Source organism: Chenopodium album, chromosome 24 (genome assembly GCF_948465745.1).
Source record: "Chenopodium album chromosome 24, dcCheAlbu1.1, whole genome shotgun sequence".
Classification (NCBI taxonomy): domain Eukaryota; kingdom Viridiplantae; phylum Streptophyta; class Magnoliopsida; order Caryophyllales; family Amaranthaceae; genus Chenopodium; species Chenopodium album.
In genome coordinates, this window is record NC_137857.1 from 22,608,781 (window position 1) to 22,733,227 (window position 124,447).

Sequence of the window (124,447 nt, forward strand, 5' to 3'; positions counted from 1 at the left end):
TCAAATAACACTACGTACAAACAAAACCATGCTTCAACAATCAACAACATGAATTAATAGAAATATTAATTTCGATCCTTCAACAACCAACACATTTGGAATTTTTATAGAATTATAGCAATGTGGAAACCAAAACAACAAAATTCACACTTACACTAAACAAACTGAATAAAAAGTGAGAGGAAAAAATATCAAAAAATGGTGAAAGACATACTACATTTTAATGCAGAGAGAACTTTAACCCGTCAATTATGTTTGCGTATAATTGGTAAAAGTATTGTATTTTATAAAATTAAAGTTACCTTTTCTGGAACTACTTGTTGTCTCCTTGTTATTATCTCTTGCATGTAGCGGCACACATAATATCCACAATCTTTGGTGTCTTGATATTGATGTGGACACTGTTTCATCATTCAATATAGATCATTTGTTCAAATATGTAAATCATAATGAATCAAAAAAATTAGAGAACTGTATCACATACTTGTGGTTTAAGCCACAAAACTTCTGGGTTTTTTTTTCATTTTCTTGATATCCTTTCGATGAATAACACTAAAGCTCACCATTCCGCTACAAAATTCACAAAAAATTAAATGGAAATTGATTATAATTATAAAATGTATTTTAATCAAATAATGACATGCACATACGCATTAATGGTCTGTCGAGCAAATTCAGGAATTTTATTTTCGGCTCCGGCTGGATCAAGCCAGAATACAGCTCCACGCCACGGACTTATGACAGCTAACCTCCAATGCCGACTACATAAAATATACATTAGCATATCCAATGATGTAAATATAACATAACTTACTGATCATGGAATGGAGCAAAGAATATTTGATTAATGTTTTTGCCACCATTGCACCCAAGAACATTACATAAATAGTCAGTTCGATCTCCTTCTTTTGTCGGGGTCAGCGGAGAAACAAAATTGACATCGCAAAAACCATACAGCCCTGATATACTCTCCTTCTGACACTCTTTGCTCAAGTACCTTGCATATCAAATGTCGAAATATAAATTATCCAAGTATGTACCACATGAAGATCAACATGTGAGAAAAACTAACAAGGTCAATCATCTTACAACGTACCTCATGAAAATCGACATGTGAGATGCCCCTACCTCTCTTTAAAAACACCAATCAAATATATCTTCATAATCAAGCCGAATTACCATCTCGTTGCAGAAAACATTGAACGGGATGTTCAAAATTATGGCCCCATTCCTCTGTCTCAATCCTATAGCTTCTTTCTTAAAAGCTTCCAATAAACCAGAGGTTACCATGGCACGATCTTTGTTAGTGATGTTATATGGCTTTTTAGATGAAGCTTGTTTGGATGGCAATCTCGATATAGGGGTATTCTCCTTGTCTTTATGTTGATTATTAACCTTAGAGAATTTTGTACACCACAGTTAATAAATAAATTAGATGTAAACTATAAATAAAATTAAAGTTTAAACAAATTAGATAAGAACTGAAAAAAAAAAAATTCAGTGGCATTTTGGCACCTGTGGAAACCCTGAATTTGCACGATAATGTATTAATTCTGCTTAGTATGTTGTATGCTTTTGTGAAGGGTTGTAAAGAGTGGGGCTAATAAACTATTATACGTATCAGATTTAGGAAGAAGATTTAATTCTTAATGCAAAAAGGAATATACATATATACAAAAAAGTGTACCTTTTTCTTTGAGAAAATTAAATGAGTCGGCCAGGGAACAAAACTATCCTTTGCTTGACAGACAAAGGTGAAAAGCTCAGTAGGACATGGAAGTAATGCTGTTGGCACCAGGTCATCAATTACAGAGACTCGATGAGTACCAGGGGCCAAATCAAAAAAGTGATTCTTTACCACTAATGTCGACCCTGATATGTAAACTTGCCCAATTACAACAATCTGGATTTCTTTGTTATCTTCAATTTCTAAGCAACAGTCATGCATACCCTAAGTCATTTACATAATAATTAATCAATTAGTATGTATATTAATTAACTACCTCTAAAAAATGGCCTAATAATTGGTAACTTATTTCAAGGAAATACAAGTATGCATCACAACACAGGTTAGATCAATATATCTTACTAGTTTGAATAAAATAAAATGTTTAAAGAAGCTACTATTTTTCATACCTCAGGAAGATTGCTAATAGGTTGAGTGTCATATGTATCGGGCCAAGGAACACTACAATTTCCATGTTGTGGTGAGTTAGCATTAGTATCGGGCCAAGAAACTTGGTAAGGCTCAAGCTCATGTTCTTGTTCTTCATTATGATGAGGCCGAGTGTATTCCGTTTCTTGAAACTCTTGAGGCCGAGTGTATAGATTTCCTTGAGAAAATATAGCAGTTTGGCCACCTTGATTAACACCTTCATGTAGAAGCTTGGTAAAAGATCCTGTATCTGGTCCAAATTCGGATGAACTAGTAACTTGGGTAGCATTTTCTTGCTGAGCACAAGTACTATTAGGTTGGCCAGAGCCATTGCCTTGCCCAGTGGGAACACTAGACTGGCTACTAACACCGCTGGCCATCAATTGCTTAAACTCCTCTATGTTTTGGCCCGACAACAAATAAGACATTATGACATTATTTTGGTTTTTCAGCATTGCCACCTCTGACCTGACACAATTAAGTTCATTGTGCAATTGGCTACGTGGTGTTGGTTTTGCAAAACCAAAGTACTGCTTCTTTGTTATACCTGATCCAACGCCCCTTACATGACCTCCACGCTCCGCCTTTTTCAGTGCTCGGGCCAAAATATCATCACGTCGGTTCTCGAAAACAATTTCTCCTCTCTCTGCTTGACCTTTTAATGCATTCTGTTAGCAATGATAAGAAATCATATCATGTTGGAAGTATAATAACTTCACAGATTAATATGAATATAATACTTACGAAAATACTTACAATTGCATCAGCTGTCTCTTGATCGATTGGATTCTTAAAAGTATACTTTCCATCTTTGAAATGTGAATGAGCTCGCAACCAAGTCTCGTGTCGAGGCACATGGTCAATATGGATCCCTTTTTTCAAGAATTCTTTTGCCTAGAATTACATGAAATAAAAGAAATTATATACAAGTATTAGTTAACATGAATATACATTATTGGAAAAAGTATGCATCAGTTTAACTTATACATGGAGAATTATAACGAAACTTACTATCTCATCTCGATAGTATTGGTAACCAAGTGGGCCTCCACGATAGCTTGAATTTTTAAGCTTTGACCTTGCTCGACTACATTCGCTCACCACCTTTGAATAACATTATTCAAAAATTAGAAGTATTTATTAAAATAATGTACTTTGACATATTCCACTTTCACATCTTCACACTTTTAATCCAAACCAAGCTTCTACTTTAATAATAATAACATTTCAATAATCATGAACTATAAATCTTATATATTGTTAATTTTTGCTAAACGAGTAGACTTCTGGCCTCTTAGCCAATGTAGTAGCAAACAAAGAAGCCAAGGCAACAAATCCAGTATAAAGTAAAGTTCAGCTAGAATTTCTGGATGACAACAAAGTTGGCAAGAACAGCCTGCTCTATAGTCTGCTCAAATCAGTTAGTTGCCTGGGGGAAATCCCATCATATGCAGCGTATAAACTCCTGCTCTAGCTGGCCTTAATGCATCAATGAAGGCATGGATATCTTTTAAAATGTGATGATAATTGAAATGTGAGACCATAAGAGTCTCATCAGCTAACCTAAGTTGGATAGAGGTTAATGGTAGTTTATCATCCACGACTAGGCCCATCACAGGGGGTGGAGCAGAGCTGTGAGCGTTACAGTAGCAGAAGAGTCAGAAGAGGTCGGGCAGAATGGAAGTTTTTGTTTTTGTGGTTTAGGGCAGTTCTCATACCTCCTCAAGTATCAAAACCCCTATAAAGTACAGTAGACAACCCTTATCAAGTATAGTAGACTAGCATAATACAAAAAATGTTTATACTTCCCAAAAAATTTCACCACTATATCTTAATAACAAAACACTAGTTGCTAACCAGAATTTTCTTAGATAATCTCCATCTAAAATATAAGCTAAACTCAAACTAAGTAGTATAAACATCATAATAAATTCATACTTTGAACTTATCATCAATACTCATTGTAACAAATTTGTCCCAAATATCTTTAGTGATCCAAGGATATTTCCAATCTGGTGGCTTTTCTCTTAACCTTCCAGTTTTTTATGGTATAGCCAATCTCTTCTCAACCGGGTTTTAAAAGCTCTCCACCTGTCATCTGCTTGCTGTAAAATATACTCCTTACGCTCTTCTAAGACTACAAAACCTTTCTGCACAATTAATTTTGAATACTCTTAGTAACACATTAAAAAAACCATAGTACGTATATAGTTGTTACTAAGTACTAAGTGGATCTTACCTTTATTATGTCATACAAATCATCTAAGAGAGCTCTTGGAACTTTTTTCCACGTTTCATAAGTGATGCATACTCGTTCCCGAACAATTACACCAATATAGCCAGAAAAGGTTAGTCTATGTTCCCCGCATGGCAACTTAGTTATAGGATCCCACTCTAAAGGGATCTTGGTCCCGTTTTGAATTGCCTTTCCAACAGCAGCAAGTACTGTACGACCCCTTTCATCTTCACGACTAAGTCGTTCAACATCAGAATTATCTTCATCCTCATTACCTTCAGGTTGGTGTACCTGCTTTTTCTTTCTTGCCATTAGCCTAGAAGAAGCAAAGAGTTGATAAGTTACAAGATTAAAACTAATAAAGATAAATATTACATACATGTCACAACTTAAATGAGATTTCACTAAAATTCATTAAACATAACACTATAAGGGAGCATAGAAACATATATTATTTTAAGGGTGTAGTTTTGTAAAATCATGCACTTCACCTTATTTCTTTTTCCGACGACGCTTTCGAGATACACCCTCATCATCACTATCAACCCACATGCCTTCACTATGGTCATCACACACATATGTTAATGAATCCTCCCCATGATCATCAATGAAATCATCAACTTGAATCACATTTGTGGAAAAATCTTCCTCCAACTCAATGTCATCATCATCATAAGCGTCATTAATTTCATGCCGGGATCTTGGTTTTATAACAGCAGATCTTTTCTTATTAGCCGGATCAGTAATGTAAAAAACTTGTTTTGCTTGGCTAACTAAGATATAAGGATCTTCCTCAAAACCAAGCTTATCAAAATTAACCAAAGTAAACCCTATATCTTCATATTCAACTCCACTGTTGTTATTAACCCATTTGCATCTAAATATTGGTATTGTAAAGCCATTGTAGTGCATCTCAATGATTTGTTCAATGATACCATAATACCACATTTTACCATAGGTAGGACTATTGTCTTTAGCACTCGCAAAGTGCATAGCTTCCGCTTCAACAACTACCCCGCTATTCTGCATAGTACTGATTTTATCTTGCTCCTCAGTGTAGAACGTACAACCATTATGCACATATGCAGAATAAAAGGATGCCCTGAAATTGGGTCCTCTAGCTAAACTCTTAATTCCCTCAGAAATGGAATTTGATGGATCTAGAAGCTCACTAATTACTTGATCTTTTAGCCAGGTGCTAAATGATCTATGATGTTCACTTAATAGTGATTTGTGATTCATCTTACGGTTTTTCTGTTTCAAGAAGGCAATATGATTCTTCGCATAAGGTGCAACTTCGTCCTCATTGAAAAGAATATATGTGTGAGCCCGGTGCCACTCTTGATAAGACAAATCACGCTGTTTATGGCCTATGATCCCTTTACCTTCCATTCTTCCAGTGTGTCGAGATATAGGAATCCCAATAACCTTTGCATTTTCTACATATTCACTACCTAGTCCAGCAGCATCTTCATAAAATAGTCGTTCAGCAATACAACCTTCAGGGTGAAAGGCATTCTTAACATATCCCTTATAAGTTTTCATTTGCCTTTCAAAAGGCCATTGACTCCTCGAATAAACCGGCCCACAATATCTAATCTCTGTGACCAAGTGAATGGGTAAATGGATCATAATGTCAAAAAAAGATGGAGGGAAGAACATCTCTTATTGACAAATAATGACAACAAGTTCAGTTTCCCAATGATCCAAGTCTTTTGGGTCAATGACTTTATCATACATCGCATTAAAGAAAGAACACAACCTAATAATCGCATATCGAACATTTTTAGGTAAAATTGAGCGAATAGCTACTGGTAGCGAATGTTGCATCAAAATATGACAATCATGAGACTTTAGCCCCACAAGTTTTAAATTTTCCAGTGAAACAAGGTTGCTAATATTTGAGGAAAACCCCTCTGGAACTTTAACTCCAGCTAAACTTTCACAGAAGACTTTTTTCTCTGTTCGTGACAATGTAAAAGCTGCAGGAGGCAAATATCTTTTACTTCCATCAACAGCGTGCAATTCACTTCTAATTCCCATTTCCTTCAAGTCATCACGAGCATTGGCACCATCTTTTGTCTTACCTTTGACATTCAACAATGTATTAATTAAGCTATCACACACATTTTTTTCAATATGCATCACATCCAAACAGTGTCTAACAAAAAGAAATTTCCAATAAGGTAAACGCCAAAACACAGAACATTTCTTGTACCCTTGTTTAGGAAGCTTTGATCTATTTTTCTTCCCAAAGGTTACCTGAATGTCTTTAACCTTTTCAAACACCTCTTCACCACTCAAGACTTTAGGACGTCTTCTAAATTCTTGTTTTCCATTAAAAGCTTTTTTTCGCTTGCGGTATTCATGATTAATAGGTAAAAAAGGACGATAATCAAAGTAAACAGTTTTATTTGAAGCTGATAACCATTGCCCTTTCATACCATCCTCACATACTGGACAAGATGTTTCTCCTTTAACTGTGTATCCTGAAAGATTACCATAAGCTGGATAATCTTGAATGGTGCAAAACAACATAGCTCTCAAATTAAAAACTTCATTTCGATGTGCATCAAATGCATCTACACCTTTCTCCCATAACATCTTTAAATCATCAATAAGGGGTGCTAAATAGACGTCAATGTCATTTCCGGGCTGTTTTGGGCCAGAAATTAACAGCGAGAGCATCATGTACTTTCTTTTCATGCACAAAGAAGGAGGCAGGTTATAAGTAACCAAAACTATCGGCCATGTACTATAACTGCTACTTAGATTACCAAATGGATTCATACCATCAGTAGACAATGCAAGGCGAAGGTTTCGCTTCTCTTTAGCAAACTCAGGAAATTTTGCATCAATAAACCTCCATTGAGGGGAGTCAGCTGGGTGTCTAAGCTTCCCATCTTTTTTTCGCCCTTCATAATGCCATGTCAATTTTGCTGCATCGCTCGCATTAGAAAAAACACGTTTAAATCTAGGAATTATTGGAAAATACCACAAAACCTTAGCAGGCACCCCTTCTTTCTCCTTGTATCGTGAAACATTGCACACTAGACAATTTTTTAAAGAATCAAGCTCATTTCGATATAAAACGCAATCATTAGGGCAAGCATGAATTTTCTCATAGGGTAACCCCATTGAACACAACATCTTTTTTGCCTCATATGTGCGTCTTGGAAGAACATTATCATCCGGAAGCATGTCTTTTATTAAATCAAGTATTTCTGTGAAACTATTATCAGTCAAACCATGACCTGCCTTTAGGTTATATAACCTCAATACTGCTGATAATCTTGTGTACTTCTTACAACCTGGGTACAAAGGTTTTTCAGAATCACTTAACATCCTCTCAAATGTTGCTGGGTTTTCATCAAATTGATCTTGAGCTAATCGCATCATGTCCACTAACCTATCACCCTCATTATAATTAAGACCATTATGACCATTATTTTCGTTATCACTTGTAGAGGTTCCTTCTTTACTTTCCCCATGCCAAGTCCAAATGGTATATGTTCTATCGAAGGCCGTCTTGCTCAAGTGATTAAGAATTTCATCAGCCGGTCTATACAAAAAATTATGACATTTGAAACAAGGACATGGTAACCTAGATCGATCCCCAGCATTTTTAATAGCAAAATTAATAAATTCCCTTATTCCAGCTTCATATTGCGGGTCACCCGGCTTGGAGGTAGAAATCCAACTTCGATCCATTTCTAAGTTAAAATTTTAAAAGTTAATGGAAGCAGCACATCACGGATTTTATACATCAAGAAAAGATCGGGCACACACACATTACTCTGATGCTTCTCAAATCAATTACACAGGTGAGACAAAACAAGAATGAAAAGAAAATAGATAATTGTCTGATAATAATGTCTTAAAATTTACTCTTATGTTGACAAGAATGCAATAAAACAAGAGCACATAGTCAACCAATTGACGAGGAAACGAATGCATTACACGCATAGAGAAAACCCAAATAGAGCTTTCAGAAACTAGTAGATAAAATAGAAAACCCAAATTCATTTGATAACCAATCTAATAAAATAACAATTAAAACCAACAAATATCATAATAAGACAACAATTTTTTTTTTTCAATCTTTTCCAAATGGAAGAAAAAGTCCATTTTATTTACAAAGAATAGGCTAACTAATTATTGTTGGCATAAAACAGTAGTAATATCATTTACAAAGAAGAGGCTAACTAATTATTGGGGGGGGAGGGAGCGGGGATGCTCCTTTAACTGAGAGTCAATCTACATACATTATCCTAGGAGTTCTTGTCTCATCATAGATATTTCTAATGGAGTGCGCACCTGTACAAGTGTTGCTACACAATCACTATTTAAGGAAAGATGAAGGCATGATAAGAGAAAATAATGAAGAAACAAAGATACTTCTGATTTTTTCTAACATTTTTTCTGCTGTGTTTATGTAATTATCTCTTGTTTGGTTGCACGCATAGTAGTACTCTTACAACGTTACAAGTCTAGAGCTAATACTGTGCTTCTTTATATGCCCTTCAGCACGATCGTCTCAACTATTTTGGAGGCCCCTAAACTAATTTTAAAAATGAGGCCTACATATTTGTATTTTTTTTTCATAATGCACCAAACAAAGTTCCATTTAAATTATCATAAACTATATTATAACTATACTCTTATATTTCTTATAAAATGAAGCACCAAATAAAAACTCAAATACTTCATACATCATCAAATAATTCTTGTGCCAAAACTCAATACTAGAGTATCATAAACTATATTATAAATTAGAGCTTATAATCATATAGAACCAATGTATAACATGAGTAACAGATTATCAAGAAGTATGACAGAAGTTGATACTTCATACTTCATGGAGTGATATGAATATGGAGAGTGCTAAGTGGGCCATGCCTGTTCAATTTCCTTAATGGAAGAGAACTTGAATCAACAAACATCTCCTTGACATTCCTCTTCAAAACAATTTATTCAGTCACAATTCAAATATTGATACTTTCCATCTCAAGATCAATTGGACCAAATTACTCCTAATACCACTAGATACATACCAATTTTCAAAAGAAAATTAATCATACCAATCTGTTGTCATCTATAAAGGCTACTTTTTTCCAATAATCATAAAAACAAAGTCCTATATATCGACGGCAATCAACGCTTCAACATCACATATTATTTCTAATCACTAGGCGAAAAAACCACTTAGCCACCGGTTTAAAACCCCCCTAAGCCACCGATTTTGAACCGGTGGTCATTTGGGGGGTGGCAATAACCCCAAGAAAGGCCTCCGGTTCAAAACCGGTGGCAAAAATGATTATTGCCACCGGTTAACCGGTGGTAATATTTATTATGGCCACCGGTTAACCGGTGGCAAAAACCCATTCCCGCTTTTTTTAAAGGGGTTTTTGGCACCGGTTCTGTTCAAAACCGGTGGCAAAAATGGCACAAAAAAATAATTTTTTTTTTTTTTTTTTTTTTTTGCATTTTTTCCACATAAATTGATATATAAACACTAACATGTATATATACTTACATACTTTCATTTAAAAAGGCTGTAATATTACAATTTTGGTCCAAAAAATAGTTAACCAACTCTCAATCAAGCGGAAGGGACTAAACCCGAAGAATAGCAATTACCACGGCAATCTTATACTTGGTGTGGCAGAACAATATTCACTTATCTGTACCAAAACAAATTACTCAAACTTACATAATGACCAACGTAGCACGTTATATATTAAGCAAAAAACATTAAACCAAGAGTAGCAGGACAAAAGTTATAATAAGAACCATAAGAATTTCTCAATATATAACTCAAGGTACCAACACCCTAATGTCAACCATCTCTCTTAACAACAAATTCGCCATTTCACCATATCACATTACCAAATATATAAGCAAAAAATAAGAAATGGTGATGTCAGAAGAAAAAAAAAATCAACATCAACCAATAAATTCAAAAATAACAGCCACAAATTGTTAAACCCAAAGTTTAGTTTATCAAAGAAACAGCAGAAATTAAGAACAATGTTTTATGAAGAGCATTAATTAAGCTTATAAAAGCAGAAATTAAGCTTATAGAAGCAGAATTCACAGAAATAATACCAAGAAAATCAAGTTTAATAATATTAACCAAATTCAACTTTGATTATACACACGACCCCCCTACCACCACCAACCGTCACCCAACACCACCCCAACACCACCAGCTCCAACCACAGACCCACCCAAACTGCATCCAAGCCACCAAGACCCATCACCGAAACCCACCACGACCCATCACCCAAACCCACCACAACCCGTAACCGAACCCACAACCAAACCAAAACCCTACCCAACGCCACACCCACCACGACAGCAACCACAACAGCCGCATTTAAAACCCTACCCACCGCCAGAACCACCACGACAGTAACCAAAAAACAAGCAAAAATTTAAAAAAAAAACCAAAAAACATACCTTTATAACCGAAATTGGTTTGAATTTGGTTTAATAAGGTCAAATTCGACCATGAAAAGTCTAGATCTAGAAATTTCATGGTCGAATTTAACCTTAAAAACCATTAATTTTTTAACACCACCAACCACAAAAGTTTTTAACACCACCGCCGGCGACGAGAGAGCTTTGAGATGAGTAAGGAGGAAAGAGAAGTGAGACGAGAGGGGGGTGAGACGAGAGAGAAAGCAGGAGAGAGTGAGACGAGAGAGAGAGAGCAGGAGAGAGACAGAGCAGGAGAGAGTGAGACAAGAGAGAGAGAGCAGGAGGAGAGGGGAGGGAAGAGAGAGGCTGAGAGGGGATTTAGTTAGGGTTAGGGGTTTATAAAGGGGAGGGGGCGGTTTTTTTTTTAAAACAAAGCCACCAGTTTTGAACCGGTGGAATTAATATTTTGACCACCGGTTCGGTTCAAACCGGTGGCAATACCCTTCCCACAAAATCCCGCCCATTTTCCCTTATTTTTTTGCCACCGGTTTTTAAAAACCGGTGGCCATTTGGCGGTGCCAAATTCAATTTTTCTACTAGTGAATGAATTAATCTAACATGCATAAAAAATGTAGATTATGATGAGTTAATTGAGATAATACCTGTTGCAAAATTGGGATTCGTGGCTGGATTAGGCAATTCGACGAGTACTGGTGGTAGTGGTAGATGAGGCGATTACGAATGCGGTGGAAAGCAATAAACCCTAACTTTTGAAATATTGAATTGAATTATGAAAGAATAAAAATTTCATTTAATGGAGTACTAGGATCACCAGCAATAGAGCAGTGGTCGAAAAAGTAGCAAGAAGTAGCAGAGTTGGTTTGGGCTATGGCGGAAAAGCAGCATGGAGTAGCAGAGTCGGTTTGGTCAATTGGAAGTGAAGATTTTTTTTTTCCTAAATTAATCTACTTAGTAATTTTCTAGAGGGTAGGGAATTTTTAGTAGGAGGGAAATTTTAGGGTGAATTGGCGCTCTATTTTTTTCCCAAAAAAAAAATAAAGAAACCAATGTTATTAAATTAACGGTCTCTTTGACCCTCAGCATTATCAACTTGATATAAGGCACCGGATTTTATAAGTTTGTGGTTTCTTTTATTCAAGTCTAAGAGACCGGATGTTTATGATATATGGTTTCATTATCTAAGACACCGGTGTTCTAAATTTTCTGGTGCTAAAGAAGTGGTTCCTTAGGCCATTTTTGTAGTAGTATGGTACCCATAAATCGATTTAAATCGGTTAATAAACCCAGTAAAAACACACAAAAATATAGACAAAACCCAAAAATCAAACAAAAACTCAGAAAATAACCCAGAAAAAAAAAAAGAAAAAACAAACCCAGAAAAAAAAATTTCCCAGAAATTAGTAAAAGTCCAAGCATTAAATCGAACTCAAAAAAAAATCGAATTGATTTTCAAAACGAGAATTAAAAACACAATGAAAATTAAATCGTACTCAAAAAAACAAATTGATTTTCACGGACTCAAAAAAAAAAAAAAAAAAAAAATAGAATAAAATCGAATAGAACCTAGAAGGACATCGACTTAGAATCGATTAAAATCAATTAAAATCGATGAAAACACTCAAAAAATCCAAAATCAACTAATTATCAATTAATTAAACCCAACAAAATCCAAAAATCGATTAAAATCGATTAATTAAACACAAAATTAAACCTTACCTCGTGCATGTCTTCGTTGTTGTTGTTGCGGTGGTTGTTGAAATGACCGAGAAGGAGACGAGAAGGAGACGAGAAGGAGATCGAAGATAAGGAAAAAAAGACGAACAGATCGAAGGAGATCGAAGGAGATCGAAGATCTAAATGAAAGAAAGAGAAGGAGATCGAATGAGGGAGAGAGCAGGAAAGAGAAAAAGAGGGACGACGGCGGTGGTGGTTGAGACGAGAGAGCAGGAAAGAGAAGAAGAGGAGATGAGATAAGATCTGGAGAGAGAAGAGAGGAGAGGAGAGGAGAGAGAGAATGAGGGAGGCTGATGAGTGATTTGGGAGTAGGGTTTGGGTTTTTATATGGGCCTTATAATTATTGCCACGGGTTCGGTTTGAACCGGTGGCAATACCGGTTTGGCTCATCCCGCCCATTAATTAAGCCACCGGTTTTCAAAAACCGGTGGCCAATTAGCGGTGCATTTTTCAATTTTTCTACTAGTGTTAGCAATATTGATTGGAGATTCGAGAGATGAGAATTAATGTTTAGGCTTAGTTTCAATAGGCAGATTAATTTATAAATGGTTAGGTCGAGATTCGAGAGATGAGATTTAATACCGGTAAATTAACTCTGTGATTGTAATACGTAGCGAAAGCCCTTTATGATCTGATTAATTAGTGCATTGATGATTGATTACTATGTTTACCCTGGAATATTGTTTATTAGTGAACCTATGCCCTAGGCTTTTATTATTATTGATTTCTTCCTGATTTATTTCTCTTACTCATAATTCTTCGTAGTATAGATCTTAATCATAAAAATATTGGTTACTATTGATAATTTAGATTATAATAATTAATTAGGAGTAGAAAGACTTGTTTCCCTGTGGATTCGACCCTACTTCCCTATCTGCATACGCTAGAGGAGTTAGGTAAGTTTTTTTATTAGGTGATACGACTTTAGCCTATCATATATACAATGACCTAGACTCAAGCAATAAAAAACAATCAAGCATTAACACCGCTCCCTGGCAACGGCACCATTTTGAGGGCGGGGAAATTAGGTCGTTGACTAACCTCCTTACGGCCAAACAAAATTTATCATAATCCTAAACTAACCCCTAAACTGTAATCCCCCATGATTTTGTAATTATAATAATTATATTTTATTATTAATTATATGATTATTTTACGATAATTGTATAATTTTATAAATATTTCGAAAATAATAAATTAGTTTTAAGCTATTTAGCCACTACTAACTATTGACAATAATCCTTTTACCCATACAAACTAAGAGCCTAGTCCAAGTTACCTCAAAGCCCAACCTTACACCACATGTTTTTTTTTAAGCTTTGGTATATATTTGGGCCTAAACAAGTTATCCTAATTATATTTGGATTAGGATACCCTCAAACCCAATTCTTATTAATCATACCCACCTTATTTTCCCCACACTTCTCCTCCTTCTCACATAAGAAAAGAAAAAAAAAAAAAGAAAACTCACTCCTTGCTTCCTCCCTCTTCACGACATTCAGCAAGAAACACAAAAAAAAAGAAAAAAAAAAAACTTCGAACTGCATCGCTGCCAGCCACCAGCACCACTGCGCCACCGCCTAACCGCCGCGCCGCCCAGCAGCCGACCACCTCCCTGCAGTTCGCCTTCCTCCCTTCTCCTTCCCCCTATTTTTCTTCCTCTTTTTTCTTGTTATTTTGATTAAAGATTCAATTTTTATTTGTTTTCAATTATAAAATTATTGTTATTAGGCCTTAATAGTATGTATAATTTACAAAAGTTTATAAATTTATGGATTTTGTATGTCTAAATTATTAAGTTAAATTTCAGATTATGTATTTTGTATATTTTAGGGCTTAAAGCATTGATTTTTCATGTTTTAGGGCTTGATAACATGTTAATCAAACTACCTAATCATTCTATGTTTAAATTACATTAAAGTATAACTATTTTAATCATATATAAATTTTCAGATTTATTAAAGTTTCAATTTTTATGAACAAGTAGTGTTAATTTCATGTTTTTATGCTTCTAACCTATAAAATAATTATTGTAAGTATTTTGTGATTGAAAAAGCTTTGAACTTTATATTCTAACTTCAAAAATAATTTTCAGATTTCACACCTTTTATTTTGAAGCCTCTAATTGCATTGAATTGATATATTCTTGGGTTTTTAACACACTAACTTGCTATATAATGACTATTTCAAGTAATTATGCTTATGGGGTTATTTTATATACTTAAAACAAATTTCCAAATTTATTTACCCACTTTAAAGTTGCTGTAATTTGATATAAAACACTATATTTTCATAATTCTAACACATAAACTTGTAGTTGGGATGTTGTACTACTAATTTTGACTAATGGGAGCAATTTAAAGGCTTTATTTTGATGATTTAAGAGGTTTTAAAGTAGTTTGGTATTGCTGTAAATTTATTTGCTTGGGTGTTGAGTTAGTTCTTGTTATTTGGTTTAGGAGAGGAGTTCGTAGAAGCTGGTGACTTCTAGTTGCTAAAGTGGCCAACTAATTCGTTTATTCAAGGTACGTACGAATTACGAAACCTTGCCTTTAGAAGCATGTTTAGGAACGAAACGAGAACTTAGTATCATGTATAGAGAAGACTGGGAATAATTGTTTGGTTATACATTGTGATATCCGTGTGATGTGCACTATATTACTTTGCAAATATTATTTATGCATTAACTTTGCAAGATGTGCTTAGAGGCAAAGGTATGTAAATATGTGGAATGATTTATTTATTACTCATTCATGATTATTGAAATAGAATGAGTAAAAGAAGAATTCAAGTCTTATAAGGCGAGGTTAAGGTTTTGGGGTGCCTTATGCACTCAAGGTGTTTACACACCGAGGTAGTAAAGGAATAAATGATAAATGTTGTTTTGTCACTAATAAATCAAGAATTGAAACCAGAAACTTGCCTTGATTGATTTAATTGTGTTTGGAATGTTTGTATTGTTATGCATATGAGTCATCACCAAATCTAAACCTGTAAATCACGTAAAGTGCAAGATGGATGAGCAATAAAACTCTGGATTGGTGCACTTCTGGAGTAATGACACTCAGGGGTTGGGGTACATGGGGTATTAGCCGTGTACTTTTCTCGAGGCCGTCTGATCTACGAGTCTCTTATTTCAAATATTTTTTTTAAAAAACTAGGAGTTAGGTGAGATCTCATACTAACTACGGTCACGGAGTCGCGCCCGTGGTCGTTGGATGTTTATTGATGTTTCCGAAAGGAGGCATGGGGTTTTCTTTATTGATGTTCCAAATGGAGCATGGGTTGGACAACCTTGTCTATTGCTTAATCCAATGAATGATATAAAACGAGTTATTAACTACTATTAATTAGTGAAGTCCTAGTAAATTGATAGTCGAGTCGTGTGTTGAGTCTATAATTTAATGATGCATGATGATTGATTATTAGTAGCATGTTAGGTATTTCTTAATTTGTTTTGCAGCTTGTATGTACTCAGCTTTGCTGATTGCGTGCTTTTGTGTGCGTCTTTCCTTGGTCATGGCCTTCGCCTTTCTATGACCCTGTGACGATCCAATTTTTACACTTGTAATATTGGGGAGCAGATTAACCACAGGTTCTTACACATGCAGCATCCGCATCAGGGTTGTGGGATTTTTGAGTGGAGAGTTGTTTGTTGTTCGCAGTTTATTTCTTTTTATAGGTTTGAATTTATTTTAAACTCGGTTTTATTTTAAACTCGGTTTTATTTTGTTCTACTTCTACTAGTTTGGATTTTGAATAAGGGCCTTAATGGTTCCAACTTGTAGCACTTAATTTGGTTTTATTCATTGGTTTTGAAATTTATTTATAACTGATTTAGTATTTCTGCTGCTAATTTCTGATATAGCCTTAACGTTTGAACATGTGGCGGTAGCACGTCAGTAATTCTCATGAATTTTGTTCAGGGTATTCACAGGTTTAAGGAGAGAATTATTGGGGTGTTACATAAACAAGTCTAGTGGTAAGTTCGAGGTCGAAACACAAGGAACGGTAATGTTAGATTGTTCTCGATCTAATGATTAAGCTACGTCGAAGTCGGTTTATGGATAGTGGACACTACAACTACACTAACACACATATAAAGAACAAGATATTATAAAGTCTACTAGGGGCAAAGTTCCACTTTGAACAAATAACAAGTTAATGAGAATCCATTTGATAATCAATCATGCAAAGAAAGAATTAAAATGGGAATTAATTCCACTCAAGAGCAATCTCTCAAATTCCTAGCCTAGATCCCTCATTAACTAGGTGCATAGAAGAAATTTACCCAAAATGCAATCAAATATATCAATTCTAATTCACAATCCCTTGTCAAACTACAACTAATATGCAATTAAGTTTGCTATCATGGGAGATCAATCCAATCTAAAACAAACAACATGCCATCATCAATTCAATCAATCTAGTCACACAATTATCATCAAATTTATCTCAAATAACTCAATTAACTATTACAAAGCTTCACTCAACACCTAGTAGAAGGAAATCAACTCAAACATGATTAACAAAGCAATTAAAGAAAGTATAAAGAGAAAAGAGAGTAAAAATGCTCATTGATATAAGATGAAGATCTTCAAATAATCAAATTCCTCCTTTGATTATCCAAAATCCATGAAGACCATTGTGTTTCTCACTTTCTCTCTCCAAAATTTGAGATTTTCTCTCTCTAAAAACCTAAAACTAATCTAAAAACTACTGAAAAAAATGAATTCCTCCTAAAATGAACAAAAAAATCTATTTATACTATTTACTAAATTGCCTAGGAAGCTCTGCAAAAAGTCGAGCAGCATGTGTAGGACCGGGCGCTCCAAATGTCATGCACGGGCGCTCGTTGCTGCAGCAAAATGAGGTAGAATCGTTCCAGAAAGTTCGGAGCGGGCGCTCCTCGTAAGGTGCACTCCCGTTCTTATCGGACTGGGCAAACCGCTCAGCTTCAAATGAGCATATCTCCCACGTTTTACATATCGAAATTGGGCATATGACCTGTCTTTGGAAAGCTATTGAGATAAGCTTTCATCTCCAATTAAAATCACCCCAAAATGTTTTTTAGATCAAAAGATATAGGCGTTTGAAGTTTGATCTTTGCAAATCAGGTGTACATTTCTTCATTACTTGTTCTTTCATGTTTTATATTTCTTCAATCTTGAGCAATGAACTTATCCAAGTGTTCCTAAATATAAGAATAAACCAATAAAGTTTAATCTAATGCCTTAAGCTACCAAAAATATGCAAGAAAAGCCAAAATTGAGCAATAACGGCATTTCACACACAAACATGACAAATGTAGTAAAACGTTATTAAAATCAAGTAAAAAGACATCAAAACTATGAAAAATTAACTAGAAAATCCTAAAAAATAGTGACATATTTGACACTTATCAGTGGTCATTGTTTTAATGGTAAAAAAAAATATAGTCGTAATCTTGCCAAAAAGACAAGGAGTTTGTTTTATGTTTGAATGAAATAAAATATGTCCATTTATAGGCGTCGTTCAAAGTGCGCCTACATTAAGCATGTGGTGAGTATGCTTGACACTCATAGTAAGTGGGAATTGACATAATACGATTAGGGACACGATTAGGGATAAAGCAAAGTTGGGAGCCACCAATAAGTTTTTAAGGAACTTGTAAACCATTCACGGATCATTAAAGGCAACCACGATTAAGGGACAACGATAGGCAACAACAATTGACTCATAAAGGTTACACCCCATTCATAATCCGTGAGATTATTAACTTCATATGGTTCAAATCCACGAAAGGAGGATCGAATATGATGGTACAAAGGAGTCATGGAGTCACATTCGCCCGTATTGGCTCTACTCAATTCTTATAGCAAAAAGTATTTCCTGCGATCTCAAAGGCATGCAAACAAAGATTCAATTTGCTCCAAACTATTATTAAGCTAAATTGGTTGAATTTTAATGCAACATACATATAATTCTATAATATTTGTGATCACTTCATTAAACAACAAGATTAAAAGAAACCTAAACCGATCGTCCAAATTATTTTAGAATTATTTCCCTAAGAGTTGAGATGTTTAGGGATTGAATTATTATGTATTTGGGAACCATGTACCATTGTTGAGATATCATTTATTAATCAGTGAATGGTTACTTGATCGATGTATGAGATCAAAAGGTTCAGCATTATTATTTTGTTATTGGTTTGAGGTTCGGCGTTATATACCTTAGTCCTTGACATGTTGGTATGAGGATGATAATCATAAGTTAAGAATGAGGTACAATCTTTATTATTTATTTTTCTATGGTCCCCTACAGTGGAAATTGATCCGTATGTGGTCTGCTTCAAGGTGTTTTCTGGTCATTGAGAGTATTCAAGTTTTATACTTGTTGGTTTATTTATTCGAATTACTCATGTCCAAGGCTAGGTATAGAACAAAGAACAGAAATTTGAGTAAAGAACTGTATTTTATTCGAGGTTTGGTTTGACAAAGGTTACTTCTAGAGTACAATGTGTAATGTAGTTTTAAACTACATTGTTCAATTAAGCTAGTAATGTTGCTTATCCTATTATTCTCTGTACTCTGACATGTGACGATTACTCAACTTTTTGCTGACGTATGTGTTGTTTTGTTGTGCTACTTGTGTTTGCGACCATGTCTTTTTTCTTATGGTGGCCTTGTGAAGATCTATTTTGAAATTTGTCTTTAATAGTGAGCAATCAAGATTGTGATAGGTTAATCAAGTGATGATCGTAGCTAAAGGAGCCTGTGATTCGATTAGTGTTTTTATAACGATTTGTAAAGCTGTATAAATAGCTCACCTAGATTTATTAGGTTGTAACTATTGGGATTTTTGTAATAAGCCTTAGCACTTGATAGTTTGTTGAGTGTGGCAGTAATACCTCTGATTTAGGTGTATGCTTCCGCAATTTTATTTAAATGTTTTTAATTTGACCTTTATTTCTTATTTATTATTAGCTAGTAAATTTGGGCTGTTACATAGTATCACTAAATAACTAATGGTATTATATAAACTTTCAGTGGTACAATTAGATTTGGTCCTACACATCTTTCTCTTTCTTCCTTTCTCTCTTTTCCATGTGACTTTTAATATTTTAGTATTTGTTATTGTAGACACCAAGTTGTGTCTCCCCAAAAACCAAACCCATTGATGAATACTTTTCACGTCATTGATTATCGAACGAAGTGAAAGTGTGAAAAGTCTAGTGATGCGGTTGTTTTAATAAAATATCTTTCTTTCTATTTTAAAAAAAAGTACTCTATTTAAGAAAATATCCAGTCCAATTTAGTTTCGTCCATGATAAAGGTCCAATAATTATGTAGTTGGATGGGGCTTGAAAAGACCTTTCCAACGATATATTATAAGCCCAATTCCGATGAATAATGAGGAAGTTATGGCTAAAATACTAAGTTGGGCCCGAAATGAGTTTTACCTACGACCCAATGAGGCAATGATCATGTGGAGGGTCCAAAGGTTTAATCTCATTCCTAAACTAATTAGGAGAAATTAGAAGCTTCTATGAGTTTCTAAAAGATCTTAATTATCCTTTTTGAAAAGATAAGATCAAAGAATTCGAAATTGAATAAAACTTCTCTTTTTGAAAGTCCTTGTTCTGTACGAAATGGAATATGTTCAGATATTATCTTATATAATTGGATATATCTTGAAATTATCTTTCCAATGATTTATTATAATATTAGTTCCCAGTTATAACGAAAAAGATATCAAAGAAATACAAAACTCTATCCAAAACTGACACTGTCCCACTATTTCGACCATATATTTCTATCTATATAAGATTTTAATCGGATTCTAATTGGTTGGAAATTAGACTTCAAGAGCTTTCCAACGATATATTATATGCCTTATTTGGACTTCTGGATCAAAAGATATGATAAAAACAAAATCCGCAAAAATTGTTGTTCATCAAGTTTTATTTCGATTTGAATTCGGATTCTTTTCTTAATTCTTCGACCCTTTTTTTTCCTATAAATAGAGGTCATATCTCCCCATTTTCAATCATCAACAAGTTTGATCACCAACAATCATCTCTCTTATCTCTCTAAGCTAAAGCTTATTCTCTTTCTATTCTTTTTCTAAGCCTAACCCTTTTCAAAACACAATTCCTCATTCACAAGACTTAGACATACCTAGCCAAGTTCGAAGTTGCCTTCGTCCTCGACGTGAAAGGTTGATAATTTATGAGGGTTTGGTCACAAATCTTATTTCAATTCTTTGATTAGATTTATTGTTTAATATTTTCCTTGAAGTTTACTAACATGTGTATTGTTTTGATCGAAAGAGATACGAGACATCAAAGTAAGTAATTCGATTATTTACTATTCCTTTGATATATAAATCATGTTTATAATTTTATATTAATTCCTAGAATCTTGTTTAGGGTATTAAGTAATATTTCTAATATCATCTATGTTCCTAGTATCATGTTTAGGGTGCTTCCTATTCTTTCTAATTTCATGTTAGTATCATGTTAAGGTTAAAGCTTTGATCTTTAATATTTAGTGACATGATAGGATTTGTTATTAATCTTGTTAATATCATGCCTAGGATCTTGCTATTATTATTAAGCTTTATTGTTATGATGATTGTTGGATTTGTCAATATATCATGTTGTTTGATATATATTATTGTTATTGCTTAATCACGCATTTTCTGCAGGTTTAAAGGGAATTTGTACTTGAAATCATGCCTAATAATTAATAATTTTGTTTAGGCTAATATAATTTTTAAGTGATCTCCAATAATAGTTTTATTTGTGCATTAATATTCAACCAACATAGATTAAACAAGTTTTGGGTTAACTTAATGATTGCATGTTAGTCAGAAAGCATAATATTATATTAGCCTTGGTTTATATATATATATATATATATAAACCAAGGCTAATATAAGAACAAGGAACTAATCTAGACCCTTAGGTCATGTTAATCGGACAGCTCACATGCTTCCCGTGTCATTAATGACATTTTCGTAATATTTCAACTTTACAAAGTAATTGCCAGTTTCATTTCTAAAAAGTAAATGAAAAGTTAGTAAAAGTAAATGCAATCAGTCATAAAGTAAGTGAAACTGCCTTAAAAGTTAAAAAAAAAACTGGAAAAAAGTATGAAAATTCGCGAAATTACAAAAATGCCACTAATGAAAGCGGGTGAGATGTGAGCTATCAGATGGAGCGCGATTAAAGGCTGAGATTGGTTGATCCATTAGAAGTTATGGTTAATTATAAAACCCCATAACTCCCCCCATTGTTCATACTCAAGGTATATACGTTCCAAGAGTTTTGGTGCGTAATCTCTTTCACTTTACGTTATTTACATGTCATTGGACCTGGTGATGACTCTCAAAGCATATTAAATCAATCAACAATAATTATTCAATCAACCAAACATACCAATTTAATTCTTGAATAATTAGTGACCACATATTATTTAGGAAAATTTGAATTTTGGTACCTCGAATATAGGGGTAATTGAATTTTAGTACCCATCTAAAATTTTATTTTAAATTAATACCTCCAAAAGTGTAACTTTATAGATTTTGGTACCTCCGTCCATGTTCCGTTAAGTTTTCCGTTAGTGGGGTCCATTATATAATAATTTAATAATTTAAATTATCAAAAAAAAAAGAAAAACATTTTTAAAATAAAAAAACAAAAAAAAACTAATAAAATAAAAAAAACCCATGAACCCACCACCAAGTCACGGCAGCTGCCGCCGCGGACAGGCACGAAGCCCAGCCACGGCAGCTGCGGCCGCGGCCAGGCACGAAGCCCAGCCGCAGCTGCTGCCGCCGCGGCCAGGCATGAACCCCGAACCCAGAAACCCAAGAACCCCAAGAACCCACCACCCACGAACCCTGAAACCCACCACACCCCACCACCCACCACCCGCGAACCCCCAAAACCCACAACCCGACCACCCACGAACCCCTAAACCCACCACCTACAACCCACGAACCCATAAACCCACCACCCACAAACCGAAAATCCCGTAACCTACCACCCACAAACCGAAAATTTAACCCTAAAACCCTAAAAATTGATTTGGGGGAAAAGAGGAAGGGGTGATGTGGTGGTTTTCGGGAACCTCGAGGCAGCCAAGAGTGAGAAAGAGGAGGGAAATCGGCGACGGGAAAGGGAGGGGGTTTTCGATGTGGTGGTATTGTAATCCCCGTATTTTTAAATATTTTATAAATGAAAATTTATTTTATTTATAATATTTATTTGTTATTTTTATAACTTAATTTCAAAAGTTTCAAATTATTAATTTGGGTCGAAAATTATTTGAACAAATTATTTTATGCACCTTTATCCTAACCCATTTGTTTACTTAATCGACCCATTATTTTTATGAGGCCCAATCTTTCTTTTTACCCTACAATAATTCTCTCCTATAAATACCCCATGAATCTCCAAAAATTTCCCACACAAAAAGGTTAGTCTTATTTTCATTCTCCTTTGTTTCATTATTTTGCTTAATGTTAATTTAATTGTTTTGGGTTTTGATTTTAGTATAAAGATTATATTTTTAGTTTCAAATTATATTTTAATGGTATAAAGATTATAAATTTCAGATTATATTTATGTTATAAATTTCATATTTTATGAATTATAAACCTAGGGTTTCAATTTATTGAAAATCATGATTTTAGGGTTTTTATGAACAATTGATTTAGGGCTTTTATAGTAATGATGTTTTGAAATTTTGGTGATTATAACTACTGATTAGTTTAACTTAATTTCAGATTATTTTGAACACATGGATTCGTGTTTTAATTTTTAGATTTCCGTTCGTTAATATTAATCCCGTTTTAATCCCTATCAGGTTCTAAATTCATCTATCCGATTTTGACAAAAAAAGTAGTGTTTTCCATGTGGAAACAATGTTTTAAGAAAGACTCACTACCGTTGGTAGTGAGGACCACCCTCTCATGGCCAAATTCAGCCTCTAAATATGATTTTCGGGCAGTTTTTGGTTTTTAACGAAGTTTTTTTAAATTTTATCTTTGAGTTTAAAGGGTAAGAGATAATTTAATTTTTCTATGGATAACTTAAGTATAAAGATGTATTTTGATGAAGTTTTGAAGTGGTTTTCGATTAGTTTAAAATGCTGGAATTTTATTTAAAGTAGTATAATTGTGATTTTAATAAAAGGGTGTGATTACCTATTAAAAGGGAGATTTTTAGGGGTTTTTATATAATTTTTAGATTTTTATTAGACTTTGAACTTGCTGTAATTTCATGTATAAGAGTGTATTTTAAAGTTTTTATGAAGAAAAATTTAAAGAACTATATATAAGCCTTTAATTTTAACAAAAGGGAAGGTTTTAAAGTGTTGTTTGATTTGGATTTTGAAGGTTTTAAAGTAAGTTAGTATTGCTGTAAATTTGATTGATTGGGTATTGATTGAGATGTTATTATTTGGCTTAGGAGAGGAGTTTATTGAAGGTGATTTCTAGTTAGTAAAGTGGCATACCAATTCGTTTGCTCAAGGTACGTACAAGTTACGAAACCTTTCTTTTAGGTGCATGTTTAAGGACGACGGATCGAGAACTTAGTATCATGTATAGGGATGATTGAGTTAAATTGTTTGGTTATACATTGTGAATTTCGTATGACGTGCACTATTTTATATTGCAAGTATTATTTGTGCTCTAATTATGCAAGGTGCGCTTAGAGGCAAAGGTATATGATTGGTGTAATGATTAATTTATTACTCATTCATGATTATGCAAGCAGGATGAGTAAAGGAAGAATTTAAGTCTTCTAAGACGAGGTTGAGGTTTTGGGGTGCCTTATGCACTCAAGGTGTTTATACACCGAGGTAGTAAAGGAATAAATAATAAATGTTGCTTGCTGCTAATAAATCAAGAATTGAAATTGAAAAGTTGTTTTGCTTGATTGAATTGATATTGGATTGATTGTATTGTTATGCATATGAGTCATCACCAAGTCTAAACCTGTAAATCACGTAAAGTGCAAGATGGATGAGCAATAAAACTCTGGATTGGTGCACTTCTGGAGTAATGACAATCAGGGGTTGGGGTACATGGGGTATTAGCCGTGTACTTTTCTCGAGGCCGTCTGATCTACGAGTCTCTTATTTCAAATATTTTTCAAAACTAGGAGTTAGGTGAGATCTCATACTAACTACGGTCACGGAGTCGCGCCCGTGGTCGTTGGATGTTTATTGATGTTTCCGAAAGGAGGCATGGGTTTTTCTTTTATTGATGTTCCAAATGGAACATGGGTTGGACAGCCTTGTCTATTGCTAAATCCAATGAAATAAATAAATGAATTAGTTAATATCAACTAGTGAAGTCTTAATAAATTTGATAGTTCAATCATGTGTTGAGTCTATAATTTAATGATGCTTAAGTTTGATTATTAGTAGCATGTTAGGGATTTCTTATTTTATTTCGCAGCTTGTATGTACTCAGCTTTGCTGATTGCGTGCTTTTGTGTGTGTCTTTCTTTGGTCATGGCCTTCGCCTTTCAATGACCCTGTGACGATCCAATTTTTACACTTGTAATATTGGGGAGCAGATTAACTACAGGTTTTTACACATTCAGCATTCGCATCAAGGTTGTGGGATTTTGAGTGGAGTGTTGATTACTTTTCACTACTTATCTTGCTACTTACTTTTGAATTCATTAAACTCAATTTCATTTTATACTATTTTAACTAATTTGGGTTTTGAATAAGAGCCTTAAAGCTTCCAAGTTGTAAGAATTAATTTGGTTTTGGTTATTGGTTTTGAAACTTTTTTTTAAATGAGTTGGTTTTTTTTTCCGCTGCTAATTTTTGATATAGCCTTAACGTTTGAACACGTGGCGGTAGCACGTCAGTAATTCTCTTGGATTTTGTTCAGGGTACTCACAAGTTTAAAGAGAGAATTATTGGGGTGTTACATTTTCATTCAGGTGGGTGGGGGGTGGCGTCGTCGCGGGGAGGCAAGGTTGGTGGGGGGGGGGGTGGCGTCATCGCGGGGAGGCAGGCAGGGTGGGGGGTGGCGTCGGAGCAGGGAGGTAGGGCTGGGTGGGGGGGTGGTGTCGGCGCGTGGAGGCAGGGTGGGTGGCGAGGAGGCAGGGGTGGGATGTGGGGAGGCAGGGCCGGGTTTTTTTTTTTATTTTTAAGTTTTTTTTTATTTTTTAAGTTTTTTTTTAATTAAATGTTTTTTCTTTTTTTTTAATAAATTAAATTATTAAAGAATTAGATAATGGGACCCACTAACGGCAAAGTTGACAGAATGCTAACGGGGGTACTGATATCTATAGTTTAGTCATTTTTGAGGTACTAATTTAACATATGATTTTAGATGGGTACTAAAATTCAATTACCCCCATTTTCGAGGTACCAAAATCCAAATTTTCCTATTATTTTATGTTAAACCCTTTTTGTTTGGGGTATTTTTACCCTTGACAAGCGGACCAATGAGGAGGTGCCATGTGTTAGAGGCTGGCAGGTCATCCTTGACCAATCTCCAGCTGACACGTGGCCTCTCCAGATACTCTCTTAGAATTGCGGCCTTCAAGGGCCCAATTCCCCAAAAATCCGCTATTTGGCGGCGCAGCTTATCAGTCCTAGGTTTGAATGACCTAGGGAGGGGCACCTTCCCCAATGACCCTATAAATAGGAAGATATTCCCCCAAAATGGGGGACATTCAGAAATTTACTATCATTGATTACATCTTACTTTCTCTCTCATCAGAGAACACCTGAGCTTGGAATCCAAGCAGATCCCCACCTAAATTTTCGCACTTTTTACTCTCCTTCAAGTTACTAACTTGAGCGTTGGAGGCGGAGCACCACCCAACCGGTGTCTCCGTTGTTTTTGCAGGTACAGAGTCAGCAGGACCAGTCTTCGAGTTATAACTCTCCCAAGGGACAAAAACACCCAAAACATTTGGCGGCGTCTGTGGGGAGAGTACCTTATGATGGTTCAAAATTCTGTACCAATTCTCAATTCTACCTCTCTACGTCTGGGTACTCAGACTGGTAACCTAGAGGACTTGCAACCGGTTATTCAGCCGGAAGGGTTTGAAATCCCTCGGCCTCCACCTCAGCCTCAGCCAGAGGTATTCACTGAGGAGGAGGAAGAAGAAGAAGACAATGATGTGGAGACCTACATAACCAAAGATGGCTCCCTCATCTCTAAATCCATTCGTTCTAGAGATCAACTGGTGCGAAATCTAGACCAGGCGGGTCCAAGCAGCCGGCCCACTGGGAGGTCAGACGGGGAAACCCGGAAGACCAGAGGAGAAGCTCCAGTCACCCAAAACGAGCTCATGAAATTCATGAACTCCTTCAAGGGTGAAATCAAGGAGATGATAAAAAACAAGGCAGGCTCTACCAAGAGTCCGCCGGCTAAAAAGACTCCCAATGATGGGAAGAAGAAGATAGAAGCCGGTCAAGGACAGGCAGCCAACTCCTCATCCAAAGGAGAAGGCAGCCGCAAAACTTGACTGGTCTAAAATTCTGATGCCCCGGCGACCCCAGCCGGAGGCCAAAAAGACGTCTACCTTCGATGCTAGAGAAGTCATCAATCGAAGGAGGCAGCTACAGTCTGAGTCAACTTCTACCTCCAACTTTCCAGACAGCTTCAAGGAAGCTTCTGCAAGGAATTTTATGTCCTTCCATGAGAGTCGGACAGGCGGTAAATCCGTCAACACCGAACCTCAGCTGATGATAGGGTCTATGCCATACGCACCCCAGGCGCAGTATGGGCAATATGGCCTCCAGTTCATGCAGCCACCTCCATTCGGAGGTCAGGCGGCATATCCCAATGTCCAGCCATTGGATTGGCAGCTCCGGCTGATGAGGCTAGGCGAACAGTCGTTTGCCTTTACAGCCAATATAACCGAGGCGGCTCAGCCGGCCAAGGTTAAGAACATTTTGGTTGGTGCTTATGATGGCACCACCAACCCAGAAGACCACCTGATGGCGTATACCAACCTAATGTGTTTACAAGGTTGGGACGATGCCACCTGGTGCCGCTGCTTTCCGGCTACATTGAAGGGCATTGCCCAGCAATGGTTTGGCAACTTGCCAGCCGGATCTATTGACTGCTTCAAGAAGTTAGCCTTCTTGTTTGCCACCAACTTCTCAATGAACATCCTTGCTAAGAAAACAAGTTTAGACTTAAGCACCATTAAGCAGGGAGAGAGGGAAGGGCTACGCTCATATGTCAGACGGTTCAACCTGGTCAGAATTCAGATTCAGGGGCTGTCTGACGAGGTAGCATTTACAGACTTCTTCAAGGGTCTGAGAGACGGGTCGACTTTTAAGTTCGACCTTGTCAAAAAGGGGCATTTACGCTACAGGCGGCCCTGAGGGAGGCGGAAAGCTATATACAAGCAACCGACCTCTGTACGCCTGGTAGCCAGTCGGACTCCAAGAAGTCTGACAAACAAAAAAAGAGCCGGTCTGCTCAGCCGGCAAAGAAAAAAGAAGAGAGCAAGAAAAGAAAAGAAGTATGGGCGGTCAGTGATTCTAAGCAGCCGTCCTAGAAGAAGAAAAAAGAGTTTAAACCGTACGTTCCCCGGTACGAGTTTAACAAAGACTGTAACTCCATCCTCATGGAGGTGAAGGACCGGCTGTCTATTGAGAAGCCAAATCCAATGAAGAGTTCCGTCTAGTCTCGGAACAAAAATAAATATTGCCAGTTCCATGAGGAGGTTGGTCATGACACCAACGACTGCTTCAGTTTACAGCGTACGTTGGACCGTCTGGCTGACAAAGGGCTTCTGAAGTCCTATATCTCTAAGTCCCCAGTCGGGGCAAAGAAGAAGAACAAGGGTCAGTCCTCTAAGGCTACCCCCCAGCCTACTAGTAGTTCGGAAACCGACAGGGATCCGGTCTACACCATAGCAGGCGGATTCTCTTGTGGTGGCCCTACCATCCATCTGCCAGCTCCACTTTTCCGAATGTCCTCATTACTGAGAAGGACAGGGGCAGCGTCCGCTGCCCGCATGACGACCCGGTTGTTATTGAATGCAAGGTTGCCAACCAGTTAGTTGGGCGCATCCTTATTGACACCGGCAGCTCGTCAGACATCATCAGCCTCCGGTGCTTGCAGAAGCTGAAATACAACTCCAGCAGCATGCATCCGGTCACCCACCCCTTCGTTGGTTTTGGGGGTGGGATGGTCTATCCAGCCGGAAGAATTGATTTACCCATCCGGCTGGGTGAAAAGGGCAAGGGACGACATATTGTCGTCAGATTCTTGGTCGTTGAGGAGTTGACCGCCTACAACATCATTCTTGGGAGGCCAACCCTCAACGAAGCCAAGGCGGTAATCATCCCGTCTCTCATGCTCATCAAGTATGAGAGGGATGATGGTTCTGTTGGTTCCCTGAACGGGGATCAGAAGACGGCCCGGGAGTGCTACCTCTCAGCCGTCAAGGATACTATGGCCTCAGACGGCGAAGGGAAGGAACCAATAGACCTTGACAATGTCAAGGATGCTCCTTCACCCCCACCAGCAGCCGGAAAAAAGAGAAAAGCTGCAAAGCTGGTGGTGGTGAAGAAAGAAAAGAAATAGCAATCACTGACCGGTGAACGGTCAGAGGAGCTCCGTCCCCAACCGGCTGGTGAAATTATTGATCTTGTTCTGGACGACAGCCGTCCAGAGCGAACTGTTAAGGTTGGGACGGTTGCTAATGCTGTTCTAGGTGCAGACTTGCACCTTCTGCTGAAAGAATTCAAAGATGTGTTTGCCTTTGAAGTGGAAGAGATGCTAGGTATCAGCCCGGATCTCGCTGTCCACAAACTCGCCGTGGATCCAAAAATGAAGCCCATCCGGCAAAAGAAGAGGAACCACGGTGAGGAAAGAAGTCAGGCGGCAGCTGCCGAAGTAAAAAAGCTGTTGGATGCCAGGTTCATTCGGCCTTGTAATTTCCCCGACTGGGTGGCAAACGTTGTGCTTGTAAAGAAGCCGAATGGTACCTGGCGTATGTGTGTAGACTACACAGATCTCAACAAGGCATGCCCAAAGGATATTTATCCACTTCCAAAAATTGACAGCTTGGTCGATTCAACAGCCAGTCATGCCTTGATGAGTTTTATGGATGCCTATTTCGGCTTCCATCAGATACCTCTGTGGAAAAAAGATCAAGAAAAGACGGCCTTCGTCACTGATCAGGGGTTATTCTGTTATACTGTGATGTCGTTTGGCTTGAAGAATTCGCCGGCTACGTTCCAGCGGATGATTAATACAGTCTTCATTAATCAAATTGGGAGGAACGTAGAAGCGTACATTGATGACATGATAGTCAAATCCAAGCAGCAGGCGGATCACCTTGCTGATCTCCGAGAAACCTTCACCACACTCAGGCGGCATAAGGTTATGTTAAATCCTAAGAAGTGTGTCTTTGGTGTTGAGTCTGGGAAGTTTCTCGGATTCCTGATTGATCAAAGGGGGATAGAGGCTAACCCTGAGAAGATACAGGCGGTAATTGACATGAAGTCACCCCGCACTGTCAAGGAAGTTTAGAGGCTCACCGGTTTCCTGGCCGCCTTGGGGAGATTCCTCAGCCGGTCAGGTGACAAATGCCTTTACTTCTCAAGCAATCAGGAAGAACACTAGATTTGAATGGGGGGATGATGCTGAGGCGGCATTCCAAAAATTGAAAGAACACTTGCACTCTTTGCCAAGGCTTGTTAGTCCGTTGCCTAGAGAGAAGTTGTACATGTACCTAGCCGTCTCAGACCATGCTCTTAGTGCCGTTCTCCTTGCTTAACGAGACGGTACTCAGCTCCCGGTATACTTCATTAGCCATGTGCTAAAAAATGCTGAACTTCGGTACCCCATGGTGGAAAAAAAATTTGGTCTTGCTCTATATATGGCCTTCAAAAAGTTGAAGCCATACTTTCTGGCACGTCCGGTGGCAATCTAAACTGATCAGCCCCTCAAGCGGCCAATGTCCACTCTGGAGTCATCCGGCAGAATGTTGAAATGGGCTATTGAAATGGAAAGTCTTGAAATCTCCTACGAACCAAGGAAAGCAGTGAAAGGTCAGGCGTTTGCCGACTTCATTGTTGAAATGACTCGTCCGGTTCTTCCGGATAATGTTGATCAGGTTTAAAAGGTGTATGTAGATGGGAGCTCTACAAAAAACGGCTGTGGTGCAGGCATTGTTTGTGAATCTCTAGAAGGAGATAGATATGAGTATGCACTACGGTTCAAGTTTCAGGCCTCAAATAACGAGGCGGAGTATGAAGCCCTGCTAGCCGGAATTCGCATGTGTAAGGCAGCAGGGGCAACAAAGATTGACGCCCATTCTTATTCTCAGTTGGTTGTTAGCCAGTATGAGGGCACTTATGAAGCGACCCATCCGGCTATGATCAAATATCTTCAGGCTGTCAAAGATGAGGCTGGGACACTTGAGGAATTCAGATTGAATCAAGTGCCTCGGTCAGATAACCACCCGGCGGATGCACTATTCTTGAAAAAAGAAGTATTTATGAAGAGCCCATTGGAATTCTGGATCGAAGTTCTACTTGGATGGATGGCATCCGGGCGTATCTTGCAGACGGCACGCTCCCTGATACACCTCAGGAGGCAGCCGTCATGAAAAAGAGAGTAGCAAACTTCGAGTTGAGAAACGGAGAACTCTTCAAGGATGGATTTCTCAAGCCCTTGTTGAAATGTGTTACCCCAGAAAAGGGGAAAGAGGTACTCGAAGAGCTGCATGCGGGATTTTGCGCCTCCCACATAGGCGGCAAGTCCCTAGCCGTCAGAGCCAGGCGGCATTATTTTTGGCCTACCCTTGAGGCAGACGCCAAATAATTTGTGAAGAAATGTGATAAATGCCAGAGGTTTGGCAAGCTAATACATCGCCCGGCTACTGATCTGACGGCAATTCACAACCCAATCCCGTTTGCTAAGTGGGGCATGGACATATTGGGTCCTTATACGCCTGCTCCAAGTGGAAAGCGCTATATCTTGGTGGCTGTGGATTACTTCACCAAGTGGGTGGAGGCGGAGGCAGTTAGGAATATCAAGACAAAGGATGTCATCTCTTTCATCTGGAAGAACATTATCACCCGGTTTGGGGTACCTATGTCTATGGTATTTGACAACGGCCCTCAGTTTGAGACGCCTCAGCTCAAGACTTGGTTAGGAGATCAGGGTATCTCAAGTTACTTTGCCTCAGTCGGTCGTCCTCAAGCAAATGGTCAGGTTGAGGCATTCAACAAACTCATCTCAGACGGCATTAAAAAGAAAATTGAAAGAGCCGGTGGTCTATGGGCTGAAGAGTTAATTCATGTCCTTTGGGCCATCCGGACAACTGCCAAGGAGTCAACCGGAGAAACCCCATTTCTCATGGTATACGGGGCTGAAGCCGTTTTACCCATTGAACACTATGAGCTTACGCTCAGAGTGATGCTCTATGATGAAGAGGCAAATTGGGAGGCCATGCGGCTGGCATTGGACTCCCTCTCGGAACGCAGGGCCAATGCTGCCCTGCGACATGAGATATACCGTCTGAGAATGACGAGAGCCTACAACAAAAGAGTGCACAAACGTCCTCTAAAAGTGGACGATTTTGTGTTACGGAAAATGGAGGCAACCGGTAAGGCCAATGAGCTTGGAAAGCTAACTCTTAATTGGGAAGGCCCCTACCGGATCTATGAAGAAGTTAGGGATGGCACATACCGCCTGGAAACCCCAGACGGTAGACGCCTGCCTAGAACATGGAATGTAGATAACTTAAAAAAGTACTACTTCTGAGTATTATAAAGTTTTTTGTAACAAGAAGTATTAATGAGAAATGCTTTTGTTTCATTTATTGTCTTTTTTTATTTCCGTCTAGGTTTACCCATACAGATGTGGAAAAGTTTAGTAGCAAATTTAATATGTGAATAACTTGAGGCCAATGGCCAGATAAAAAACTAAGTTTGACACTTAGTATGTAAAATCAAAAGTCCATAGTGACAAGAGGCCAATGGCCGGATCCTTAAGCTAAGCACAAAACCGTTTAGTGGCTATGCAACCGGTCTCTAACCAGACCAGAAGCCAAAGGCTAGATGGTTGTCTTTTTTACTAATTCGTCTATCCTGTTATGGATATAAGCGTCCGGCGACACCCCTCCGGGTGCAATCGTCGCAGAGAACAGCCACCTTGCTCGTTCTATATACCCATGCAGGCGGCAAAGATTGAGTGGCTAGACCAGCCAACTCATAGCTGTCTGACCATGTTATTTCTCCCAAGTAATTCTTGGTTGTGAAAACTCCGGTTGCCTGCAAGTATCAGCCGGGGTACCATCATAAGTTTTTTACTTAGTAAAATTTTCTTCAAGTTGCGCACTTTTTAGGGCAAACCCTTTTGTGCATAATGGCTATAAAGAATACCCAGGCGGTTTGATACCGACTGGGGCAGAGGTTGTATGTCTATCATTTGGCCGGCTGTGTACTTGGTTTGGGGCAATCACTATTGTGATTGATTGTCTTACAAACATCCCATACTCTTTAAAGTATGAGAAGTTTCCAAGACAATCATTCCTTTTTCAGATTAAACCAACCACACAGCCATCCAGGGGCAAGGACAGCCGGATTTGTACCTGCCGCATGCTTTTCATAAGATAGGCAAATTCACAAGTATATATTGAGTATATATGCAAAATTAAAAAAACTGAAAAAATTGAAAAATTGTGCAAGTATAAGAAAACCGACTAAGTCAGCATACTTAAATAAATAAAATGGCTCAAGGCCAGGAAAGATTGTTAGCCGGATCCACATTCGGTATACAGAGATAAAAAAAAAGAGAAATCACACAAATACTCGGCACGCAGGCCGGAAAAGTAAAAGTTGGCACACAGCCGCTGAAAAATAAAAAAAGTGGTTGGCATACTGCCGCAGAGAAGGAGGGGAGCTACGCTTGGGGCTGTTCCGGTTGGGCTGGAGTTGTTGAAGGAACATCATCCGGAACCACATCCTCTTTAGGCTGGCTGTCCTTGTTGTCCAGTTCCTTTATTATCTCATTTAGGTCCGGCTCCTCAGTGTCCGAGACCTCAGCACCATTCTCAGCTGCCCAGGGCTTGAATCGAGGCGGAGCAGGCTCCCCAAGAACCTTGGTATCATACGCCACAGTGGCGTAGTCATACCTCAGTTTGTAGACATCAAAGTCTACCTCTGGGTAGAGAAGCCCCCAGGCCATCCGGAGGCGGATCTCATCATCCCGCTCATTCTCCTTGATGAGCCGTTCCTGCTCAGCCTTGCTCCTCAGCATGCTGACCTTTCAGAGTGGCAAGCTCAGCAGTCAGCCGGGACTTGTCCTTCCTTAGATCAGCATTCTCTTTGTCATCCCCCTCCAAAGCTTTGAGGTTTGAGCCGGCATTTTTCAGTTGAAGCTCTAGGTCGCTGATCCGGCTGTTAGCCTCATCGTTAGCAGCCGTCAAGGTCTTGACCAGCTCCTCCTGTTTCAACTCGAGGGCTTTAATCTCAACATCAAAGTTAATATAGGCATATTCAGCAGAGTTGAGATTGGCTTGAGCCCTTCTCTTGGCATCAGTTACCTCTTCCTGTTTCTTCCGAAATGGCACCCGGAGCCCATCCACCCGGACCATAACCTGGGCAAGGTCATCCGGGAAACTAACACTTAGCAAAATTGAAAGATGAAATGAAATGAAATGAAATGAAAAAAGATAAGGGGCAAGTTTCACTTACCTCCGCCAGCTGCCCCAGAATCTGGTCGAAGTCGACCTCATGGCGGTTGGGTATGGAGTTCTTCTCCGTTTGGGTGAGAGTCCTCACCATCCATTTGCTAAACCCCGCCAGGTCCGGGGCAGAAGTAGCATCTATCTGCAGCATAAGAAGGACTTGGTGAGAGACTAGCAGCATATTTGGCATTCATTCTTTGCCGGCTACTCATGGAACCCCCGGAAGGGTCATCATAGTCTTGACGCGCATAAAATCAAGCGGCCAAGGAATCTCAATCTTACCTCTGGAGTCGACCTTCGTCGGCTCCTCCCCTGCGGCTGCAGCACCACCTGCAGCCCTGGATGGCTCGCCATCCTTCGATGCTTCAGTAGCATTCGACTTTCTCTTTAACTTCTCTGAGTTTTCACTCAGAGTTGCCATGGCTTCGGGGCCCTTTCCCCCGGTTGTTGGGTGGCCTTTGGCATTAGTGCTAGAGACCGTTGAGGTTGCCTTCCTCCCGGTTTTAGCAGCCGGTTTCTGAAGGTTCTCATCCCCAGGTCTTTTTAAGACCTTTGTTACGGAGCGGGGGAGGATACCAGTTGAGGCCTGCAAAGGTTCTTCGTTTGGCCCACCAAAGCCGGCTCCTTGTTGTAGCGCCGGAGGATCTTGTTTATTCTTATTTGAGGAGAGGAGACCAAGTACCACTTGTCTTTCCAGCCTCCCCACTTGGACACCTTGTCCAAGGTCATTAGGTATTCCGGGAGCGTGAAAATAGTGTACCACGCTCCATATCCGCCTGGGGCACTCTTGAGGTAGTGCATGTGGGCGAATGCAGTGAAACTGGGCTCAATGTCCTGGAGCTCACAGGCGGCAATGTAGCTCAGGATATTGACCCAGGAGTTGGGTGTCAATTGCCACACCCCCAAGTCGTACCCCTTCAGAATTTTCCAGATGCCGCGGTGAAGGGGGAAGCGGAGGCCGGCTTCTATCACCGCCTCATAGCAGACAAAGTAGTTGTCTGCATTCTCAATGTCATCCCCCCAGGCTAGAACAGCATCAGCCGGAGGGACGATAATGTCCCAGTCATCCCCAAAGGGATGTTGTTGTTTGAAAGCCTCAAAGCCGCTTTGAAGAAGGGCCCTGTCTCCAGGCTTCATCCGGGTCTTGGTAGGATCCGGGTTTATTTCTTTCTTTGCTGTTTGGCGATAAGCCTCAGCAAGGTCTTCTCCCTCAGAGCCGGATCCTTCTTGTTCTTCAGCAGCCTCTTCGGCTGAGTCCTTTGGTTGGTCTGGGGAGGAGGCGGTCTCCTCACCGTCTCCTCTTAAGTCACTATTACTGGAGGTAGACGGGGTGTCCTCAGCTGAATTACTTTGCTCAGCCGCCTCATAATCCTCCTCCCTCACAACTTCACTTGCGGGCACTTCCCTAGTGCGCCGCCTGCTGGGCTTGGTAGCCGTTTGCTTAGTTCTGGCCATTGTGTCCTGCATAGACACAAAGAGGGAAGAAGCCGGAGATGAGCAAAGCACTCCAGAAACTCCAGACAAGGCACCCCCGGTTCTAGATTCAGCCGTCCCTGGTGACCGGCTGAGCGTTTGAGGCAGTGCCGTGTGTGCAAATGGAGAGTTCATTTTATTTTTTGAAAAATTAATGTATACAGCCGGAATTCGATGTATACAGGCTCAAGAGAAAGAGAAAGAAGAAAACTTAAAGAAGGAAACGGATAGTTACCTTACTTTGAGTTCTGAAAATCTGAAAACGGCAAAGCAACCGGTGACCGGGTGACTTCGAAAGAGCACACGGAAATCTTGAACTTGCTTAAACGCAACCGAGATCACCTCTCTCTAGAAAACTCTCTTTCTCTCTCTAAAAAGTCAAGGGTTGTAAAAATGAAGAGGAAAGGGGGGGGGGAAATCCCTATTTATAGGGGGTGAAACGGCACAAATCCCCGTCACCACTGTCAAAAAGAGCCGTTTTTACTGTTCACCCTTCATGGGCCGACACGTGTCATAGGTGTCACGTGGCCTGCCACGTGCCACTTGTGAGGGGCAAATGTTTGGGGTATTTTTACCCTTGACAAGTGGACCAATAAGGAGGTGCCAGGTGTCAGAGGCTGGCAGGTCATCCTTGACCAATCTCCAGCTGACACGTGGCCTCTCCAGATACTCTCTTAGAATTGCGGCCTTCAAGGGCCCAATTCCCCAAAAATCCGCTATTTGGCGGCGCAGCCCATCAGTCCTAGGTTTGAATGACCTAGGGAGGGGCACCTTTCCCAATGACCCTATAAATAGGAAGATATTCCCCCAAAATGGGGGACATTCAGAAATTTACTATCATTGATTACATCTTACTTTCTCTCTCATCAGAGAACACCTGAGCTTGGAATCCAAGCAGATCCCCACCTAAATTTCCGCACTTTTTACTCTCCTTCAAGTTACTAACTTGAGCGTTGGAGGCGGAGCACCACCCAACCGGTGTCTCCGTTGTTTTTGCAGGTACAGAGTCAGCAGGACCAGTCTTCGAGTTGTAACTCTCCCAAGGGACAAAAACACCCAAAACACTTTTTAATTCTACCTAATTGTCAAAGACACCTTAAATGCATAAAGCGCCTAAAATAGGGGTGTCCATTCGGTTTGGATTTAGGCCAAATCCAATCCGATCCGAAACATAATTTGGTTTTCAATTTTTCAATCCGATTACTCTTCCAATCCAATCCGAATTAAATTCGGTTATTTTGGATCCGATCCGAAAATCCGAATTAAAATAAGTTGATTTATAACGTCTAATAAATTAGTACAATAATATAAAATGGTAGTCATGATTAACATAAACTGTTTAATATCAAGTCAAATTAAATTGTTCAAAATACGTTGTACAACTAAAAGCCAACACTAAGAGTTCATTACAACATTTTTGTTCAAAACAAGTAGCAACAATTTCCTGTTTAAGATTTCAGCAACTGATTCTAACTAAAGGCAGTAGGAGCCAGGGAGGCATCAACTTAAAACGTTAGGCATCATCAACTTATAAAGAAAGTAGGCAGCAGCAACCTAAGAAGAAAGCAGCAGCAACAAACAATCCAAACAACAATCCATATTATACATGTTGATATCTAAATTTCGGTTTTAATTGGATCTGATTAGGGTCAATCCGATCCAATCCGAAAATCCGAATTTTCAAAAAATCTCGATCCGATCCGATTCAAAGTTTGGATCCGATCCGAATTGATAATTCGGTTTGGATTGGATTAGATTTTGGTTTTTATCCGAATTATGGACACCCCTAGCCAAAAATCCTATCCCTCGATGTTAAAAACACCTTAAGTGCACAAAGGCACCAACATACTATTTATTCCTCGTGTACATAGACACTTATATAGCTCCTTCCTCATGCTTAAAGCATCAATAAAAATTATATGAACCATAATAAAATTCCTTTTCAATATTCCAAACCAAATTAAACAATTAGTTCAATTAAACATGTTCTTTATCATGCCATAAATAAATATGTGGTTCATAAATAATATTCCAAGCTACAATTTTCCAATCAATAATCCATCATAAATAAATCATGCTTCATAATCCAATCAGCAATAACATTCAAATCATAATTTCCATTCCAAACCTAGCATGACATTACTTGAAATCAATCAAACACATTTAGCATGCTACTACATCAACATAATTATGCTAAGTACGCGAACGTACCTTGAATACAATCTTAAAATCGCTACGACTAGTAAAAATTGCTTACTTCGAAGTCTCCTACACATTAAAATTATAATAGAGTATTAAAATCCACTCTAAACAAATTTCCAGCAATATATACTATTTTAAAACCCCTCATAATTTAATTAGAGTAAGCTGAAATTATGTTTAAAACACTATGATTAAGTCCCAATTAATGGGTAGTTAAAAATTCCTTCAATAACATAATATTAAGTGTCCTACATAAAATTCCAGCACTTTATTTTAATGAAAACTTGCTGTAATTTAACCTTAAAACACTTTAATTGAAGATCTAACCATTAATACATCATATATTTTCAATAATTCATAAATCAAGAACCTAGGGTTTCAAAAATTGGGGCTTTTTAATTAAAAACCAAATCTGAAAATTAATTAATAAATTACTACAATCAAACATCAAAATTAAATCCCAAAACTCATAAATTATAATTAGATCTAAGCATAGATTAATTTGAAATAAGAAAGCTAAGTTTTTTTTTTAACATACACGAAAAAAGGGAAAAAGGGGAAGAAAACCGACAGCCACCTGCTGCCGGCGGTTGACACCTGCTGGCACGCTGGCAGCGGCGGCTACCAGCTGCTGGCGGCTGGCAGCGGTGGAGGGGGAAGGACAGCCGAAAAAAAAGAAAGGGAAAGGGGAAAAGAAAAAGAAAGAAAAATAAGGAGGAGAGAGAGAGAGAGAGAGAGAAGTTTACCTTGGGTTTTCTCCACTCTGGGCAAAGTTGATTTGCCTGACAAGTGGGATATTTATACCCCTCCTCTGCTAACCCTCTTCCCAAAACTTTCCTCTTTTAGATTTTCCTAATTCCTTCCTTAATAAAACTTGTTAAAATTAAACTTTCTTAAAATAAAAACCCAACTTTTATAATTAAAATAATTAAATAAACTTTCCTTTATAACAATATTAATTAAAATACTATAATTAAAATAATTACAACTATTAAAATACTTTATAAAATACATACTTTAAATAAAATACGTTTAAAAATACGGGGTATTACACATACCAAGTAAAGTATAAACATAACATATCTAAATTATGAACTAACTTACCTAATAAAATTTTGCAATAAAACAAGTAATCAATTGTCCCAAGTTATAAAGCATATGCTCATACACTCGAACTCGGAGCCAAATCGGATTCAGTCGGACTTTGCGTAGGTTCCAAGTCCGATCCGCGGCATCCACCTCCTGTTCGGATTCATATCTAATTTATCGGATTCGGACTAATTTTAAACGAATCCGGATGAGATTTTTTTCTTCAATCGGATCGGGTTTGAATCGAACTCGGATTGAATTGTCATCCCTATTCCACTAAAAGTCGGAAATAACCCCCCATTTGATAATGATAAAGATAGCCCGCATTTGAAACGCAAAGTGACAATCTACTTTGAAATTTCATTGGAGGGAATATTACCCTCCCACACTCCCCGTTATTATTTTTTAAAATTAAGAACCAACCTTTTTCTTTAATTTTTTTTTTAATTTCATTAAAGAATCTAAGCATGGATTATCCAACTAACTTGCATTGCAATGGCCAATGGGTCCCAAAATAAAAAACGAAAGAATTAGTGAATTACTTGTCTCTAATAATAATTTCTTTCTTTCTTCCACTTTTAAACTTTAAAGCTTCATTCACTTTCACTCTCTTTTTTCTCTCTCCTCCATTAAAGCGTACTTTGAATTCTCCATTGAAGCGGCTTTCTAAGCTTTCTCTCTTCTACTCAAACAACTTCCAAGGTAATAATTTTATTTCATTTTTGTAACAATTGAATGTGAGTTTCACAATCTAGTGTTTAGTGTTACACTATTGTTACTATATTATATACTCAATTTAGGGTTGAATTGTTGAACTTTTCGTTTTAGTTATTCAAGTTATGAAAGATTTTAATCAGCGATTTTGTTAATCGTTTGCATTTTTGAGCTTAATTTGATAATTGAGTTGAATTTGGTTGCTAATGTGTTGCTGGTTTTTCTGTATAACTGTATAATGTTAGGATGAAACTATGAAGATGGACCTATTTTCCTTGGCCAAGCCGGTTGGGGGTGGAGATGAGTTGTTAGGAATAATTGTTATACTACCTCCGTTTCATTTTATCTGCAACTTTGGTGTATTATTTGCGAGATATAATAAATTCCAAAGTTGCAAAATAATATGAACCAGAGGTAGTAGTATTATTTGGATACTAAGTTGTATTGGTGGGGATTTTCCTGTTGTTAATCTTGAGTGTGGGATGGGGTTTATTGTTAATGACCTAAAAGACAAATGTGGTTGGTTTGAAATGGTGCATTACTCAAACCTACCAAACTGATTAATTGTTAAATTAATAATGTCGGTGTTGCAATGATTGATTTAGGTAGTGTGTAACTTGTTCATTTGTGCTAGAAGGATTGCTCGACGCATTCTTGGAGGTTATGTTTTGGTCTTAAATGGAGGATCCTATTGTGCAATCTCAGCCATTGATGTCTGAAGGGATTGAGGAACTATGCAATGGTTCTGCTGATGGCGGTGAAAAGGTTGTGGAAGTGACGAAAGCAGCTGTTGGGTCGAGTAATAGGAGAGCAGAAGCAAGGAGTAGTTTAGGTTTGAAAACAGGTGTGGCTAAATCACGTGTAAGTGGGAGTCCACAGAGTCCCAATGTGGTACCTGTAGGGGCAAGAAGAAGTAGCACTGGTGGGTTGGGTGAAAAGCATTCTATTCCTGCAAAAAAGCAGCAGTCTGGTTCTGGTTTGGCGGGAAGAAAAACTGCTGGTCCTTCTGTTTCAGAGCCAGTACGGCGATCATTACCAGAAACCAGGACGTCCAAGGTTTCTGATGTTGGTAAGGGTGTTAGCAAAATGGGTATCAGAGATACAAAAATGTCAGGGCCAATTTCACCTGGGGCTAGAACTTCGAAGATGTCTACAAGCTCTAGTTTGAGTAAGAATGATTCTCATAACAAGTTGTCATTTACACGTGCTATAGGTTCCTCAACAAGTAAGTTTTATTCATCTCCTTCAGTTGATAGTACAGCAAGCAGCACTACCAAAAAGTTAGTGTCAAAGAACTCTACACAGTCAGTTCAATCCCCTTCAGTATCAAGTGGATTGAAGAAAAGTACCAAGCTTTCTTCACCTTTGGCTCGGTCTCCATCTGTAAGTAGTGGATTCAGAAAAGGTACCGTGTCAGCTTCACGGGACCAGAGTTCAAGCTCATCTGGTCGAAAGAAGGCAGCAACCTCTGATTGCCAGGATTCTCATTTCATAGTTCTGCCACAAGTAGAGACCAAAGCTGGGGATGATGTGGTAAGTTGCTATCATTGCTTTAGTTGCAGTCTTATTGCTATTTATGCCTGCATACTGCATGTGTCTGTTTGTAGAAGATTGCAACATGATCATAGTCGGGGTCCTATTCCTATAATTGTTAGACTCTATCTATCCTACAAGTTAGGTTGCCTGTAGTTGGGTATGATAGTGCTTCATGATTTTAGCAGAATTATATATTAAATATTTATGAAATTACCTGAACTCATTCTTTCATGGTAAATTATTTACAAATTGAGGCACCGTGTCTATGGAATATAAAAACAGTACTTGGTAGAAGACTAAAGTATTAGTTGTTGATGAGCTATTACGGAATACATAATGTATGTATATATATATATATATATATATATATATATATATGTTCTTTTTTTGTGTGTGTAAAATCATTAGCTTTGTTTTGAATGAGCAAGGTTTAACCTTTTTACGTTAAAGTGTTCTCTTAACTTAAATATGGACGGAGAAAGTTTGGTCTAATGAAGCGTGGAAGATGGTTTGTTGATATTTTGGTGGTGCATTTGTAAAGGATCCAACCAATGTGGAGGGTATAGCCTCCCATGACAAGGTTTTGAGATCGAACTATAGTGAGAGATAGTCGGTTTCTCAGATGAATCAATTTTTTTTTGAGGGCAAAGCAAAGCTTCATTTATTAGATGGTAAAAGGTCCGAGAGTACATACTGGGAGATCTAGTGACTATATTATGGTAATTGAGCATCTGTTGCTCATTGGTGATACAGGGAATGGAGTCAAGTCACGAGGAAGAAGGAGCTACTTTGTGAGTTTATAATCTAACATCATCATGTGCAAAGTGACGGTGTTGAGCCCAGTAATGATAGTAATCAATTGATTGGTGTTTTGCGTCTATGGTTGTGTATACAGTGGTTGATTTTTGGCAGTGGGATTGGTGATGAAATTTTAGAGGGTCAAGCTAGAATTCAAGTTAGGGTTGTTGTTGGCCAGAAAGTGAAGAAGGATAGAAAGCAACTAAGAAAGTAACACATAGCTATTTATGGAGAAGTGGGTTAATTTGGTGGGGTTTGAGTTTTTTGTTTGGTGTGGTATAGGGGGAAGCAAAGGTTACAAATTATGAGAAATACATGCCAATTATTCATATTGTTAACGTTATTCCATGCATAATCCATTTTTGCTGTCAGTTAAAGTTAAGCATATTTGTGATTCTATTATAGTTAGCAATGAATTTAACTTGTAAATATATGTTTAAAAGTTTTTCTCCAAGAGGACTACCTATCCTCACGTGTTCCTCTTTGTGAATTTTTATAACACTTTATTCTTTAATAATGTGTTCTTGTTATAAGTTATTAGTAGATTATCTATTTCTACTTTTTCATTCAGTTTAAGTAAAATAGAGTAGATTCCCGTTAGTGCATTCTACTTAGTTATTAGGATTTGTCCTTCTCACTTATTTATTTCTTCTTTCCAATGCTTTAGTATTTCTCTTATCCCTTGGTGACGATATTAACATGCTTTTTGCTTGATGGTTGCTTCATGTTGTGGTTTTAGAGGCTAGATCTGAGAGGTTTGAGGATCCGTAGCATGAACGCAAGTGGTGTGAATTTGTCTCAGAATTTAGAGGTACTTTTCTTATAATAAATTCCTTCTAAGATGGCATACAATGAAAATTGTCTTACTTTCTCTTTAATACCTATATTTGACATACTATCATAAAAAGTGCATGCACTGTTTATATATTTGATGTAAGCTCCAACACAAAGTTACAAATTTACTATTTTTTGAATTTGGTGCTAATGGGGTAGAATAGATTGCTACTTTGCTCTAGACATATAGATAGATACGTGTGAAACTCTTTAGACTTAATGATTTATCGGAATGGAATAATGGATGGCTTAAAATGGCTTCGTAAGCTTCCTTAAGCAAAGATACCGATTTTGTTTAAGAAAATTGTAAGTGTTTTGCCATTTTTTTTTGTTTGAAAAAACCGCATTTCTTTCTTCCTTTTCCAAATTAAGTATGGTTTGCAAGATTAGAGGTGAATTGGTTATTGACCAGCTTGGTAAAACTTTGTGTGGAGATACAATTTTTAACTACTACCTCCCTTTCTTATTAGTTGCAACAAAGGAATGTTAATATGTCTCACTAATAATACCCTGTTGTTGCTGTTGCAACTGATAAGATGCAGAGGTAGGCTCAATTCAGCCTTTATCTCTTAAATATGGAACCTTTTTATGAAGATGGTTTTTATTCCACATTGCAAGTGTTAATAAAAAATAATGGGATCTTGTGTGGGAGCATTAGGTGAATCTACAATAAATAAAACCGCCATCTAAATAAACTATTTACACCAAGTAGTTTATTTGATGTAATTTACATCTTCATTTATTTTTATGTGAGATAGTGGTTTTGCTAGCCTGCCAGGTAAAGCCACTATTCAAGGCTATGTTACTTGGACTGGGTACCCATGTCCAACATGGGTACGTGTCTATTTTGTGAACAAATTCCATGATTTTGAACTAAAAGTGAAGTGTCCGGGTGTCATACCCATGTCCGAGTGTCGAGGGTCCGACACCGGTACGTAAGGTGAAATGAAGAGTCCGAGTAACATAGATTCAAGGTATTCGTTTTGCTAGATGAATTGTTGTAGTAGTTGCCCCTTGAAATTTTTATGCTAAAAAAAGGGAAATTCTCATTGGTAACCCTATGAAATTGCACTTTCTCTTTGGTAAACTAAAAAAGAAAATTTCTTTGTTAACCTTATATTCTTGATTAATCTCATTCATGGCATTAATATGATTAAAACCTAAGAAATCTTGATTAACTAACTATATTTAGTAGTTGATATGAGTATATGACTAACCTAGGGTTTGTTGATTTTCCAATAATTAGTGAGCAAGGTGAACAATAATTGACAACATGAAATGAAGTAGCAATCAACCACAAAGCTTAATGTAATTCTTAATCCTAGCCAACACCAAGTAAAGCAAAGATTTAAGGAGCAATTACCAAGAGTCCAAGATTATATCAATCACAGAGATAAAGGAGAGAGAAAACCTCGATTGGTTCCAATTAAGCAAAAAGATGTCCAAACAACAAATATCACCTATTTATAGGGGTATTACAAAAAGCTAGAGTACTTAAATTATAGCCCTTGAATTACAAATGAAAGACTAAGATTAAAATGAAAAACCTAAGAGGAAATAGGACAAGAAAGCAGCCCGTTGAGCTGGGGGTACAAGACTACAAGAGTGGTCTCCAGTGTTTTTTTAGTATTACTTTCTCTTTTTGTTGTGGTTATTATATTGTTTCAGTCTGTTGCATTTCACAAACTACGGACAGGTGTTTCCTTGGCCCCTCTTAAGATGGAAATCAAGGGGGCAATTATCTATCTATGAAAAGCAATGTATATACTTCTAGAGAGTACCTTAATATCTTACTCATTGGTGTAATTTTTTGGCAGTTCGTTTATCTCAGGGACAATTTATTATCTTCTTTAGAAGGCATTGAAATACTAAAAAGAGTTAAGGTCAGTTTATTATTTTTTTATTGTTTTCTTAGCACAACTATGTTAACCAATCACCTTATAAAGCTTATTCGACTTCTTTGTGTTCTAGTGCAATATTATGTGTAACTAATTTGATGTTGTTTATAATGACCAGGTTCTTGATTTGAGTTTCAACGAATTTAAAGGGCTCGGATTTGAACCACTTGGGAACTGCCAAGTCCTACAGGTCTTAATTAGACTTTTTATCATGTACTTGTTTTATACGAATCTATTTGGCATGCTCTTGAAAAGTCTTATGTTTCATGCAGCAACTTTATCTTGCTGGGAATCAAATAACATCACTTTCAAGCCTCCCACAGCTTCCTAATTTGGAGGTTGTCTCTTGATACAATATACGTTATATTGCACTTGTTTACACTTCATGATCGCTGCATTGTTTATCTTACTTCACTTATTCTGAATTGCTTTTCTTGTTTTCTTTTCCTTTTTACAGTTTCTTTCTGTCGCTCAAAATAAATTGAAGTCTCTCTCTATGGCGAGTCAACCTCGGCTACAGGTCTGCTTTTGCAAAATGATAAAATTTTGGCTTTCTGTTGTTCATGTTTATATTTAGCTGTTGAAGCTGCTTGTTACTCTCTTCAGGTGTTAGCTGCAAGCAAAAACAAAATATCATCTCTCAAGGGTTTCCCACATTTACCATCTCTTGAGGTCAGCTTTCTATCATTACCCCCTTTGAAAAGAGCTATCTTTCTTTGTTAGTAGCACTAGTTACCCCTGGTCATTTGGGTTGTATTGTGCTATATTGTAGTGCTAGTTTTTCAGCCAATGCATTGCTCGGTTTCTTGCATCACACAAGTTATTAAAATATAAATATTCGGGAATTTTGACTTATATCCAAGAGTCATACTTTAATTAGGTGTATAGTATGGGGGGGGGGGTATTTAAAAAGGGTAAGGGAAAGAGATGCTCTGATTACCTTTGTTGTTTGTTGGGCCAAAATTTTCATTCCCCTTAACTCTGTTTCATTTCGACTTACCCCCAAAATGCCCCACCTCCAAATATTTCCATTTTCCTTCCTCCGACACCCTTAAAACTATAGAGCACCAATAACACTAGCTCACTACCTCTGGTATTTTACCTTTGGCATCTATTCTTCCTTTTCTTTCTTTGTTTTCTTTGATCCGGTTTCCAAATCTCCAATCTCCATTGCCGTCCTCAAATGCCATCTCCTCTTTTCTATTCTTGTTTATATGGTTAATTTCAGTAATTGGGGCATTTAGGGGTGCTGCACGGTATGGTGGTGTTTCGTGGTGCTTTAGGGGTGCTGCTGGTGGTAGTGGGTTGTGTTATGGTGTAAGGTGGTAGTATGTTGTGTAACGGTGTAGCTGTGTAGGGTGGTGTAGGTTGGGTTGTGCAGTAGTGTGGTTCGTGTGAAAAAAAGAGAAGGGAAGCAGATCTTGTTCATCCCTATCTCATCTTAAAACAAACACGATGTAAAATTTAGGGGTTTGTCTTTCCTTTCTCCTTGTTTGCCTTTCTTGAATTCATTCTCCTTCCCTTCATGTGTACAAATTAAACCAAATGATCCTAATGGTTAGTATTCTCGTTCAACAAGAATAAAGTTTGATTTATTCACATCTCTTATCCTATTTTGTTTTACCTCAACTTATTGCGTACATATTCATATTAGCTAAATTAAATACTTAAAGTGTCACTCTTGGAAAAGCTTTCCTTACAGGTATATTATATATAAGTTAAATTAAACCTTTATATAGTTACGTGCATAAGTTGGATCAAAATATAAGTTTAATTGTAGAACTTAATAAATTACATGTACCTTGTTTTTTCATAATGTTCTTAACATATTTTTATTTCAATATGTTCTTAATATATTTTTGTTTCATAATATGTGTGTTTTCCTAATGTACTTAACATATTTCTTTTCTTTCTTTTTTTTTTTTTTTTTTAATTTTTTTTAATGTGTTTTCCTCTTTTTTTTGTCTTCCCATATGTTTGTAATGTGCCATGCCTTGACATCACTCACATGGTGCAGCACTTAAGAGTCGAGGAGAACCCGATCCTCCGGATGCCTCATATAGAAGCAGCATCCATTTTGCTTGTTGGTCCTACATTAAAAAAGTTTAATGACAGAGGTCAGTGTTTTCCCTTATACAAGAAATTGATCACTATTGTGATAGAATCTCTCATTTCAATATTATTTACTGTTTGTTTCAGACCTTTCTAAGGAAGAAATCACAATTGCTAAGCGTTACCCCGCGTGTACTGCCCTCTGCATAAGGGATGGTTGGGAATTTTGCTCTCCGGACCATGCTGCAGGTTGGTTTTCTAAGGTATATGATCAGTTATGGATCAATTTAATACCAACTTTGAATTACTATAAAATTAGCAATGAGACAACTTCTGGATAATGGTCTCCTTTGTTATCCCAGTGATGACAAACAAATGTTAGAAGGAAAAATAGATTGGGCATGTGTAAAGAGAATCTCTAAATCTCTTTAAAAAATTAAGGAAACATTTTTGTGCTTAATCTATTATCATATCCCCATAAAGAAATAGGCCTTGCTTGGTAAATGACTTTTGATTGGCTTTTTCATTGGCTTTTGGCTTTTTCTTTTGGTCAAACAGCCAAAATACATGTTTGGTAAAGCCAGTTTCTGCCAAAAACAAAAAGGTTTTGGCTTTTCGCTTTTCATTAAACAAATTACTTTTTTTAATCCTTGATTAATAATTAATAATTATTGATTAGTTATTAATAATTAATAATTAGTGATAAGTAATTAATAATTGATAATTAATAGTTAATAATTAATAAGTAATAGTTAATAATTAGTATTTAATAAATAATAATTAGTTATTATTAGTCCTTTATAATTAATAGTTACAATAGTAATTAGTAATTATTACTCCCTCCGTCCCAAAAAGAACGACCCATTTGGCCAAAACTTTGTCCCATAAAGAATGACTCATTTGCATTAAAACACCCACCAATTTGCTACAATATTTGTGTAAAATTAGCTTCCCCATATAAAAATTTGATTTTCCATGTTATTTTATTACTTTTCCTCTATTTTTTTACAAACCCCATGTAAATTTATCTTTCCAATATACTTTTACTTCTTTTTACTTAACTTCCTTAATACTCGCGTAATCAACCCAAATGGGTCGTTCTTTTTGGGACGGAGGGAGTAGTACTTAATAATTAATAGTTGTAACAATTAGTAATTAGTAATATAATTAATAATCAGTAATAAATAATTAGTGTTTAGTACTTAATAACTAGTAGTTAGTAATTAATAAATAAGTAATTAATAACTAATAGTTAGTATTTCTATTAGTAATTAATAGTTAAAAATTAGTAACTAGTAATTAGTAATTAATAATACTAATAATAAGTGAATAAGAACGCATAATAATGTCCTTTTAGGTCATTTTGCATTGTTACAACCAACAACTAACAACTGATTTTACTAAACATATTTACATACAACAAATGGTCAAACAACCACTACAAACATTCAATACTAACAACCAGTCAGACAAGCCAAGCTAAATAGCCAGCAAACAGCCAATTGCCAAATAAGGCCATAAACAAGACAGGTTTATGTCATATTGACTCTTAAAGTCCTAACTTGTAGACATTCAACATCTCCAAAATTGGAAATAACCTGTTCTTCAAAAGGAAGCTGTTTCACAATTTAGAGTCATCACTAGTTCACTGATCTCCGCCAGTAGGTTTCCTGGGTCTCAAGCCTGGATAAAGGAGGAGGGTTATGATAGGCCAGTATTAAACTTCGTCACATCCCATGACATGAGCAAAACAGATATTTTCGTGGGGGCGTTCCCTACTTAGCGACGCGCTGCACTTCCTAGACCCGGGTGTAGTGATAAGTATGCAAGGGTTGCTAGGTCGTCGCCGAGAAACGACGCGCCACATTGCCCGAGTGCGGTGTCAAATGAGCAAGGGCGTGCCATTGGGGCGTTCCCTATTGAGCAATGCGCTGCACTTCCCATACCCGGGTGCAGTGATATGTATGCAAGGGTTGCTAGGTCGTCGCCAGAAGCGACGCGCCACATTGCCCCAGTGGTGTCAAATGATCAAGGGCTTGGAGTTGGGACCAGGAGGGAGAGTGGGAAAAAGGAATTAGTTTGCGGATTTTGATGGGCGTTAGAACGGTCGCTCATTCCACACTCAATCAAACACATTTATTAATAAACACCTTACAAACCAAGCATAATGACAAGTAAGAGTTCGGTCCACAAGGAACGGGATATGGTTGCTAAAGATCTTAACACTTAAGCTAATTCGAAGTCAATGGTGAATTGGGTTTCGTCAAGTAGACAAACAAACTATGGTTTTAAATCAATGGATTAAAGACACTAGGGAATGGGATCCACTCAACCAAGGCAATTAGGCAAACGGGGAGTAAAATAGACAAGATATAGCAAGGACTATATGTAAAATCGACCTCATGCAATAAGAAAACAACTAACACTACTAAACTTAGATTCCTCATTAGTCTAGCAATAGATGATACATAATCAAATTGCAATAAGTAATGACATACTCAATTTACACTTCCATGTCAAATTAGGCATATCATGCTATCAAGCTCCTAAGTCAAGGGTAGCTAATCCTATCATGAAGAACTAACAAGCAATCTCATATAATCAATTTAATTGCAATACAAACATCAATGTTTCTCCCATATTTGCATAACTAACCCAAAAGGTTGAGCTTCACCCAACCCCTAGCAAGAAGACTACTCACAACTCATATTTATCAACATGCAATCAACAATTAGGGTTCTAACTACTTCAATAATTGGGGGAAAGTGGGGGAAAGTGGTTAACGATTGAAATAACTATCATCCAATAACAAATTACTAAGAACTTAAGAAGATTTAAATGACATGCAAAAGCAAAGTTGCCTAAACTGCAAGGTTATTCCAGGAGAGAGTGTGGTCACCCAACACTGGCTATTGGTAATGACTATTCGTTTGAAAGAGAAGACGAAGAAAAAATTTAGACAAGAAGAACCGAGGATAAGATGGTGGACCCTAAGGGATGCAAAGGTTAAGGTTTTTACAAAAAAGGTAATTAAAGAAGCGGATTGGGATGGAGAGGTGGATCCAGACATGACTTGGTTACGAATGAAGAACTGTTTCCTAAGAGTGGCCAAAGAGGTCTTAGGGGAAGTAAGGGGAAGAAGTTCGATACAGAGAGATACTTCGTGGTGGAATGAAGAGGTGAAAGCAGTAATTAAGCAAAAAAAGGAATGCGATCAAGCCTTAGGAAAATGTAGGAGTGATGAAACCTTTGCAGCGTATAAGGAGGCTAAGAGTAAGGCAAAGGCAGCTGCTCGCCAAGCAAAAGAAAAGGCTTACCAGGAGGTTTATGAAAAGCTTGATTCCAATGAGAGAGAAAAGATCATTTATAAGATGGCAAAGAGAAGACAAGAGGCAAGGAATGATATTGGCATGGTGAAGTGTGTCAAAGATAAGAATCAAATGGTCCTAGTACAAAAGGAGGACATCAAGGACTTGGTGGAAGGGGTACTTCGATGAATTATTTAATGGAAGTAATGGAGTTATGATAGGAGATACCTCTGTGAGTGATGAAGAAATCAACATGGAGTACGTGCGAAATATTAGGAGAGTAGAAGTGGAGATTGCACTGAAGAAGATGAAACCTAAGAAGGTGGTTGGCCTGATGGGGTACCGATAGAGGTGTGGAGGTGTTTGGGAAATATTGGTATTGATTGGTTAACAAACCTTTTCAACAAGATATGGACGGCTACAAGGATCCCACGAGATTGGAGGAAGAGCACCTTGGTCTCGGTTTATAAAAACAAAGGAGACACTCAAGATTGTTCTAATTATTGAGGAATTAAGCTTATGAGCCACACTATGAAGCTATGGGAAAGAGTGATTGAACAAAGGTTGATGGCATGCTAATTTGGTTTTATGCCTGGGAAATTTACTATGGAGGCAATCCATTTGATAAGACAAATGGTGGAGTTTTATAGGGTAAAGAAGAAGGATTTTTATATGGTCTTTATTGATTTAGAGAAGGCATATGACAAGGTTCCACGAGAAATATTTTGGTGGGCAATGTTGAAGAAAGGTATCCCACGAAGGTACGCGGACCTAGTTAAGGATATGTATCAGGATGTGTAAACAAATGTGAGGACATGTGGAGGGTTGACAAAAGATTTCCCTATTACAATCGGATATCAGGGGTCTGCATTAAGCCCTTTTCTTTTTGCAACGGTTCTAGATGAAGTAAGTTGACCAATTCAAGATGAGGTTCCATGGTGTATGTTGTTCGCGGATGATATCGTTTTGGTGGATGAGACTAGGGATGGGGTTAATGCCAAGTTGGAGCAATGGAGGCAAAGGTTTGAATCTAGAGGGTTTAAGCTAAGTCGGAGTAAGACTGAATATTTGGTATGTCATTTTGGCACTCAGAGGGGGACAAGCAATGAAGTGGCGAGTTTGGATGGAAAGGATTTGACCATGAGTGAATGATTTAAGTATCTTGGGTCGATCATCCAAGTCAAGACGTGGCCCACAGGATTAAGTCATGGTGGCTTAAATGGAGAGTAGCCACAGGAGTGTTATGCGACCACACCATTCCCTTACAGTTGAAGGGACAGTGTTGCTCTATGGTACAAAATGTTGGGCTTCTAAGAAAGAGCATATTAAAAAGATGGAGGTTACCGAAATGCGCATGTTAAGGTGGATGTGTGGAAACACTTTAAGAGATAGAATCAGAAATGAGGTTATTCGCAAGAAAGTAGGCGTGGCAGGCATTGCAGATAAATTAAGGGAAAATCGTCTGCGTTGTTTTCGACATGTAAGACGGAGACCCGAGGGTGCACCGGTGCGAAGAGTGGGATCATGGAGAAATTAAATGAGGAAGAGGGAGACCAAAATTGACTTGGTTGGAAGGAGTTAGGAAGGATATGAAGTGCATGGATTTACGTGAGGATAAAGTTTTGGATCGTAAGGGATGGTGGAGAAAGATTTATATTGATGACTACACAAAATAACCAAATTTGGTTAATGTAGCCGACCCTACTTTTGGGATTAAGGCTTTGATTGATTGACTAGTTCACTACCAAGGTGTAAACATGGACATTGGGGATCATAGCGAACAGTTTCCTGTAGTTGTTCAAAATTGGTTGTCTATCTAAAACAAGCATGTGTCATGTAAAATCTTCAAATTGCCTTTCCAAATATTTTGGTTTGCAAGTAAATGAAAAAAGTGCTACAGGTTTAAACATGTAATGGAGCTCCCTTAACTAATCCCACTAAAACTGTGAACTTACCCAACCATGGATTCTGAAGATTGTATCTAATTGTGATATCCCTTGAATATTTCTACTCTTTATAAATTGGGCCTTGCGTAAAGTAGAGCGGTGACAGTTGATACTTTCTTTCTTTCTTGTTTTTATTTTTTTAATTTTGGAAGATGAAACGTGGTTCAGAGAAAGGGGTACTCCCTTCATATGATCCCTCCTGATACTAGGACTGAGTTGCCTGTAGTTTGTCTTGTGATTGATACTTTTTTTTTTGTATGGGTAATAAAGAATTTGTTAGGGGCATAAAAGGGTGTTGACCCCCCAAAAAAGGAGTAGAGCTAGGGTTGAGAATATTCTTCCCCCAAGACAGTGACAAATTTTCTTTTTCTTAAGAACCTGTGGACAAAAGTACAAAATTGTTCCTTTTTTGATAGAATTATTCATGAGCGCTCTTTGAAGTCAAGTTAGTGATGCTTTTGCTGAAGTGCTTGACAACATCAAGTCATCAACTATACAAGATCGTCAAAAATAACAATTCATATGGAGTGACAAGGACTTCCTCTAAGAAATCTGTGGATTCTTTTCCTTCCATGTACACCACCGAATAGTCAAAGGAACTACTCTCCACATGTCTGCAATCCATTTGTTTTTGGATCCCACTCTTGAGCTGTTATAGCGTTTCACTTCATTGTTGAACTTAATAAATTTCATATAAACTCAAGTGCCAAAAAGATAGTACCTAATGACAAAATGAAGTAGTTGGTTACTTACTCTTCAAATTTGCAGACTATGCTGGCAAGCCATATGATTTTCATTGAAATTATATGCCTGAGAGCTTTTTTTTTACATTATCTGCGGTCCTTTTTCCAAAAATTACAAAGCACTGGTATTCCACCAGAAAAGGGAAGTAAGTGTAATATTGAATTTTCTATTTATCTACAGTTTACTGAATATTGCATTATATGTTCTTTTGCAGACTCAACTTTTGACTTCCTCGTTGAACAATGGAGGGATCAACTGCCCCCAGGATTTCTCCTCAAGGAAGCATCAATTGATCTGCCTTTTGAGGAAGATGCTTGCCGTTGCCACTTTATTTTCCTTCAAGACCATGGGAATGACTCGAACTTGGTTTTAAAATATCAATGGTATGTTGGAGAAGGGGTTCTTTCAAATTTCAAGGCAATTCCTGATGCCATTTCTGAGGTAATATGCTTTTCTCTCTTTAACAGTTTAACACTTGAGGATCCCAAAGAATTCTTTGATCTGTAAATGGTGTGTTGTTGCCTCTGTTTGATCATTTGGTCTCTCTGACAGGTCTACTGTCCAAAGCATGATGAAGTTGAGAAGTACTTGAAGGTTGAATGCATTCCTGTATTTGGGGAGACAGAATACCCTCCAATTTTTGCAATTTCTTCACAAGTCTCTCCTGGTGTGTTAATTTTTTATTTTTATTTTTTTTATTTTTTATTTTTTATTTTTTTTTATTTATAGTTGTATTTTGTGCTGTATAAATTTTAGAACTTGGGATTGTTAAATATTAAATTATTTGCAAAGTTATTGGTTCCAATGTTGAATATTTCTGGTTTCCACATCTAAAAACGATGCTTAGCAGGAGAAACTAATATTCTGTTGATCTGATTTGTAAAGCCTTGCCTATAATCATTCAATGATATTAGATAGGTTTCTGTGAATTAAATGCTGCAAAGATAAATTATCATTGGAAGGAGATGGAATTCTGTGCTACATTCATCGTCACTTGTTCCCCATTAATGAAATAGTTTTATATGTTTAAACTAAATGAAGGAAATAAAATAGTATATGAGCAGTAGTAGCACTCGGTTGCAGAAGGGGCTGGTGAAGTTGGCCTTAGACGTGGAGGGCTGTGATTTTTGATGTCATTGTGTTGGCTTTTGGGAGCGCTTTGGTGGTTGCTTTATAGTGATCTTTCGTGATTGTTCATTCGGTTTATAGATTGGCTTAGGCTTGGAAATGGCTTAACGTGTTGTTCTTTTCATTGGGTTTTTTGATAATATTTTAATTGGTTACTATCTGCAGTGTAGGATTACATTGGTGGATGTTTACAAAGGTTAAAACTTGAAAGTCTATTTTGTTGCCAGATATGTACTTCATCTGTTATTTGAGTTCCATTACGATTATGAGCACTGACCTATGTATAATTTTGACCCTTAATATTGTGAATGTTTGCTAGTAATTATTGCAAAAAGTTGATTATTTGTACTTTTACGCTGAGACAGATTAAGATCCAACATAAGTAGATAACTGTTATTCTTTATTTCTAAATAACCAATGGCAATGATGGTCAGTGTGAGCCTGTGAGGTATACGGACAATGTCAAAATTCAACATTTTACAGCATAAGTACATTGCATTCTTAATTTATAAATAACCAATGGCAATGGTGGTCAAAGTGAGGTATGTGGATGATGTCAATATTCAGCATGTTACAACTAAACTATACGCTGAGACAAATTAAGATCCAACATAAGTACATAACTTTCATTCTTAATTTATAAATAACCGATGGAAATGATGGTCAAAGTGAGGTATATGGATGATGTCAAAAGTCAATTTCTTAAATAAATGGAGTACATTTGTAAGGCAACTGTGTTAGTTATTTACAGTATGAAATGTGGTAACATATGTGCATCAATGAACTAATCATTTAAATATGAACATCAAACTATTTGGTGACTGAAAATATGATATTATTGCTGTTGCTCATTGAATATCTACTGTCCTTGAAGGAACTGGATGTCCAAAGGTCTTGAATCTTGATGTGCGTGGTGACCTTGTTGAAGGAAACATCATTAAGGGCTGTGCTGAGGTTGCTTGGTGTGGTGGGACTCCTGGAAAAGGTGTCTCCAGGTGAAATTTAATTGCATTAATTTTCTAATATTCCATTCCACTGTTAAATCCAAGCCTTGATCTATTAAGAGGCTTTCTAGAAAGTAGTTGTTAAAAGACCCAAAATTTGTCTTGTATTGAGAGGAGGTGTTTCTGTTTTTGTTGAAAAAGGCTGATGGTATAGCTGATCCCATAGATTTGTGATTTTCCTATGAAGCAAAATATTGAACCATCATTGCATGACTGTTGCACAGTAGTGCTGTTATAAACTTTCTGACTTACGGATCAGCAATTGCCATTTGATTTTACATGTATGATAAATTCACGATCTCACAGTTGGTTAAGGAGAAAATGGAACAGCAGCCCTACAGTAATTCATGGAGCTGAAGAAGCTGAATATCAATTGACTATAGATGATGTTGATTCAAGTTTAGTTTTTATGTACACTCCGGTAACAGCTGAAGGTACCAAAGGAGAACCTCAGTATGCCATCACTGATTATGTAAAATCAGGTGCGTGAGCTTTTAATCCGCTAATTTTTTAGATTCTATTTCTGTCCCCAACTTTGTTACTTATGAATATACTCTTTTTTGTTCCCGTTCCCGGGTTTTTTTTTTTTTTTTTTTTTTTTTTTTTTTTTTTTTTGTGTGTGTGTGTGTGTGTGTATCTTTCTGCTCTTTTCGTAATACTATAAATTACAAGCAAAATTGGATTGATTCATTGGCTTTTCATTGTAACTGCATTGCTCCTCTAATATGTTCTTTTGGCTACATCCTGAGACTAAAATACTTTAGTAGCATTTTAATGGATTTATATAAATGCTTAATCTGTTATATGTTAAAGAGATTTATCTGATATGGGCACTATACATTTGTTTGCACTCGGTAGGGTGATTCTCTCGTCCCAAGAGAACATTTTCTTAACTTTCCAGTATATAAAGTAAACAAAATTCAGAGAAGGTGAGTTAAAGATAACAAGTGTTGAGTGTTAACAGAGACAACATTGTGTTTTAGGATGAAGAATATTGAAGTAAGACTTACATGCTGTGTTGTTACAATCATGTAGTGTAACTGGTGTTGTTATCTTCATATCAGTTAGTTTAATATTGCTAAATTCGTTGTTCTTGTAGCTACGGGAATGGTATACTTCCTCCGTTTCTTATTAGTTGACGCGTATTCCTTTTTGGGAAGTTTCTTTTTAGTTGACACGTTTCTATTTTAGGTAAATTTTGTATTGTTAAATGACAATTTTACCCACATCTTTCTCCTCCAAAAAAAAGACCCCACTCTCTTTCCTCTCTCCTCTATACCTGTCTCTCTCCTCTATGCTCACTCTCTCTCCTCTAAATTGTGTTAATAGTTCATTTTTTTTTCTTTTCCAAATTTATCAAACACCATTATCAATTGATGAATTAATAGAGCTAGTCATCTACCTAACATCATCGCCCTCAAACAACAAATAAATGGAAACAATTTTCACTTCTACATATGCATCTTCAATTTCGATTTTACTTTCGCCATCCATATTAAAGTCGCCCATTGTGAAGATTAATGAAGCAAAATATCAGTAACAATAAGTTACAATTTCACATTAACAATGGCAAATTTTGAGATAAAAAGTTGCTTGAATAAAGATACCACCATTGTTAAGCTTTGAGCTTTTATGCACTCTCTTTTTCCCTCTCCTCTATAAATGGGTCTTTGATTTGTTTATGTTTTTAGAGTTCATAGATTAAATGTATTGTCGTATTGATTTAATTGTAGTATTTTTTTTTTTTTTTCTGATTTTATTTTTGTCTTGTGAAGTATAATACTTTAATGGATGTTCTTCATTTTTAAGAGGAGAGAGAGGGGGGTCCTTTTTTGGGTATTTTACACGTCTCAGGAGGTGGGGATGTGGGAGTAATGTCAGGGAGTGAATGAGAAGGTGTTTTGGTATTTTGCATATCACTTGCTTACTTTCTTAATATGTGTGCCAAAATGAAACGCGTCAACTAATAAGAAACGGAGGAAGTATATCTTATGTTCAACTGTTATTTATTATCTATTCCCTCTGCCCCATAAAAAACTTCTTATTTCTCTCAGGCACGTGGTTTTAGGAGAGTTTTGGTGTTGGGAACTTTTTATGTTGAGAATAAGTGAATATGAAAATAAAGTAGCCACTATTGTTTATTGTTAATTAATTGAGGTGAGAGAAAGTGGGAACCATAATGCTTTAATTGCGTAGAGAGAAGATGAAAACAAATAAAGGAGGAAAAGTAAAACATTATGTATAGAGTGGAGTCTGGACCCATCTCAAGAAAGACTTTTATTCTTTTTTCTTTTATTTATTTATAGAGTAGAGTCTAGACTCATCTTAAGTAATAGACTACATAGCCAGTATCTATTACCTTTTTTTTTTTTTGGATTTACTGTCAACACATGTTGGAATATTTGCTTCAACTTGTTAAAGTTAACACTTAATGTTTGTGGAGTCATAATATTAGTGGGTTAAAGTTAACATCATGGGATCATTGTTCCTTACTTATAGCATAATTATTTTGCATTATACATTGTTCCTTACTTATAGCATAATTATTTTGCATTATACATACATACATATACATATACATACATATACATATACATATATATATATATATATATATATATATATATATATATATATATATATATATATATATATATATATATATATATATATATATATTGCTATGCACTACTTTTTTCAATGGATTAAATACAACTTTTTTTATTTTTTTTTTCTCTCGTCTCTTTTTATTATTTCCAACATGGTATAAAAGCTTCAGGTTAGATCCGGGGAAAAGAGAAGGGAAAGAGATGAAGCCAAAAAAAAAAAAAAAAAAAGAAAGAGAAAGAGAGAGAAACAAGCAATGCAACTTGATTTCATTGTTAGAATGTTTGTTTCAAATTGTTAGTGGTTAGTTAACACTTGAGGTTTGTGGAGTCATAATATTAGTGGGTTCAGTTAGTGGGTTAATGTTAACATCATGAGATCATTGTTCCTTACTTATAGCTTAATTATTTTGCATTATATATATATTGCTATGTTTTATTTTTTTTCAATGGATTGAATACAACTTTTATTAAATCTCGAAAACAGGCAATGCAACTTGATTTCATTGTTTATGAGAAATATCTATGTTTTTAAAGAGAAAATTTTGTGAGTGTGTTGTTCTTTTTTTTTGGATGTGTTTAACCATGGAAGTAATGGTTCGTTTGGTGTGTTAATGGGTTCCCTTTTAGCCCATGAAAAGGGATTTTAGTGTTGTGAAAAAGAGGGCAAAAATTGTTTGAGGTAAACATCGCAATCTATACGTGTGTGGAAGTCGTAATCAACACAGAGACGATTTCCAAGATTATACCAAAGATTTTTGGTATGATGCAAGATGACATGGTCAATTGGAGGACAATGTCAAAGAGAGTTAATGGAGAGATGTACTCCATTGATGTAAGTTGATGAAATTGTTCATTGACAAGATAGAGTAATGAGAAGTGCATCAATAAAAATGTCGAGGTTCGGTTGTGCAGAGAGAAGTGCTCTAAGAATATCATGTTGGTGAAAATGTGCATCAACAATTTATGTGTGGGTGATGAGATGTGCATTACAAAATGCTATAAAAGCAAAAGTAAATTTCGTCAAGGTTAAACGTGAAGATCGAATAGTCATTGTAATCCAATTTGAAGCAAGGGTTGTGTTGGAATATTTGCTTCAAATTGTTAGTGGTTAGTTAACACTTAATGTTTGTGGAGTTATAATATTAGTGGGTTAATGTTAACATCATGGGATCATTGTTCCTTACTTATAGCTTAATTTTTTTGCTATATATATATATGAGTAAAATTTTAGAACATTTGTGTGAGTAATAATTTAAAATATCTGGTTTAAGAATTAGAACATATGAGAAATCTTCTTTATGAAATTTAGAACATACGTATGAGTAAAATTTAGAGAATTTGATTTAAGATTTAAAATATGTGAGTAAAATTTAGAACACCTGATATAAATTATAGAAAATGTGAGTAAAAATTTAGAACATATGATTAAAAATTCTGGAACATATAAGTAAAAGATTTAGAACACACATTTTAAAATGTGGAACATATAAGTTAAAATTTTGGAACAAGTTATTTAAATTTTATAACATCTAACCTAACTAATTTATTTTTTAGAACATTTGAGCACTAATTTAGAGCATCTTACTTAATATAGAACACATGAGTACATATTTAGAACATTAGATTTAAAATTTAGAACATTCAAAGTATTCTTACATAAGATGATTCTCACATAAAGGAGGGATATATATATATATATATATATATATATATATATTGCTATGTACTACTTTTTTCAATGGATTGAATACAACTTTTATTATTTTTTCTGTTCTCTCATTTCTTTTTATTATTTCCAACAACACAAGCATATTTGCTTTTTAATATTTAAGCATGCTGTATTGAAACGAGGTGCAATTTTGGAGACATTCACCCTTGCGAGATCTGGATATGCATGTTTACCCCTTCTGTTTGACTACTGTTAACATACTTCATTCAACTAGGGTTGATTTTTCATTAGCTGGATATTTTGAATGCATTTGATTGATGCATTTTACTGTCTGGTTATGTTTTAGTATTCGTTTGGGATCATAATAACCCTGTGTCTTTCTTGGTGTATGAGTATACAATTCAGAGAAATATAATACTTCGTAGTTATTATTGTCTGACTATGATCATTATCAATGGTCAGCTCCTCCATCAGTCTCTAATTTACGGATAATTGGAGATTACGTTGAAGGCAACACTATCAAGGGTGTTGGAGATTACTTTGGAGGAAGAGAAGGTCCTAGCAAGTATGAGTGGCTGCGTGCCAATAAGGAAACAAGGTTAGCTCATATCTGGTGTGGTTATTGAGTGTTCATTATTTTAAAAGTTTGTTTATTCTTTCTTATTACCAGAATGTTGTTTTATTGGCCTCATATGTTTTCTTGAGGAATGATGAATTGTTCTATGTACAGGTTGGTCCAGTATATAAATTTTTCACGAGACATTAGTATGTTTATACCTCATTTGCTTAGATGCTGTATGTTGCCTAGTGTGTATGAATGACTGTGATTAGGTGGCAGTTGTTAGAGCAAAGGGTTAAGAAGAGCTGCAGGATCAACATGGCACCCTATTTGATGTTTGCTGTCTTCATTTATAGAACTTTGTCCAGACAGAACTAAACCAGACCTAGGATTGACCTACCCAAACCTATAGTTAATCTGCAATTTTACCTGATATGATATTGACCCTAAACCTATCTGATCAGAGAATCAACGCTACTGTAATCAAATCAAACACCAGATATTAACCAAATCCAAATGAACAAACAAAATGATTCATATGTCACCTCATTTCATCTCTAACAACTTATTAGTCATATAATGTTTGAACATTTAGTTATATTATGTTTTTAAATTTCAAGTACTCTATCATAAAACTAAAAATTGAAAAAATATTGGATAAATTTCTGGTCAAATTTTGTCTAGTTCACTGGTAAAAAGTTTCAGCTGTTACAGTTAAGGTGATGCAGGAATTATTATTGCGTCAGTCAATGTCATTCTATATTGCTTAACTTTTGTTTCTTTGGCCACAGAAATCGGTGTAAAAGCTTATCTTATTTCCTAATTATTTGTCTTCAGGGTATCTGAATTAATATTAAGTGGGGCTCCTGAATATACCTTGACACGGGACGATGTTGGCTGCCGTGTAGTTTTCACATATGTACCTGTGAATTTTGAGGGTCTGCTATCTCTCTATTGTCTTGCATAGTTTGACATATATTTCTATGTTTCTAATCTCTGTGTCAATTTGTAGGTAAAGAAGGTGAATCTGCTTCTGCGTTTTCTGATATAGTTAAGCAAGGTAATGGCTAAGATACTCCCTTATTCTGATTCTTCTGGTTATATCTGGAGGTTTGTGAGGATATCGGCTCATGTGGATATTTCTTTGTGCTATGTTTGATCTTCTTTTTCATGTTTTGAGTTTTTGTCATATCATTGCCATTTATATTGAATCTTCTATATATAGCCTGGGGTTTGAAGAAGGAGGCTCATGAAGGCATTTCTTTGTGCTATATTGATGTATTACTTTTCCAACATATTGTGTGGGCCAGCAATGCATTGTTATCTAATTTATGTTGACTGTTGTTCGTACGTTGGATTTATTCCATGGGGCATGCTTTAGAGAGTTAATTAACAGCATGTTGATCATCTCTGAAATTGTGTCTGGTATACTAAGTTCCCTTGATATGTTGTAATTTTTTTGATTGTAAGATTTTATTGGAGCATTTTCTTATTTTTGGAAAATGTGTGAAATGAATATGTTTAGTAATGTTTATTGGGAATTTAGAGTTTTAATAATACATATATATATCATCATTAGCAGATGGTTTATCATGTGCCAATTGGTAGTTACTATATTTCAACTAGGGATTCAAAAAGAGGTGGACAAAATGATATTTGTTACTTCTAAAAGTATTAGACAATGCTTTATGGATTAGTTCTCCTCGAATTCCAGTGTACATGCTTTCCACAGCCTTTTTCTTAGTTGGTGAAATTTCTCAGCTAAGTAGCAGCAGAATATGCTTGCTTAGTGAGGCTCTGTATTTAACTGCACTATTAATTATAGCAATTGAACCTTGAATTATTATCTAGCTTGGAGGAATATGTTAATTCTTGTATTAGTTTTCCCAATATGCTTGGGTAGTTTTGAGAGTTAAGAGTTTAAAAGGGTTCATGTTATATTTATTTTTACTTTTAGTTTGACTTTCTTCTTTGATTACTGATGACACGAGTCACACGACAGCCACTTAGTGCTACTGATATAGACATTCTATGATAGCCATAATAAAAAATTATTGAGAATGATGCCTGAGAGCTGCTCGAATTTTTATATTTATTGTTTATTAGATGGACGAACTAGAATTTTGTAGATTGTAAATTTATGTGGAAAGCATACATCCTCATGGTGTATTACAAACTGCAGCACCTCCAAAGGTAACGAATACAAGAATTATTGGTGAACTTAGAGAGGGAAGTAAGATTACCGTAAGTGGTACAGTTACTGGAGGAACAGAAGGGGCCAGCAGAGTACAATGGTTTAAAACAAGCTCTTTTACTTTATCTGGGGAGGATGGCCTAGAAGCTTTAAGCATGTCCAAGATTGCAAAGGTGGGATTCTTAATCATGTTATGGGTTACATATATAAGAATCTTTTTCCATTTTGTGCTTATGTCTATTGCCACTGTTACACTTATGCAGGTCTTTCGCATACCATTAGGAGCTGTTGGCTACTATATTGTTGCAAAATTTACTCCAATGACACCTGATGGTGAAGCTGGTGAACCAGCATATGTTATATCTGAGATGACTGTTGAGAGTACGTGTAACTTTATAAGCTTTTATAAAATTCGCATCTGTTTCTCTCTCTGTTTCGCTCTCTCTCTCTCTCTTGTTTATTTGTTTATTTATTTATTAATTTTTGTATGAGAGGGGGTGGGGTTCCAAGCCGTAGTTTATAAGAGAATGATTGTCACAAAATTATAAGCTACATTGCGGAAGGCCGGAACCAAATGTTGTGTCCAAGTTATTAAATTTGACTCTACTGTTACAACTCTTCTCGCATTTGTATTTCAATACTGCAGTGAAACTTTGGTCATCATTCATAAAATATGCTAGAGGAATGTATTCCCGTTTTCTAATATATATCTATATATATATATATTCATGTTTATGTTTATATATATATTTTTTTAGCCAATTACAATTAAGCATATAGCTAGCATTCGTTCTGAGCCAGGATCAAACTCTTCTCTATAACTAATACCTTTACAACATCTTGCAGCTCTTCCTCCAAGTTTGAATTTCTTGTCAGTCACTGGTGATTATGCAGAAGGTGAAATGTTGACAGCATCCTATGGCTATATAGGTGGTCACGAAGGCAGAAGTATATACAACTGGTACCTTCATGAGGTATTAGTTACCACTTAGGGTGTTACTACAGGTTCTCTTCTTTCATCTGACCTCCCCTAAAAGTTAACATGTCATAGCTAACATGTTCTCTATCCATAGGATGAAACTGAAACAGGGACTTTAATCAATGAGGTTTTGGGGCATCTTCAGTTTCGAATACCCAAGGAAGCCATTGGCAAATTTATAGCCTTCAAATGTATACCTGTTCGAGATGATGGTATGATTGGCAAAGAAAACATTTGCATAGGACATGAGCGTGTTCGTGCTGGTAAATACATCTAATTTACCTTCTTCATTGTATTTATTTCTACAATATTTTTTTGGAAGGGTCTTTTTTGTTTTCATCCATATCATTTTAGATCATTTTAAGTTCATCTCGTAATCAATTTGGGATCAGATATAGGTGTATGCCAATTGCAATCATTAGTGCCTACTTCCTTAATCAAAGAAAAGGAAACTTGTATCTGGTTGCCCACGTTAAAGGCTATTGGGACTCATGTGCAGTAAATAATACATTCTCAAAAATATAGCTGGGGTTGATTCTGATATTTTATTCCTATGTTAACTGAAGACTTTAATAACTTTGTAATTAACAGTGTTGGATACTTGAAATTTTGTTTGACAGGAAGCCCAAGGTTGATTTCTTTGCAAATAGCTGGCAAATCTGTTGAAGGATCTACATTGGTTGCTGAGAAATTATATTGGGGAGGTGAAGAGGGAGAATCAGTTTTTCGCTGGTTTCGGGTACTGCATCCAGTTTATGTTTTCACTCTCACTCAAGTCCTAGACTTTATTTTTTATGGGCATTTTGAATTGCTCTCTCTTCAGATTATTTTTACTATTTGTCATGTTGTGGTTGTGAGCTTGAATTTATTCTTACTTCGTTTTGTTTTAATTGCAATGTGGTGGTGGGGGATGCATAATTTTCAAGGCGAGGAGAGAGATAAAAAGAGAGACCCACATGATTAAGAGAGGAACATAGTGAACAGTTACCAAAAAAAAAGCAACGTAGCATACATTTTGCAACTTTCCAAAGAATATGTTGCAATAAAAATAGAATGAATTGAGAATGATCTAGTATTATTTTCGAATTTTATTAGATGCAATTACTGTGTTCTTAGCATATTTCACTTGTAATTACCAGACTGATTCAAGTGGGCAACAAATTGAAATCAATGATGCTATGACAGCATCATACACACTTACGGTTGAAGATGTTGGATGTTTAATATCAGTATCCTGTGAACCTGTTAGAAGTGACTGGGCACGTGGTCCAGAAGTAATCTCTGAGCAATTTGGTCCCATAGTACCTGGTAAATTTCTAGTAGTCTGGATAATGTTTATGGTTTCACGTTTCTCTTATAGAAAAAAAAATGGAACTATTTAGTTCTTAACTATACCAGATTCATCTGCTCTATGCAACATAGTAATTGACATTTGTACTACCTTGTGCTGAAAATATTGAGTAACATTCATTTTAGCGCCACTATTAAACAAACTTTATGGTATTGTGAAATTTTCTACAATTCAACTCATCAATTTAGAAAACAAACAAGCGCAATTGAGCCAATTGACTTGTAATTTTTTTTTTGTCCTCAAATGTCTGTTGGGGTGTTCAGAAAGTTCTTTGAAAATTTTGTGTAAATCAGGTGGCCTTTTTAAAGAGAAAAAAAAAAAAAGAGATTTTACAGCATATCAAATTTGGTTGATTATTTTGAAAATTACTCTTTCTCTGATTATATGACTTTATCTAGGTCTTCCATCCTGTGAGGAACTGAAGTTCTCAGGATCTATGATGGAAGGGGAACGATTGGCATTCATTGCTTCATATCATGGAGGGTAAGTGAGAATGCAATTCAAAATTTAAACTTCCCATTTTCTTCAATTGTACTTCTAATCACTTTTCTGATCTGTTCCAGGGTAAAAGGCAACTGTTGTACTGAATGGTTAAGAATTCTAAACAATGGTCACAAGGAGAAACTATGTGCTAATGGTGAGGAGAGAATTTTCATGCTATATAATGAAATGAATGGTTATCTAAATATGTCATATTAGCAGATTATCTGGATCTAGCCCTTGATGATGTTTGGAGCCGCATTGAAATTATTTTTACGCCTGTTCGGGATGATGGAATAAGAGGAATTCCCCAGAGTATTATATCTGATGTTATCATTCCTGGTAGGTGGTTCGAACACACAAATTTGCTTGATTATTGTTTTTTCCTGTTTTTTTTTAATAACTGTTTCACCATTGTGCATGTTTTTGATGTTTGTTTACTATTCTTGCTGGTCTGCGCTAACAATTTTTGCACTAAGCTGCTTTATTCTTATTAGACTGATAAGATTTTATAAAATTCTATCAGTATGCTTACAGATTTGCTCTTTAAATTGACTACTTGGCTGAAAGTTACCCCACTTTTTCTGTAATTTATTAAAGTTACTACCTCCGTTTTTTAGTTAACAATTTTTGACTTTAGCACTATTTCACACACTTACCTTCGATTGTATTTTGTGATATATACGTAATGGAAACTGTAGTTAGGTGGGATCTTGTTAGATTCGTCACGATTTATATTTTCAAAATATCAATTTTTTATCATTTTTGCATATTGGTAATTAAAGGCATTAATGGTTGAATTTGTGCATTGACAAACGTGACTAAAGAAACGTGTCAGCTAAAAAGAAACGAAAGGAGTGATATTTAAATGCCTCATTTTATTTTATTTATATAAATTGATTCATAAATAAAAAGTCATACATGATAATTGAATCAAATCAAAACATCCTTTCAAAAAAGCTACGACCGTTGTTGCAAATAATACATTCTTCATACCCTCTTCCATATCGTTGTGATTTACAACCTTTTTCGACGAGGGATCTATTGATCTGTTGTAGTCGTGAAGAAAATTTTCGTCTAATTTTTCTGATTGTAATCGAACGATTAACCTCTTTTTTGATCTTGTGCAAATCTTTACCCATGAGGTTGACCCACTTCATTTGCCTCATTTTTGTTGGAGGGAAGAAGCCGCAGTTTTGCCAACATGCTAAACTCATAACAAAACTTGAACAAAACCACCATAGGGGCACTTACGACATTGAAGCCCACTATAAGGGTACTTACTATTCTCAAAGAATGTAGATTTATTGTATTTAATAACAAAAGCATTAAAGTAAATAATGGAAAAGGGTTGAGAAATTTGGCTATTTCCGGCCTATGAAACACTTATTTTGAAGAATCCCAAAGAGAAAAGAGAGAGATAATAGAGAAGAGGCTGATTTTTACATTGATTATGTGTATTTGGAAAATTTACCGGCTACAATTAGCACAATCTCTAGCAAGCAGTGGATGAGGGGATTAACACCCACAAAGAAACATATACGTAGTAGAATAAAACTTAAGAGTATTACCCTTAAAGAATTCGCCACATTACTTCAACTATAGTGTTAACGGTGATGAGACTGAACCCTTAACTCAGTGTTAGGTAGGAGCTCTGCCTAATTACAAAATTCGGTAACAATGCGTAAATTACGTACACGTGAAGGTGAAAGGATGTTTGATTGATCTTGAGGAATATAAAATATTACACAAACCCCGTGCTTGGTTGTTCGTAGGGGGCAAAACAAATTCAACTCCCCCTTGATTCTGATGCTTTGATTTCCTGAATTCATTTTTTTTTTTAGGGTTATACACTTATACATCACCTGTTTCTGACTAATATTTTTGTTAGGAAAACAAACTAAATTTTTGACCTATTTGATTATTCGGCTATTTCACCAAATGCCACTAAGCACTTTAATATTCACCAAATGCGATCGGACTTTTAAAAATTCACCAAATGCCACCGAGTTTTTAAAAAATTCATCGAGTGGCATTAATGACTAACATCAGTTAACTGCGTTAGTCATTAAGGCTACTTATGCCACGTGGCACATTCTAATTGGTTCATTTTATTATTGTTTTATTTATAAAAAAAATTAAAATCAAAAACAAAAAAAAACTAAACCCCAGCCACTCTTTCCACCACAACACCGCCCCTACGCCAGCCAAACCCTTGCCCCCACCCCCCACCGGCGACCAACAACCTCTTTAGTGTCGACAGCCGCCCTTCCCCCTACCATCTCCATCCACCCCCCTCCCTAAACCACCATCCTTGACACCCTAAAACCCCTAAATTGAAATTTCTAAAATCGAAACCCTAATTTCAATTTTTTGGTTTTCGATTTTGGGGTTTAAGCGAGATGGTTCGGGGTGGAGTTGGGAGGGGGATGGGTGGTTTGGGTTTTCCGGAGCAGGGAGGGATCATTGGACGCCAACAGTGGGGAGTGGAAGGGGCTTTGAATTTTGGGAAATCGATATTGGGGTTTAAGGTGTCGAAACCTTAGATTTCGATTTTTGGGGATTTTAAATTAGGGTTTCGACGTGGTGGTGGGAAGGGTGGAGCTCGGAGGGGATGAACCGATTTGAGTTCTTCAACGTGGTGGTTGGAAGGGTGGAGCTCAGACGGGATGAACCGATTTGAGTTCTCCGGCGTGGGGAGGGGGGGTTTGGTCGTCGGCGATGGGGAGGGGAGGGATTTTCGAGGGAGAAAGAGAGTTTGCAAATCGCGGGAAGGGTGGCTGGGTTGCGTTGTCGGCGCGGTTGTTCAGGGCTTGGTCGTCGCTGCGGTGGGGACTGGCTGGAGGCGGGGATATGGTGGTTGCAGTGATAGACGGTGGTTGGGGCTGGGTCATGGTGGGTGGTTTTTTTTTTTGTTTTTTTTTTTAAAGTTTTTGAATGAGTAATTAATTTACTAATTTAATAAGCAACCAATCATAAACCACCACGTGGCATATTAGTTTTTAAAAACTCGGTGGCATTTGGTGAATTCTGAAAAGTCTGATGGCATTTGGTGAATTTTTAAAGGGCTCAGTGGCATTTCGTGAAATAGTCGTTGATTATTAGTATGATTTCTCAAGGCCTGACCCCACGTAGTTTCTTATCTACGTGAATTTCATGACATTTGGATTTGGGCAGCTGTCTTCTGTAGAAATTTGTCTTCATGGCAACCTGTTGTCTTCTGATGGTTGGATGGAATATGACTATATGAGTTTGGACTATCGATATGTGTTTTTTCTTTGTATTTTTTTTATTCACTTTGTTGAACATTACTTATGTTTATTTTTTTGTTTTTGTTTCTATTTTATATTTGCCAGCTGATCCTGTTGGTTTGGAGCTTACTATTCCTTGTTGCTGTGAGGCTGAGGTGGTGCTTCCACATAAGATATACTTTGGCGGACATGAAGGTGTTGGGGAATATATTTGGTACAGAACAAAGAATAAGCTTCATGGATCTGATTTGAGTAGCATATCTGATGCATATGATGATATTGTTATTTGTGGTAGAAACTTGTAAGTAATATATTGCTTGGGTCTGTACATAGTTTAACATATCCATTTCCATGCTGTAGTTAGATAATGCTGATGATTAATTGATATTACAGAACATACACACCATATCTTGATGATGTGGGGGCATATTTGGTGCTATATTGGGTTCCAATTCGTGATGACGGGAAACCGGGCAAGCCATTGGTTTCAATTTGTGATGATCCAGTTGCCCCAGGTATAAACCAGTTCACTTTTTATTATGCATGCAGTTTCCTTTGTATGCAATTCTAATGGATATAAACACGTGACTGTTAGCTTATGATTGTATGGACAGGATCTATTGTTCTTTTCTTGTAGTAATTTTCATAGGGGCTGGTGGGGTTGGATGGAGTATGTAGTGATGAGAGCTATCTAGTGCTTCTTTTATAAGATGTTGGCTGTAGATCATCTATTCATCTTTGATTAATTGCCCAAGCACATGGTTCTGTTACATGCTAACATTTTGTATCTGGTTATTTGCTTGGGAACTAGGCTGTATGCAAGTTCCCAGTAGTCACTTATATTAAAGTTGAACTGTTTGACTTTTACAGCTCACCCCATTGTCAGAAATATTGGTGTGAAATCTTTGAATTTAAGCACTTATTCTGGCGAAGGTGAATATTTTGGGGGACATGAAGGATCAAGCTTGTTCAGCTGGTATAGAGAAACAGCTGAGGGCACAATTACTTTAATTAATGGGGCTGATTCTCTGACATATGAAGTCACTGAATCGGATTACAATTGTCGTTTGTTGTTTGGGTAAGTTATTATTATGTATCTGCATAGTGTATGTAAGAGCCAAGCCATATTGATGGTAGGGGCTGCATATTTAACCCTTATTTTAGACTGATTTTATCTCTTGAAGCTATCCGTGATTGCATGTTAATGAATCACCTTTTTGCATAATTAATATAAAAAAAGTAACCATTACTGCAATAATTTCATGGAATTTAAATTTCTATTTTTTGTTTTTTTTACTTTATTTATTTATATTTATATAGGAAGTTACATTTATTGATTCTTAATGTTGACTTTTTTAAGTAACAGGGTAACTTAGATTTTAGCTAATCTATGCTTTGAAATTTTTCTACATTGAATCTTTATGCAACAGATATACACCAGTTCGTTTGGATTCAGTCGTTGGGGAACTCAGGCTTTCAGATCCGACAGACCTTATATTTCCTGGTAAGACTGCTTCTGAGGAATGTCCTTTGCATGTGCTATGAATTAAGTTTATGATCTGTCTCAGACTATTAGGACCTCGCTTGTGTGTCTGCACATGCATATTAGGTGGGTGATGTGTGTGTGTGTGTGTGTGTACACACGCTGCTTTGCTTGTGTAATGAATTAGTTATCTAGTTTAAGTCAAGCTATCAGGGTCCCAGTCTTGGGAGTTCTGCTCTTTACTAAAACAAGTATGTAACATCCAAATGTAACACGAACTCAAATATTATTTCTTGATTTGATATCAAATTTGATATTGTTTGTAGCACGTAGCAGTAATTCTTAGGCTCATTTGAAATAAGCTTTTTGCCAGTTGTCCTGGATTATTATTTTAAAACAAGAGGAAAACAGCCCTTATCCCAAGGACAAAAAGCTGAAGTAAAAATATTTCCAGCATTTCCGTTGCTATATTCTTACCCGCTTACTTGCTCTCATATTATGTATTTTGTTTAGTGTCTTCACCTTTCTAATAAAATTTTTGCTGATCCAAAAAACTTTAGTTGATCAGTTGACTAACTCTTATGGGATTTGCATGAGAATGAGGTATTCGATTATAAGAGATGGAGGAGGAAGTTTTTTGTGGATGAATATACGAAATATTCACTTTTAGTTCATATAGCCAACCGCACTTATGGGATTAAGGCTTTGATTGATTGATTGAGTTCACCACTCTAATGTCTTTGTGTGTGTATGTGTGTTGTGCTTATATTTGTTTGAGCTGAGCTGGTCAACCTTGGAGGTTGAAAATATAGAAAATGTTGATGTGGCTTGGGAATGATGAACAAAGGTAACAAATTAACGGGCAGATATTGACCAAAAAATTTCCTCCTGTCAAAAATCCAAGCACTTGTCTTTTCTTGATTTTGTGGACATAATATCTTGTATCCTGATGTCATAATGTTTTTTTTACTAGCCCTTCATTTACTGTATGAATAATATTCCCTGATGCCTTCATTAATCTCCGACTCCCTGATTTAATGATGATTTCTGCTCAAGGCTCCTTTTATATGGTAGGCTGATAGCCCTAGGTTTAGAATTTAAACCCCTATCCCTAATCCCTTTAAAAGTGGCTAGTGCCTCAATTTCTTATGAATAGTGCTTTGGGTGAGAATGCCTTGAAGTTTTCTATAGCTACTAAATTCAGTTCTGATTCGCGTGAAATTTTTCTGAAATGATTTGCATTTTCTGACTCATGTACCCTCATTTATCATGTACCGTCACACTTTGTCCTTTTATTGTACGCATGGAACCTTTGTTTTTTCTATCTCTGAACATGTCTCTATCTTTTTCCTGTGCTCAGTGCTTGGGTTCCCTTAATGGCCAACCCTCCATTTAAACTATCCATTTCAGTTCCTGCTTGTTTGGCCTTTCTTATCCTTTGTCTTTATGCTATACTTTTCCTTTGCAGTTCAGTTTATTTTATCTGTTTCTATTATAACTTACAAGTAATAGATTGCTTGCTGTTCTGTGGCTTTTCTTCTAGGCGAATTTTGTATGAGGTAGGCTTGTTCTCAGACATAATAGAGATTGACTCTCAAATTGTCTTACCTAATTACACGACTTTGACATAACTTGTAATTGTTATGGATTTCTAATACAAATTTGTACTCTTTACCTTGTCTTTTTCTCTTGGATGATGAAATGTTCTTCTCTTCCTTTAGAACTGTTGAAAATTGAGATGGTTGCTCTCACTGGAAAAGCAATGGAAGGAGAATTGCTCACTGCCGTTGAAGTTATTCCAAATAGTGAGAGCCAACAAATTGTTTGGAGCAAGTATAAGAAAGATGTCAAATATCAGTGGTAAGGTGTTGATTATTACGCAAATGCATCATATTCTCTGCGTGTTTTTGACTTAATGAATGATGAGTATTTGAGAATTTAATTTCTTTAGCATTTCCCCAAAATTCATCTGTTTGGTAAATTCTTCTTAATTCAATGCTGGATCAATATAAATAGTTCACTTTATTAGCTTTGATGTTGGTCATTCCTAGAAACTAATTTTTTTGTACAAAGTTGACAACTGAAACAACTATCCCAAAAGGATGTGGCGTCAGCTAACATGAACCGTCATTCGCAATCATCAGTGAAAAGTGAATTAAGAAAAATCTGTTAAGAAAGTAAACTAAGTAGAGTGCGAAGCGAAAGTAGAGCAAGCTAGACTAGAGAAAACACAAGGAGATTTTTTTTTTTATTTTTTATTTTTTATGAAGTTGGTGACAATTAAAGCTAAACAAAGTAAAGGTGGTAAAAATAAAAGTAAATATGGGAATTTTAGGTAATAATTATAAATTGAGGATGGTTTGGCTCATAAATTGAACAGATTTTGGTTCAATATGAAGTTAACTAATGTAAATTACGTTTAATTTGGAAATTAACACTATTTGATAGGTTCTCCAAATTCAAGATCATCCCTAAGGGAAGAATAGTTTATTATAATTGATATATGTTAAGTAACTTATTCATTTTATATGAACATGAAATGAATCGAATCTTTAACAACATACTTTGACCTAACCCACTTTTAAATATTTGTTGGAACAAAAATTTATTTAAATGTGAAAATCAAAAGAGAAGGTAGAAAAAAGAGAAAACTAGGGATAACATGTTAGTGGGCTTACATTGATGGAACATTTGACAAAAGCTGTTAAATGGTGGCAACATTAACTTATTTTGAAAGTAAAAGGTGGTAAAACTCAAAACCATCAAAAAGTAAAGTGATAGAAATAAAAAATGGTCCTTTTTGTTTTAATATTTATGTTCTTCATGTAATGCTGATAGTTTGCTAGTAGTGTTCAATCAATGTACGTAGAGTATACAATGAATGAGTTTACATTCTAAAGATAAAGTCAAACATCTATAAACAAGTCTTAAAGAATCACATCATATGCACAACTAAAGATAACCCAAGGTCACATTGTAATGCTACAATACCCATCGTTTGCAGTTACATGGTCAACAAGGCACGTGAATTAATTTCAATAATTGTTGGATCATTTTGGCGAAACAAATGTTGCTATGCTGCCACACTTTTTTAGTTGGAAATAAATATACAATGAATAATACTTCCTCTGTTTTCCTAATATCGCAACATGAGGGTTGAAGAGAGAGAAAAAGAGAAAAGATGTACAAATAGAGAAATGTTGCAATAAACTTCCTAAATTGGTAATTGTTGCAATAGTAGGGGAATGGAGGAAGTATTAATCACATTGCCAAAGTACCAAATTACCAAAGCTGAAAGCAGATAGATTCTTTTGCAAATTCCTTTGAGGAATTTCTTAATGAGCTTATATTTGAGAAAAATAAAGTACCAAGAAATCTAAAGTATAATGAAATTTTCTTAAGACTATATTTCCAAACAGCTGGAAGACAAACAATATATTAGATTCTTAACGTTAACTAGTGTGGACTTTTCTTAACTTAACAGTCCCCTCTCCTCTACACCAGTCCCCACCTAACTTGTGGATAGGTGGGGACTGTTTGTTTTAATTTGTGAATTAAAGTTAATTATGTTTTAAATTCTAGTCTAGTATATTGAAATTGTGAAAGGTCTTTATGAGGGTAGTTGGGGACTGTTAACTTTAGTTTGCATGCATGTTGCATCGATTTGTATGGAAGAGGGTATTCGTTTTGTTCATTCACTGCATGATATTTTTCCTTTATAACATATTTGTTTTAATGGTCTGATTTTAGCATACCCGTGGTATGCCCCTTTAAAATTAGTTTTCCATTCCCATGAGTGACTTTGGTAGCCACACTTAAGTAAAAAAAAAAAATCAATGACTTAGCCAGAAAGTGGTGTTTTCATTTTTCAAAAGCATTTCATTGAGGAATATTCCTAATTTTTTTTTGATATATTTTTCTCTGAAACTTTTAGTTTACCTTGATGTTGATATGCACTGTGGTGTAGGTATTATTCATCAGATTCCGAGGATGTCAGATCCTTGGAGTTACTTTCTTCAGAAAGTTCCTGCTCTTACAGATTGCGTTATGAAGACATTGATCGCTGCTTGAGATGTGAGTGCATTGTTACCGATGTCTTTGGAAGGTCAAGTGAGCCCGTATATACTGAAAGTACTCCTATAATGCCAGGTATATCTTTTTCCCCACTTTTTCTCTCTGTTCTTCTCCCAGTTCCTAAAATGAATTACTCCGTAATACGGATACAAAGGTAAAATAGAAGAGGGAAATGATTAATGATGTATACTTGGGAAATAACATCTTATTTCGCATGAGTATGTCATAGTTACTGAATGGATAGTAGTTCCTATATAGAGAAGTTGGACAATAAATAAAGAAGTTGTCTTATATTGACTGTCATGACTGATGTTAGAATGCACATACAGTTAGATGATAATTTTTATTTTGTATGATCATGTGATGTTTGCTTGTATATGGTAGAGGTTGATTATTCTATTCCATATCTTTATGTTTCACCCTTTGTTTACTTAGTAATGACCAATTTGGTTGGGTTAGATATCTGAAATCTGCTTTATTCATTGCGTATTTGAGCATTTTACATGCAATAGGCTATGTCTGATGTACTGTTTTGTAAATAAAGAAAATTTTCTTCCCATTTTTCTCACTTGAGAGGTACTGAGCTACTCAAATGGATGATAAACAGCATGAAGGGAATGCAAGCATAACTAATTGCTGTACATGTCTTTTTCACTACTCTGTCCTCAAATAATTGTTCTATTTACCATTTTGGTCAGTCCCCATATGATTGTCTTGTTACCTTAAATGGAAAATTCACCTTTTACATAACACATCCAACTCATGTGTTATGGGCCCTAGTACTAGCTATCTCACTCTCTCTTTCTTCATAAATCAAGTGATGCTGGACCCTCCATCAATTCTTGTTTCCTTATTCAAATTTTACTTCTTATTTTTCCTCTATCCAACAAAAAAACCTACATAACCTACTATCTATGTTAATATGAGTTTGCAAGTCCATAAGCACAATAATTGGAGGATAGAGGGAGCACAATTCTTTGTTTTCTGAGCTGACAAGTCATACAACTTACATTTCATATTACTTGCTTGATGTTGCCACTATTTAATCATTACATTTTCCACTTAGCTCTACTCAGGAGTCGTGTTATCCTATAATATTTATGTAGGAGTTGTTCTATCAAATTAAATTCTTGCTATCTTCAGGAATACCTAGAATTAATAAACTGGAGATTGAGGGAAGAGGATTTCACACTAATTTGTATGCTGTTCAAGGAGTTTATAGTGGAGGAAAAGAGGGAAAAAGCAGAATACAGTGGCTTAGATCCATGGTTGGCAGTCCTGATCTCATCTCCATTCCAGGTATGTCCGTCAGGCTTACTCTGTGTCTCCATAAACTTCATTATATGTTAGCCTATGATCATCTTTTTATGCATGTAAATGTGACCTTATCTAATAACTATCATTGTAATCTAAAAACTATCATAGTAAAACCTCATCATTGGTAAATGACATTCATAGTGATATGATAGATCATTATATACATAGAAGATGAACACGTTGAATATGTTGGTCTTTCGTCCTTAAAGAACAGATTAATGGAAGTGTTATATTCAATGTTTTGTACGGGTCATCTTTTAGATTAAGGTGATAATAAAGGCATTTGAAATATCATATTGAATTTATAGCAAGACGTAGCTTCGTTGCGTCATTTTAGGCTCATCCGTGCTGGAGAATACAAACATCATTCTTAGCCTATTAGGAAGCCCCCCAGGAATTGGCTGTTGGAATAGAACTTGGATAGGGTTAGGGGAGTATCCTGTGTCATTTCGATTGACTATGGTTAAGAAGCTGCTGGAAAAATATCAACCAGGCTGAAGTGTGTTAAATTTCATTTCGAGTGATAGTGTAGGAGAAGCTTTTGGAATCTTTCTATTGTTTGCAATTTGAATTATTGTCGCCGTCAGGATAGTGGGTACTCTAATCAATTACAAACTACCATATATGATGTGCTCTGAAGTTTCTTAAATTTCATATCTTCATTGAAAGACTTAGTGAGGCTTTTTTCAAATCTGCATTGTCAGAATTTTGCATTATTGTTACTGACCGTTTACTTAAGTCACTAACAAACTCCGATATGCATTTGCTCATGGTATACACTAAGCACATCATTTATTGTGACTGTGAGAACTTTATGAGTTATGATGTTTACTATTCCAGGGGAAATGGGAAGGATGTATGAAGCTAATGTTGATGATGTGGGGTATCGACTTGTAGCAGTATACACCCCTGTGAGAGATGATGGAGTTGAGGGACACCCGGTCTCGGCTTCAACAGAGCCAATAGCAGTCGGTAAACACTTCTGTAATCAGACATTATTTCTTAAGAAGTTTGCTTTTGTTTGACTATTACTTTTCTTTCCCTATCATTTTGTCTGATGCAGAACAGCAGTTGTCATCTATTTTATACCCAGTTGGTTTGCTTACAAATCATATGGCTGTCATAAGATCATATTATCTCCCTTTGCTTGAATTATGATTGTGGAACAAATCATTTCAACATCATTGCACAATTTGATTCCATCGATGCCCCTTCCCCTTCCCCCTCTCCAGATATTTAATGTTATTTTTAGTTACTTTTCATTGTTGAAAGTTCCGAATGTTTTATGCTTAATAGATCACTGTACCCTTGTAAATTCTTTTTTTTTTTTTTTTTTTTAATAAAAAAGATACCCTTGTAAATTCTAATAGCTCCTAAAATCTGACCTTTTGCCTTGTTGCTTGTAGAGCCTGATGTTCTTGAAGAAGTGAAGAAAAAGCTTGATTTTGGCTCTGCGAAGTTTGAGGTACTAATGTGCTCAATACAATTTGATTATTTTGATATGAAAATAATTTGCAGTTCAACTAATATATTACTCCATCCGTCCCAAAAAGAACGACCCATTTGGGTTGATTATACGGGTATTAAGGAAGTTAAGTAAAAAGAAGTAAAAGTATATTGGAAAGATAAATTTACTTGGGGTTTGTAAAAAAATAGAGAGAGAAAGTAATAAAATAACATGGAAAATCAAATTTTTATATGGGGAAGCTAATTTTGCACAAATATTGTAGCAAATTGGTGGGTGTTTTAATGCAAATGGGTCATTCTTTTTGGGACAAAGTTTTGGCCAAATGGGTCGTTCTTTTTGGGACGGAGGGAGTATAATTATCTCTTTGTGGTCATCATTTGTCTTCCAAATAAGGCCATGCATGAGTATTCAAAATTATGGGTTGTCTTTTGACCACCCTGTCTTTCTGTGCCAGAAGAACTTCTGTCCTCTCATGCATAGGTGGTCAATATTATTTAGCTTTCACCCTTTCCATTTCCAATTAGAGGGAGCTTGTGAAGATGTGATTAAAAGAAGCTTTATGTAGTGGTGGATTGGTGATAGGTGATGAAAGAGAACTATTACCCTCATTTAGGGGGTAATAGGTTGCACTAGGGGGAGGGTGGGTAACATATTACCCTCATTTTGAGGGTAATGATTCCTCCACCTCCCTATTTATTATGTCACTACAACCCCAATTCATCCATGGAGACATTGCGCCCATACAATAATACCTCTAATCAACTATAATTTACTTAGTTTGACTTTTATTATCCCCTAATCTATTACCCTCATTCCAAGTGCCCCCTTAGTGTATACAAGTTAATGATTTTGGTCCTGTAAACAAATGAATTTTAAAAGTCCACAAGAAACAGAATTTGTACCTCTCTGGTCCATGGGGTGACTTTACTTACTGTTAGAACAGTTTTGTTTGCCAAATCTATAATTGAAAAGTTTCAATACTTTAAACCTGATGTTTGGAGAACTGATGAACAATGTTGTCACAATTCGCGTAAAAGGATACTCCCTCCGTCCCTTTTTTATCTACCCTTATGCCATTTTCGGTGGATCTAAATGATGTACCCATCTCATTTTTTTATAATTGAAGGATAACAGTAAATAACCCATTTACCTTCATTTTCTCTTGTCTTTATTTGGTGATCTTCCTATATTATCCTTTATTTTGCAAATATATTTGTGCAAAAGTTAGCTTTTCCATGTGAATTTAATTTTCCCATGTACTTCCACTACTTTCTCTCTCTACTTTTTTGCTTTCAATGTGAATTTAGCTTTCCCATGTACTACTACTATTTGAACTTCCTCCTTCCCCTTCTTAGTTCCCGTAAAAATTGGCCATAAGGGTAGATAAAAAAGGGACGGATGGACTATTATTTTGGGCCAATATGATATGAAATTGTAGGCCGTTTTGAGGTTGAAATTCTGAATCAAATCCAAATGAGTATTTAAACGAATCAAAGTACATTCACAAAAGCCCACAGAGTTCTAGAACAATCAATGATAATTTGCTAATTTCATTTGCTTGAATGGTTTAAGACAGTTCTAAAAGTGTCACAAGTAACTAGTGTTGCTTGCTTAAAAAAAAAAGTAACTAGTTGTGCTTTAGGCTTCTTGTTAACAAAAGACCCAAAAAAGTAATATTTGGCAAAGCTATTGTTGTCATTGGGAACACAATATTATCAAAATGCTCTTGTTATCCAAATATTTGAGGACACACACTTGTTAATCATTATTTATGGAGGCCATATCCAAATACTAGTTCAGCTTATCCAAGCGTTTATGCTCATATCAAAATGCTCTTGTTATCCAAATAACCCATGACAAGAGTATGTCATCATTATTTGTGAAGGCCATCCATAAAACCAAATTCTCATTTTTGTGAATCTTTCCTACGTCTTTCTTTTTTAAAATAGTTTATCCCAAGATTTGATGAAGAATACGAAGGGCCAGAGAGGGTGAGTTTCCTTCCATGAGTTAGAATGAATTTCTACCTCCCTGATCATTTCTTGCGCCACCAACCATATTTACTACACACAATTTTGCAAACTTCAAATAGATATGCCGGCATCCGAATTAAAACAAATTAGCTCATTGTGTTGTCGGAGGGTGAGTTTTTGAGGTTTGTTGTAGAGTTGGAATAACCGAATAGTCATTGTTTCCAATAAGAGTAATTACAGAAGATAAGAAAAACTCAAGATTTAAGTCTGGGTAAGTTTTGGAAAGCCAATTCATGAACCTCCTCAAACCAAGAGTATAAGTAGAAAACCCAAGTTCTCATCAATCTCTAACTTTTGTGTTGCTTCATCTAAGTACCATTGGGTGCTATTCACCTTTCTTTTTGGTATGTTGTAGACAGTTTGGTGCTGCCGGTTAAGGATTTTAAGGGTTGGTATGGTGACATTTATGGCAGTGTCTTGTTCTTGTTATGGTTCCTTACCCCTACTTCTCTGGGATAATATACAGCTTGAAGCTATTCCCAACTTAATCACTAATGATCATGCAACCAATACAAATGTCCTTATGTATCTACAATTTAATTGTGGTATTCTTATCCTACACCCAATTACTCACAAAGATTTATCACAATATGAACAATGCTATCACTAGTTACAAATCAACAACTAAAATCAGGTGTCCAAATCTCATATTATATCAATTATTATCATTAACTTAAAATTGATATGTCATAGTTTTTAAAAAAGGAAAAAAAAAAAAAAAAAAAAAAAGAGAGATATGTTGGCCTTGATTGGCAATTGGCTGTTGGCTGTTGGCTGTCGGCTGATTTGATTGGCTGGTTTGACTGGCTGTTTGTATTGGCTTTTTTGTTGGCTGTTTGACTTTTTATTAGTCTAAAAACATGTTTGGTAAAATTGGCTGTTTGATGTTATTAGTAACTTAGGTAAGCTACTCAAAGTAGCTTTTTCATTTTGGCTTAAAAGCCAACTTTTCAGCTGGCTGAAAAAGCCATTTACCAAACACAAATTTTGGATGTTTGACTAAATGAAAAAGCCAAAAGCCAAAAGCCAACCAAATAGCCAATGAAAAACCATTTACCAAACAAGCCCGTTGTAAAATGCCACCTTTTAGATTTTTAGCTCAAAACTCTTTCACCTTCAGTATCAAGGAGGAAGTTGAGGTTCTTTTTCTAGCAAATATTTTAGTAGGAATAGTTGATTTTTGATGAATAAATGTGATAGAGATTGTATTTTTTTTAGTACTTGAATGCAAATTGAGTGAAACTTGATTAAGGTTTGAGAGTTGTGGAGTTTGGAGTAAAAAGGGTAGTATGAGAGATTATTACCAAGATAGGCTATCATATTGAAGTCAATTACTCGCTTAGTGGGTGTCGCTAGTCTTTTCTTGTAGTGAGCCCCTGCTCAATGGTATCTGTTAATGACTTTAGGCTAGGAATGGGAACGGGACGGATCCGAATCCGACCCGATTTATAAACGGACTATAAATTCGGGCACGAGGCCGTACAAACCCCCGAGTCCGAATCCGCTGGATATTCGAACCTCCAAACTGTCGGACCTTCGAATTTAAATCCGGCAAAATTACACCATAAGCAATAAATATTTAGCCTTAAAATTTTGCAGCAAATGCAAAAATATGGTATTTTATATGAATTAATACATATTATGAAAAAAAAAAAAAATTAAAACAAAAAAAGCCAAAAACAGCCCATGTCGGAGATTAGAAGGCACCCAAACACAATAATCTTGTTAAATTGCTAAGTAGTGGTGACTTTGATTCTTCAAAATTATTATGATAGATATTCTCTTGGATTACAGTGTGAAACTAAGAAAATGAGGCGTTGAGAGAGGAGAGAGAAAGAGTTGAGTTTGAAGGAAAATGAATAAATGAAAGAGGGGTGGCAGCTACATGTGAAAAGTAAGGAAGGAGGGTTTTTAGGGTTTTAATATATGTACTCCGTACAATATTTAAATAAAAAATAAGCGCATGTCTTACTCTTTGTCGGACTCGGGTCAATCGGATCAAACCCTACACAGGATCCGAGTCTGATCCGACTCCCACTCGGAGTCAGACTTTATTTGGTGGATTTGGATCCGGATTTTTTTTTTATCGAATACGGATCGGACTTTTTTTTCTTCGGATCGGATCGGATTTGAATCGAATTCGAACTAAATTGCCATGCCTACTTTAGGCACTCATATCTTTCTGCTTACATTAAGATGGTTTTTAGCTCAAATTATTGACTTCATAATTTCTTGGAAACTTTATGTGGTATATTAAGGCTCTAATTTTTCCTATATTTCCAACAAGTATGTCTCTCTATGGGCTTTCAACACTACCTACTTGTGGCTCTTGAATTAAACATGGTATTTCTCATTATTTGCAATCTACATCCAAAATGATAAAGTAAAAAAAATGCCAGAATAAAGTTATTTAATGAGAATAAAAATGGCTTGCCCTTTCGTGTCTTTAGTGTAGTGTCTTAACTTGATGTCTCTTTCTTGTATCAAATAAGCATGAGTGTGTAAACCGTGCCAATATTGACACCTTCATAGTACAACTTGCGACGATATTCCGTTGACTAAAGAACGAACTTGACTTACCCTTATCCCATAACCCAACAACCCCGTGTGGAAAGACCTCTTTCACCTCAGTGAGCCACTACACTAGGATTTGAGCTTCCTAGGATATAACCTTAATTCAAAAATGTACTAGAGGCTTTGTCATCAACGTTGAACACCTTTTTGTTGTGTTACTCCGATACCTGCCTTGGCCATGGGTGTCGTGTGTCGACACGACACGACGCGCGACACGACCCTTGACATGGCTCCTGGAAAGTGTCGACTCGGGGATCGGAAAAGTGTCTAAAACAAGTGTCGCCGATTTGTAATTTAAAATTTTAGGGTTTAGTTCAAAAATCGACCAAAATTTCGTGAATTGCTAAATTGCAGGACACATACAGACAATAAAAGAATAGGGCTTTTAGTCGCCTGAAAATCCCGATTTCACCGATATATTGTCCGGCACATTGAACAGATCGCCGGCGAGTTGTGGTTGCCATTCGTGGTGGCTGGTTGTTGAATGAAAGAACAAAGAGAAGAGAAGAGAAGAGAAGAGAAGAGAAGGAGGGGTTGGAAGCATGCATTTGATTTAATGGTGGAGAGATAAGATAGAAAGATAAGACCATAGTTTGAAACAGAGTATTGGAATTTGTAACAAAATAATACGTAGAAAGAGAAGAAAGGAAACAAAAGAAGTCTAAAAAAAGTGTACTCCCTCCGTCCCTAAATTACATTCCTCCTTTCTATTTTTGGTATTCCAAAATTACATTCCTCCTTTCTATTTTTGGTAAGTTTATTTTAGTAAATCAACTCTCTTTTTCTGTTTTATATTTAATGCTTTCTCACTCATCCTTACCTAATCTCACTCATAATCCTTGTGCCAAATTACAATGAATATGATTGGTTGAAAATTTTCAATTAGGAGCATGTGATTGGTCCTTTTTTTTTTGCAAAGGATTGATGACATGTCATGAGTAATAACTAATCTATTTTTGTACTTCCCATTGCATAATCTAATTATTGTTATTTGTCTTATTTTTCCCTCCTTAATTCCCGTGTAAATTTTTAAACAGGAATGTAATTTAGGGACGGAGGGAGTATTAGAATATGTTTAGACTTTAGATGTTCCCTATGTATTACTCCGTGTTTTTTTTATTATTTTTTAAATTTTTTTTTAATTTTTTGACTTTTATCTATTTTATATTTTTAAGTGTCAGATTAAATTTTTTGGACACTTTATATAATAGCTATATCCTAAATATTAGTCAAGACACTCCCTTTACAGTGTCGTGTCGACCAAAATTTAGGACTGACCTCCGACTCCTTGTCTGACACGACAATTATAGACGAGTCCAAGTAACATTGCCTTTTTGATTTCAAAATCATGCCACTTTTTGGTTCGAGCCTTATACACACTAGCACAAACATAGGCTCTTCCAACTTATGCAAATCTAACCACCTTTGCTCAGTGGTGCTAGCAAGTTTAAAGTTTATCTTCTTGATCACCCATTGAGTTTTATGCTTTAACTCAAGTGACACAACTTCCCATAGACAAGCTTGTAAGAAGTTCCCAATTTGAGTTTAAAACGCAGTTCTATAAGGACAAATAGCTGCATATACCTTCTCTCCAATTTGTCCTATATTTTGTTGCCGTCTTTATGCGACACCGTTTGATGATAACCAAAGAAAAGGAAAAGACCCATGATAAACTTTTTCTCTTGGTTGGAAATTTGGGCTTGGCTGGTGATATGCAAGACCAACCTTGTGATGAACTACATCTTCAACATCTTTTGGAAGGTACCATGAGCAAATGAGAACCCCCATCACCAATTATGGCTCCTGTAATTCCAATTCTCAGGAAAAAAATTTCTTAAGCACCTTCATTGCAACTTTGTGATCATGTGTAAGAAGACAATGGCCTCAACCCATTTCAATACTGCACTCGGAAAGGGAATGGGGGGGGGGGGGGGGGGGCACATATCAGATGTTTTAACCTAGTGACCCTTTTGATGACAGAGGGGCTGATTTTGCTAATCTAGTAAGATACACAATTGTTCTCTGATGCTCCAAACTTACTAAAAGTTACAGAGCTATTAATCTCACTTCATTATGATTCAATATTCAAATATCATTTAATCTCACTTCATTAGAACTGGGCATGATATTTTGCTTCAATTTTCCTTTAATCTCACTTCATTATAACTATAATTATAATCCAAAGGACATGTGAACCTTTTCCAGTGTGGTCTGGTTAAGCTGAACGACTTTTACTGTTTGCAACAGGTAATATGCAACAAGGCTCCATCATCCAAGAAGGTTGCTACTTCTGCTGCCATTTTTTTTTTTTGAAATATTTGTATATTATTATTATTATTGTTATTATTTTCTTTTGAATTGATGATTTAAAATACCATATGACATCCCCAGATTTTGGATACTGGGGGACTTGAGAGGAGAATACTTGAAATCAACAGAAAGAGAGCCAAAGTGGTGAAGCCTGGTTCTAAAACCTCTTTCCCAACTACTGAAATGCGTGGCAGTTATGCTCCCCCATTCCATGTAAGTAATACTCAGCTAGGCAGACTATCACTTTTTATCCATCATAGCATCAATTACATAATACTAAAAGCGAATCTGACTTGTCATGTTCTGATTAAAAGTTTTCCCGCCATTTTTTTCTTTTTTTTTTTTTTTTTTTTTTTTTTTTGTACAAAATCTTCATTAATATCAATTTATATCATCTATAATATTTGACCTTCAATTTGGCATTCATATTCGAAATATATTCTATATGCATATTTTTTATAATTTTTTATAATAGGTATTTTTCTATAATAAACAAACATATAAGGTAATATATTAAATTAGAATAATGTACTAATCCTGTACTTCGTATCATTCTACAATGTATTTTTTCCTTGAAAGTTTTTTTTTTTTTTTTTTGCTCCAACCAGGATTAGACACTTTAGCTTTTACTATAAATTTTTTGATTTATTTATAATAATAACGCTACAATTCAATAACTATAAACATATATATAAAACAAAAATTAAAAAGCCTTAATTATTAATTGTCATAAAAGTTAAGTCAATTAAATTTGTATAAAATATTTTTCCGGTTATAGTATACTATAAAATATTGTGCCTGTCAAAACATGCCAACAAAGGAAATATGGGGTATATAATTACATTGCACGGGTTATAATTAACATAAATTTTATTCTCATATAAAACAGTATAATCATTAAATTTGAGTGTTTTTTTTTAATGTTTAATAATCAATAACTTTTGATAACAATATAATATTAATTCAGTTAATTTTTTTTTATGAGAAATTCAAGTATTTGTTTTAATTTTTTTTATATATATATAAATATATTAATGTTAAAGTAACATTGTAATTCATAATTTGATTAAGTAAAACCGTGCATTGCACGGGACCTTAAACTAGTTTTAACTATACTGCAATATTTTGAGCATTACCCAGTAATTTTCTTTTTCATTCTTTATGTCAATTGGAACAGTGGTACATGAGCATTATCTTTGCTCTGTTCCACTATCTCAAATCCATGTGTTAAGATGGATCAGGATACTGACTACATAATTATAAGCCATACTATTAACATGATTACATGATTCCAAACCAGAGCAAAACAGTACGTGATACCTTGTCTAGCTACTGTGAGTAGTCTTTCTCTTGTTAAAAAAGTATTAAGTTGATGTTTCCCTTGCTAGAAGATGACACGCCAACTTTATCTCGGTCAAATCAGTTTTTTGTCATTGTGAGACTAGTACTTAATCCCTTAAATTTTGAACGTGGAGCCTGAAGATATTTGATAAACATATGATGGTGCATTGATGCCATATATGGTGTTTCTTAATGAGTACTCCGTATTAATTTTGCTGACTGATGGTAATGGTTGTAAAGTCCGTAATCTGGTGGTATTGGCCTGGTTTTGTATTATTTGTAGCCCAGGAGAGAGGTCTACTGTTCTCGGAAATTGCAAACTTGTACCTAATACATTTTTCTTAAAACAAGACCTGCCAATTGGTGTATTACAGATTTTCTCAGTTTGTTTTGGTTGGAAAAGTTTTAATCATAACAGGTTACTTGTTTGATCAGGTGGAGGTTTTTCGCAATGATCAACACCGGTTGAGGGTTGTGGTTGATAGCAATAATGAAGCAGATATTATAGTGCATACACGCTACTTGAGGGATGTAATTGTGCTTGTTCTCAGAGGTTTTGCTCAAAAATTCAACAGCACATCCCTGAATTCTTTGTTGAAAATAGAAACATAGAAACATGTTCACAGTTTCACACAGTGAATCTATGTAAAGGTCATTTCCATCAGTCTGAAGTAAGGTTTGTTTGTTTCATATCCGTTTGTTTTCTTACCTGTATCGAAATTTTCTTTATGATTCATCATAGGCGATGGCAGGTCGTGTAGCTGCAAGTTTGGTTCTGTAAATTTATTAGTAATTTATGATAATGAAAATAGAACTCGATGATGTACTAATACTATATGCATATCATCTTATATTCTTATATCTTCTTTAGTTCGTCATACATAATTCTCTAGGAAGAGTTCGATTAAGGTTTTCAGCTTTTCCCCAACAGCATCCAACAAAGCACGATCATGTATCAAAACATTTCAATAATATGAGATGATCTCAGAAAAAGGCCCACATACTTAATAAGGGAAAGCGATGAATATTTATTATTTAGCTTAAAAAAGAAAATAATAAGAATAGGTAAACATTTTGTCAAATAAATAAATAAATAAAAATTAGTTTTACTGATGCAGCGATTCATGTATTTTTATAATGAATTCTCAAATTTATTCTTTTTTTTTTTTCCTAAAATTTATTCTATTTAGAAAGTTTATTAACATGATTGGTTCTCTTCGATTAATGTTTTAGGATTTGAAATTATATTTGTTGAACTTAATTTATTATATCGAACTACAATAGTTATATTTGATTAAAACTAAATTTATTATTGTAACTAAATGAACGCTCGTGCGATGCACGATTTCTTCATACATTTTTTTTTACAAGTGGTTTTTTCCATACATTTTTTTACAAGTGGTTTTTTCCATACATAAATTTCAATAAAAGTTATCTTTCTTAGTTAAACCATATAATAATTTAATTAAATTACTATTGTCTATCAAAAAAGATAGTTTTTATTATTTTTATGAAAAAATGTGGCTTTGTTGGTTGATGTTATCTCAAGAAAAGATAATTTTCTTACTTAACCATATGATATTTTAATGAAAGTAATTTATAATGTGACCTAATGAGTTGATGTTAGTTAAGTGTCAATTGACGTTATTGAATCTTATAATAATAAAATAAAATATAATAAATCACTAATTGTGTAAACAAGGAATTTTAAGATGTTCCACTTTTGAGATATTGGCACTTGGGATTCATGTATGTTTATTTATGTGGGTTTATGAGATTAACAATAGATTGGTTATATAGGATTAAAAAAACAATGCTAAATTTAAAATGGTGATAAATTTTTATCATTGAATATGATAAATTTTGTTAATATAGTATTTAATTTCTTAATATAATAAATGATTCGTAGATATTTTTTCTTTTATGCAAGAAAAAAAGGAAGGCTTTTTTTATTTTTATTTTAATGATCAACGATATTTTTTATCTAATCCAAAATTGAATTTCTTTTTATTGAACGTAGCTTATATATTTTTTTATTAGTTTGTTTTTAATGTATATTTTTATATCACTTTTCTTTGTTATTTTTGAAAGAATTTCACTTTTCTTATTACATTATTATTTTATAATCCAAAATGGAATATTTTTTATAATAATTTAACGTGATTTTTATTTCAATTTTATTTTTTTTAGTTGAAATTATATTTCTTATATAAATTTAATTTTATTACAATCATATATTGTATTTTTATCACTTTGTAAATATTTTAATAGAACGTTTTTTTCACAATTTTGAACTTGAATGTAGTTTATGTTTATTGTTTTTCAATCTTTCTTAATTTTTTTGTTATTAGTACACAGTTTTAATTAATAATTTAAATTGTAACATCAAAATATAATTTATTCATTAGTTTATTTTAAAAAAAAATTATTTAAATATATCTAAAGTTGATCTTTAGTTTTTTTTTAAAAGAAAAGATGAATTTTAGTTTTTTTTTTTAAAAAGGTAGTTTTAGTTTTATAATTAATTTCAATCTAATAAATCACTATTAACTTTTTAACCAACGTGGAAAAATTCTTAAATCTCACTCGTCACTTTTAATAAGGTGGCAAGTGAATTTTTTAATTCTATAATAAAATTGAAATCTAATTTTTAATAGTGAAAATAAGATCTTTTCTTATGTGGCCACCAAATGCTCTTGAAGAATTCCAATCATTGAATATGATAAATATTGTTAATAGAGTATTTAATTTTTTAGTAGAAAAATGATAAATGATTAGCGGATATTTTTTCTTATATGCAATATAAGAAGCAAGGATTTTTTTTTTATTTTAATGATTTAGCATTTTTTTTTTATCTAATCAAAAATTGAATTTCTTTTTATTGAACGTAGTTTATATTTTTTATTAGTTTATTTTTAAATGTATATTTTTCATTTCACTTTTCTTTGTTAATTTTGAAAGAATATCACTTTTCTTATTATATTACTAGATGAAAGCCCGTGCGATGCACGGTTTTTTCATATATAAATCTCAAGAAAATATTTTCGTATAGATTCTATGTTTTATTTTTTTTAATTATTTTATTTATTTTACTATCTAATAGTTTCAGACAAAAAAACACATAATATTTTAATTAAAGTATTATTGCCTATGACAATTTTTTTTTTAAAATGTAATTTATAATTCGACTTTTTTTTTTTTATTGTTGTATTATATTTTATTGTGGTTGTTAATTATATGACAACTGAATTTAAAAATATGAATAAATTGTAAATATGATATCTTTCAAAAATAAATTTGTAAATGTGATATTTTATATGTTACATATTAGGATAAAATCTTTAATAAGAAACGATATTTTTTTATGTTTAAATAATTTAAATCCTAAATCATTATTAGTTGTGTTTTAAAAGATAAAAATATTAAAAAAAAAAAAAATCATGTATACTATTTATTTCTATATAGATAGAATCACCAACTTCGTTCACACCCATATCTCTTCCATCTAATCAAAATGGATAAATAAAACATGTTAGCAAAAATAAAATTTATATAAAATTAATCTTTATAGTCTTATAAAAGAAATCAATATATTTATTTACCGGAAGTGAAAAATTGTTGTGAAATTGATCTAAAAATTTTAATTGTACAAAATCAAATCTAGATCTGTGCATTGAAATTTCATCATCATCCTCAATTGCCCGAACAATAATATTTTAAAAAATTAAATCATTATTTTGTTGTCACTAACAATGCGTGCGATATTGCTTCTTATTTGTAACGATTGAAAAGTATCTAATAGTGTAAACTTTTCTTTCAATTTATTTTGGACGAAAAGTTACTAAGTTGGCTTTAATTGAGGCATGAACGCAATCATCCGGTAATTAAAAATAAAAATTAAGTTAATTTGATGGCTTGATTATGCTACCTAAATCACAAAAAATTGTTTTAATCATAAAATTAATTAATAAAAACTAAAAAGGTTTATAAGAAATTTAAAAAATGTAAACGATTTATAAAGATATAATACCTCTTCGTACTTTGATTTTCCAATCATTTTTGATTGAATTTAATTCTCTGATTTAATTAGATCTACATGTAAAAATAAAATTCAATAAACAAAACATAAACATATAATCATTAAGTTTTCCAAATAAACACAATGTAAGCAATAATCACAAATATATACCATTAACGCATGAAATTTAAAAATTAAACTAAGAATTACGCAGCCATTGATGACCTAAAACGGACACAAAATTCGCTTGATTTGGTTTTGTATTGATATGAGATTTTATGTGAGTCGTAGAATGCGTCAATTTATAGTGGTAGGCATCACAAATTTTAATTTAATTACAATTTAAAAATAATTTTTATTTCTTATCATAAACACTATAAAGATTATCTTAGATATATACATCCTATATCTAAAGATGATTTTTGTAGAAGATAAATTTTAGTTTTTTAAATAAATTAAATCCTCATAAATCATTATTCGTTGTTTTTACCTACGTGGCAAATTTCTTAAATCTCATTCGTCGCTTTTATGTAGGTGGCAAGTGAATTTTTTAATTCTAAAATAAAATAGAATTTTAATTTTTAATTGGTCAAAAATATACCTTTGCTTATGTGGCGTGCCGAATGCTCTCCAAAAATGCCTACTTTATTTATATATATTAGATTGTTTCATCTAATCCAAAATTGAATATTTTTATGATTATTGAACATGGTTTTTATTTCAATTTTAGTTTTTGTAAGTTGAAATTATCTTTCTTATATTAATTTTATTACAATCATATATTGTATTTTAATCACATTGTTAATATGTTAATTGAACGTTTTTTTTCACAATTTTTAACTTGGATGTAAATTATGTTTACTGTTTTTCAATTTTACTTAAATTTCTTTATTAGTATACATTTTTTTAATTATAATATAAATTGTAACATCAAAATATAATTTATTCATTAGTTTTTTTAAAAAAAGATAATTTTTAGTTTTTTTTTATAAAAGGTAATTTCAGTTTTTATAAATAATTTCAATCTAATAAACTACTATTCAGTTTTTAACCAACATGGCAAAATTCTTAAATCTCACTCGTCACTTTTCGTTAAGTGGCAAGTGAATTTTTTAATTCTAATATAAAAGAAATCTAATTTTTTAATTGGTCGAAATAAGATTTTTTGTTATGTGGCGCGCCGAATGCTCTAAAAAAATGCCTACTTTATTTATATACTAATTTTGTGGCGATGCCTAAACACGACATCATATCGCTTATTTATATAATAGTGTACTTTTTGTTGTTTTATTTGTAAATAGATATCTATATATGTTAGGATATGTTATAATCAACTTGATATTTTACTGATTTCTATTTTTATATTGAAGAAAAAGAAGACCCTCAAAGTTGGGATTATTCCACAATAATCTAAAGTTGGATTATTCTACCAAAATGGATGAAAGTTGGGATTATTTTTTCTAATTTTTCCAAATAAATAAAGAATTTCCAAAAAAAAAATGATTGTATTACTACCATTTTCTATAATTACATGTGTCTAAATTGACCATATTTAAAAAAAAAAAAAAATGCCGCTCATTATTTTTTAGATGAATTATAACATATATAACTTTTGTATACATCCGGTGTACAGTAATTTACTGTACATTGGGGGTCACTTTTTATCAAATTTAGGGTCACTTTTACAATTTTTTGGGTAACTTTTATCAATAAAGTATAAATACTTTGTAACATTTATTTATGTTAGGGTAATATATATCCATATTAGGGTAACTTTTGCTTATTTTAGGGGTAACTTTATAACGGATGTACAATAGTTATTGTACATCCGATTTATTTAAAAGTTTGTGTTTAACAATAGTGGTTTGGTAAAAAAGAACATTACAAAAAAAGTTGATTAAATCCTTAAAGGGAGTACAAATCACCAAACTTAAAAAAACTACGTGTAGATTAAATCAACATCATTGCTTAATGCCTCAATCAGTTCTTTAGCCATTAAAGAGGAACCCCCAGCCATAATTTATGTAGGAAATTCAACCATAAATTTTCCAGCAGAATGTTTACAAATTCATTTAGAAGAAGGGATCGATCACTGAATACTCCATAAACGAATGTACGATAACTTTGGTGAAAGCAACGATATCGAAGGTGGCCTACAAGAGATGATGATGGATGATATAATAGAATACTAAACGTCAAAAAAAAAATAACAATCAGAGTATGTTGTAATATTACAGCCATGTATTAAAAATTGTTGTTTACTTTGTTAAGTGTCTTTGTAAAAGAAGTGGTTTAACCCTTGATAACATAAGACATGCACAAAAAGAAAAAAAAAAAAGAAGATATTTTTATAATAATATAACTATTTTTTCACTAATTTTATTAATAATCAAACTTGTGTACTCACAAATTTCAATTCATCATAATCAAATATCCTAACAAGAAATAAGTAGGAAACAATCACTACATTGTCCCTTATGTACACTAAAAAGCATACTATGTACTACTAACTTTTATCTTCATTATTGTTCCCACTGTGACCTTCTAAATCTTCATGAGTAACAGGATACTTCTTTGCTTCAACTTTACCTAATTCCATGGCATTCTCTTCCACACCTACCTTTGCCATCTCAATTGCGGTATCATACGATGCATGCAACCCAAAAAACACATAATAAACCATTAGAAGGCAAGTCCATATCGCGAACCTAATGTAAGAGTCCTTGTCAATTGAGCCAAGAAGAAATATGTTAACTGCAATCGATGCAGATGGTAGCCAAGGAACCAATGGGACACCCCACAGTTTAGGATATCTTGCTTGTGGTACAAAGAGTTGTAGTCCCAATGTCAAAAGGAACCAAATAGGCCCGGTGATGGTGTATACTATCCACCATGTTTGTGTAGCACCCCAGTAAGCAGCTGTCGCAATTGAAGAGCCAAGAATGAGAGCAGCGAAAGTAACAAACTTGTTACGATCACTAGGTGTAGTTATCCCACTTGCATAGTACCTTCGTACTAGAAGGGCTAATGCTACTAACATGAAGATGAATAGGGTGGAAATTGATAGGAGGTTAGACAGAATGTCGAGGTTTGTAAATAATGCAATAATAGCAGTAGCAAACATCATCTTGGCTAGCTCTAATGTATCACCCCACAGTTTACACAATTTTGACCATTAATATATTAGATTTTGTATTCAAAAAATCAATCAAAAATAGATATATATTTGAAAATTAATATTATTTGAAAATGAACTATTTACATGTTAGTAAATACGTAGTATATTACTTGCCAAAAAAAACAAAAAAAAAAAAAAATACTTAGTATATTAGAATGTAGTACGGTCAAAACTAGTACTTCATTTCATAGCTTAGTAAATTTTTTAATACTACTTTGTTAAGATATTCTACTTTCACTATGCATTACGATTTACTACAACAAAAAACATGGTTATGTGTGCTTGTATTATATATTTATATTTGCCTCAAATTATATTTTTAAAATTTTACTCTTAACTTTTACTGCTTCTTATTTTTACTCATTAATAATTTAAAGATATTAGTAGTTGAAATTATATAATGACAAACGTAAAAATAAAAGTGTTGTAAGCATCTAATACAGTAGTACATGTAGTTAATCAAACAAGTGAAAACATTTTAGAGTGTCAATCAAATAGTCCAAATAAATGAAAGAGTGAGGGATAGCTCAAGTAGTTAGAGCTTCCCTCCCGGTTTCAGAAAATCGTGAGATCGTAACTAACCCCCGCCCTTATGCCTCTTTAAAAACCAAAAGAATAGTCCAAATAAAAGAAAATTTGTCAGAAAAAGCCATTTACAACAACTATTTTGTCGGAAAAAACCTTATAAAAATTTTTTGGCAAGGAGAAACCAAATCGTAAAATATTTTTGTTGAAGACAATCTAGGATCCCTAATCACTCAATTAACCACTAATTTCCCCTTAATTCTTCTAATTACCCTTAACTCTAACTAAATATTTAATAATTATTGATTTAAAAATTTTAAAAAAAAATGAAAAAAGAAAAAACCCCACCCTCACCACCATGGCAGCAGCCCCCCCCCCCCCCTCCCCTTACCCCCGCCGATCAACCTCTACAACCGTACGGACCCCTTCACTTTCCCATTTACCCTCACCGCGACCACCCTCCTAAACCCTAACCCAATATTCTACCAAAATAAACCACCAACACTAGATCTTCTTCGTATTTGTGAACGGATTTGTGGATTTCAAAGTTGAAATTAGATGGGAGGAAAAGATTGCGGCATTTAAGGAGGGATTTTTGAAGATCGAGGAGGGGTGGTTGCGTATGAAGCGTTTTGGTTGGAGTTTTGGGGTGGTTTTCTGGGTTGTGGTTATGGAAGAAGGTTGGTGGGTGGTTTTTCAAAAAAGGGAAATGGGAGGGGGTCAGTTTGGTGGTGGAGGTTTGTTAGCGGGGGTGAGGGGATCCAGGCGACGACTGGAGATGGGGGAGGAGGCTGCTTAGTTGCTGCCATGGGAGGGGGAGAAGGAGAGGGTGGATGATTGGTGGTAGTGAGGGTGGTTTTTGTTTTTTTTTTATTTTTTTATTTTTATAAATCAACTTAAATGGTTAATGTGATTTATGAGTAATTAGAAGAATTAAGGGGAAATTAGTAGTTAATTGAGTGATTAGAGATCTCATGTTGTCTTCAACAAAAAAATTTTACAATCTGGTTTCTCCTTGCCAAAAAATTTTTATGAGGTTTTTTCCGACAAAATAGTTGTTATAAATGGTTTTTTCTGACAAATTTTCTCCAAATAAATAAAAAGATTGTAAGGAGTAGAAGAATACCTTCTCAAAGGCTAATGTAAAAGGTGCATCTTTATCAATTTGATTGTAAGGCTGCATGAGGCAAAGAGTAAGAGACATCAAGCAATACGCAACGGTAACTATAGCCATGGAACCAACCAATCCAATAGGAATATCCCTTCCAGGATTTTTCGTCTCCTCAGCCATCGTCGACACTGCATCAAACCCAACATACGCGAAGAAAAGCACAGCCGAGGCCTGGAATATACCACGAGGTTCGTAGGGAATAAAGGGGGTCAAGTTCTTGGTATCAGCGTGAGTAAGACCCGCGATGATGATGAAGACGAAGATGAACACGTGGACAATGGAAGAAATGTAGTTGAGGCGGGAAGAGCCTTTGACGCTGTAGACTGCAACAAAACAGATTACGCCGATTACGACGACTGCAATTGGGTCGAGGTGGCTGTAGTCAGGGCTTAAGTTATGTGCAATAATACGGAAATCGTCGGGTTTGTGGTTGCAGAGAGTGGCGAAGTATGATGTCCATGAACGTGCAACTGCTGCTCCGCTAATGACGTACTCTAGGATGATGTTTCCTGCTGCTATGAAGGCCATGAAATCTCCTAACTCGACTCTTAAATATGCAAATGAACCACCTGTTATTTGTCAACCAACCTCATTAGAAATATACAACTAGTTTGTACCGGTACGATTGTACATAGTTAATTTTTTTTTCTTTTTTATTTTTTTTTTTGAAAATTTCAAATTAACACGTGTCACCAATTACAATGTTACTTAGGTATGTTCTATTCAGCTTAATTTCTATTCAATTTCTAATTTCCTTCTCTCATAAACAATTCCGTTCAGCTCAGTTGCTCAATAAATCAGAGCATGCCCTTACTCCGTATTTTAAAACCTATACATATATATATATATATATATATATATATATATATATATATATATATATATATATATATATATATATATATATATATATATATATATATATATATATATATATATATATATATATATATATATACATACATACATATACATATATGTATATATATATACACATATACATATATGTATATATATATATGTACTATCTCCGTAAATAATTAATTACAATTTTGGGTATTATTTATAAAATATAAAATATTCCGAAATTGCACCATTTTGACTATTTTTGTCACTTTACAACATCAACCATTATTTATAATCATATTTGTATAACTTATAAGTACAATTTTAAAATAGAAAAAATAGAAAATTTTAGATGTAACTACGAATAAAATATTCGCTTAGGCACTCTCAATCATCAATCATCAATCTATCTATATTTATACTAAAGTAATCACCAAAGGGGACACTTGGCGTAATTTTGTGAAAAATTTTCCCTCCAAAATGTTATTTATTTTTTTTTAAAAAAAATCTATTAATAAATTAAAATTCTTTTATTAAATTTTATTTATGCAACACATAATTAAGAATTTAACAGATAAACATTAATAAATTCAAATTTGAAAAAAAAGTAAAATTGTTACATAAGTAATTTAATTTCAATAAACTCTATATAGTTTTAATCGTCTATAATTACTAATAAATCTTACTTTATAAATCCGTGCATTGTACGGGGCCAAAAACTAGTAATTATATACTAAAAGACACACCAGCAATGACACGTGTCATCTCCTGGTGTGTCCTTAGTATATTTTTATTTTTTAAAATTTAAAAAAAAATAATAATTCCAAAAAGGAGATATTTTGCATATATATATATATGTATATTTTACATATATATATATATATACATATACATATATATATACATATACATATACATAATATATGTATATGTATATATATATATATGTATATGTATATATATATATATTATGTATATGTATATATATATATATATATATATATATATATATATATATATATGTATATGTATATATATATATATATATATGTATATGTATATATATATATATATATATATATATATATATATATATATATATGTATATGTATGTGTATATATATATATATATATATATATATATATATATATATATATATGTATATGTATGTGTATATATATATGTATATATATATATATACATACATATACATATACATATATATATATATATGTAAATAATAATCAATAATAAATATAATCTTACGGTAATCTGAAAAAAAATATATTAAAAGGATACAATATATTTAAATAATTACCAAATAAATCTTATTATAACTGTCCTAACATATATACTACGGTTGATATTAATCTTATCTTAAAAAAACAAAATCCAAGCTACTCATATATATTAAGTTTGATTTGCAAACTTCCCTTTAAAAAATCCAAATCTTAGCAAATCATATTATTATTGTTACTTGATATGCAATCTTCCCTTAAAAAAATAAAATTCTTAGCTAATTATATTCATATAATATATACTAGGTATTACAATTGATATGTAATTCTTAGCAAATCATGACTATATCAACAATGGTAAGAATTTAAAATAGTATGATTAAAAAAAATAATATTCTTAGCAAATCGTAAACCATTGTTGATATGTAATATTCCCTTAAAAACATCTTAGTTAATCATGACTATATTCTTACTATAATATATACTTCGTATTACATATGGTTGATATTCATTCCTTATATGATTAAATCATGCAATATTCTCTAATTCTCTTTACCTTTTTATTTTTATCCCAAAATTTCCAAAAACATCTTACCTAACAGGCCATTATAAAAAAGCATTAATGTGAATTTTTAAATCACAACCACTAAATAACGTTAAACGTTATTTTTTCTAATGGCACAAACTTTAAAGCTTATACAAAATATCAATCCGTCGAATGAAAATATTACTATACAGGATAGGGTTATCTGCTTATGGACTATTCCATCTTTTACTAATGCAAACGATGTACATTCTCTAGAGATGGTTTTACTAGATGAATAGGTATGTAATCTAATGTTTGTCATCATTTTTTATATATGTGTATAAGTTGTGCTAGCATCTTGCAAAGTTTCAATAATTATGTTTGTTTTTTTAATTTATTGTTTTTTTATCTAAATTTAATTGCCTTTTAAATTTCAACAAAGGCAATATCCATTAGTTGTCTGTTTTGCAACGACTATTAACAAAAGTCAGAGTCAATCTCCTTCCCATGTTGGCCTATATCTCCCAAGACCAGTATTTAGTCATGGTCAACTATATGTTGCGGTTTCAAGAGTCACAAAGAAGAGTGGACTAAAAGTTTTAATATGTGTGACAAAGAAGGAAAAATATATCATACTACAAATTATGTAGTAGACAAAGAGGTGTTTCAAAATTTGCATAATGAGGTATGTAATTTATCTTTGTGTAAATTTAAAGTTTACTTTATTTATTTCTTAAATTTACTTAGGGCATGTTCACATTTACTTAATTTCAGTTCAGTTCAGTTCCAATCAGTTCAGTTCAGTTCAGTTCCAATCAGTTCAGTTCAGTTCAGCTCTTAATTTCCCTCTCACATAAAATATTTATTTCAGCTCAATTCAGTTCAGTTCAGTTCCAATCAGTTCAGTTCAGTTCAGTTCCAATCAGTTCAGTAAATATGAACAGGCCCTTACTTATTTCATGGTCAACTTAAATAAGGAAAATTTATTATACAATATAATATCATGGAGATATTTTTACTATGATTTTATTATATATCATAATTATATTATTTTTTTTTTGAAAGAATCATATATCATTATTATCTTTAACAAGGAATATTTATTCCCTTAAAAGTGATGCGTGATGCGTGCATATAGATCATGAAATTATTTGGTATCTTTTGAAGTGTAAAAGTATTTATGTCTCACTAATTTAGAATATTTTTATTCCCTTGATACATATATGATATATATGTGTATTTTATTCTAAAGCATTTCAATATTTCTATAGAGACACCCAAAAGTTGTTCAATTACTTACAAACAATGCAAGAATACATATATTCTATATAATCTTGACATATTATTTTTTAATAAATTTCTCAATCATATATTTTATCATTATTTTATTAATTTTACAGATATACTGACCCTTACCCTTTTTATACAGTGATTGTATGTAGAAGGACGACCTCATTCAATTGTTATCTTCCTCGATTAAATAATAATTGTTCAAGTTTCTAGAACAACTACCGGAGATGATAGAAATAAAAGGCAACGCAAATGATAACACATGATGTGCAATTCAAAAAATTAAATCTCTATTTTTTTGTATTTTAATTTATTTCTTTAATGATTTTTTCTTGACAAATACTTTATTATTAACAATAATAAAATGGTCATTGCAACATTATATTACGTCAATTGTTTGTTTGTTCACGCTTTATATTATGGGTATGTTTTGTCAATTTTAAAATTTTTTTTTAATAGATCGTGCATGGCACGGGTCCTAAACTAGTGATAAGCTAAAATCATGTTTTACGGGAAATACTTTTGAATCAATATTTAACCACTATTGATATGGAGTTATGGACCATTATTAATTTTCAAGAATACGTGATACTTTTGATAACTTTTGAAACTAATAATAACCGAAATACATTTTTCAGATCAAAACCTTGACTTTGTATAGATAAGTTTCACACTCAAGTCCAAGTTCAACAGCTGTCGTATTAATGATACAAATATAATTTGCTACTATCATTTGACTAATGACCCTTCCACCACATTTTTGACTCTCTTTAATTAAGGATTACTCAATATCATTTGCTATTAATTGACTTCTTTGCTGGTGACAACCAGGATATTACGAGTATGAAATTAGCAAAACAAATGAACAAATCAATCCTTCATCTTTTTATTATCTACATTTTCTATTCCATATTTTATTTAAGAAAATAAAACCTCAAAGGCTACGGAGTAAATTATTTTTATTTATATTTATTTTTTATTTTTTATTTTACATTTTTTTTTTTACTATTATTCGACCATGTATACTAAACCCTTTTATAGCTCAAATTAAATTTACAAGTTAGGATGCGTGTGTGTGCAATATATATATATATATATATATATAAAATCAATTAAGCTCGATTTTTTTTCTAAAATGTTATCCACCTTATTGTAATAAAATAAATTAGTGGGTTTAAAAATTGTTGTTAAAAAAATATAGCTATTATTAAACTATATGTTATTAAAAAAATATATGTCTATATGAGTTCATGATACTAAATAATAGAGTATGAATTATCTAAACAAAATGGTAGTTTCTTTTAAAGGTGGTAGGTTTTTTTTTTTAAAGGTGATAGTTTTTTTAAATAAAAAAAAGAAAAGAAAAAAAGGAGAAGGGTATTTTGGGAAAGTGTAATTTATCACCCAAAACCCCTTCTTTGTTTATATATTACTATAGATAAAATGAGATAAAATCATTTAAATGATTTTCTTTTTAAAAAAGAAAAAATTTCATATTGTTTTATATGAAACTCTAAGCACATGATAAAAAAAAAATTATTAGTCGTAGATATCTATAATATAAAAATACATTAATTAATCTAAGAATTTGCAATAGTTTAGGTGGTTAATAAATACTCCTTAATTATTTAGAATTTTCCTATAAGATAGTTTTTTTGTGAGCTAAAAATTTGGGTTTCCTAGTATAGCTTAGAAAGTTAGAATCAATACGGTATCAATTTGATTTGGAAATGGAATCTTGAAGATTCCTTAACTTTTTGGAAATTTGACAGGATCTTGGAAATTTGGGTTCACTTTTATGTATGTTCATATTTCTAATTATTTATGGTAAAATTTAAACAAATCACATTATATAGGTATATAAATATCTTTTTTCAAAAAATTTATTGTTTGTTACTAATTTTGACTAAAAGAGTAATTTTTCACGCAAAAGACAATTCTAAAAAATAGAATTATTTGTTTCTTCCTGAATTTTAGGATGGTGTTACTTTTCAAAGAGATTTGTTTCGATTGTCCTTTTCATAAGCCTTGATTTTCGTTATTTGTTAATTTTTTTAACAATTATTATCTTTGATCATTATAATGCATTATACCAATATTTTATCTTTATAACTAATGGATGACGGCACATATGGAATCAAGTGATTGTTCACAAAAACAACAAGCTATTTTAGGTTTATTTCTTATAATTATCCACATACTTAAACTACAAAAATTCACCAAATTAATTTGTTATATATTGATTTATTATTCCATTTTCTTATATATATCTTTTTTACACTTCAAAACTAATTGCTAATTATATCATTATGTGAATTATAAAAATCAAATTTAATGATAGAATTTTACCAAAACAAAATTGTATGGGACGATATCTGAACATGACCGATATCTTGTGAAAGCACGTGACCAGGTTCCAATAATTATAAGAGGATGCTGATATGTTCCAGAAAGAAGACATGTCGGCTTGCCGGAATTCAACACGTGGCAGCAGAAGCTCGACACTTGGCGCAAAAGGCTCTGCATGGATGAGAGCCACCTGTCAAGGTAAACTATTATAAATAGTAGGTAAGACCTCATTAATGGGGGCATAAATGACACACACTCTCTCTCTACTTTCTCTCTCTTACTTACCTTCTTCTCTCAAACACTTTCTGACTTTATCATCGGAGTGGTTATCCCCGGATCACCCCGGGGTTAGCTAACTTCTTCTCATTGTGTAGGTTCTCAGCTTGCCGATAGGAGTATCAGGATCTCAGGTCCGAATCTTGGGGAAGTCAGGATCAGACTGAAACAATTTGGCGCTAGAAGGAGGGGAAACAGTTGATCACTTCTATCGCCTAAGAACCTCACACAAAACATACATACAACAACAATAATCATGGCCGGGAACAATGGAATACCAGTAGGACAACCCCAGGTGGAAATAGTAGATGAAACCCATACCCTAGAGGGTAACCAGTTCCACGTGCCGATAACCCCCCCTACAGGAGGAGGGGAGGCAGAGGATCCTATGGCGGCATTCACTCCAGATGAGTTGGAAACGGCCGCAAGGGTGATGAGTGCAATGAGTAGGAAGAGGAAGGAGGCTGAGGCGGCACGGGCTGAAAGGGAGGCCGCTCAGGCTGATAGAGGAACATCGCACCGACACCAGGAAGAATAGCACAATCAGTTGGAAAACCCGTCGAGGAGACCCCGACATGAGTCGTCGGTAAGATCGCATACAACATCACGGCGGGATGAACAATCCTCAAGTCATGTTGTGAGTTCCAGAACTCAGCAGCAAAGAAGTTCGCAAGTAGAGGGTCAGGTAGTGCGCACGGTGGTGCAGCTAAGGGCATCCCCATTTGCCCAGCACATCTTGGATCAGCCAATGGAAAAGGTGAAAATGCCGACTTGTAGGTATGATGGAAGAGGGGATCCAGCAAGATTCATAACGTCCTATGAGGGGCACATGATGCTGTACACTAACTCGGATGCAGTCTGGTGTAAAGTCTTTCCGACAACTCTGATTGGGGCTGCAGCCGATTGGTTTAACAACCTTGAAGTTGGGTCAGTAGATAGCTTTGAAAGATTGACTGAGACGTTTGTAGGTCAATATGTCAGTAACAGTGTAAGGCAGAGAACATCTGGAGAATTGATGGTTGTGGAGCAGAAACCGGATGAATCTTTGAGGGATTATATCAGGCGATTTAACAATGAGGCAAACACCATTCCGAAATTGCAGCAGGAAATAGCTGTGATGGCTTTAATGAATGGATTGGTTGATTCGGATTTTAAAAGATATCTCACAAGGAAGAATCTGCCAACATTGGCAGCAGCGTTCAGCAAAGCTCATGATTACATAAAGAGTGAAGAGCTAATGAAGACAAGTAGCAGACATGTGGTTTCCGGAAAGGGGCAAAGTCAGTATGAAGGGACCTCGTCTGGAGGAAGCAGGCCGAGAGCTCCTGCCCCAGGAAGGGGAGGAGGAAGTCGGCAAGATTCCAGACCGACAAGGCTGCCAATGAGATATAGCACCTACACTCCCTTGAATACACCAAGGGAGGCAATCTACTCAGTAAACCAGAACAGAGAAGATTGGTCGAGGCCGATTCCCATGAAGGCGAGGCCAAGGGATGTGAAGAAGTATTGTATGTTCCATAGGGATGTGGGACATTATACGGAAGAGTGTACACAATTGAAGGACAACATTGAAGAGTTGATCAGAAAAGGGCACTTAACACAATACCGGTTGAATGCAGGCAAGAATCAGCAACCGGCACAAGCAGTTGAAAGGCAACAGATAGAAGCAAGGCCCGAAAGGACACAAGGAAGAATAGTCCCACAAGGGGATGCAGGAATACCACCGTTATCTACAGGAAGGGTAGATGTGATAACGGGGGGACCGATTCATGGAGGGACGATTAGTGGGGCAAAGAAGCATTTGGCGGAGCACCGTCATCTGGTTTGCGCTTTGGATGTAGACAACCGTCCTCGGCCGGCATCAATACCCCAAGTTGTGTTCACGGAAGAAGATGCACGAGGTGTAGTATTCCCGCACGACGATCCATTAGTTCTGATAACCAAGATCAATGGGGCTGACATCAAAAGAGTGCTGGTGGATGGAGGCAGTTCAGCAAATGTGTTATTTATGCAAGCTTTTAATGAGATGAATATAGGAAGGCAATACTTGAAGCCGGTATCGTACCCTGTGATTGGGTTTAATGGGTCGACAGTGAGGCCAGAAGGGAGTATTGTGTTGCCGGTAAGGATGGGTGATGGGCTACAGGCAAGAGATCTGATGGCAGAATTTCTGGTGGTGGATGTTAAGTCGGCCTACAATGCAATCATCGGCAGACCAATAATACATGACATGCAGGCTGTTGTGTCAACTTACCATTTGGCAATAGCCTATGTGTCGAACTTGGGTGCTGTAGAGAAGGTGTATGGAGGTCAAGTTATGTCAAAAGCCTGTTATGTGACAGCCTTGAAGAATCCGGTTGGTAATGCTACGGTGCCGTGTAACCCAAAAAGAGAAGATGAGCCGACAGCTCAGGATTTAACTATGAAAAACTTTGATGCAAGACCTGAGGAAACACCAAGGTCGTTACCGGGGGGAGAAACCGTCCAAGTTGAATTGCAACCAGGCAACCCGAGTAGAACAGTGAAGGTTGGGGCTGATATGGATGTTGATACTAGGTGTAACCTGATAAGCCTGTTGCGTGAGAATGCCGACGTCTTTGCATTCTCGGCCAGTGAGATGCCAGGAATACATCCAGAAGTGATGGAGCACAAGTTGGATGTTGATAGAAGGTTCAGACCGATAAGGCAGAAGAAACGCAATTTCTCAACTGAGAAAATAGAAGCAATCCAGGCTGAGGTAAATAAGCTCTTAGCGGCAGGGTTCATTGAGCCTTGCACATACCCAGAGTGGTTGGCGAATGTAGTAATGGTGAGAAAGCCGACAGGGAAGTGGCGAATGTGTGTGGATTTTACAGATCTAAATAAGGCTTGCCCTAAGGATTGGTACCCATTACCCCGGATAGACAGGTTGGTAGACTCAACCTCTGGTCATGCTATGCTCAGTTTTCTGGATGCGTTTTCAGGATATCATCAAGTCAGCATGCATAAGGCTGACAGGAATAAAACGGCTTTTATAACAGATGTCGGTGTATATTGTTATAAGGCAATGCCGTTTGGGTTGAAAAATGCAGGGGCAACCTACCAAAAGTTGGTAGACAAGATTTTTGAGAAGCAGAAGGGACGGAATGTTGAGGTGTATGTGGATGATACGATAGTAAAGAGTAAGGAAAAAGGAGACCATATAGCAGATTTGAGAGAAACATTTGAGACTTTGAGGAAATATCAAATGAAGTTGAATCCGGAGAAGTGTGTCTTTGGGGTGAGATCAGGGAAGTTTCTAGGCTTCATGGTCAGTGAACGGGGAATAGATGCGAATCCAGATAAGGTGAATGCGGTGCTTCAAATGAAACAACCAAAAACCATTCGTGATATACAGAGATTAACTGGCAGGATGGCAGGGTTAACCAGATTTATCAGCAAATCAGCTGATAAGGCGCTTCCGTTTTTTATGGTACTAAGAAAGAATAAGGCATTTGAGTGGGGAAAAGAACAAAGTGATGCCTTAGAAGTAGTAAGGAATCATCTTAGATCTCTTCCCACAATTGCCAGGCCCGAGAAGGGAGAAGTGTTGCAGTTATACATCTCGGCATCGCCAAAAACGGTAGCAGCCGTTTTGTTAGTGGAAAGGAAGAAACAACAACAGTCGATTTACTTTGTCAGTCATGTTTTGAATGCGGCAGAGCGCAGATATCCAGTGATAGAGAAAATGGCGTTAGCAGTAATAGTGGCAGCTAGGAAGCTGAGGCCTTACTTTGATGCACACCCGATAGAGGTGCTCACCAATCATCCCTTAGAGAAATCATTGCGCAAAATGGATACATCTGGTAGATTACTGGCATGGGCAGTTGAGTTGTCGGAGTATGAAATAAGTTACAAGCCCAGAACGTCAATTAAGGCTCAAGCATTATCAGATTTTATTGTTGAAACTACATACACAGATGAAGAAGAGGAGTTGGGAACATGGCAGGCATCAGTTGATGGATCAGCCACAGCAACAGGGGCAGGAGCTGGAATTGTGATAACGGCTCCGGATGGGAAAATGTTTGAATACGCCATGAAATTTAAGTTCAAGGCAACAAATAATGAGGCCGAGTATGAAGCTGCGGTAGCCGGAATGCAGTTGTCAATAACAGCAGAAGCAAAACGGCTAGTTCTGACAACTGATTCCCAGCTGGTATCAAGTCAATTCAGTGGGGAATATGAAACCCGAGAACCAGCAATGGTGAAATATTTGGAGAAGATGAAGCAATTAGCAGCTCAGTTGCAGTACTTTGAGATCAAACTAGTTCCGAGATTGAAAAATGCTCAGGCAGATGCGCTAGCAAGGTTAGCAAGTTCAAGTTTTAACGACTTGGAAAGGACAGTCATGGTGGAGGTTTTAAAGCGGAGAAGTATAGATGAAATGTCGGCGGACGTATTATGTGTTGATGTTGGGAATCAATGGTACGATAAAATATTGGCATACATCGTTCATGGTGTAGGGCCGACAGATAAAGGGGAGCTGAAAAGACTGCGAAAGGATAGTGTATGGTTCGTTATGTACCAAGGCCAGTTATACAAAAGGGGGTTTTCACTGCCATTGCAAAGATGTATAACGGATTTTGAATCAGCAAGGTTAATAGAAGAATTGCATGAGGGAAGCTGTGGTAACCATCTCGGAGCAAGAGCCTTGTCCAGGGAATTAATGAGAAGGGGATACTACTGGCCGACATTGAATGCAGATGCAATGGCTTATGTTAAAAAATGCGAGAAGTGTCAAAAGTTTGCCCCAGTTATCAACTTGCCTCCAAATAACCTAACTCCGATACTAAATCCAATCCCTTTTGCCCAGTGGGGGATGGATATAGTAGGCCCGTTCCCATCGGCAACGGGTGGAAGAAAATTTCTGATAGTGGGAATTGATTACTTCACAAAGTGGATAGAAGCAGAACCAGTAACGAAGATAACGGCATCGGAAGTAAAAAAGTTTATATGGAAAAACATCTTCACAAGGTTTGGGTTGCCAATGGCGATGGTTTTTGATCATGGGACCCAATTTGACTGTAAGCCAGTCAAAGATCTCTTAATGATGTACAAGGTGAAATTTGCTTATGCAGCAGTATGCCATCCACAGTCTAACGGCCAGGCAGAGGCAGTAAATAAGCAAATTGTGACGGCGATCAAGAAAAAGATTGAAGATGCAAAAGGTTTGTGGGCATATTTGATACCGGAGATATTATGGGCAAACAGGACAACAGTAAGAGAAGCCACAGGTGAATCGCCTTATACTCTGGTTTTTGGAACAGAGGCAGTCATACCAGCAGAAGTCGGGTTGCCGACATTCCGGATTCAGCATTACTGTGAAGACCAAAATGATTTACTCCTACGACAACAGTTAGATTTTTTGCCAGAACTGAGAGAAAAAGCAGCAGTTAAGTCAGCTGCCTTTAAGGAAAGAATGTCAAGAGCCTACAACAGAAGAGTATCCCATAGGCCGTTAAGTATAGGAGATCTTGTACTACGAAGAACAGCAGCGACCGGTAAGGGAAATGAAGATGGGAAGCTGACTGCAAATTGGGAGGGGCCTTATCGGATTAGAGATGTCGTCATCCAAGGGTCGTTTTACCTAGAAACTCTGGATGGGACACCACTAAAAAATGTATGGAACTCAGCTGTATTGAAGAAATACTATGTGTAATGAACAATTTTTATGTGAACAATTTTTATCAGTGATGAATGAAGAGGCATTCAGACAATGTGCATTGAAATAGGCATCCTCCATTTAACAGAACATCGTTAAATGGGACGGACAGCTCAAAACCGCTTCCATGAAGTTAACAGTTATACAACCTGATCAGTTGTATACATTAACTCATGAGGTTGCTGGTTCAAAATATAATACCGGCCAAATCAATTCGAGTATACGCCGATATGAGGCATAGCTCAGAATGTGATCGCCGAGAGGGTACCTAACTGGCTGAAACAACAAAGCAGTAGGTGACCAATGTTATAATCTGAACCACCAACGACCGGTTACGGCTCAGTATACATAGCTCTAACACGAACTATGTACACTGGGGGGAGCAAGGAGTGATATGGTATTTGTGATATCCATAGTACGCTGGTAATTGAAATCTGAGGTTTTGAAATCTGATATCTTCAAAAGCTGGCGTTTTTTAAGAGATTTCCGATTGGAAGTTGTCGGATTTCAGATAAACTATCAGTACGCTGGTAATTGAAATCTGAGGTTTTGAAATCTGATATCTTCAAAAGCTGGCGTTTTTTAAGAGGTTTTCGATTGGAAGTTGTCGGATTTCAGATAAACTATCAGGTAAACTTTTATTTTTTGCAAATTGTCTTTTATATATGCTGAAATTGGCAAGGCAATATAATTATCATAACATTGTAAAAAACAAGCAGATTAGAAAGTGATAAGCAGAGAACAACACAGTTACGATAAAGTGTAAAAATTTACAGACAGTTAGCAGACAACGAAAACAAAAATAAGTTTGCATAACAGATAAAATTGACAATCGACAGGCATCACCACAAAAAAGGGGTATATGCCGATAAAACAGCATTGTCAAAATAGATGTTTACACATACAAAAGACAATAAAAGAGAGTTATAGCTGGTAAGGCCCAATAATACAGGACCCACAAGAAGATGTCGGTGATGACTGCCCGCCCCTTCAAGATTGTGCATTCTCAAGCACTGGGGAGTTCAAAATGCTGGGATCTTTGGGGCCGTCATCAGCACTTGGCGCCAGATTATACAAGTCCTCTTCAGAGAATTGCTGCGCCTCGAAGCCGGAAGGGATCTTGTAGGCTTCCTCGTTGAAAGCCTTCTCAACTTTGGCCCAATCATCCTTTTTCCAACCGGCGGCGTGGGCAACACATCTCTGAGCAGCAGTCCAACCTCCATCGAAACGGTCTTGGAGCTTGGAGCAGAACCCATCTGAAGTCAAGTAACGGCCCACGGCTCTCTGGCGAATCCCAGGCTTATCGGCTTCCATCCGCATAACCTTCTCTTCGAGGTTTTTTACTTCAGCCCTGGCATCGCCGAGATCTTTCTCAACTGAAGGAAGACGCTCAATGGCTTTATCTTTTTCAGCAATCTGAGTCTTCAGACTCTGCAATTCCAACTCCAAGCCAGCAACCTTTTCAGCCTTAACCTTTAACTCCGACATCTCCCTGTCGTCTTTTTCTTTTATCTTCCTCAGGTCATCCAGGGCCTTCTCAGCGTTGTTAATGATTTCTTGCATGGCACTTTGACTGGAGGAGGCTTGATGGTGCTTTTCTTGATAATAACGATACATCTCCACCAGCTCCGTACCAGACATAACAGCCTGTGAACAGGAAAGTACTTCCGAATAAGAATTAACAAAAACCATGAAACAAGCAATAAGAGTGCGTAAGACACAATGTAATATAAGAAATAGGTTAAGGCAAAGTAGTAAAGTAAGCATACCTTCATCATGTTGTGCATATGAGCAGCAGCGAGGGGACCAATTGGACCAGCAGGTCTGTCCATCGGAAGAGTAAGGTTACTAAGAAGCCGGTAACCAAGGGTCCCACCCTGCATTGGATCGTCGGTAATCATTGATTCATTCCGGCCAACATCCATGTCGGGCTTCCAACGGTCCCCAGAATGGCCGGCAGGAACAGCGAAGCCTTTCAGGACTTCATCTAGAAATCGGCCGGAAACTCTTTCTATCCACTGGTTGGACTGGTATGTTAAAGCCGGAATGCTTGAATCAGACCCAGCAGTGGAAGGAGCGATAACGGTGGTCGGTTGAGGCTGACGAGGAGATTCAACGGTAGTAAGGTCCTCAACTTCGGTCCCTTGAATAACCTTTTTTACTATGGCTTCAGGGCTTTTTGTTGTTTTGGTGAGAGGAGACTTTTCGGTCTCCGTTTTGTCCTTTTTCTTCTCACCCCGCCCACCAGCTTGCCTAGGGCTCGAAATCACCACACCACCGCCGCGCCGATTGGCGAGAGATGTCAGCTTTTTCTTCTTGGCGTTGTCATCAGCCATTAATTCAGCTCTTCTCTTAGCACTAACAGCCGGTGCACGACCGCAAATTGAAGCTAAGGTGTCGTAAGAAGCGGTCGCTTTAGGACAAGGCCTGAGAACCCTCTTTCCGTCAGCTGACAAGCCTAACAACTTGTTGTCCAACTTGTCAATACCTAAAAAAAACAAAAGGGTAAGGAAGACAATAGTAAGTAACAAGTAAACTACAACATAAGCAAGGTAAAAAAAATGATAAATAATAATAGTAGAACTCAGAAAGATAAGTTATACCATGCTGATCAGTCCAACAGAGACCGACACGAGATAACGGTGCGTTGCCCAGAATGTAACTCACATTCGGCACCCACACCGCAGGAACTAGACGGACCTTGCCGTCGCCTTCATCAAATTCAGAGATGTCAAAGTGATTGACAGCCCTTTCTTCATGCTTAACGAGATCTCTCTCGGGGATTGAATCGAAATGGGGATGAGGCTTGAAAAAAGTTCTCCTCAAAGGAAAATCCTCTGGGACCGACATAAAGAAAAACCTATCTTTCCAACCTTTGCAGCTGGATAGTTTAGGATGAACGGTATACTTATGGGGTTGAGTGTATAACGACCACCACCCATCTGACTGACCATCCCTCTTTAAGGTAATTAACCGTCTAAATACATTAAGGGTTAGAGGGAAATTCCGATACAACATGACCCAAACAGTAGCAATAACGGCACGAATTGTTTGAGGGGTTAACTGAACCAGGCAAACATTCCAAGCCTTCAAAATTTTAGCAACGAAAGGATGTAGAGGAAAACGGAGGCCAAAATCAAAATGTTTCATATAAACAGCCACAGAACCAACCGGACAATCCAACACTGAAGCCCCAGACGGAGGAAGAGACAACTCATACTCATCAGGTAGGTTAAAGAACCTTTTTGCACGACGACAGTAATCTTTTTCAATTGCCGTTTTCCTAAAAGCTTCATTTATCTTTGCCTTCGCGACTTTCCCTTCGTTAGCAAGAACCATAGGTTGTCGGAACTCAGCTCTATCGGTCTCAGAATTGTAGCCCTCATCCAGATTTTCTTCCTGGATAACCTCAGCCGTTAAATCGACAATATCATCCCTACTCTCATTGTTTATGCTGTCTTCCTGAGTCTCGTCATCTCCTAAAACCGAGTTGACGGCTGAGTCATGAACTGGAGATGACGGACCTTCCAGAGGGTTTGCAACGATGTCGTCCACTGGTTCTTCTTCAGAAGAACTTACAACCTGACCTTGCCCAGGTCTCTTGCTGGATTCCGCTGCCTTAGCGGCCTCAGCTGCTTTAGCTGCTTTGGCGGCTTCAGCGGCTTCACGGGCAGCAGCTTGAGGCTGATAACTGGTACTCTTTACCCTTGGCATAGTGTTTATACCTATATTGCCAACGTTAGTGCCGTACTGATTAAAATACCGTCTCCCAGTAAAGCTGCGTAAGTGATAACGGACACTAACAGGCTCAACGTCAAGAATTTTAGTATCAGCAGGGATATCGGGGTTAAAAGGGTGATGGGCACTTTCACGATGAGCAATGGTCCTATGTATCATAAAAGCGCGTTTTTCTTCTTCAGAAGACAACGTCTCAAACGGGTAGTCTATATTATCAGAAAGAGAAGATGAATTACCCTGATTACTACCGGTTTCTTTGCCTAAAGATTGCCTAATTAAACGACGCCTAGCAGTACTAAGGTTAGGAAAATTCTCTTCAACACTATCTTCAGACATTTAATTAAATATAAGAACATAAAAATAGCATGCAAAATCAAGGGTTAGGGAACAGCAATACCTTCGACGAAAATCGCTGATTTAGTGCCTTTAAATGCTAAGAGACGACGAAGAAAGAAAGAGCACGCCTGAAGTACTGAAATGCGCAAACCGAAAACAAAGAAGAGAAGAAAAGTAGGAACTTTGGTCGAAAAATTTTAACTTTTTAGAGAGAACTTAGAAAAACGAAGTAATGAGAAAATGAAGTTATTTTGATCTAAAAAGGGAAACTGAATGGCCAGTTGAAGTGAAAGGCGGTTCAGAGATCCGACGGTTCTCGCTCGATAAGTAGTTTCAAAAAGAAGCGGCAGGATTTATGACACGTGTGAAAATTTTCCCGCTCAAAAAAAAAAAAAAAAAAAAAAAAACGGTTACACTACCATAACGTACTCATTGAAGCAAGTTGACCTTGTAGGCTAACGGCGGTTGAAAGCTAAAAGCAAATGGATACAGTACGCGATTATGGTATAAAAACTGTCCTCTTGCATAAGTAATAATAATAAAAAGTAATGAAGGTAGTAAATAAATATAAAACTTCTCAACAAAAGAATATAGAGCTCAAAAATATATAGACGTATAGAAGCAAATCTGTCTGAATACAAGCCAAGCAAGTAAAACGAATTGCGACAACGGCAAGGTCAGTAATAAGGTTTTGTTAATAAACAACGCTTGACAGAGTACAAGAAACGTTGTCACAATAACATTTCCAACATAAGGACAAATCTGAAGAATGAGATGTGGAACCCAAAGTTTATTTAGTTAGGTTCAGCTTGTTGCCCATGTTAACTGAGAACGATGATGAATGATCATGCGTCCTCACTTGGGGGGCTAATTGTATGGGACGATATCTGAACATGACCGATATCTTGTGAAAGCACGTGACCAGGTTCCAATAATTATAAGAGGATGCTGATATGTTCCAGAAAGAAGACATGTCGGCTTGCCGGAATTCAACACGTGGCAGCAGAAGCTCAACACGTGGCGCAAAAGGCTCTGCATGGATGAGAGCCACCTGTCAAGGTAAACTATTATAAATAGTAGGTAAGACCTCATTAATGGGGGCATAAATGACACACTCTCTCTCTCTACTTTCTCTCTCTTACTTACCTTCTTCTCTCAAACACTTTCTGACTTTATCATCGGAGTGGTTATCCCCGGATCACCCCGGGGTTAGCTAACTTCTTCTCATTGTGTAGGTTCTCAGCTTGCCGATAGGAGTATCAGGATCTCAGGTCCGAATTCTTGGGGAAGTCAGGATCAGACTGAAACAAAAATAACGCTATGAAACAACTTTCAGTCTAGATTCATTTTGACATTTTCTTAAATATTTTTTTTGATTGCTAATTATATCATTATATGAATTAAAGATCAAATGTTATGACAGAATTTTACCAAAAATAATAATGGTATGAAACCACTAAGAGTCTAGATTCATTTGATAAAGTCAACTTCCCACAAGACAAACAACTGAAACAAGCAAAATAATAGAATCATTAACAATTAATCAATCTTAACCTTAATTACCCAGAATAATTCATTAGAAAAGACCAATAATTGCATTAAAAAAAATCAGTATAAAAAAATTAAACAAGCAAATTAATGGATTCAACTAATGAATCAATCTTAACCTTAATTACTCTGAATTATTCATTAAAAAAATAATTATAAAAAAAAATCAATAATTGCATATGTAAACAAAAAATATTTTATTTTGTAACGATGTGACACAAAGTGGGATGAAAAATGTCTAATTGTTACAAATAATATGAAATGGTTGTAAAAGAAAAAGAATACCTTACCTGCAACAGGGATCTCAACAGCAAACTCAGTGTAACACATAACGGAAAGCATAGCAGACAAACCAGAAACTGCAAAAGACAAAATAACAGCAGGACCAGCATGCTGATTAGCTTCTTGGCCTGTAAGAACGAAGATACCGGCACCAATCACGGCGCCGATACCGAACCAAGTAAGATCCCACCATGTCAATGCCTTCTTCATATCATGGAGGCTTTCAGACTTGACTTGATTCAGCTCCGTGTCGTCTAGGGACCGTGTCGTAAGCCGGTTCATGAACCTTGCAGGAGTCTCCTTAAGGGCTGACATGTAATTTGACCAGCTTTGGAATGATTGTTCTGGTAGGAAATCAGCCTTTGAGCAACCTCGAAATCGGTTTCGCATTGTTGTTGTTGATCCTCCGCCTCCGCTCTCGGCTTGGCTTCCCATCTCGCACGCCTTGCCTTTGGCCTTTGGGAGGAGTTTACACCGTAGAGCGAGAGGAGGATCTATGGAATTGTGGAATGTGGGTGTTTGTTTATATATATATATATATATATATATATATATATATATATATATATATATATATATATATATATAGCGTTTGAATAGAGAGTGTAGTGAGTTGGATAAACAAATATGGGCTTTTTATATATTTTTGTACTACTAGATAATGTGGTGTCATGGGCTAGTATAATTTTCACGTTTTTAATTTGATTTATTTTTATTATTATTCATTTTGGACAGTTTTCAAATGGCTATAATTTTTTTTTTTGTGTTCCACCCGCTTCACCATTTGGGCTAATCCGGATTCGGGATAAGTTCTGGGTGGTTAGGTTCCACTCCATCCCAATTGTTGTTGCGAAAGATCGAATATGAGTCCTCTTTAACAAGTATAGTCCCAATCACCACTACACCAACATCCAATTGGTACCAAATGGCTATAATAAAATTGTGGTCATTATATGATATTAAATTCTTATTAACGTAAATAAAAAAAACATAGTCATACAAGATATTATTAAATTTGTACTGTCTTAATGTGTAGATTTTTTTTATTTGATATAATCAATGTGTAGATTTATGATATTAAATTTTAATGATTAATACATAATTAAAGATATATGATACTACTCCCTTTGTTTTTTTTTTTAATTTGCATCACTTTTCTTTTTGGAGTGTTTTTTTTTTAAATGCACCATTTCTATATTTGGTAACTTTATTACTATATTTTATCATTTTTCTCTCTTACTTTAAACCCCACTCAACTTATTTTATTATTTTTCTCTCTTCCATGATCCTACTAAAATAATAATAATATCTATCATCTCTCACATACTTTCTCTTTCATGGTCCCAACTTTTTTTAACTATAATAAATTATTCACCTACTCACATTATTATATTAATCTCCTAAAACTTTGGTGCAATCCAAAGTGATGCAAAAAAAAAAAAAAAAAAAAAGGAGGGTATATAATATAAGTTTTGAAAATCGTGCAAGGTCAAAACAAGAGCAACAAAAGGAGTGAAGGGAATATCCCTAATCTACTTCCTCCGTTTTTTAAAAGTTGCAACACTTCCCTAAAATGGAAATGTCACAATAGTTGGAACACACTATAGAAGGAAGGTTTTTATTGTAAGAATTGTGCTATTACCTTTATTAAAAGCACATGACCCACTTGGTTACACTCTTAACAACCTATTAATCCCATTTTAAATGTATTATATCATGTGAGATCCACTTTTCTTAAAAAGCGTGATTAAGTGTGTGTTGCAACTATATAAAAATAGAAGAAGTATATATCACAATGGATAAAACAGTTCAAAACACAGATATTATTATTAAACTTTACCAAAATGTTAATCTTTGGATCCTAAGAATGAATTTCTATAGAACCTTTCCATAGCCTTAAATTTTTTAATATTTCAATCATTCGTGATAAAAATCTATAAAGGGGTACTTATGCATGGTACAGCTCGTTAATGTCATTTATACGCATTTTAAATATCACGCACGCATTGCATGCATAAAAGACTAGTTTTACTATAAGACAACCGAATCAATGTGGGGTTGACAAATGTTGCTCTATGATTTGCTTGACTAATTTGTCAAAACAGGTTAAGTAAAAACTTGGCAAATTAGTTTGCATAAAGTTTTTGGTAAGATTTTATTTTCTAAATGATATTGATTCTAAAATAATGTCTATTGATTTTTGTTGATTCCAAATCATTAAGGAACTTATTTATGTCAAGTTATGTTAGATGAATTTTTTTCTATTATGTATATTGTTCGTATATGTTTTGATTTAAATTGATTCTAATATTGTGTATTTTCTATATATATATATATATATATATATATATATATATATATATATATATATATATGTATGTATGTATATGTATATATGTATATATATGTATATATGTATATATATGTATATATGTATATATATATATGTATATATGTATATGTATATATATGTATATGTGTATATATGTATATATGTATATATATATGTATATATGTATATATGTATATGTGTATATATATATATGTGTATATATATATATACACACACACACACACAATTTAGGGGGAGATTCTACATGATGGCCTCTAAAAACTAATATTTCTACATGGAAGACAAACTTTTTTTTTTTTGCATTCTCTCAATTGGCACCCTACTTTTAGATAATTAAGTTTAGTGTCCTTTTTTTTTTTTTTTATACTTTATGGCTAACTTTTATAGATTTATGGTTAACCTTAGTTATTAAACAAACTAACCTACCCCTCCTCTTTAGTTAAACCACCACGACGCGTACCCCTTCACAGCCACAACCCCTTCTCTCACCAGCGGCCGACGCCTAGTCCCCTCTCCCATGCCGACGACTCTACCCCTACCCACGACACCTGATCACGAAATGACCTAGCTTAGTGTTTCAATCTAGGGTTTTGTACAGTGGTGGTGGATGGTTTTTTAAGGGTGAATCTAGGTTTCGAGGGTGGTGACCTTAGATCTAAAACCTCTAACCCAAACCCAAAATCCCATAGCTGAAACCACTCCCAGTTCGTTACAGTTTAGGTTTCAGGTTTGGGTAGGGGGTTTTAGGTTTGGGGTCGTCGTTCCGGTGAGGGAGGTCGTTGGTGGGAGTTTGTTCGCAATTCTAGTGAAGGATGAGGTTGGTGGAAATTCGTTTGCAGTTCTTGCTGAGTGAGGTCGTGTGGTTGGTCGGGGAAGGGAAAGGGAAAGGGATTGACTAGGTTGGTTGGTGTGGGCGGTGGCTGTGGGAGAGGTCTGGGCAGCGGCGGCTGGGCTTTAGGGTTAGGGTTCCGGCATGGTGGTACGGTGGGGGTGTAATACCCCGTATTTTCATACGTATTTTCCTAATTAATTAATTAGGAATTATTTTATAAAAAGGGTATTTTAGTAAATTTATTATTTGGAGCCAAAATGATATTTGAATTTTGGCGCCAAAAGCATTTTGAAATTTAATTATTATTTTGGATAAGATTTATTATACATTTATCTTATCTTAAAAACTGGATTATTTACATATTTCGGATATTTTAATCAAAGCAAAATAATATTTTTATTAATTAATTATTATGGCCGAAATTACCTAATAACTATCTAGGATTTTCGGATTTTCCATGTATGGAAAATCTGATTTTTCTTGATTATTTATTGGTAAATAATTGGTATTCACTACACCAAAAACTAGATTAGAGATCGCAAAATATAGAACGGTTATCAAAGATAGGCGTTCTCCAGAAGAATATAGAACGTATTTATATAAGAGGCGTCCTGTATCTAAATACATATGGAACGGTTAGCATAGTTAACTGTTCTCTTTTTTTTTTACTCTAAAATATCTATAAAAAATAATTAATTATTATAGATGATATAGACCGGTCATCTTAACAACCGTTTTGTATTGTATTAATTAATTTTTTTTTATTAGGATGAAAAAATATACATAGTAATAATTTGCCCAAATTAATTTAAGCGGCTAAAAGGAATTGAAAAGCGCGCTCCTCTTTTCACTTTTAGTTTCACATTCTTTTATCGATCACTTTCACTTTAACTATAGCTTAAAAAAAATACTGCTTTGCTTTCGTGAAACCTCCACCATAACTTAATATAAGCCGCTGACTCACCGCCTCAACGCCGCACCGCCACACCGCCGCACCACCGATCGCCACCCAACTTCTGAGCACCGCACCACTCCTCTGAGGTAGGTTCGAATCTTCTTGTTATAGAGTAATTGAATTTTGATTATTTGTCAATTGAACTGCATGCATCATTCGAAATATGATGGAAACATAATTAAATTCATAGTTTTCATCTATTAAATTAATTTGCAATTTGAATTTTAGGTGATTGAAGAAAAATTCAAAGTTCTAATTTTAGGGTTAAATTCAATCGATTGTTTGTATGCAAATATTTCAGTTGAATTGCAGTAAGTTCAATCAAATTCCCCTTAATTTTTTCGAATTACATTTATTTCAATAGTAATCAAAATAATTTTAGCCAAATTAATCTTACCTAAGTTCAATTTAGAACCCTAATCACATAAAGAAAGAGGGGTAGGGGAAATTGATTACCACTGGATTATTGAATTGTGCTATATTGATTTCAAATACTCTGCAATAAATTTTAGAAATATTGATTCGCTTTGCTTTTATTTCATAAAAGGGTTGGTTATGAGATCTTGTGATTGAAATTATGTGATGATAAAATCTGATTCTAGTAATGTATAAGAGTAGTCGTGGTTTTCACTATGCTTACAATGATGAGTAAGGAGTGTGTTTTTGTGGAATTTGTGTAGCAGATTGTGAATAGAGAAGAGAGAGGGAATCATAATACGTGGACTGTGGTAGTGAATTCACCAATTATTTGGCTTTGTACTCAGCTTCAGGGGGGAAAGTATGGGTTTTTGGGGTGAAATTGATTGGGGATGGGAGGAGTTTGAGGTTAGTGAAGTGTGCTGTGATTGATTGTAGGTTTCCAATTTCGTCGATTTGCCTTTCGTTTGGATTTTTGATCTTGGGGGAGATGAGTGGGGTTCGGGTTTTTCAATTGCGTGTATTGGTGAAAGGGAGGGTTGGGAGTAAAAGGAGGTTGACAGTATCGAGAGGGAAGGGTGAGAATTCGAATGCTGAGGAGCGGCAGTAGGTTTAATGTATCAGTGGCAGTAGATGTATTACATTGCTGCCTGATAGAATGTTCAGACTTTAGCAGGCTGCAGTTTGCTCCAAGTACTGACCCTTTAGCAGGTTCAGACTTTCTAATTAAAGGGTCTGGTTTTGTGTTCTATTTAATTTCTGTTTCATTGTTCACTTTCAATCCCTTTTTGCCTACCTCTGCTGCATTACATTTCTAAAAGGGTCTGGTTGTGTTGCATCATTAAGCACTAATCCTCTATTTTTTTTTGGTTTTTTCAAAGGGATTTTCTCATCAGTGGAGTGGGACACCCATTTTTTGGCTTCATTTTCGTAGCTTTAATGTATTAGTGGCAGTAGATGTGCACTTTAAGTCAATAAAGATATTGATTTTATCAGTGGCAGTAGATGTCCTGAAGTTTTCCAGACATATGCCATGGAAATTCCGGAATTGCAGGCTATTTAGTTATGATGTGCTGCTCATCTTTAGCCCTGCTATCTTTTGAACTTTATCTTATTTTCAGCTCTAGTTTATGTTCTTTTCTATTGTACTAGGAAAAACTCGGATGATTTGGAGTGGTTTATATTGCCCTCTTAGTATCCTCATTTTGTTCCTGATGATGATCATCAGATTTACCATCATATAATATAATGGTTTTCCCTTTTGTGTTAAAAAAAAAGTAGATATATTTAGCTAATTGCTTATTATTTTTACTAGCAGAGTTTGGTTATATTAAATAAAAGAACTTGTGTCTTAATGCTAAGCTAGTTAACACGAATAGTAGTGCTCAAGGGAATTCAATTGTAACTGTAATGATATTGATGGAACATAAAGAGATCAAATTGTTATTATTATTTGAAATTTGTTACTTCTTTGTATTTCGAATCTTTCCTGTTGCTATCATGACTTCATGAGATATTGTGTAAATGCTTGCAGGATCTGTTACTCTTGCTTGTTTGGTTGTGCCTTGTTGGCAACTTCGTATTACTGAGGCTTATTTGTTATCCATGCCCCACAATGACACCCTATTTTGAACTAATATATTATTAACTAATATGTATGTATTTTACATTGTTTTGTAGTATTTTAAGCAAGTTCCTCATACATATTCTCAACAAATGATTGACGAGCTTAGGAAAATGTGGATTTCATATGTTACCGGATACCATCAACCAAATGACGACGACGATGATTTATGTGAATTGTAGATCAATATGGTATCAGTATATTTTGGGGCATCAATTTTTTTTAAAATCAACATTAACTAGAAAGGTTTTTGATATTTAACTCACGTATTTGTTTGTATAGAACAAATTTTGTATGAATGATTCAATTTATTGTGGTTGGATGTTTTAAATTATATATATGAAGTATATTTTGATGGCTTTTGTCGTATCTGGAAATATTTTTGTTAATTTTATTATACAGAAAGTTATATTTCATGTACAGGATCTTGGATTTTTTTTACATAGGAAATGTGAAGATTTTCTTACAGGATATATAAATTTACAATATATTAAATAGGAATACAGGTCTAAAATGAAATACAAAAATAATTCAGATTATTAAAATACAGGAATAATACGGTATAAAATACGTAGAGGGGTAATTCGAATAATTAAATATATATGGCCAGATTTTTTTTTTTTAAAAAAAAATACATTAGAGAACTGTTATCTAACTTAACCGTTCTCTATTGTAATGCAATATAGAACGGTTAAGTGGCCTAAACCGATCTGTATTCCTTCCTTAGTGTACAAATTTAAGAAGGGAAAAGAGAACGGTTGTGACTAACAACCGATCTCTATTTGTTATTATACAAAACGCCTATACGACCCGTTCTCTATACTTTATACATCGCTTAGCAGAAGAACGCCCCTAAGGCGATCTATAAAGCTTATTATAACAGTTCCCTAAGGCCTTTTTTGTAGTAGTGATTTAATTAATTAATCATATATTTATTCTATATTATTATACAATTAATTTATTCCTTAAAAACCGAACAAAATCTTCCTAAATATATCTAGAGGAATCTGAAAATTTGATCTATAGTAAGCTCAATATTTTTGGCCCTCATGAATTATTTGGGGGAATTTATTTGGTAGAATTATATTTTTAAAGAAATTTTGATTTTTAACACCACAAAAAAACGAAAAAAAATGGTTTGTTACACTATAACAAAAAAAATTTATTTTAAAACCACAAAAGTTTCAAAAAATTGGCTTTTGCCACCATTTAATGGCTGCCATCCAAAATTCCGTTAAGTAGGGTCCAACTGTGCCACGTGTCGACATATTATTAGTTTATAAAAAAAAAGAAAATTAAAAAAATAAAAAAAAAACCCAAAAACCAAAAACCCTAAAACCCAGCCACCCCAGCCCCACCGCTACCCTCCCATTCCCAGGTCAAAGCAACAGGAAAAACCCCTCCTTCCCTTTCCCCCATCCTAGAAGCCGAGAATCACATCCCAACGCCACGATCTAGGGTCGTTCGGTTATCAAACAACCATAAAACGGCCTTAAAACGACCACTTAAGTCGAAATCGACCGTTTTATGGTCGAAATCAACCATCTCGACCCTAAATCGGCCGATTTCGACCACTTGCGGCAGTTTTCGGTGGATGCTTAATGGAGTCTGGAAAACAGCGGCCATTTTTGGTGGACTTTGGGGGAGAGCTGTCGGTTTTGGGGAGGGGGAAAGGAAGGGAGGGGATTTGCCGGTTTTTGGGCTGGAAACGGGGCTGTTAAGGGGAAGGAGTGGTGGCGGCATGCTGCCGGAAGTGGGGCTGACGATGGGGATGGGGTGGCTAGGGTAGGTTTAGGCATTTTTATTTTATTTTTTTTAATTTTTTTTAATTTTGAATCAATTATATGCTGACACGTAGGCATTGTGAGCCCCACTAACTGATTCCATCCATGAATCAGTTAAGTGGTGGTAATTTCCAATTTTGAGAACTTTTGGTGGTGTTAAAATAAAAGTATTTTTTTTTTGTAGTTTTAAAATCCATTTTGTGCTTTTTTGAGGTGTTAAAAATCAAAATTTCCTATTTTTAATTATCTCCCAAAAGCTCTTATTTTCCTTTATTCTAATTCTCCATCTTTTTAATATATAATCAACATATTTTATTGCCATTCATTCTTCTTAATTATTCCCTAAGTAATTCCAATTTCCTTAATATTTTTTATGACATACATACCTTTTATATTCAATTATACACAATCACCTTATTATCAAGACTTTCCTTAATAATTCGTTTATTCACTTCCCCAAGTAATCCCATAAACCCTACTTGCCATAATTATTCCCTCATTATCTTGCCATAATTCTTGCATGAGCTAGCCTATAAATACCCCTTCATACCTCTCACATTCTTCACACCAATTCTCTTCTTTTCTACTCCTCAATTTTACACAAATCATCCCGTTTATCTTTGAAGCCAATTTTTCGGCACTTCTGGTCAGTTTTTTTGGTATTGACGTTTCACAAAAGATTGTTCCTCTCAAAAAATCCTTGAGGTTAGGCTCAAGAATCACCTAATTCAGAGTTATATCGAAGGATTTACAGCCTCTGCAAGTTCTGCTTATTCTTTCCAATGCAAATCCAATTCTCCTCTTTTCCTTGATTTCTTATCTTTTTTTCTTCTTTTCTCTTACTCAATTTATTATAATTATTATGGGATATTTATAAAAATTATTATGAGTAGTTTTAATTACTCCCTCCGTGTTTTTTTTAGTGATACATTTTCCATTTCCGGCCGTGTTTTTTTAAGTGATACATTTCCTTTTTTGGCAAAACAATACATTAAAATATTATATCTCTCTCCTCTCATGGTCCCCACCCAAACCCACTACTACTTTTTTATTATATCTTTCCTCTCATATTCATTATTTTTCAATAAACTATTAACCTCACTATCTTTCTTTAACAATTTTTTAATACTCCACTACCCCAATTACCTCTTATTTTATTTAAGTCAATTAAATTGCCTAAAACTATGTGCCAGTCAATATGTATCACTTAAAAAAACACGGAGGGAGTATATAAAATCAGATTTTTAATAATGTTTATGATAAATTAATTTAAAAGGTTCATGTTCATATAGTTGAGGGTTTTTAATTTAATTATTGTGATTATTTGTAACCTTATATTGGTTAAGGTTATATTTAATTGTAGGGTGTGTTTGATCAAGATTCTTGTGGTTCCTTTGTGTGATTTTGCTAAGCAAGGATCAAGGTACGTTAGGTGGCTAGATACCTTGAAAGTGATTGGTTTGAATAACATGTTTTTATATGATTTGATTGGTGATTGAATTAAATTGATTTAAATCACTACCACAAAATAGGGAATAGAAAACCTTTGGTATAGGTTCAAATCCTATTAGATGCCGTTTTTGTCTATTTATAGTTCGTTTTTTCCTTCAAATCAATCGGAAATGAAACAACTAATATAGATCGCCTGTAGGGCGCTCCTGTGAGGGGGTGCCCTATAAAGTCTATAGAACGCCTCTTTGAGGCGATCTATATCTAACACAATACAGAGCGCCTATCTTATATGTTATATGGAAAGTAAATAAAAAACTAGGAAAATAGAGCGCTCATCTTCACATAGGCGCTCTCTAGCACAAGAAAACAAAACCCCTATCATAGATAGGCGCTCTCTATTCCTCACTTTTTTAATAAAAAAATATTAGTATTAATAATAATAATAATAATAATAATAATAATAATAATAGCTAATAACTAAAACACCCTAACAATAACATTTTATTTGTACAAAAATTAAAATACATGTATTTCAATGTTAATAACTAAATCTTTGAGGAAAAAAATTACAGTACAAGGCTTTTGACATAACTAATTAATTATCAATGTTCTAACAACTTCTCTAGAAGTGTACCTACATGAATATGCCTCCAAAATTGAAAACCACCGCAATTATCCACCCAGCAGTGCTTTGCTTCCACCAACCTTAACCACCGCATAACCTCTAGATCTAACGATGGAAATACGTATAAGTGTTCGTAATCCAGATTCTTTTCACTCAATTTCCGTCTAATAACCTCTAGATCTAATGACATGGACACTTCATTTCAACGGTTCAACCAATCCAGATCTAACGACGGAAATACAAGTGTTCGTATATATATAAATACATCAAATGTCAAAAACCACAAATTTGCAAAATTAACATTTAAACTGGAAGAAACTTTAGATCTAAAGTTACTAAAAACTCAGATGTAATTTTAAAATAAAAATCAAAAAGTCTAGATCTAATATATACTTGAAAAATAAAGCAAAATTTGAAAATGAAAATAAGAAATTTGAGATCTTGAAAATTAAGAATAAAAATGAAATAAGATGTTCTTCCAACAATGGTAGAGGTAGACGATGGGCACTGCTTCTAGTAGTGAGGGATATATGGTGCTTGGTGGTGGTGGGTACAATGTTATAGGATGGAGCACGAAGGAGTAATTAGTGGCCATGGGTACGACATCTTAGCTTGTTGGTGGCGATCCGAGATGGTGACGGTGGTGATTGATTTTGATGGTAGTTAAGGGAGTAAGAGGAGTTAAGGTATAAATGTTGATCATGGTTGAGGCCTTGAGGAAGTAAGAGAAAGGAGTTAGGGGTATAGCTTAAGAGCATCTCCAATGGGAGTACTCTACTTCCATACTTTTTCCCTCTCTCTCCCATTCTCCTTTTGACACATCATCTACTTTTTCCTATACCCCACTTTCCACTATCATAATACTCTTCATCTTCCTCCTCCTCCATAATTTCCCACAACAAGAGGATCCTCTTGTCATACTCTTTTATTCTCTATCTCTTTAAAAAAGAAGAAAAGAAGTGGGCCAACAATGTACAAGTGTCAAACATTAATAGGATAGTTGGGGGGTCCACTATACAAGAGTACCATGGGAGTACTACTCCATATTTGGAGTATGCTTCCAAATACTCCTATATGGAGTACTTTGGGTAAATTTACCACAATGGGAGTATCCTCCCAAATTGGAGAAATATGGGGGTAGAGTACTCCCATTGTAAGTGCTCTAAAGGAGGGAATGAATTGAGAGAAGATGAAATGAGAGGAGAGGTATGTGAAGAGTGACAGCTTTAGAGGAAAGAGAAAGTGGTTAGGGTTAGATTTTGGACTTTTGGTATGCCCGCATATATGTGAGGTTTTTTTTTTCTTTCTCTTTTTTTTTTTTAATGTTAAATACATATAGAGCGATTGATGGAGAAGGGTGTTCTATATGTTGTAGTGTTTAATTTGGATATTTAAAATAGAACGGTTAACTTGGGGAGGCGTTCTATATGTTTTAACATATAAAACGCTCATCTTACATAGGCGTTCTACAGAATGCTAGAGATCGCCTATCTAACTTGACAGTTCTCTATTACGCGTTGTGTATTCCCTATTTTGTGGTAGTGAATTATAATTTTGAAATAAATTATGTTTGAAGGTATTGATTTTAATAATAGCATTTTGTATGATTGATTTTTAAATCATGTTTGGATGGTTTGAATTACTTATCGTGTTTAAATAAAGGATTTGATTTTAAAAGGTTTTTCAAGCAAGAGTTATTGATTTTAAAAAGTTATTAACATGAGATTCTATTCTCAAGTATTTATTTTAAAGGTTTTGATTTTGAAAGTATGTGGAATTATTAAAAAGGATTTTGAAGTATATTAGAATTATTGGATATTAAAAGGATTTATTGAACTATTGAAGTATTATTATTAATGCTTTATAAGCATGTTGGTAATCCCACTATGCAGATTTGGTTTATATATTGATAAGGCCTTAGACTTTGTATGACCGGGTATTTCCTCAAGAATAGCCTTATAATATAAGGAGACTAGCTTGGGGGTGTGCACACTTGGGTGAGGAATTGGATTAAAAAAATTGGTTCTTAATAAAGGAATTGGTTTATTAACTATTATTTTGAATATTGAATCCTTGGAATCGTTTTTGGAATAATGAGCTTTGAATTTATTGGATTAATTATTGGAACTAATTTTAAAGCATGTTTGCAAATAACTTGAGTTTACATTATCTTGCACTTATCGTACTTAGCATATTTTGCTAACCCGTACTTCTTATTTTGTTTTGGTTCGCCCTGTTTACCGTAATGGTAAGCAGTGTTGACTAATTTCAGGTGGAGTCAATGATTGAGCATTTGGAGTCCGGGAATGGTTTTACCTAGATTAGGAAATGTTGGTCTTTGTCTTTTATTTTGAGTACTCATAACAATGTTACTAATTTTATAAATATTAATAAAAGAAAGTTGAGTTTCCGCTGCATGTTTTGTTATTAAGTTAGGTAACTTGAGCAACCTTGCGTAATCACGCGGCGGTAATACGCTCAAGTCTATCTCTACGGTATAATTATACGTATTATAGTGGTATTTTCGTAGAGGGAGATTTGGGGGTGTTAGAGGGGGCAGGGAGGTTGGCAGGTCTTTCTATTTAAAAAAAAATTTACTTAATTTTTTTTTAATTAATTATAGTTAACTAAAAAACTAAAAACTTTAACCATAAACCTTAAAAGTTAGCCATAAACCTTAAAAAGGGCACTATGATTAATTTTTCAAAACTTGTGTGCCACT

General features: G+C 35.4%; 1 protein-coding gene and 1 pseudogene across 6 annotated transcripts; one reads left to right on the forward strand and one right to left on the reverse strand.

Moving 5' to 3' along the window:
• The first annotated feature begins 39,610 nt into the window (after positions 1 to 39,610).
• LOC145610213 (187-kDa microtubule-associated protein AIR9-like) lies at positions 39,611 to 85,530 on the forward strand. 5 transcript variants are annotated; one of them, XM_081665502.1, is made up of 39 exons: positions 39,618 to 39,729; positions 40,347 to 40,909; positions 40,991 to 41,274; positions 42,815 to 42,886; positions 44,727 to 44,792; positions 44,926 to 44,997; positions 45,080 to 45,145; positions 45,265 to 45,327; positions 45,414 to 45,479; positions 46,825 to 46,924; positions 47,007 to 47,108; positions 53,072 to 53,298; positions 53,410 to 53,524; positions 54,860 to 54,980; positions 55,296 to 55,471; positions 59,730 to 59,865; positions 60,664 to 60,764; positions 60,839 to 60,886; positions 62,009 to 62,193; positions 62,284 to 62,401; positions 62,867 to 62,994; positions 63,094 to 63,262; positions 63,620 to 63,738; positions 64,139 to 64,307; positions 64,749 to 64,833; positions 64,914 to 64,987; positions 65,050 to 65,172; positions 68,187 to 68,382; positions 68,475 to 68,596; positions 68,952 to 69,159; positions 69,512 to 69,585; positions 71,286 to 71,424; positions 73,532 to 73,713; positions 74,782 to 74,937; positions 75,796 to 75,927; positions 76,362 to 76,420; positions 83,278 to 83,310; positions 83,422 to 83,553; positions 85,117 to 85,530. In XM_081665502.1, exons 2-39 carry the CDS (start codon positions 40,420 to 40,422, stop codon positions 85,291 to 85,293), a joined length of 5,085 nt encoding a protein of 1,694 aa, XP_081521628.1. In that variant the 5' UTR covers positions 39,618 to 39,729; positions 40,347 to 40,419; the 3' UTR covers positions 85,294 to 85,530. The 5 variants fall into 5 exon arrangements, with proteins under 5 accessions (XP_081521624.1, XP_081521625.1, XP_081521628.1 ...); XM_081665498.1 differs by having other exon boundaries at positions 39,611 to 39,729; positions 40,376 to 41,274; XM_081665499.1 differs by having other exon boundaries at positions 39,612 to 39,729; positions 40,379 to 41,274.
• Positions 85,531 to 91,018: 5,488 nt separating this feature from the next.
• LOC145610660 (cationic amino acid transporter 1 pseudogene) lies at positions 91,019 to 112,131 on the reverse strand (annotated as a pseudogene). The gene is made up of 3 exons (XR_014106302.1): positions 111,692 to 112,131; positions 93,529 to 94,142; positions 91,019 to 91,835 (listed from the first exon to the last, which is right to left on the reverse strand). The product of XR_014106302.1 is annotated as a cationic amino acid transporter 1 pseudogene (transcript).
• Between the last annotated feature and the right edge of the window lie 12,316 nt (positions 112,132 to 124,447).

What these genes read in the sequence shown, in the direction of transcription:
- LOC145610213 (XM_081665498.1), top strand. Translation starts at nt 40,420, where the DNA reads ATGGAGGATCCTATTGTGCAATCTCAGCCATTGATGTCTGAAGGGATT. An exon ending in TTCTTCACAAGTCTCTCCTG is followed by an intron (nt 53,525 to 54,859) that starts GTGTGTTAATTT and finishes CTGTCCTTGAAG; the next exon opens with GAACTGGATGTCCAAAGGTC. An exon ending in ACATGAGCGTGTTCGTGCTG is followed by an intron (nt 63,263 to 63,619) that starts GTAAATACATCT and finishes TTTGTTTGACAG; the next exon opens with GAAGCCCAAGGTTGATTTCT.